Source organism: Puma concolor, chromosome B1 (genome assembly GCF_028749965.1).
Source record: "Puma concolor isolate L17-30 chromosome B1, mPumCon1.1.hap2, whole genome shotgun sequence".
Classification (NCBI taxonomy): Eukaryota; Metazoa; Chordata; class Mammalia; order Carnivora; family Felidae; genus Puma; species Puma concolor.
In genome coordinates, this window is record NC_141670.1 from 148,801,337 (window position 1) to 148,945,515 (window position 144,179).

The following is a 144,179-nucleotide window of genomic DNA, read 5'->3' on the forward strand; positions in this document are numbered from 1 at the left end:
TTTTTTATTACAGATTCAATTTCTTTACTGTTAATTGGTCTGTTCAAATTTTTTATTTTTTCTGGATTCAGTTTTGGAAGGTTATTTCCATATTTAACCATTTCTTCTTGGTTGTCCACTTTGTTGGCATACAATTGTTCCTAATATTCTCTTACAATCCTTTGTATTTCTGTGGTGTCAGTAGTTATTTCTCCTCTTTCAGTTTTTTGTTTATTGAGTTCATTCTCTCTCTCTCTCATGAGTCTGGCTATAGTTTATCAATTTTGTTCTTTTCAAAGAACCAGCTCCTGGTTTCATTGATCTGTTCTATTGTGGGTTTTTTTGTTTTGTTTTGTTAGTTTCTATTTTATTTCTACTGTAATCTTGATTATTTTCTTCTTTCTACTGGTTTTGGGGTTTCTTTGTTCTTTCTAGCTCTTTTAGATCTAAAATTGGGTTGACATTTTTCTTGCTTCTTGAGGTAAGCCTTTTTTGCTGCAAACTTCCCTCTTAGAACACCTTTTGCTACCTCCCCCCAAATTTGGAATCATTTTCATTTATCTCCATGTATTTTGTTTTATTTTCTCTTTGATTTCTTGGTTGACCCATTCATTGTTTGGTAGCATGTTATTTACCTCCATGTATTTGTGTTCTTTCCAGACTTTTTCTTTTGGTTGATTTCTAGTTTCATAGCATTGTGGTCAGAAAAAACCTCAATCTTCTTTAATTTGTTGAGATTTGTTTTGTGACCACATGTAATGTGTTCTGGACAATGATCCTGTGTACTTGAAGAGAATGTGTATTCTGCTGTTTTATGATGGAATGTTTTGGATATACCTCTTAGATCCATCTGGTCCAATCTGTCATTCAAAGCCACTGTTTAATTATTGTTTTTCTATTTGGATAATCTAGGTGTGCCCATGTTGAATGCATACATATTTACAATTGTTATATCTTCTTGGATTGTTCTGTTTATGATTATGTCGTGTCCTTGTCTCTTGTTACAGTCTTTATTTTAAAGTCTATTTTTGTTTTTCTATGTATTGCTACCCCAGCTTTCTTTTCACTTCCATTTGCATGATAAATGCTTTCCTATTCTTTCAATCTACATGTGTTTTGGGGTCTGAAATGAGTCTCTGGTAGGCAGCATATGGATAGGTCTTGCTGTTTTTATCCATTCTGTCAACCTATGTCTTTTGATCGGGGTATTTTGTATATTTACCTTCAAAATAATTACTGATAGGTATGCAGTTATTGCCATTTTGTTACTTGTTCTATGATTGTTGTAGTACTTTTCTGTTTCTTTGATTGCTCCTCACAGTTTTCCTGGCTTTGTTTACTGATACATTTGGCGTTTATTTATTTTCAAGAGACAGAGAGAGAGCGTGAGCAGGGGAGGGGCAGAGAGAGAGGGAGACACAGAATCCAAAGCAGACTTCAGGCTCTGAGCTGTCAGCACAGAGCCTGATGCAGAGCTCAAACTCATGAACTGTGAGATCATGACCTGAGCCAGTCAGTGGCTCAAATGACTGAGCCACTCAGGTGCCCCCTTTTACTGATATATTTGGATTCCTTTCTCTTTGTTAATTTTTTGCATATATCTTACTGGTTTTTGATTTGTGCTTACCATTAGGTTTCTATCTAACATCTTATGCATATAGCAATCTATATTAAGTTGATTGTCACTTAAGTTTGAACCAATTCTAAAAGCAATAGATTTTACTCCTCTACCCCATCCCCACATTTTAGATTTATGTCATACTTTACATCACTTTATTTTGTGAATCCCTTGATTTTTACAGGTATACTTAATTTTACCCGTTTGTGCTTCCTTCTTTTCTTACTCCCGTTTATGGTCTTTCCTTTCCATTCAAAGAATTCCATTTAACATGTTTTTATAAGGCTGGTTTAGTGGTGATGAATTCCTTTCACTTATGTTTGTTGTGTGGGAACTCCTCATCTCTTCTGCTGTGCTAAATGATAGCCTTGTTGGATAAAGTATTCTTGGTTGCAGGTTTTTTTCTTTCAGCACTTTGAATATATTATGCCACTCCATCTGGCTTGCAAAGTTTCTCTGAAAAATCAGCTGATAGCCTTATGGGGTTTCCCTTCAATGGAACTATTTCTTTTGCTGCTTTTAAAATTCCGTTTATCACTACTTTTGGCTATTTTAATTACTGTGTGTCTTGGTGTAGACCTTTTGGGTTGATTTTACTGGGGACTCTCTCTGCCTCCTCAACCTGGATTTCTGTTTCCTTTTGCAGACTTGGGACATTTCAGCTATTATTTCTTTAAATAAATTTTCTGTCCCCCTTTCTCTTCTTTTCCTTACAATCCCTGTAATGTAATCCTGTAATGAAAATGTTACTATGCTTGATGGTATCACTGAGTTACCTTAGTTTATTTTCATTTTTCTTTTTTCTTTCTCCTGTTCAGCTTGATTGCTTTCCATTACTTTGTTCTCCAGGTTGATCTGTTCTTCTGCTTCCTGCAGTCTACTATTTTTTTCTTCTCTTGTGTATTTTTAATGTCACTTATTGGGTTCTTCATCTCTGGTTGGTTCTTCTTTATGTTTTCTCTTCGCTGAGGGTCTCACCTAGATCCTCCAATCTTTTTTTCAAGTCCAGTATCTTTATGACCATTGCTTTATTTCCTTATGAGGCATACTATGTCCATTTCATTTAGTTCTCTTGCTGTGATTTTTTTATTTCATTTGAGACATATTTCTCTCATTTTGTCTAACTCTCTATGTGTGTTTCTCTGTGTTAGTAAAGTCAGCTACATCTCCTGCTCTTGAATGTAGTGGCCTTATGAAGAAGAGGTTCTATAGTGCCCTGCAGTGGCATCCCGTGTTCACCAGAACCTGGTGCTTCATGGGTGTTTCCTATGTGTGTTAAGACTGAGCCACCTTTGTCTTCAGTCCAATTGTGTACAAAAGCTCTCTTTCTCTGTTGTGGGCAGGGTTTGGTCCCTGTGATGTTAGTGGGCCACCTGAACTGCCTTGGGCTTGAGTTGGGTCAGATCAGGGTTTCTCACAGCACTGATCTGCACGGTGCTCTCCCTGTGCTGTGCCCTAAGCTTTTGTTGGTTGGCAGGGTCTGCAGTCAGAACAGATGTCTGGGTCCCAAAGGGGTATATGTGGTTTTTACTCCCCCACCCCGGGTAGGAGTCACTTTGGAGTGCTGCTGGTCCCTGCAGTGCTGCTTGCACAATGTCTTGCTTGTGGCATCACTTTGGATTGACTCTTGCTGAGGGTGGGTTGGAGGAGTTGAGTCTACAGGAGAATGCTGTGTGCTGTTAGCAAGGTGTTGTGCTGGCCTGCTGTGGGAGGGAACTGTTGTTCTGGAGAACTCTCGCTGAGGCCCATTTGGGGTTGGGGGTTCTGTGAAAGAGCACAGGAGCTAGGTGTGCTCTTTGCAAGCTATTGTATAGAGTTCTCAGGTCCTACTGGTCCCTGCAGGTGTCTGTGTATCTAGGCTGGGGAGGGTGAGAGAGGGAAATGGCAGCTACCAGCTTTTTTGTTCTTAGAGAAGTCTCCTAAAGATCCCTGCCCCTCTGACACATACTCTGAGATCAGTAAACAAATCTCCTTCCCATATACCCCAAGTGTTTTTCAAACTGCTGCTCCAATGCTCTCTCTCAGTGGGGCTCTTATGCTGTCTCTTTAAGGACAGGGATTCGGCTTCCTATCACCCTCCAGCTTTCCGAGAGAGGAGTCTGCTGATTTTTAAAGTTCTAGTTGTTCAGTCCCATTGACTGTAACAACTCTCAAAGTTAAGCCCCTTTGGTTTCAAAGCCAAGTATCATGGGGATTCATCTTCCCAGTGGAGGTCTTCTGTGCCTGGGGTGGCTAATGCGAGGTCTGCTCCTCACCATTTCTCATGCCTGTGGACAGTGTTGCAAGTCAGTTTAGTTTCCGACCATGTATCCGCCCTTCCTACCTTTTTCAATGTGGCCTCTTCTCAACGTTTAGCCGTAGAGAGTCTGTTCTGCCAGTCTTCGGGTTGTTTGCTGGGTTATTCACACTGATGTGGGTGTTATCTAGGTGTACTCATGTGGTGAACTTTGGATGCTCCTACTTCACCATTTCACCCAGAAGTCAGATTCATAATTTCTGAAAATATATTTTTTAAAATGTAATTAAATAACTAATTGAAAAGCTAGTGATATAATTCCTGGCAAAATTATTTATCTAAAATTTTAGCCATCATAATACTTTGGATTTCACAGTAAAATCAAAAGTACCCTTGTGAATCCTTCAGTAATATGTTTGTTTATGAGAAATATTTCATTGAAAAACAATAGTTCTTATTGGGGAAAATTTTTTATTTATTACAATTCACACTCACAGATCATCATGTTTTATCCTAGACGTAATGAAGAATGCAGAGTAACAAATTCATAAGTAAGAATACTTGTTCTGATATTCAATTTACTCAATATCAGTTATTATTCACCTACACAGTTAGGACAACATGCTGAGCTCTAGAGATATGAAGATTGAAAAGCTGCATCTTTGCCCTCAAAAGCCCAAAGTTAAAAGAGGAAGGCAAATACATAAGAAAGCACATATGCAACGTACAGAGAAGTGATGCATAGTTCTTGTCCATTTTTAGCCCACTGTCATTCCTCCAGACTTGAGATTTTCACTTACATTTATTTTTTTCCAGTTTCCCTTTAGTTAGAATTCATATGCTACATCTATGTCAGCCTCTGTAAGTCAATCACTGTGTGACACTTAGGTAAAAGCTGACACACAAGTAAGTGCTCAGGGATTATGTTTTTTATCCAGGATTAAGAAATGTGGCTTTTTCCACCTATTTAGTACATGTAACAAATTGCACACATGAGTATTTGAAGGCTAAGCACTGTTTCAAATGTTTTATTCAATATAACTCATTTAAGGACAAAATTATGAACAGGTACCATTATTACCCCATTTTACAGATGAGGACACCAATGTACAGAGGGATTAAGTAACTTCGACATAATCATGCACTGGGTAACAAGCAGAGAATCCTTGATTTGAACCTGTCTGCCTTGCTCCAGTATCTGTCATCCTAACTACCACACATACTGCCTTTGTGTCATGCTGGTCTTACTCACTGACTGTGGTGATCCTTGTTCCACGTTGGAATAAAAAACTAAAACACAAAACTTAGATCTATACTGAAATTCATACAGCTTTTTATACTCTTTGGAGTACAACTTTCTGTATAAATTCACCGAAGCTGAATTTTTCTTATTCGTTTTGCTGTATTGAACATGTGCTTCATCTGTGCATGGTGTAATTCATAGGCCATTATCTCCCATTAAGGTAATGCACCATAGCACGGTCCCTAAGCCAGGGAGCCGCACGGGCAACACACCCAGAAGGGAGGGCGTTCTCAAACTGGAATCCCTTAAGAAGCTAGTGCTCAAGCCAGGCAGAGGTATGATTGAATGGAAAAACTGCTTAAATACTATAAATAACTTGTATTTTTCTCTTACAAAAAATACACTTCAAACATATCAAAGAATTAACTACGAAAAAGAAAAGGAAGTGTATTTTGTACTTTTGCCATAACACGTTATCACAAATTTAGCAACACCATTTCTGTCCATCTGTGGACCACTGAAACTAAAGAGGCAGGTTATCTGCTTCCAAAACACAATGGTGGTACAAGCATGGAATAACAGTTGTAGATATTTCTGTTCAATAAGGGAGAAAAATGGAAGGAAAAAAGAAGTCACTAATCCCAAGAAAGTCTGAAATCTAGTCAGGCAAATTCCATTAAGTTTAATGCTCTGTGGCTTGTGGCCTAGATTGTCTTGAACAGACTGTTAGTAAAAATATGGATATTAACAACTCTGCTTGGGAGGACTCAAGAAAACGAGCACAGTAGAGAAAATATATCACTTTAGATAATACCTACATTGTCACAAACAGACTATTGGTGGAAATACACATATGAAAGGGGGTTGAAGTTGATAGAAGGTAGTTAGATGACAAGTAAGGTTGTGGGGTTTAGTGATGATGAATTTCAGGTGCTGACAGAATGTGAGGATGCCCATTAGAAAGTAGGAGTCCAACAAAATAACCTTCAACATTTACTGTAAATAGTACTTCGGTAACTGGGGGCAAAGGAATAGATGATCAAATTCTATACCTAGACTTCAAAAGTTGTCCTTCCTGATTGTAGGAAATAACACTTTTCATCACTCTTGGCCTGAACCAAGCAATTTTTATTTGCCAAATTATTTATTATTTTCAAATTTTCTAGGGACTAATCTCACCCTAGAATAAAAGCTAACATTTACAGCTATTGCCATTACATAATTGAAACATAGCAGAACCCAAGGGTTTGCAATTCTCTTTTTAGCAGTGGTATTAGTTTACTAATTCAGTAAGAGTGCAGGATTTAATTGTTGTACCCAGCAGGAAATCTGGAATAATTGGTCGTTTTCTGAACAGATTTTACTAATGATTGTCACACATCTTTGACTCAGCCCTTCAAAGGAGAGTGGTCATTCTCCAATGTTGGCCAAATGTTGCATTACTAAAGGATTTGCTTCTTGGGGTACCTGGGTGGCTCACTCAGTTGAGCATCTGACTTCAGCTCAGGTCATGATCTCACGGTCTGTGTCTTCGAGCCCTGCATCAGGCTCTGTACTGACAGGTCAGAGCCTGCTTCAGATTCTGTGTTTCCCTCTTTCTCTGCCCCTCCACTGCTCATATTCTCTCTCTCTCAAAAAATAAACATTAAAAAAAAAAGGATTTTCTTCTTTGTCAGAGATTCTATTAGGGGGTCAAACTGGCATCCCAAGTCACCTCTAAGAAATATGGGTTCAGCTACAGCATGAATTTTATGAAAATATTAAAAAGCCAACAGTGTTATGATTTCACCAACTTTAACTGTACTCTTTCAAAGAAAAATCAACCTTAAACACAAAGAAATAGTGTCTATTTGCTATTGCAGTTCTTCTAAGAAAGCTAAGTATATTTTAAAAGCACAAATAATTTTGTAGTCTAAAATTTCAACTCCAAAAGCAAACAGAGAATTGACAAAATGTACTCTCATGCAAATAACTGCCCATTTATCGCCGTTTGGAGAAAATAAGTGTGTGTTGTATATATTTGTATACACATAATACGTATGTTTGACTCCTACCCAACTGGCTAAATTGGAAAAGGTCAGGCTTTGAAAATTGTTCCTAGAAAATGGATTTATCCAGGCAAATTTGTATGTGAGTCTCTACATATTTTATATACCATAAGATTGGATATGAACATAAGACTATTCCACTTCTGTTCAAAGAGGGCTTTCAGTACATATTTTCTTTAGAACATTCGTAGAATTCAAGTACAAAGCTATAGAAAGCAATAGTATTTCTATATATAACACACTGTATAGTTAAAATAATCATACCAGCTCTTTTAAAATCTCATTGCTCTGGGTGACTCCCCCTAATTCTTCCATCATTAATTCTTGGTTGGGTTTTTCAGCACTTTTCCTACAAAGCAAATTTTCCTCATGTGAATTTTGAATTGCAGGTCCTGGGGCTAACTGATGAGATGTACTTATGATCACATTGTTTTTAGCTCTTACGGTATAGGTTTCCTTGGGCTTTGCTCTTTTTTGGCAGAGCTGGAAGTGAAAAGCATCTTGGAATGCACGGTGAAAATTCTCATTGAAGAAACCATAAATGATGGGGTTGACGCTGCTATTGCAAAAGGCCAGCCAATGTGCAAACGGGTAGATGTAGATGTTGATAACCTGCAGTTCATTTGGAGACAGGTCAGCATAGTCTGAGAGCATCATCAGTGTCCACAGAGGCAGCCAGGAGAGAATAAAAAGCAGAGCCACAATCAGGAGCATCTTAATGACCTTCTGTTTCTTCTTGGACACCACATGCCACTGCTCCTGGTTCTGTTTGCCTGTGTGGGGCACTGTCATCTTGAAGAGTGAAATTCCAATCCTTCCATACATGATGACAATGAGGGACAGGGGAGCCAGGTAGATGTTGGCGAACAGCACAGTGGTGTAGATCTTCCTCATTTCCTGATTTGGCCAGTCTTCCCGGCACCAGTAGACTGGACTGGTTTTATTCTGGGAGTTGAGTCTCACTTGGTAATATTTTTCTTCTTGTACATGTAACATTATTGCAGATGGGGACATAATGGCAATGGCCAGGACCCAGATGATCACAATAATGACAGATGCTGTCTTAATAGTGAGCTTTGGCTTAAAAGGATAGACAACACAGCGGAACCTGCAATTAAAGGCAAATAGCAGTGGGACACTGCCTTGTAACTTTTGACCAAGTTGTGAATTGAATTTAATTCTCCCACTCACATTCCCCTCAAAAAGCATAAAGTTACCATTAGCAGTAGAGAGGCATGCATTGATGTCTTTTGTAACTGATATAAATTTCAACTCAGACTATGAAAGTGATAGCGGTAACTAGTGTTATGAAAACTATTACTTTCCAGATCAGCAGATAAGAAAACTTAAATTAACATGGAGTTGCTACTGAGCCACTTAAAAGCTTTATCTAACATATCTTCATATACTAATTAATTTGAACTTTAATTGCTCTATTGTCCTTCATTGCATGGGTAATGTCTGCTATCTTAAACAAGTTTTCTTCTAGTGTTTTTTTTTAATTGTTTATTTATATTTATTTGAGAGAGAGAAAGAGCACAAGTGGGGGAGGGGCACAGAGAGAGGGAGACAGAATTGGAAGCAGGCTCCAGGCTGTCAGTACACAGCCTGATGTGGGGCTCGTGAGATCATGTGAGATCATGATCAGAACTGAAGTCAGACACTTAACCAACTGAACCACCCAGGCACCCCCTTTCCTCCCATCTACCTACCTTTAAATTATAGGTAACTTTATAGGCACAATTCTAGGTATTTTGTTCTTTTTTTGCAAACCAACTATTGGGTCTTCAAATATTTTTTCATTCATTCAACAAATATACATACAATATATTCATATATATATATGTGTGTGTGTGTGTGTGTATATACACACACACACACACACATATATATGTATATGAACAAAAAAGAAATGCTGTCAGAAAATGGCCAAAGAAAATATTGCGCAATTATGCTAAAATCATGCTGGAGTTTAGATTTGGCAAGTTACTCAGGCTTCTCTAGAGAAACAGAGTCAACAGTATGCATAAATATACAGAAAGACCTTTACAGGATTGGCTCGTGCAATTTGGGAAGAAGTCCCAAGATCTGCAGCTGGCAAAATGGGGACCAGGAGAGCCCATGGTATAGTCCAGTTCACATCTAAGGGCTTGAGAACAGGATAGCCACCGATATAAGTTCCAAAAGCTATCAGGCTCACACCACCAGAAGAGCTAATGTTGCAGTTCAAGTCTGAAGACAGAAAAAGACTGATGCCTCAGCAATAAAAGTCAGGCATTTAATTGCAGGAAGGTCAGCCTTTTTGTTTCTTTGTTCTATACAGGCCTTCAACTGATTGAATAAGGGGCCAACAATAGTAGGGAGGGCAATCTTTTACTCAACCTATTGATTCAAATGTTAATCTCATCAAAAGTACCCTCATAGACACACCCAGAATAATGTCTGACCAAATATCTGGGTACCACATGGAACAGTCAAGGTCACACATAAAATTTATCACTACAACCACTTAGGAAAAAAAATCTCAGTATTCTATCTCAAGCAATGGAAGATAGTAGACTTGTTCAAGACCGTTAGCACCCAGAACTGATGGGATTTTTTTTAATATGAAATTTATTGTCAAATTGGTTTCTATACAACACCCAGTGATCATCCCAACAGGTGCCCTCAATACCCATCACCAACCCTCAGTTTGTTCTCAGCTTTTAAAAGTCTCTTATGTTTTGGCTCCCTCTCTAACCTTTTTTTATTCCTTCCCCTCCTCATGTTCTTCTGTTAAGTTTCTCAGGATCCACATAAGAGTGAAAACATATGGTATCTATCTTTCTCTCTATGACTTATTTCACTTAGCATAATACCCTCCAGTTCCATCCACATTGCCACAAATGGCCAGATTTCATTCTTTCTCATTGCCAAATAGTATTCCTTTGTGTATATAAACCACAATTTCTTTATCCATTCATCAGTTGATGGACATTTAGGCTCTTTCCATAATTTGGCTATTGTTGAAAGTGCTGCTATAAACATTGGGGTACAAGTGCCCCTATGCATCAGCACTCCTGTATCCCTTGGGTAAATTCCTAGCAAGGCTATTGCTGTGTCATAGGGTAGATCTATTTTTAATATTTTGAGGAAACTCCACACTGTTTTCCAGAGTGGCTGCACCAGTTTGTATTTCCACTAACAAGAGGGTGCAAGAGGGTTCCCGTTTCTCCACATCCTCGCCAACATCTATAGTCTCCTGATTTGTTCATTTTAGCCACTCTGACTGGCGTGAGGTGGTATCTGAGTGTGGTTTTGATTTGTATTTCCCTGATGAGGAGCAACGTTGAGCATCTTTTCATGTGCCTGTTGGCCAATTGGATGTCTTCTTTAGAGAAGTGTCTATTCATGTTTTCTGCCCATTTCTTCACTGGATTATTTGTTTCTTGGGTGTGGAGTTTGGTGAAGAACTTATGGGATTTAAAGAGTGACTAGATAGAAGTTGGAGAGAGAAGGAAAGTTCAAGAACAGATTGGATGTGTGATACTATCATTCACTGATTTGGGAAAATGAGAAAAGGAGCTAACTTTTTGTTTACTTATTTTGTGGGGGACTGGTAGAGAAGACAAGTTCAATTCTGGATCTATTTTGAAGTGCTTGTTGTTGGATATGCAGGTGAAGTTATCCAGGAGGGATTTTGAATAGAAGTATGAAATTTAGGAGAAAGACTTAGTCTGGAGAAATAGGTTTGGGAGATTTTTTAGTTTGGCTTCCTCTAAGAGCTGACCCTGAGAAAGGCATTCAGATGCAAGTAGTTCAGATGGACATGAAGGTGTGTGATGGTTTGAAAACATGTCTTCCAAATTCAATTCCCTTCTCCATGAATATGAGCTGGTTTTAGTGACTCACTTCTTTTTACACTTATTTATTTTTGAGAAAGAGTGAGACAAAGCGTGAGCAGGGGAGGGGCAGAGAGAGAAGGAGACACAGAATCTGAAGCAGGCTCTAGGCTCTGAGCAAGCCGTCAGCACAGAGCCTGATGTGGGGCTCGAACCCACGAACTGTGAGATCATGACCTGAGCCGAAGTCAGACGCTCAACCGACTGAGCCACCCAGGCACCCCTAGTGACTTACTTCTCTAATGAATAGGATGCAGCAGTGACACTACGTGACTTTCACTGGCACTTAGGACACACATGCCTTAGACTACATGTAAGAAGGTCAGCTACCTTGAAGCTGTCATGCTATAGAGCCCATGTGGAGAAAAACCAGTAGGAATAAAGTGCCTGAGAAGACTCAGTTCTGTCTCCTAGCTGTTTAAGTCCTCCCAATCTGGGCACCACCATCAGAGTGGGGTTTTATGGAGCTCCCCTCCCTGATGCCAAGTGGAGCAGAGACAAGGTATATTTCCCTAATCAGGGAATCTGCCCACATCACAGATTCATGAGCATGATGAGCCACTAAATAAGTGGCTTGTTTTGGGAGGTGACTTGTTGTATTACAAAAAATAACTGAAACCACAAAGAAATGATATATGGATTGGAAGGCAGATAGCAAAGGGTATGTCACAGGTGACCATATTTTCATCACTTTTTAAAAGACATAAAACATGACAGACACTGCTGAAATTCTCTTGGTAGGTCTACTCAATCCTTTTCCATTTTACTCAGGAATCTTGACGTTGCCATGTATCCCTCCTGTCGGGGCACCTGGATGGCTCAGTTGGTTAAGCATCCAACTTGAGCTCAGGTCATGTTCTCAAGGTTTGTGCGTTCAAGCCCTGCATTCTGCTCTCTGCTATCAGTGCAGAACCTGCTTCAAATCCTCTCTCTCTCCCCTCTCCCACTTGTGTGCGTGCACATACACGCAGTCTTCTCTCTCAAAAATAAACATTTTTAAAAAATGAACAGCAATGTTTATTTCTAAATCTCTAATTAGGAGGCATACTAGAAACCGTGAAAAACAAATTAAGGGATACTTAATACTAAATGTAATGAAATAAACCTGATAAACTCAAGATTCAAGTAGAAAATACAAAGGATATTACAGTTTTTTAATTCACTGTAAAGATGACATAAATAATTGTAAAATTAAGATATAGTACTACAAATATTCACAACTAAATAATTTAGTAGTAGCACTAGTTAGTAGTAGAAAATAATAGTAGTAACAGGATATGGTAAATTTGGAAATGATTAGCTTCCAAATTTTAATGTAAAAAGATATCTTTGGCATTTGGTGGCTAGCATATATATATATAAATTTTATTCTTCTTACATGTAAACCAAAAAAACTGGATGTATAAGATGGGTTCTTAAAAACAGATTAATGTTGAAAATAGGATCTACTGGTTGTTTTGCTTTTTTTAATGTCAGCAATTCTATTGTATTTTTTAAACACTCTCTCATCTACATGTATGTGTTGCTGACTGGTTGGTTCCTTTTTGGTCCTTTTCCTTGGCTGGGGAGACATCTTTCAGGACATTGTTCAGTTTCCTTCTCAAGTATCCCTTAATTGCCACTGCCTTAACACATGCACACATCCTCTCCCATCTAAGTTGTTACAAAAATTTAACTCTTTTTCTTTTCTTTAGTCTTAACACAACTCTAAACCCTTTCTACTTGTTTTTTCTAAAATGAAAATCTAGTCATTATTCCCCTACATAAAAGATGTTAGTAGCAGCTCCCTGCTGTCTTCAGGACAAATGGAAGACAGATCCACAGACATGTGTTTTGTTTTGTTTTACAAAGAAAGAAGCTCAAGCAGGCTCCACACTCAGGGCAGAGCCTGATGCAGGGCTCTATCCCAAGACCCTGGGATCGTAAGCTGACCTGAAATGAGTCAGAGGCTCAACTGACTGAGCACCCAGGTGCCCCAGGTCTATCATAGACTTTCTGTGACCTAATGTGCTATTCCACCCTCCCATGTTCTAGCTGGACTGTCTCTCTGTACTTCTCTTGACAAGTATCCTCCTATTTCAATTGCCGTATATATATCTCTGTTTTAAGAGATGCTCTTTCCTCTGGAAAGATCTGGAAAGAGATGTTTCTTTCCAAGGTAAATTTCTGACCCCTCAAGATTTAGACAGATATGACCTTTTCTGTGAATGCAACACTCCCTGTCCTGAGAAGTAACTTGATCACTCTCTCCTTTATACCATTGTTATGTAAGAGAGTAGTATTCATTAATGTGTCTTGTCTACCTCTACCAGAGTGTGGACTTCTTTAGGAGGTACTTTGTCTAATTTGTTTGAGATGGTATACAACCCAGCCTATTACAGGCACACTCAACAATATGTGTAAATGGATTATTAAATTTTACCTTAACATTTGGATAAAATATCAGATTTATTTCACATTTTCACCATTAGAAAATACAATATTCTAGTGTGAAAAATATATAAACTATGCTGTTATGAACTTCAGGTTTGTGTCCCCCAGAAATTCATACTTTGAATAGGGTTGAAACCCTAAACCTTGGTTGTATGATATTAGGAGCCATGACCTTTAGGAAGTAACTAGGTAGATGAGATCAAGAGGGTAGGTTCCTCATGGTAGGATTAATGACCTTTTATAAGAACAGGAAGAGACTAGAGTTTGTGCTCTCCAAGGAGAAGATAGCCTTCTGCAAACCAAGAAAAGGTCTCTCACTAAACACAGAAGATACTGGCATCCTTACCTTGGACCGTCCCACCTCCAGAACTGAGAAATAAGTTTTTGTTGCTCCAGCCACAAAGTCTATGGAATCTTGTTAGAGCAGCCCAAACTAAGACACGTATCATCCCTAATTATTTAATTCTAAAATATGAAAATTTCAGTAGTTTTATTACTGAACCTTTAGTAGATAGATACACCTTGCTCTTAAAGGATAGATATTATGGATATAGTTTGGGGCAAATATAACCAAATTTGGTAGATAATAAATTTTTCTCTGGACTCATATTTTGGTGCTGACTTACCTATCCACAGCTATCGCAACTAAAGTAAAGACTGATGCTGCAACTGATATTCCCTGAATGAATCCGCTGATCTTGCACATTGTGCTTCCAAAGGGCCATCCTGAAAGGGAAATTGAAACAGTCTTTGAAAAGATCATACTTTTTAATTTCACAAAAAATATGAACAGAAAAGCATGAAATCAAGACTGATGCAACTATTTCCTAAATGATATCCAGAAAACAATCAATGTTTCCCATTATTTTCATTAATATCTCCAGAGCTGTTTTTAGTATAGTGCTATTAATGTCAGAACTCCTATGGTAGTTACAACATTCTAGGCACTGTGGTAAGTGTTTTGTACCTATTAATTTATCTAATCCCCCAAATAGACTTTCAAAGGCTTTATTCTCTTCCTCATGATATAGACTAGCTAATAAACACACATATATCACATACCTTGCCACAGCTAGTTAGCAACATACTTAGGATTTCAATCCCACTTGTATGGTTCCAGAGCCTAAACCATTAACTTTATGCAATAATGCCCTTTAAATGAGTAAGACAGGAAGAATATTGGTTTTATAATTTTGAAAATGTACCTCATAAATCATGGGGAATAGGAGTCACATGTAGAATAAATAAAATTAATATTTATTCATATATAATGTAATGAGACAATTTACCTCAGAGGTACTTTGTTATAGAGTGAATGTTTGTGCTCTACCTGCCCTCCCATCAAATTCATATATTCTAGCCTTAAGTTTCAATGTGGTTGGAAGTGGGGCCTCTGGAAAGTAATTATATTTAGATGATGCCACAAGGTGGTGCCCACATGATGGGATTAGTGCCGTTAGAAGAGGGAGAAAAAAAAAGCTTTCTTCTCTAGGAGCATGCACAGAAGAAAGGCCATGTGAGCACAAAGCAAGAAGGTAGCTGTCTACAAACCAAAAAAAGGACCCTCACCAACAAGCTGACCATGCCAGCACCCTGATCTCAGACGTCTAGCCTCTGGAATAGAAAGAAAATAAATGTCTTTTGCTTAAGCCACCTAGTCTATAGTATTTTGTTATGGTAGCCTGAGCTGACTAAAACGTATTTCAAGAATAAAGAGCACTTTGCATAAACAAAAATAGTCCATTTGAATTACTTTCTAAGTAAACTTCATTTACTGGAATGTTTATAAAAGAAATTAGTAAAATTATAACAGGTTGATCTAAACACCCCTGCTATTATAAGAAAGTAATCATATTCTTCCACTAGCAAATATTCTCGTTTCCCAAAAGATAAATTTTAAAAATCTGAGAAAAAAAATAACATTCATTTTCTTTTAAACAGATCTGTAATTTATTTTTTAAAAATATTTGTACCTAATTTAAAATATTCCCAATAATCTAAATGATCCAAGTCTACCAGAAAAACCATTTTGGCATCTATCCAGCTCATGTTAAAATAGATGCTTGAATGACTCCCCTGAATAGAAACCAAAAGTGAACACATTTTCCTAGTCCTAAAATATGTTTGGCTGTTGACAGTATTAAAAAGGCAAAAAGGAGTGTCAATAGCCTTTGGTCAAAAATAGAACATATGATTTATCTCATCTCCCTCACTAAATTCCACTGAAATGAAAGCACCAGAGAACAAAGAACTCAAATACGCAGAAAGAAAATAAAGCTGGGAAAATGACACAACTGGCTGAATTATGAATAAATACAACCAGATGCCACTTGTTCTTCCCCTGCTAGCAGAAGAATGGAGGTTACTCTCTGAGGAAGTAAAAGCAGAGGGGCTCTAGACTCCGAGTCAGCAGGTGCAAGTGTGGTGGGTACCACAGGTACCACAATGACGCACAATGATGAAGTGAAAATATATGCTCTGCATGCGGTCCTGCTGCCCAGAGACCCACTAGGCTCTGGAACAGAGCAGCCAGTCTTACGACTCCCATGGCAATAGGTCAGAGAATTGCCTTCTGGGGAATGTGATCCTTCCAAGAACACTGATGTGCAATTTTTAATTTTTTTTTTTTTAACATTTATTTTTGAGACAGAGAGAGACAGAGCATGAACGGGGGAGGGGCAGAGAGAGAGGGAGACACAGAACTGGAATCAGCCCAGAGCCTGACGCGGGGCTTGAACTCACGGACCGCGAGATCGTGACCCGAGCTGAAGTCAGACACTCAACCGACTGAGCCACCCAGGCACCCCCTGATGTGCAATTTTTGACAGTTGTGGATTTCCCAGCGAATGGGCCAGATTAATGAGGCTAAGAGTGGGCCTAACCTCAAACCTAAGGCATGCAGAGGTCCAAGGAAGCCGCACCATGTCTCAGTCTGAAACACAAGCAGCTAAGCAGCAATTGACAGACGGGAAGCCTCGAATATAAAAGTGGCTAAAATAGGAAAAAAGAAACTTAAGAAAAAAAAATCAAGTAGATGAAAAATATAAAAAAAATTACTTCAAACCTTTAGCCAGACTTATAAGAAAAAAGGAAAAAGGCCACAAAATTACAAATGAGAAAGGAGAAACCAACACCACAGAAATACAATTATAATTATTATGAAAAACTATTTGCCAACAATTTTGACAACCTAGAAGAAATGGATAAATTCTCAGAAGCATATAACCTACGAAAACTGAAACAGGAAGAAATAGAAAACTTGAGCAGGTCAATTACCAGCAAGGAAACCGAATCAGTAATCACAAAATTCTCAACAAAAGCCCAGGAACAGATGGCTTCAAGGTGAATTCTACCAAACATCTAAAGAAGTGTTAATACCTATTCTTTTCAAACTATTCCAAAAAATAGGAAAAGGAAAACTTCCAAATTCATTCTATGAGGCCAGCATTACTCTGATACTAAAACCAGATAAAGATACCAAAAAAAGAGCACCACAGGCCAATATCTCTAATGAACATAGATGCAAAAGTCCTCAATGAAATACACCAAACTGAATCCAACAATCATTAAAAAAAATCATTCACAGTGATCAAGTGGGATTTATTCCTGGGTTGCAAGGGTGGTTCGGTATTTGCTAATCAATCAACATAATACATTACATCAGTAAAATAAAGAATAAGTATCATATGATCATTTCAGTAGACACAGAAAGAGCATTTGACAGCATTCAATATCCATTCATGATAAAAACTCTCAACAAGTAGGTTTAGAGGGAACATACCTCAACATAAAAAGGACATATATGAAAAACCCACAGCTAACTTCATCCTTAATGATGAAAAACTGAGAGCTTTTCCCCCAAAAACCAGGAACAAGAAAAGGATGTTCCCTCTCACTTTTATTCAACATAGTACTATAAGTCCTACCCATGGCAGGCAGACAAGAAAAATCGCATCCAAATCAGTAAGGAAGAAGTCAAACTTTCACTATGCAGATGACATGATACTCTACACTGAAAATCTGAAAGACTGCCAAAAGGCTGCTAGGACTGATAAAAGATTTGCAGAATACAAAATCGATGTATAGATATCTGTTGCATTTCTATACACTGATAATGAAGCAGCAGAAAGAGAAATTAAGAAAGCAATCCCATTCACAACTGCACCAAAAATAATAAGATACCTAGGAAGAAAACTAACCAAAGAGGTAACATACCTATACTCTGAAAAGTATAAAACACTGATGAAAGAAATAGAAGATAACACAAAGAAAGGGAAAGACATTCCATGCTCATGGACTGGAAGAACAAATATTGTGAAAATGTCTGTACTACCAAAGCAACCTACACATTTAATGTGATTCCTATCAAAATGCCAATAGCATTTTTCACAGAACTAGAACAAACAATCCTAATATATGTATAGAACCACAAAAAGACCACAAATAACCAAAGCAAACTTGAAAAAGAAAAGCAAAGCTGGAGATATCACGAGTGCAGACTTCAAGTTATATTACAAACCTGTAGTAATCAAAACAGTATTAAACTGGCACAAAAACAGAAACATAGATCACTGAAACAAAATAGAAAACTCAGAAATAAACCCACAATTATATGGTCAACTAATCTTCAACAAAGTAGGAAATAATATCCAATGGAAAAAAAGACAGTCTCTTCAAGAAACCTGGAAAAACTAGACCAGTTTCTTATACCATAGACAAAAATAAACTCAAAATGGATTAAAGATCTAAATTTGAGACCTGAAACCACAAAAATCCTAGATGAGAACATAAGCAGTAACTTCTCTGAGATCAGCCATAGCAACTTCTTTCTAGATAGGTCTCCTGAGACAAGGGAAACAGAAACAAAAATAAACTATAGGGACTTCATCAAAATAAAAAGCTACTGCACAGCAAAGGAAACAATCAACAAAACTAAAAGACAACTTACTGAATAGGAAAAGATATTTGCAAATGACATATCCAATTAAGTGTTAGTATTTTAAATATATAAATAACTTCTACAACTCAATACCCAGAACACAGCCCCATTAAAAAATGGGCAGATGACATGAACAGACATTTGTCCAAGGAAGACATACAGATGGCCAACAGACACATGAAAAGATGCTGATTAACATCATTCATCATTAGGGAAATGCAAATCAAAAGTACAGTGAAATATCACCTCACATCTGTCAGAATGGCTAAAATCAACAACACAAGAAACAAGTATTGGCAAGGATGTGGAGAAAGAAGAATCTTCTTGCACTGTTGGTGGGAATGCAAACTGTTTTCCAGAGTGCTGGAAAACTGTAAAGAGGTTCCTCAAAAAGCTAAAAATAGAACTACTTTAAGATCCAGCAATCTCACTACTATTTACCCAAAGAATAAAAAAATACTAATTCAAAGGGATACTTGCACCCCTATGTTCATAGCAGCACTATCTACAATACCCAAGATATGTAGCAGCCCAAGTATCCATTGATTGATGAATGGAAAAGAAGATGTGTCACACACACACGTACATGCATGTGCAATGGAATATTATTCAGCTACAAAAAAAGACTGAAATCTTGCCATTTGCAATTACATGGGTGGACCTAGGGATTAAAATGCTAAGTGAATTAAGCCCGTTAGAGAAAGAAATACAATACGATTTCACTCATATGTAGAATTTAAGAAACAAAATAAACTAGCATAGGAAAAAAGATAAACCAAGAAACAGACTCTTAACTATACAGAACAAACTGATGGTTACCAGAGAGGAGGTGGGTGGGAGGATGGGTGAAATAGGTGATAGGGATTACGGAGTGCACGTACTATCATGAGCACTGGGTGATGTATGGAATTTTTGAATCACCATTTGAATCACCAGTACAGCTGAAACTAATATAACCCTGTTAACTGGAATTAAAAGCATAAAAATAAACCTCAGAGATATAACACATTTTATTGATGAAATGTACACTATAGTATAGGAAACATGCAGAAAATAAAATAGGTCAAAGAATTTAAAACATGAGAGCAGAAATGTGGAATTCAATATAGTGTCTGGAAGAGAAAACTAAGAAAATCTTTGAAAAAAGAACAATAAGGAACAGAAACAAGAAAGATGAAGAAACAAAAGGCAACCCAGAACCTCTAATATCTGACTAATATGAATTGAAAAAAGTAAAATGGAAGAGAATTATGCAAGAAATTCCCCAGGATTAAGGAGCATTCTGTTTCTGATTGAAAGAACCTGGTTTGTGTCCAACACATGAAAAATAAAAAGACCTACGGAAGGCATAATTGCCTGAAATTCAGAACACTGAGGATGAAGACAAGCCCCAAGTTTTCAAAATGCAAATGATGATAAAAGAAGAACATCATTAGATTTTTCAACAGTAATATCAGGTTTCCCAGCAGTAACAATAGACAACTCTGTTAAAATTCTGAGGGGGAAAAAATGTCCAGTCTTAAATACTTCATACAGCTAACCATAATCAGGTATGAGAGCAGAATAAAGATAACTGCAGACAAACAAGATCTCAAATGTTTTTTCTTTAAAAAAAATTAACGTTTATTTATTTTTGAGACAGAGCATGAACGGGGGAGGGTCAGAGGGAGTGGGAGACACATATTCCGAAGCAGGCTCCAGGCTCTGAGCTGTCAGCACAGCAGACCTTGAGATCGTGACCTGAGCCGAAGTCAGACGCTTAACCGACTGAGCCACCCAGGTGCCCCTGGTTTTTCTTTTTTTAATCTTAATGCACACTTTCTCAGGAAACTAACAGAGAAATAAACCAAGAAAGAAGACATGGTTCTGGAAAACAGGGGATTGAACACAAAGAGTAGTAAAGAGAGTCCTTAGGATCTCAGTGAAGGGACTTCCCAGAGCAGTAGCAGCCGAGCTCCATGCCTAAAAAGCAGTATGTCTGAATAGAAACAAAAGGGTAGAGAGCACCAGCAGGGTATCTCCAGAAAAAAAAGATGCAATTCACAAGTTACCTGACATGTCTGAAGGTATTAACAAGAAATTAACACTTGTAGAAGAGAGGTTGAGGTTATATTACTTACAGGTACATACCCCCAACTAAGCAAATCAAAATACAATGCCCCTGGGGTGCCTGGGTGGCTCAGTTGTTTAGGCAACTGACTTCAGCTCAGGTCACTGATCTCACAGATCCTGAGTTCAAGCCCCACATCCGGCTCTGTGCTGACAGCTCAGAGCCTGGAGCCTGCTTCAGATTCTGTGTCTCCCCCTCTCTCTACCCCTCCCCTGCTCATGCTCTATGTTTGTCTCTCAATAATAAACGTTACAAAGATAATTTTTTTTTTTTAACGTTTATTTTTTTGGGACAGAGAGAGACAGAGCATGAACGGGGGAGGGGCAGAGAGAGAGGGAGACACAGAATCAGAAGCAGGCTCCAGGCTCTGAGCCATCAGCCCAGAGCCCGACGCGGGGCTCGAACTCACGGACCGCGAGATCGTGACCTGGCTGAAGTCGGACGCTTAACCGACTGCGCCACCCAGGCGCCCCTAAGATAATTTTTTTAAATAAAAAAATACGATGCCCTTATTAAATCTAAGAAAAAAGAAATTGATATCACAGCACTCTTTCATATTGATATCATAGTCCTTTCAATCAAAAATAGCATGTGCTTAATCCTGGGGAATTTTCTTGTATTAACATTCATGCCTCAGCAGAACTAAGATACAAATAATAGGAACATATATTCTGCATACTGACAACTAAAAATTATAATAATGTGGGGAAAATGAGAGGAGGTAAAGAGTGTGAATGTGATTTTGTGTGTCAATATAAATGCATCAGATTGCATGTGTACACAATTCCAGCCAATCCTGTTTTCCCACCTTCACATTCAGCAGTATGTGGCAGTTTCTGTGAATTTATGTTCTTTTGCTCTATGTGATTTCAGTGGAGGCTGCTGGGGGAAATACCTCTTGTGGTAGAAGATTAGAAGAACTACATCACATCTCCCACAGTGTGAAGATAATACCTTTTATAATGGAAATATGTTATTTAGAAACATGAGAATAAATACCAAAAATAAAGGTAAGGTGTTGAATGTGGCTGCCTCCTGCGAATGAGAATCAGGGATAAGGAAGGGTAACATTAAGGAAGAGTTTAGATAATAATTTTTTTATAAATATTTATAGGGGGAGATAGTGAGAACATTTCTTACTGGCAAAGTAAGTTTCTTGAGAGCGATAACAATAATTTAAATCAATTGTTTTGCTCTCTTTTTGCCTAGCCCAGTGTCTTAAAAATGTATATTCCTTGGGGCACCTGGGTGGCTCAGTCAGTTAAGCATCTGACTTCAGCTCAGGTCATGATCTCACAGTTTGTGAGTTTGAGCCCCACATCGGGCTCTGTGCTGACAACTCGGAGCCTGGAGCCTGCTTCAGATTCTTTGTCTCCCTCTCTCTCTCCTCCCCTGCTTGCACTCTGTCTGTCTCTCCGTCAAAAATAAATAAACATTAAAAACAAATTTAAATGCACATTCCTTTTTGTTAAAAATATAAACTATTTTTAAAAATAAGTACATAAAAAACACAGAATCTATGCAGTACAGATGCTAGAAGAGGCATTCTTTTTTTTTTTTTTTAATTTTTTTTTCAACGTTTATTTATTTTTGGGACAGAGAGAGACACAGCATGAACGGGGGAGGGGCAGAGAGAGAGGGAGACACAGAATCGGAAACAGGCTCCAGGCTCTGAGCCATCAGCCTAGAGCCGGACGCGGGGCTCGAACTCATGGACCGCGAGATCGTGACCTGGCTGAAGTCGGAGGCTCAACCGACTGCGCCACCCAGGCGCCCCTAGAAGAGGCATTCTTAAACTCTCCCTGTTCCCACTGCAGAGAAAGGAAGGCAACAGATGTCATCTCTAAAGATAAACCTCTTATTCTTCAGTGCACTGATCTTGAATGAAGGGGTAGGACCTATGACAGGGCTCACACTACTCTAAATATTTTTGATATGTTCCTATTGTATCATTTTTTCTTATACATATTTGGAATACGAGTATCCCTCATGAATACCACTCACTCATTAATACAACAAATACTTATTAAGTGTGGGGGATAAGCTTAGGAATCCCCCAGGGTTACACCAATGGGTAAACAAGGCATAAAGAAATACAAAGCCATAAAATGCTTACACCTGAGTTTGGGTACACCAGATTGGCACTCCAAGAATAGGGGGGTGCAAAGACACTCCAAAAATAGGCATAAAGGTGCCAGGAATAGGGAGGTCCAAAGGCATCCCAAAATAGGGAGGGGGTGCTGAGCCCCCCAAAATAGAGACAAAGGCCTGAAATAGAAATGGTGCAAAGTTGCCCAATACATAGGAATAACAAGATTAGATATTCATGATGAAAGCACCCCAAATTTAGTACTATAGCAGAAAGCTGCTTTCATAGGAGAAGAGGGCCAGGGTAGGTAAATTGGTGAATTGGACTGTGGACTGCTGCACTGCAGGCAAAGCAGCCCAGAGCGGAGATGATTAACAAAAGAAAAGGGGCCTTGTTAACCCTGAGGTTATGCCCCATCTGTCTCATCCCCTAGGCTGGCAAAGATAAACAGGCACGACGCCTCCTGTCTGCCATTAACAACTATCTACCCATCTGCCTGGCACCTGGATTTTGTTTTATATTGACCCAAAGCCCAAACACTGTATATCTTCAAAATCCCCCTTTCCCCATCAGGTCCCCAAGTTAATGTTCCTAGTTTCTTTGTCTCTTTGTACACGACCATCACGTTTGCAAGCCTTCTGATTTGAATAAATGTGGGACAAGGACCCTTATTAGGGCTCTTGTCTCTTCCCGGACATTAGCCATCTCTCGTTTTAATCTTGAGTCTGCTCTTTTGCTGGCCAAAGAGAACTTTCGAGTTGGAGTCTACAACAATTAAGCAGGTATCATGTGCCAAAATTGTTCTGGGAGCAGGAGATCCACTGCCCCTGCACTTCCAGAGTGTATGATGTAGCCCTAGAGAAGTAGCAAGACAGGCCACGAGGACTCCAGGGCAGCACCCTAACTGATGCAGTGTTAAGTTACTCATATTGCGTATGTACATTGCCACTGATTAAACTACCACTTTTTGTGGTACACGGGACTGCTGCTTCCCTCAAAAACTATTGGAAATCTCCCTAGCTAACCACAAGAGGGACCCAACATCTGTTAGACTGAAGACGTTATATCATTTGAAACCAGACTTTACCAGTTCCTTGAACTCTACAGTGTAGAATATTCCCAATATTTTTACTACATTCTATGTGCCCTGAACTGTATTAAGCAAATTTAAAGTCATCAGTAAAAAAACATTAGATCTCATTCTCTGATGACCTTCAGTGAACTCTATAAAAATGACAGTTTCCACTCTTCATCTCTGTCACTTGCTTTATTTTTATCCATAATTCCTACCGTTCTTTGACTACTTATCCTCCATCTGTTTATTGTCTTTCTCCTCCTTTAGAATGTAGGCCCTATGAGGGCAGGTACCTGGAGAAGTTCTTGGAACTCCATAAATATTTGCAGATGAATGGATGACCCTGCCATGGGTACAGGAATGTGGGACAAACATATCATCCTTGTACAGCACACATGTCAACATACCTGCTATGATGTTGTCCAGGAGCGTGATAGGCATACAAAATATGCCAACCAGTAAATCACTTATTGCCAGGTTCAAGATAAAGAGATTAGTGACTGTGTGCATATGCTTGTTCCTCATTACAGTAAAGCAAACCACGGTATTTCCCACCATGCACAGGAAGAAGATGAGGAAGTAGGAAGTGATGAAGACTGCTGCTACTTGAGGCTGGTGAAGATAGTAGTTCACATAGGTAATATTGATATCTGAGTATAGGTGATATTTTGTGCCATTGACACTCCAAATATAATGCCAGTTTTCTGAAGAGTTTGAGTCCCATTTCTCACTCATGATGGACCTGAACAAAGGAGAGCTAGAAAAGAAAAAGCATAATTAGAAACCAATAGAACATAAATCAGTTCTGTGCCTGAGTTTAAGAGGAATACTTTTAAAACACTATGGAATTTTGATGGTCCTTCTATAATAATCCGTGAATGTTGCATGGAAATGAGTTATACAGATCATTCAAATTATTAGGATTTGTACCAAGAGATTTGAAATGTACACTTTGTGTCCTAAGTAACGATTATTATTTTTTATTTCCTCAATAGGTTCTATATTTCACTTTTTCATAACGCCTCATACTCATTTGCAAAGTTTCAAGAGAAACTCTGTAAGGGAAACCTTCCAAAATTCCCCTCTTCTCCTGTCTCTAGATATCATAACCTGTCAAAACCTACTTGTTCCTTTAAGGCTAACTTAACAGGTTTTCAGCTTTCCTGGCAATTGAAACAAGATGAGGTGTCTATATCTTCAAAACTCCCATAGAAATAAGTTTTTTGTATATTCCTTATTCTGCTTTGACTCTGTTAATTGAATATTCTTTTTATATACTTCTATATGCAGAGATAGCCACTATACTGTGAATCTCTTAAAAGAAGTCTATGCTACTTGCCTTGGTTTTACTTAACATAATTCCATTCACATATATTCAATACATATTTTTATTTAGAATCAATATATCTTCATGTAGATATTTCAGTCAACCTTGTGTATCAGAGGTCCTCAAGAACATGCCCATGTTTGGTGATTTACTAGAAGAATTCAGAGGACTTAGCATATAGTGTATTCACAGCCAATATTTATTACAGCAAACGGATACAACATAAAATCAGCAAATAATACGGCACATAAGGTAATATCTGCAGGAAACCAGGAACTAGCTTCTAAGAGTCTCCCTCGGTGGAGTCACACAGTGAGATTAATTCCTCTAGCAATGAGTTTGATGAGATGTGTGAAGTGTTGTCTACCAGGGAGGCTCATTAGAAACTCAGCATCCTAGGTTTTTAATTGGAGAATGGTCACATGGTACCTTCCTCCAAGCAGTATCAAAATTTCAGACTCCCAGATGGAAAGTACATGTGCAGCATGAACAATGTCTGTACAAACAGATTAGGTATAATGAGCCACTTCAGTCACTTATGGACACTTTATGTCACTATAGGGAACTGTTTCTGATTTACGTTCCCAGACTCTAACCAAGGGCAGACCTTGCAAGCAGTCCTTTCTAAAGATGTCAGGCTCTGACCTGCTCATTAACTCTTTTCTGCATATGTTGTTTTCTGCAACTGGTTGGACAGAACGTTATATGTGCCCTTAAAGGGAAATAAATTTGATAGTACACAATTGAGCTCCCATATTCTTTTTTTATGGGGGGGGGAGTAATTTCATGGACTTTGAATTGGTAAGATAGATAATCAGACCCCAGTTTACATTAACGACCTCATTATCACTCTGCATTTTTCAGTCTTTCACCAACTACATATCTGTATCATTTTAGGGGAGCATGTTTATTCTTGTAAATACTGCATGGAGATCAAGATATGTAGTATTCATTTCAAATACTCAACTTTGGATAGTTTTCTCTATTTTAGGTACAGGGAACAAACAGTAAGTAAACAAGGTAAATTACTACAAAACAAGTATATAAACATAAGTCAATAAAAGGGGATCATTTTCCTCCAATATTTTGCCATTTTATTTCTTCCCTTTCTTCTAATTTTTAAAGCTCATCTCTGCTTTTCTATGTTTAATGTCCCTAAGCCCAAACAAAAATGCAAAATGAAAAGAAAGTGAGTGTGGGATGGGGTGAGGGTTAGGAGAAAAGAAAAAAGAATGGAATCTGAGTAAGACTAGATATACTCTACCATACAGAGTCAAGCTGAAAATGTCTGGGTCCAGAGCCTGACACTGAGAATACCTACTAGCTTGATAAAAATTGCTTCAAAGTATCCAAAAGAAAAGCATTCACACAAATATTTAAAGATATTTGTATCCAAGGCAAGGAAATGCTGTAAATATAAATGAAAACTGCATGACAACACTGTAGGTCACTAAATATCACTGATAAGAAACTTCTGTCTACAGATTCAATTAGAGCTGAAAAATATATTGGGGGAAATATCTCATAAGACATAATGCTTTATATTTTCACTTTCTGTTTTATGCTCCAGCTTAGAGCAACCATATCTGCTGGGATAACAGTGTTTGGAAGGTTGAGATGGAACAAGGTTTTCAAAACCTTCCCGTGTATTAACTTAAACTCCATGTCAGTTGTTGGAGAGGTAAGTGTTTCTTTTCCTCTTCTTCTAATGTATTATCGAAAAACCAAAATAAGATTTTGTTTTAGGAGCCAACATGGATTTCACTATTCCTATTATTGGCTTGATGACTATATTTGGCAAGGTAACATGCCAACACGCCATATAGAGGGTAAAGGAGGAACCTGTCATATTTAAGTGTTAACTTCCTCCTGACACATAATTGTAAAATTTTGTATGTGAGGCCACAGCTTTGGCTATTAGGTTAACCTATAATAGTATAACTTTGGGGATAACATCATCACCCCTAGTATTACTGTAGTGAGTGAGACAGAGAAAAGCCAGGTCCTGATTGATTCTAGGGGGATCCACTTATCTCAGTTTAATACACCAAGGAAAATTGCCCTTTGGTATTCCTGCTTCTGGCATCTTTTTCACTGGACACTTAAAAGTTCTATACAGTTGATTAAAATGCTTTAAATAAAATCAATCTCTGATTGAATATCTTTAAGTCTAGAATTAAAGTATACTCTGTGCATATTAATTCTGTAGATGAAATCATATAAGGACTAAGAAATTTGTGTATACCAGTTTCTAGAAGGCAGATTTATAGTCTACCCATATCGATGGTTCAATAGTTTTAGAATATTTCACTGAAAATGTGTGATGTCTTTTTAATAACAAAGTCTAAAGTTTGTAAGTTAGTATTTTACAAGTTGAGTAAATTAATTATAAGCCATCTTAACACTAATTAGTCTTGTATTGTTTATTTCTACATGGAAATCCATGTGATGAATACAATAACTTGTTTGTGAGCTTTATCATTCCTTCATCTTTGACCCTGGGGAGAACACAAATGTAGGTTAAACTGCATCAGCTCCATTTAGAGCCCAAGTTGCCAGAGCTTATCCAGACCCTTATGCTTATCTGTAGAAACAGGGTCTGGGTCTTCAGAAAGAGAAATCAAGAGAGCAAGTCATTTAAAATTCTTTCCTTCCTGTAATTGTATTTGCTAGAAACCACTAACAGTGCATTACTCAGTGGGAGATGGACTGGTTTGATATTAGTATATGTTGGTGTTTTTCTATATTTTTCAACTTATTTCACATTTCCAGATTTTTGGTTTTTTTATGATCCGGAAAAAATGTGTTATTATCTGAATGCGACTGTACAGAACAGAAGCAGATAATGTAATTCAAACTCTTATCAATTCACAATCAGAGTAAGTCATCCAATGGCTAGCAATGGTGTTATCTTACCTAAAATAGATATGTCCCCCCGATTTCAATTAAAAAAGAATCCATAAAGACCCTAACCTATTAAGTTTTGATATGAAATGTGCTGTTTCATACAGATCATCTAAAGAATGAGTCATCTGAAGGAAGAGTCTAGACCTTTATTCGTGTATCAAATACTCATTAAAGTGACCAACTTTGTAGTAAATCGTCACCAATCACAGGCTACAGAGACTGCCAGACACAAAAAAGTGAACTGTGGTCGCTGCTCCCTATTTTGCTCATCCATCTCTTGGGATTTGCAGTATTGCCTTTATCACCATGGTATTTATTATTATACTCTAGTCTTCATTTTTTTCCTCTTCTTTTCCCCGTGTACTTATACAAGGATTTAAGGAGAGTATTTGCTTCCATTTATGTTGGATGACCTAAACTAAACTCTGATGATTATCACTAAAGGGTAATCGTAGTTACTAAAGTCACTAATTTACGACAACTTAGATTGCCAAAACAATTGAAAAGGAGAGAGAGGGAAAATGGCAAGGCCAGAAATGTTGTAAACACACATGGTCGAGCCGGGTGTGAATCACTGGCAATAATTATGAGACAGTAATAATGCCTAATATTTGCATTTTCAAAGCACTTTCAAATATATGACCTTAGGATATCAGCATCATGAAAGCATAAGATGCCCTTCTAACAACTAAAATTCAGCATCCGTCTGCCAACAGAAGTGCTTCTGTGGGAGCTGTGGCAACCAGCACCAAAAGCCAAAACATTTGGAGGAGAAGTCTCACCCACCTGTGCACCAGAGAAGAGTCAGACCGACCTCATATGGCTGTGGAACCAGCAGGGGCCCATGAGTTGGCCTCAGCCCCTTCCAGCCACAGTGGGATAAAACTCGGAGAGGGCTGAATTGGGAAGACACCCACAGATGAGTGAGCCTTTGTTAGATCCTGGTTTCCTGAGGACAGAGAAACCAGTCTGGAAGCACTGGAGTGGAGAAGACGAACTTGGTCAGTTCCACTCTCTCAGATCTGGTCCTGATTAATACATAGTCAACATTGAGAGAAAAATCCTTGGAACTCTTTCCTCTGGAAAAAGACTGGGTCATTAATCTGTAATCTGGAAAAAAAAAAAAAAAAAAAGAAGGAACACATGGCCCTGAAGATTACTACTCCTAGTTTTATTAATGCAGAATGTGTCAAATGTTGTATAAGCCTCTGCCGCAACATGGTATGCTAGAGGGTTTGTAACTTCATTGGTAGAATTAAGTGAAAACCAGACTTATGCAAATGATGATCCCCAGAAGAAAGTAATGCATTGGAAAGCTGAGCTGAACCTCTGATTGATATAAAACACGTTACAATTCATTATCCAGAAGAGGAAGTGAACTGGACTTTAGAAACATTGCACATTCAATTAAATGTCTCCATCAGATCATACAACAAGGTTCAAACAACTGTGCACAATTGAAGATAAACAGTCATAGAGAAGGCAAAAGGATTTCAAAAGACCTTCAAAGAGATACAGTCACTATGAACATGCTTTATTCCTACTCCTCATTGGACCTTCAAATCAAATCTTGGTGGTCATCAAGGCATTATAAACACTATTCTTTCTTTGAAATACTAAGGAAAATGGAGTAAGACAAAGAATAACAATGAGAAATGTGTGGCAAAGTAATATTAACTGAGGTCGGAGAGAATTGGTGGAAGATGTTAAAGCAGCCAGCCAGTAATCCATTTCTCCCCCAGACACAAGGAGAATGCCCCCAGAGAAAGAAAGGAAGACTGAGGATTCAGACTAATGTTCCTGTGGACATTATAACTCTACCTCCAGGTAGGGGAATGATATTTGCTAGGATGTTAAGTCTTCACCTATATAAAGTTTTTAATAGGATATTCCTGGATAAATATTAGAGTAAATAAACACAGAATCTATGGATTTATGAGGTATGACTCCCTAAGAAATGGCATATAAACTGGGATATAAAATGGAGATATTTCATGAATGGAACACTCACTCTGCCATGTTAGATGAGGTCTTCAGGTAAGGTTCAGCTGCATTACCTATTACTCTGAGCCAAAGAGTGAACATCTCATGCAGGATGAGGGGTCCTAAAAAGCCACACTCAGCAGGAGGAGGGGTCCTAAAAAGCCACCCTCAAAGTCCCATACCTTCTTTGATTAAGCTTCCTGATTGCCTATATCCTTGAAATTATTACCAAGGCATGAACATGAATAAGATTTCCGACTTTAAAAAAGTAATTCAGATTTTAGCTATAAAATCCAATATGCATGGAGAATTAAACAGCCTTTCATATAATTATGCCTGGAAATACATAATCTAATATTTTAGTATATCTTCTACCAATATTTTTGTACAAATACGCTGGAAAGAAAAATAATATTATTTTCAAGGAGATAATATAATCTATTAGGATAAGAACTTTCATTTAGAAAAATACTTTGAGGAATTGTCTTCATGTGAGAAAGGGACTTTACTCATACAACCTCACTCTCTAGGGCATAATAACAATGAGTAGAATATCCAAAGTACTTTATTTAAATTATTATTTTAATTACTTTACTACCTTTGAGCATTTTGGTATATATTTTGTGCTGAGCACTCTGTGAATTTCTTTTATGTGTCAACCCATTTAGTCTAGTAAAAGTAGCTACTAAAAGTACCCCTGTTTAGTATATAAGGAAAGTAAGACAGGAGATGTTAAGTAATCTGAATCGAGCTCCACAATTAATGTCAAGAAGAGTCAGGAAACATTAAAAAGGGTATCCTAAGAGTATAAAAATTAGCAACAAAGCTAAGCGTGGGCAACTTGAGAATTAGAAACTGACCAGAATGAAGTTCCATGACTTGGATGTGGCCAAGGAACTTCTAGACTCTGTCATGTCTAATATTTAATTTCAAACTAACTTTTGTTCTACACAGAAAACTCCTCCCTGCCTATAACCCCAAATTGTCAGCAAGAGTCTATTAAACATTAACTGACTTTGTGGGGGGTATTTTTCAAATATCAAGGGAAGTGTTATAATATTTGGGTTAGTGTAGGGCAGAGAGAAAAAAGCAATTACAAAGAATTAGACAGGAACAAGAATGCATCACAGATATCTAAAGAATTCCTAGAGATACTGGGGAGGGGGGTGTTGGTGGAGAGATAGGTGAATGCTAGATTTTCCAAAGCACATGGGATGAAGACCATTTGTAAATAACAGCTACACTGAATAAGCATGAGTTGTCTGATGCAATGTAAAAGCAACTACATTTGTTTTGTTTTGTTTTTTCAACGTTTATTTATTTTTGGGACAGAGAGAGACAGAGCATGAACGGGGGAGGGGCAGAGAGAGAGGGAGACACAGAATCGGAAACAGGCTCCAGGCTCTGAGCCATCAGCCCAGAGCCTGACGCGGGGCTCGAACTCCTGGACCGCGAGATCGTGACCTGGCTGAAGTCGGATGCTTAACCGACTGCGCCACCCAGGCGCCCCAAAAGCAACTACATTTGTATCTTGCTGACACTTTAATTTTATTATTTGAGGCTAATTTCTTCCTTGGCCCGAGGTGAAATTTCGAAGAGGTTTTATTACTTTTCCAATTATTTTCTGATCATAAAAGCAATATAGTAATTAATATGTCTTGTCTAGTATAACAAAAATTTAAATTTCCATGAAGGATGCCTCCTGGTCTTCTTTGCTGACTTGCTCTGTAATATCTCCACCCTCATCTTGTCAGTCTCAGTTCCCATCCTTGCCAGAGTTGTGGGTGGACAAAGGGTGGTGGAAAGGGGCAGGGAAAAGTCCTACTTTTCTTTCCAGTCTTGTTATGAGGTGTTCTTGGACTAGAAAGAATTTTAAAGCTGACGCTCACTTTTGTGGGCACTTTTGGTGGGCTCTTTAGAGACGCTAAACTATTGCTGTGGCTCTCTCAAATACAGTTCCCTTCATGTGAGGAAATTCATCTCTGGCTCCTCTATTCAGCCTTGAGAAACCCAACTGTTCACCCTGCCATAGAGCAGCCGTGTTAACCATCATGCAGCCGAGCCAATCACCTTGTCCCACTGTGAACACTCGTCCATCTTTTGTCCAGAAAGACTCTAGGAGTGCAAGCTGACGGATGCCATCAACTGTAGTTCGATCTGCTATCAGAGAAACAAGCCAGTCAGCCAGGTCCTGGAACTTTGGAGGTCTTAATAAGGGAAACAAAAGCAAGAGAAAAGTAGCTTAAATTAAATCTCCTCACAGCTTGGAGCCCACTGATAGACACCTGAAACAGGCAGAGTGTGACCTTCCTCAAGCAACTCATGACAGCATTACTTCCTTTATGGTTTTGTTTTATTAAAGACTAAAAGTAACTCTTATTTTCACAGTAGTCCCTCAGAGTCCTGAAAGCCTTGCTTCCAAATTCTTTAGAGACTTATGCTATCCCTAACCCCCACTAATTTAAAAGTATATAATCAGTCAGTCCATAGGATCCCAGTGCAGCTCTTTCTGCCCATGGGTCCTGTCCCCTGTGCTTTAACAAAGTCACCTATTTGCATCAAAGAGGTGTTAAGAATTCTTTCTTAGCCGTTTGCTCAAGAACCCCATCAGTCTTACATGCGAGGCAGATAAAAGTTCACGATGTCCTCTGAAATAGTAAGTTCATATGTTAAACTCTGCATGTCTCCATCAGTCCCTCTTCTAAGCATGATTTGGGGGCAAGCACCCCCACTTGTCCATATTGTACGTGGGTGATTCACCACACCTCAGCAAACCTCTCTCAATCATCTTCTAATCTGTAATCCTGGGCCTTTTAATCTCTTCAACCCGAGGATCAGTATCCCTTGGTACCCACCTTTACAAATCTGCATGGTGATCCTACATAGTTGTCCGGGGGTTTTACCTGGAACTAAAACCAGAATCGTTCCTTTATGTCTTTTTTTTTTTTTTTTAAGATTTTGTTTTTAAGCAATCTCTACACCTAATGTGGGGCTCAAACTCACAACCCTGAGATCAAGAGTTGCATGCTCTGGTGACTGAGCAAGCCGGGAACCCCCGAAATACTTTCATTTTCACATTCCATTCCATAATTAACAGAAGGATAAACCCCAAAGGCGTGAGGATCTGTGAATATCTTAGCAAGCTACACTCATATTTGAAATCGGAATTATACTAAAAACATGTTTATATTATTTTTGTCTCTTAAGGATATACCATACGTTTTTGTTCATAGTCAAAAATAATTTTTTGACTCTGTCCAAGAATAATTTTTCATTGGTGACTATTGATCTGTTACAAGATGTATTCCAATTTATTCAACCTATCATCTGGTATTGGACAATTTAAAAAATTCCAGCTTTTCTGGTATTAAAGTAATATATTGATATTTTATAACTTATTAGAATTTTCTAGAATATTCTTAGAATGGGAATAATAGATAAAAAATCATGGTCATTTTTTGCTCCTGACAAATATTATTTATTGTCTATTCAGACACTGACCTTAATTCACATTTCAGTGGTGCCGAAAGATGTTCCTTCTGTCTTGCCAATACTAGGCACTAAAATTCTACCCCCCACTACTTTTTAAATTTTGCCAATTTACTATATTTAAAAATGGTTAACTCCTTATTTAAATTAAAAAATATATTAATAAAGTTGAACTTTAGTTCCATATTTTTGGAATTTGTTTTTAGGTGAACTGCTGATTTCTTTTGTCTTTTTTCATATTGAATATTCATTTTTTTGGTTGTTAATGGTTCGTAAAAGCTTTTTTATTAGACATTTTGCCATTTGTTATATATATTTCATTTGCCATTTTCAGCCAGCACTTAATTTTTACAGTGTTTTTAGGTTGAAAAATTCAGATGTTTATGTAGTAAAATCTATTATTTCTTTGTATTTCCTGTAAAATATTTTTTTTCTGGAAGCATGTAAGTATCCACATACATTTTATAGAATTTAAAATATATTTTGTATTTTATTATTTTAATTGTATGTCTTTTCTTTCTCTATTATTCATCAAAGAAGCCTTTTAAAATGGAAATGGTATTATCTGAAATCTGAGTTTTAACTAAGTTTCCTTCATATTATGATTAGTAATACTCAAATACATGTGCTCTTGTGAATCCTGAAGAAATTTGGTTGCTTTTTGTTTACTTTCTGAACACCTAAATTTACTTGTCAAAGTATACATATTATGTTGAAAATTAAGTGACAAATTTTCAGATACATCAATTATATAGCCTTTGAAAATATTAAATATGAATCATAACAATTGTCAGTACTTCATACACTTTTAAAATCTGACAAAAAGCTGGCATTGTACTACAGTAGTTTACAACTCTTTCCTACATGTTTCTATAATCTATCCTTAAATATTTGGACTACAGAAAGATAACAGATTTCCCAATTTCCTGTGTCACCTAACAATGTCCTATGAATATATACATCGCATATAAAACCCTCTTTAACTTGAATATCCCTTTGATATTATTAGCACACTTCTGGTTTTATGCTTGTAACCATTTTGAAGGAAGAACTGATTTCCAGGAGTTAATGATACTTCTATCTTCTGGAAAGACCATCTGAAGGGAAGCACAAGGGAAGAACCAAGAGCAGAAACTAGTCTCAGGCATCCCTGGCCCACTTTATTCCACTCTCAGCCGCATAGGCTTTGGGGGTTATGAGATTTGAGTCTTGGATGATTTGAGTGGAAAATTAATACAGGAATATGGAAACTAGATAGTTTACCACTCTTCAGAAATGTATATAAACATTCCACATTTTCAACCAGGGATTTCACCATACATCATGATGTAAGCCTTTGTAAAAAAGAAATAGCCAGAATATATGTTGTCCTAGCTGTCCTGACGGCTTCAAGAAATTGATATCTTATGAAATAATGTTCCATGCCCCAAAGAAGATGAATAAAAGCCCCAAATAACAGACTTATCATCAAGGGAAACAGGCCTGATGTGGTACCCTAAGGCCTTTTAGTTTCATGGTAGCTTCTTTACTTCCTGTGAAAGAATGTTTTACTATCTACAGAAATGGAGAGAATTAAATATGGCAGAAGACTTATGTGGTTATAACAGAGATCCTCCTGAGCAGAAATGTGACTTTACCACTTACTTCCTCATAGTTTTCACCATTCCAAGACCTCTTCATTCTGCTAAGGAACCACAGCTAAACTGCTCATTAAATATTCTGCCAGGAATGCTTAAAAACATTACCGCCTTTTGAGGAATAGTTAACTTTTTGAGAATGATTTCAAAACATTGATATTTTTCTTAAAATAGATGACCATATGAACATTTGTGACTTAGGGTAGCTTATGATTGGCTCTACTTTAATGTCTCATATAAAATGAGATGTATTTCTTGAATGACTTCTGATAAAATTTGGAAGGCACTTTTTTCTGATATTCAACACAGATTATTAGTGGGTAATATTTTCCATTTGTTTAGAAATAACAGTTTAAAAATAACATGGAACTATCACTTAGTGTCACTGTGTTTCCTTAAAGGCAAGGCTACTGCCTTTGTAATATTTCCCTTTGACTACCAACAGTTGTTAGATTTTAAATTAGTAATTGTAGGGCCCAATGAAATGAGTTCTCTAATCTTTAACAGTCAAGAAGAAAGGACCCTAGTTTTTATGAATCAGATCACAGAACTGGCTCTCACAACAGTACGACTCTCAATCAATCATTGGTGTTTGCATCTTCTAAGCTGGTCTCAGCCTATAATCTCTCCTAGTTCATCCATCCTGTATATTAAGTTGCCATTGTAATTTCCTAAAGTACTTTTATTTTTCACGTTTCCCTAGTTGTTTAGCTTTTTTCAAAGGCTTCTCAAAACTACTGAGTGAAGTCCACCTACTTACCTGGCACTCAAGTTCCTCCCCAAGGTGAATCCAATGGGTCTCCTCAGCCTCATCTCCTTGAATTCTCAATACTCCAGTTTCTCTACTCAAGAACTCAAATGGTTAAGAGAATGAGCCCATATGCATGGAATTTGTGCATTTTTGAAACACTTAAAATGACTTAGAAAATAATATTTAGTGTATCTGCATATCCGAGTTTTTAAAAAATGAAAATAATTTTCAATTAGCTTACTCCTGTGAAAATGCAATATTTCAGGAAACTGCTATACATCCTGTGGTTTTTGTGGAAGTGCTGGCTAACAATCTTACTCATCACTATCCTAGTCGGAGAATATATTATAGTTTTCCTTAAGAGGAACCGGGTTTTTTCCTCATACTGTTCCTTGAGGATGTCCTCTTGTTTTCCACTCCTTTGCTTCTGTTCATGATTTTATGCCTTCTTTCATCTTCACTCAGGAAGATGGGTAAGATACCCTCATCCTTTCCCTCCTTTAAACTCCCAACATAGGGGCGCCTGGGTGGCGCAGTCGGTTGAGCGTCCGACTTCAGCCAGGTCACGATCTCGCGGTCCGTGAGTTCGAGCCCCGCGTCAGGCTCTGGGCTGATGGCTCAGAGCCTGGAGCCTGTTTCCGATTCTGTGTCTCCCTCTCTCTCTGCCCCTCCCCCATTCATGCTCTGTCTCTCTCTGTCCCAAAAATAAATAAATGTTGGAAAAAAAAAATTAAAAAAAAAAAATAAACTCCCAACATAAATCTTATCTAGGAAATTCTCATTGACTAACCTAGTGTGAAATATGTATTTTTCCCTCAAATTCCTAACTCAGTTTTTGTGCCAGGTATTTGATTATTAGTCACTGAAAATAATCTCTCTCCATATATATATATATATATATATATATATATATATATATATATGTGTGTGTGTGTGTGTGTGTATGCACATATATATATACATATATATAATTATGTTTCGATATTTTAAATATTTGTGTACATATGTCTATTTCCCTTAAACATTAATGCCTTGAAGGGATAAAAATGTTGTAAATATTTGTCTCCTCCTGAGCACCTACTATATTCTACTCCAGACTTTTTTTTTTTAATGGATTTAGTATTCAATATATATTTATTTAGCTTTTATCTCTGGAATCTTAGGTAGATCTTGTTCAGGAAGTAAAAAGCAGAAATCCGTGAATTGCATGGTATGTGAATTATCTAAGTAAATTTGTTAACATAAAATGAAGTAATGTGCAGAACAAAGACTGACTCCTGTGACCAAGCATTTTTTTTTTTTATTTTTCCTAATGGAAATTTATTATTTTATGTGTAAGTAAATGGACATAGCACAGATGTTTCTTCTTCCTATAAGGTAAAAGATAATTCTTGAAGACTGTTTGCAAGTAATTATATTTTAGCAACTGGATACTATCATTGACAAGAAAATAGAACTATTTCTCTCAATATAAAGGTATGAGAGTGGAAAATGCATGGAAAGATGCTTCTCAGACCTCTGAGTTCTGCCTGGATAATTTGAAATGATAACAGACCTAAAATAGAGCATCTTCCTGCCGGTTAGTGTTCTAACAACACAAAACATTTCTGAAGTTTGTATTACTTTCAATTCTCTGCCATTCATCATGTTCAATTGTAACATAATTACCTCTGTGTTTGGATGACATATTTTATACATGTTAAACAAATTAAGAAATTATATTAATAGGAAACTTCGTTACCAAAACTCAATCTGCTATTAATGGTATGCAAAGGAAAACAAAGTCAAGCAAACCTTCATATGCTATCTTAGTTTGAAGATGATTTGTTAAGTATGCAATTTGGAAAAATATATTATTATTATATTATTATTATTATTATTACTGTCAGAGATAGGAAGTTAATAGTAATGACAAATTCTATTGAGCCACGTATTAGCTGCTATACAGTTATATTTCATTTAATCATAGCAATTCTGAAATTCATGCATTATCCCTATTTTATAAATGAAAAGACAGAGTTAAGAAGAGTAAGTAACTCAAAACACCATCACACAGGAATTAAGCAAAAGAGCCAAAATTTGAATTCAACTGTGTCTGAATCCAGAGATTATACAGTTTTCTTCAGAATTCTTAAGTTACTGATTCAATTCTTGTGTGACTGACTCAGCCAGTAGTAAGCAGTTTCTTAATTTGTATATTATGGAGACCAAATCCTACGTTCTTTATTTCTTAATGTTTTCCATATACTTCTTTTTTTTTTTTTTTTTAATTTTTTTTTTCAACGTTTATTTATTTTTGGGACAGAGAGAGACAGAGCATGAACGGGGGAGGGGCAGAGAGAGAGGGAGACACAGAATTGGAAACAGGCTCCAGGCTCTGAGCCATCAGCCCAGAGCCTGACGCGGGGCTCGAACTCACGGACCGCGAGATCGTGACCTGGCTGAAGTCGGACGCTTAACCGGCTGCGCCACCCAGGCGCCCCCCATATACTTCTTATAGTTACATTTGGAATGAAAATTTACTAATTTTTTGGAGCAGAGAATGTGGAATGCTGAAAATACATTAGTTGAGCAGAATTATTAAGTTAAATATCAAATCTACATATAAAGTATGAAATCGGACTTCAAGCATAAATGACCTAAACTTATTTTTAGGGATCAAAATATTTCAATATTTCTGAAGGTACAAATTCAGAAATTAGGTATGAGCTCAGATTGTTAGTCTTTAAAAAAAAAAGTATTTACATATTATGTATTTTGCAGTAAAGTCTTAATTTTGTTATTTTTTTCATATTTCATGTCCTTTTATTCATTTTTAATATTTGAATTTTTATTAATTAAAATATTATATGGGTATAGTTGACATGTTATATAGTTTCAGGTTACAACATAGTGATTTTTTTCTTATATGTGGAATCTTTTTTTTTTAATATGAAATTTTGTCATATTGGTTTCCATACAGCACCAGGTGCTCATCCCAACAGGTGCCCTCCTCAATGCCCATCACCCACTTTCCCCTCCCTCCCACCCCCCATCAACCCTCAGTTTATTCTCAGTTTTTAAGAGTCTCTTATGGTTTGGCTCTCTCCCTCCCTTTTTTTTTCCTCCCCCCCCCCCCCCCCCCCCCCCCCCCCGCGATTCATTTTATTTAAAAATATTATCTCTCTCAGCCATGTCCACCATGAAAAGGTTTTTCCCTCAGGGGTAATTCCTTTTCTGTAACCACAACTGGTAGGAACTGCTCTTACTCTCACCATTCAGTCCCTTCAGTTTTCTCTTCCCACAATCCTAGCCACCTGCTCCAAGAAAACAAACACATCCCTTTTATCCTCAGCCTAGGGGAAGTTCTCAAATCCTTGTTAGCTTTTTATTCAGAAAGTTAGCTTATTTCTCTGAATCTTCTTCTAGATTCTTTAGAGGGGTCCCCACCAGTCACAACTGAAAAAAGGTTACATAAACAAGAGAATCATTCACTAAAGCTTGATCATTTACTAACACTTAGCAACTCAAATAACCAGCAAAATTTAAAGTTTTAATAAAACTTTTTCTAGATTACATTTTTAGCCTGGTTTGTCTGCCCTTGCAACAATCTCTGGAAGTAGAAGGCAATAAAAAATCATATTATCTGTCTTTCCAGGGGAAACACCAAGGGTCATGGATTTTTTTTTTTTTTTTGTATGTTGTTTTGATTTTCTTCCCAGTGCATTAGCAACAGCAGCAAGCAAAGCTTTTAGTAAAACAATTCACAGAATCTCTAGGGGGTCTTAGACATATTTCTAGCAAGCTACTTACTGTGTGTCACATAACTCAGATTTTTCAGTGATCAGAGATGAGTGTTAAAACTCAAACTCCTACAAGCTGCCACGTACCTTCGGGGCACAATCCACATAGCAAAATATTCATGCACATCAACAAAATAGTGTTAGCATGAAATAACCTCTCAAACTCCAGTTGTCATTTCTGATGGAGCCTAACACTCTTCTGACGCTAAATAATTGTTTTTTAAGTTTTATTTTTTCTCCCAATTTTTCTAACAATGTTTATGAGCAAATTACAGATCTGTAAAATATTGTTTGTAATTAAATACCATACCAAAATTTATCAACAACTTAGTCATCTAAAAGATATATTTTTCGGGGCGCCTGGGTGGCGCAGTCGGTTGGCGTCCGACTTCAGCCAGGTCACGATCTCGCGGTCCGTGAGTTCGAGCCCCGCGTCAGGCTCTGGGCTGATGGCTCAGAGCCTGGAACCTGTTTCCGATTCTGTGTCTCCCTCTCTCTCTGCCCCTCCCCCGTTCATGCTCTGTCTCTCTCTGTCCCAAAAATAAAATAAAAAAAAAAAAAAAAAAAAAAGATATATTTTTCTGTTCCCAATGGCTTTATAACTCTTTCTTAAGCATGTCATCTTACACTGTTTATATTCAACTCAGTCTCTACCGACAATTTGCTATTTACCCTGCTTTAGCAGTAAGCTGTTAACACTCTTCCAAAATATCTGTAAGAGAATCCATTTTTTGATGAATAGCATACAATTGGAATAAAGTGATTTTAAAGTATCCTGAATACTAAACAGAGCTAATGCAATGAATCAATTTCGAACTTTTTCTCTGCTAACCAGTTTAAAATGTTCAAGTAAATAGACATAAGATCATTCCCTTGTAATTAGTTAGAAAATCAGAAAACACGTAGATTACTTCACACTATCTCAGTATCCAGAATGCCCTTGCTTAAAATTAAGAACTAATGTTTAATTGTCAATTTATCAACTTACATGCTGAAAGGCCTAAATAGAACATACAGATGCCAAGAATAGCTTCAAATTACGTAGCCTGCCTATAGTCAGGCCTACAGAAACAGTTGTTAATGACGCCCATGATCTGGACCATTAAAGTACTACTGACTTAGAAGATTTGAGGGCTTCAAAAGCTAAGACCTTTTCCCTATTGCACAGCAAAAGAGGCCTAAATCTTTGTATCCTATCTAAGCCAGTTCATGGACTGTTTTCTTAAAATTACTTTTAAACTTCAATTGAGAGCAATAATTGACACTTTGATGACCAAACAAGAAATTGGGGATGCCAAGGAAAAGACATTGATTTTGCTACTTACTATGTACTTGCTACTCAATAATCCTATATGCATAATTTCATGTAAAGAATGCTCACAATGACCTTATAAGGGCACACTGAGAACCAGCAGTCATTATCAAGCATCTTACTATGTATCATGGAAGCCAGACACAGCCCCTGCTCTCTTGAAGCTTGTAAGATGAGGAAAGCCACCTTTCTACTCCATCCTTTTCTCTCAGATTTTGGCCTGCTGTGGCAATATGCATGTACATCTAAACTGGTAGTTTTAGGAATTACCAAAGGTCATTTGATTTTTACCCATTAATTTCATCTCAAAGTTTTAATTTTCTCTAAGAAATCATATGCTACAGAATGGTGTGAAAGGTAGTGTAGGAGGGTTCAGAAGCTTTTGTTTTTAATTAGATAATGATTAACGCTTCTTTATATCTAAATTGTCTTATGGATTTAGTTCATCAAATCTGACATAATTCAGTTGCTCTCCGTAATCAGTAATTACCTCAATAAAAAGTGAAAAGAAAAGTAATAGAACACCATTTTCCAAGGCAATTATGCAAAAACAACTCTAAAATTAAAGGATATGTTTTATGCTCTGATAATCTCAACATAGCATATATCTACTTTTAACAGAAAAAAAAAGATTAAATCATATAGGAGAGAGGAAGGAGAGCAAAACATAAAAATGCTGGGAAAAATACCACCACCAATCTTGAATCTTGAAATGCAAAATCCAATCATAAACCCTTAGTCCTAATACACATTCTTTTCTCCTCTTGCATAGCTGAAGATTATTTAGCTTCAAAGAAGTCTGGGATAGCAATGACATAAGAGATAAATCTTGGAACAAACCATAACTCTATGTTTAGCTGAAAACCACCTCATGTCACTTATAATAACTAGGGAAAAAATGGATATGGCTACAGAATGTAGAAGCGTGTTAATATTGTTTCTTTTTTGTCCCATAGATTCAAATTATATTCTTAGAAGACTTGCCCCTATTAGATGACATGTCTTTTTAATGATTTTGTTTTCTTAACATACTACACGATGTTCTCAATTAATAGTTCTTGAATAAAGAAATGAATGATTATCATTCTTGGGTTCCATGTAAAGCAGAGACTAAGACAGGGACTTAAGTGCAGGTAGTTTATTTAAGAGGAAATTTCAGGAATTAAGAATGAAAGAGCAGGGTGAACAAGAAAGTAAAAGAAGAAAAACCAATAAAGATGAGTCCTCAAGCTGGCTTCCACTGTGGACAAAGGAGGACTCTCTGAGTAAATGTGTTGAAAGCATAATAGGTGGCCAAATCATTTATCTACTGACTGCAGACTCTTGTTGAGCATTGCCTATCAGGGCATTAACGTCCTGCTTCCCAGGCTGAAAGTACTGCTGCTTCCTGGGAAGCACTGAAGCAGAGAATCCAGAGTGGGCAGACTATTGAGCTAGAATGCTGATATTGTGATAGGAACTGTCCACTGCAGCGGCTGCTGAAATCACAAGAGGGCTGACAGAATGAGTGGGTCACTTAGAACATCTACTACAAAGGTGAATCTGAACCATTGTTTATATCATGGCTATATAAGAGAAGTTGGTTTAGTTCCAATCAGTTGGTCTCAGAAATGTTCATTTAAGTTTTGATCTAGTCATTGTATTGCTCAAATTCTTCAGAGTATCTGAACTTCTAAGTTCCTATGTCTTTCTCACATTGACCCCTCATATATTTCCAGTGTCATCAATTTCCAAATTTCCACCTACTTTATCCTCAACCATATAAACTATTTTCAGTTACCTAGCTGCAACATGCTGTTTTCTGTCCCTTTGTGGAATTGAGACAAGAGGGCAAAGACAAAATCGTGTAAATTCTTATAAGTCATAGTAAAAATAATAAATTTTATTCTAATAGGGTTTTAAGCTAGGGAGGAAATAATCTGATTTACAATTTAGTAATATTTTCTCAGCTGTTATATGTTGAATGGATTGCACAGAGGAGGGGACAGGAAGAGAAGCAGAAAAGTCAGTTAAGTGATTCCAATTCACATAGAAGATGCTGATCCCTTAGATTAGGTAACAGCAGCGCAAATAGAGAGAGAAGGATGGATTGGTGATCTTTGTTGGTGGTAGTACTAATTCTGTTTGCCAATGAATTGGATATGACTTGGGTAGAAAAGACTAGAACAAGCAGACAGACTCTGGGTTGGCCTGAGAAATGAATGGGATGCAGCAATATTTATTTAAATTAGTAAGCATGTACTGTTTTGGACATATCATAGAGAAGATGCCTTTTAGATGCCCAAGTGAAGATGGAAAGCATTGGCTATATGAATTGGGGCTCAGGGAAGAGACAAGGGTTGAGGAGACCAATCTGGAAACTATTAGCACATTGATGGTATTTTAAGTTATGGAATCTGATGATGTCACATAGGGAAAGAAGGTAGACAGGAAGAAGAGAGGTCCAGAGGCAAGCTCAAGGTCCTCCAATATTTAGAGTTTAGGCAGAGGAGGTCAAATCAGTGAAGGAGATTGGAAAGGGGGCACTTAGTGGGGTAACAAAAAGCCAGCAGTATGATGTTTCTAAAACTAAGAGAGGAAAGTATTTCAAGAAGGAGAGAACATTCAATTATCTCAAATACTCAAAAGCTGCTAAGATATTGAGTAAAATGAGAACAAAAGAGTAGTCACTGGATTTGGCAAAATAGATATTCTGCATAAACTATACGAGATTATCTTTGGCAGAGTATGTAGGACGAAAGCCTGACTGCAATGACAAAAAGTAATTTTGAGAGAAGATACTCTCCTCTAGCTACTTCATTAGATGGAACCCTTCCAATATTTTTATTGAGCTCGCTCTATTCCTTGAAGGAAGTTGTCTTGAAAGAAGTTATTTCTAAACTAGTCCCATGCTGGGGTCTCCACAGTTTTTCTCTCTGTTCCCTGGGAAACATGTATCCTTACTGAAGTTGTATTGGGAGTACAGTTACTTTCCAAACACAGTCATCTATTTGCTACCATAGTCAGCATCAACCAGCCTCCTGCCCATTAAGTCTGAGTCAGTTACGAGTCTTTAGTCTCAAACCCATGGTAGTCTCCTTAAATTCACTCTTGCCTCCATCTCACTCCCCGAGTAGGGTTGATATTAATAGGAATATACCCATCTCTTGCTTATGAAGTGTATGTGTATTTAGTAGTGGGATGGGAAAACAGTAAACAAAGGAAAACGCCACATCTCTATGCCATTTTTCTCCAGCAAAATTCCATCTCCAATTGCTCCTTGAATTCTGAGACTCTAAAATTTTCAGAGGTGGGTAGTGGGAGGTCAACAAAGAATTACTAAGCCAATTATTAGCCACCCCCTTTATTTGTCCTGGTTAGGGGGTATATCAATAAGGGTTCAGTACAGAAGGAGGAACCACGTGATATGGGCTTTATTAAATGTCACTAAACTGTCATCCTTAAGCACTGGTGCAGAGGACACGTGGGAAGCCAAGTAAGTTCAACAACTTTACAAAGATTGTATAAAGGGAATTATATGGGAAGCTGGTGTCTCAGTGTGTCTACTGCCTCTGTTGATCCTCAGGGTCAGCAGTCGGGAAAAGGGTTTGATTTGGAACCAAGGAGAGTGAGCAAAAGCTAAGCATGTCTCCAACTATTTGCCACTGCCTCTCACTCGTAGGTCCTTCCAAGAGTAATGGTTACTATTTCCCTTTAACTTCCCTAATTTCATGAGATTTTCCTCTCTTATCCAAATCTAAAGTAGAAATATACAGGTGAGGGAGATTCTAGGAAACACAATTCCCAATTTAATAAAGCTGGCATTGGAACAAATTGGTATGTTCTATCTTTGAACTATAGATGAAATTGAGATAGATTCTCATTTTAGCATTATGTAACTGTGGGAAAATAAATCTTCCTTGGGTTTTTCAATGTTTCTGTTAAAATGCCTTAGGTTTCTGAAACAGAAATGTATATAGTATAAATACCGAGAATGTTTGCTTTTACTTCATCTAGAATCATTAGATTAGGTCTGTAGTCATTTGTTTTTCTGATGAAGTTAATTGCTCTCATACAAAAGACTAATAAATCTTCTAGTATCTCTCCAAGAGCCAAATGGTTATACCATGGGATAGGCATTTATGTTAACTCCAAAAGTGACTGACTATCCCAGAGATTTCCAGGAAGACTTTAGTGTAACCCTCCCAGGTGTTTACACTTCAAAATAGATGAATCCCAGGCCCTTGGTGACATCTCTAGGTTGTGAATGCTGAACACATTGGACTTATTTCACCCCTAAAAAGATTTATTTATATATAAAAGAGCTAGAGCACAGATTCTTTCCATTACATCTTCAGAAGACTCTCTCACAAGGAGATGGGGGGGGCGGGGGGGTTGCAGGGATTTTTTTTCTTTATAAATGAAAAATATTCATTTTTTCTGTTTCCTTCACCTACTAAGTTAAATCTGCCAGTTGTGTAGGTCATATCTCCATCTGGCTCACACTGTGCCAATCCACAGACTTGCTGGGCACAGGGGACCTATGTTGCAGTGTTAATCTGCCTGTTGTCTTTCCATGGGTATAAATAAAACTCTTTTCCCTGACTTAGCCACCTCATGTGTTTTAAGTATGCATATATCTGTCCATTTATCTATCTATATAGAAATATGTATTTATGCAAATGGGGCAACACCTCAGACTGCTTATAATTTTATAATACATTATGTTTCATCTGGGGTGCCTGGGTGGCTCAGTCGATTGAGCGTCGGCCTTCGGCTCAGGTCATGATCTCACGGTCTGTGAGTTTGAGCCCCGTGTCCGGCTCTGTGCTGACAGCTCGGAGCCTGGAGCCTGCTTCGGATTCTGTGTCTCCCTCTCTCTCTGACCTTCCCCCATTCATGCTCTGTCTCTCTCTGTCTCAAAAATAAATAAACATTAAATTTTTTTTTAAATACATTATGTTTCATCAAATGCAAGACACTGTAAATTATAAGATGCAACTTTATTTTATATACTGCCAAGAAAGAAAAAATGTTGAAAATTAAACATTCAATACTTTTTACCCCTTATAATATTGAGTTTATTAATGGCATACTTTTAGACAGAAAAACAACAATAGTATGAATAGCTAATACTGTCCAATGTCACCAATGACAACTATATTATGGCTGTCATCTTGCTGATTGTTAGGCATCACTAATTCTAAGACATGTTCTCATTTATGGATATTCTTAGATATTTATACATATTATTAGAATGGATAAAGTACAGTGTGAGTGAATAAAGTTACCAGTTGAGAGCAAAGTACAGGGAGAAAAGTTTACTAGAGATTCAAAGAGGGAAGAGAAGTTATGAAATTGATATCGAAAAAAGAGAAAAATAGAGCTTACAGAGAAATGTAGAATGAAGGCAAAGGCCAAGTCTACATTAATGAAATTAAATGATTAGTTATGTAATTGTATGATTTTTTTTTTTCCTCCAGCAAAATCAGGCTATTCTGTATAGGCACAAAGTAGAAAGACATTTGGTTCTAACTGTATTCAGAATTCTTCCCAAGAGAATAAACTAGGAAAGCGCTTCTGCATCTGGGAAGACAGAGTATGCATCTTTCCCCTATTTTTCCCACTAAAAGCAACTAAAAATCCTGGACATTACATAAAGCAAATACAAGAAGATTCTGAATAGTGGAGAGAAGAAGGCAGGGCAGGCGGACATATTCGGATGATAATGATGGAGGTGGAGAGTTCCACCATAACGATATGGTGGAGAGTTCTCTGGGTTTTCTTTGGGTTTCATAGATTTCAGACTTGAAGCTGAAGAACCACGCAAACTGGAAATGCCAATGGGTACTCAAAGGTCTGCTCTTTTTAGCCAAAGGACCAAAAATGGGACAGAATAGTGTGACAACAAACTCTTAAACACTCATTACCCTATTCTAGACAAAAACACACACAAAAAGTGAGGCTCCATCAATACTCATACCAGCAAAGGACAAGAGGGTGGACCAAACTTCTGTCAAGGCATCTCCACCCTCTACCATGGTAGCATCAGAGGAAACTAAGAGAGCTAGGACTTTCATCACTGCCAAGTGGTAACAAGTCCTCCCCATCCAGTGTCAGTGATGGCTACTGGGAAGCAGTTATGAGACAAACACAGCTCTCATGGTCTGGAAGGTACCAACAGAGGTCTATTGGACAGTTAGGACTTCCACCCCTACTGAGCAATAACCACCACCCATCTACCCCTGGACTCACCCTGAGTGGGAAACCTGGACTTCTATATCTACCTAGAAGTAAACAGAGCTACTTGTTAAACTACGATACATCTAAATCACGGAATATTACTTAGCAATAAAAAGAAATGAATCATTGGTAGATAACAACAACCTGGATAAATCCCCAGAGTATTATGCTGAGTGAAAAGGAAATCCCCAAATTACAAACTGTGTGGTATCATATTTATGACATTCTTGAAATAACATGATTATAGAATGAGAGAACAGATTGGTTGTTGCCAGGGGTTGAAGCAGTACAGGTAAGAGGGACGTAGATGTAGTCAAAGTGCAACATGGATGGAAATGTCTGTGTATTTACGGATAGAAGCATCTGTGTCTTGACTCTATGAATGTCGAAGTCCTGGTTGTAATACTGTACTTTGTAGTTTTGTAAGATGTGACTACTGGTAGAACTTGTGTGAGGATGCACGAAACCCCTCTGTGGAGAGATCTTAAAACTGCATGTGAATCCACAATGATTCTGAAATTAAAAGTTAAATTAAAAAAATAGTAGAGAGAATAAATTAGTTAAGTATTTATAAGGAACTTACGAATGACATGGAATCAAGTGTAGACAATAGAACCTAATGGGTGTATGAATAATAACAGGATGGTAAGGTCATTGGATTAGATGTGGGTTTTATTTTTCATTTGCTGGAAATAATTTATATACAGTAAAATTTACCTTTTTAGTATATAGTTCTGTGACTTTTGACAAATGTACACAGTCGTGAACCACCATTATAATCAAGATACGGAACAACTCCAATAGCTCATAAAATGCCTCCATGCACCACTTGTAGTCAATCTCTCCTCCTCAGCTCCCGTCACTTGCAACCACTGTTTTCTGTCCCTACAGTTTTCCAGTTACCAGAATGTCATAAAAATGGTATTATACGATGTAGCCTTTTGAGTCGTTTCATTCAATTTAGCATAATACATTTGAAATTTTTCCATATTGTTGCAACTACTGAACTATTTTTTTGTTGAGTAGTATTCCACTGTGTGAATGTATCACATTTTTTAAATCTTTTTTTAAGTTATTAATTTATCTTGAGAGAGTGTGAGAGAAATAACAAGAGGGGCAGAGAGAGGAACAGGGAGAAGCCCAAGCAGGCTCTGCACCGTCAGAGCCCGATGCGGGGCTCAAACCTACAAACTGCGAGATCATGACCTGAGCCGAAATTGAGAGTCAGAAGCCTAACCAACTGAGCCACTCGGGCACCCCAAATGCACCACATTAAAAAAATTTTTCTTGAGTTGACACACAATGTTACATTCGTCTCAGGTGTACAACATAGTGGTTCAACTTCTCTATATGTTGTGTTGTGCTCACAAGTATAGCTACCATCTGTCACCATGCAAAGCTATTATAATGTCATTGACTATTCCCTATGCCGTACCTTTTATTCCTTGTGGCTTATTCATTCCAAACTGAAAATCTGTATCTCCCACCCCTTTCCCTATTTTGCCCATCCCACATTTATCTATTTTCTAGTTTTGAAGTTTCTTTTCTAGTTTGAGGCAACCACTACTAAGGACACTATAAACATTTCTCTATGGTTTTTGTCCGAATAAAGGTTTTCATTTCACTTGGATAAATGCCTACATGTAGAACTATTAGGTCATACGGTAAACATATCTATAAGAAACAGCCAAACAGTTTTCCAGAATAGTTGTACTGTTATGTATTCTCAACCACAATATAGGATTTTGCTTGCTTTGGATCTTTATTAACGCTTGGTATTATCATTTTTAAAAATATTAGCCATCTTAATAGGTATGTAGAGATACATCAGTGTGGTTTTGTCTTTCCCTAATGATAATGGTGAGCATCTTTCCATGTGCTTATTTGTTATGTATATATCTTCTTCAGTAAAGTGTTCACTTAAATCTTTTGCCAAGCTTTCACTGGGTTGTTTTGTTAATATTTAGTTTTGGAAGATTTTCATATATTCTGGATACATAACATTTATCAGATGTGTGGTTTGCAAATATTTTCTTTTTGTAATTTGCCTTTTCATTCTCTCAACACTGGCTTTTTAGAGTATAAGTTCTTAATTCGTATGATGTTCAGTTTTTGAATTTTATCTTTTCCTAACCAAAACCACAAATATTTCTTCATATTTTCCTCTAGATAAATTATTGTTTGAAGTTTTACATTTCGGTCTCTAATCCACTTGGAATTAAATTTTGTTATCAGTATGAGGTAAAGGTTAAGAATCATTTTACTCTTTTTTTTTTTTTTTTTTTTGCATATGGATATCTTATAGTGTTCCAGTACTATTGAAAAGAAGCTTTTAATACAGTTGAAGAATCACTGGAGTGATGTGCTCCAGTAAATGAACTGGATGTTAAAGAGTGTTTCCTGATACATAGATGAAGATGAGGAAGTAAAACATAAAGGTGATAGGACAGCATGTAGAAAAATGTCATTTCAGGGAAGGCAGTTAAGAAACCCAAAAGCTACAATAAGCCCTCTGACAACGCCTAGAAAAAGAATGGAGAGAAAGAGTGAACTAGTGAACCAGAGCTAGAGATATCACTGAATAAGTGAGATCACATTAATAGCAACAAGGAAGGTTAGTAGGGAGCTTTGTGTTATGACATGAGCTTCAAAAAATCTGGGGCTTTTAAAACAGGACAGAAGAGGGCGCCTGGGTGGCTCAGTCAGTTAAGTGTCTGACTTCAGCTCAGGTCATCATCTCAAGGTCTGTGAGCTGGCCCCTGTGTCGGGCTCTGTGCTGACAGCTCAGAGCCTGGAGCCTGCTTCCGATTCTGTGTCTCCTTCTCTCTCTCTGCCCCTCCCTGCTCACACTCTGTGTCTCAAAAATGAATAAAAGTTAAAAAAAAAAAAAAAAGTTAAAAGAGGACAGAAGATTCCCCAAAATTGATCAATAAACTCATTACAGTTTCTATCAAAATCCATACAAGGTTTTTTGGGTTTTTTTGTTTTGTTTTTTTTTTTTTTTTTTGGTAGGGGTTGGAGGGGACCTAGACAAATTTATTCTAAAGTTTATATGGAAAAGCATAGGATCTAAAATAGCTAAGACAATTTTAAAAAGAAGGATAAAGGGGGAAGGAATCACTCTACCTGCTGCTAAAGCTATCTACATAACTACATTAATAAAGGAAATATGGTATTGGTGAATGGATAGACACCTAGGTCAGTGGAACAGAATAGAGAACCCTAAAGTAGACCTACAAGCCTGTGAATTCAGTACAATTATGCTGAGTGAAAAAGATAAATCTCAAAATTTTCCATAGTGTATGACTTCACTTATTTAACATTCTTGAGATGGCAACATTCTAGACGTAGACAACACATTAGCAGTTTAGGGGAGTGGGAGGTGGCTACTGCTATGGAATGGCAGCATGACAGATCCTTGTGATGGAACTGGTCTGTATCTTGACTGTTGTGATGGTCAAATAAAGCTACGCGTTTTAAAACTGCATAAAACTGAAGACATACACAAGAATATAAAACTGGTAAAATCTAGATCAAATCAATTGATTGTATCCATGTCAAATTCCTGCTTGTGATATTGTATTTTACTTATGCAAGATGTTACCATTTGGGGAAACTTGATGAAAGGTACCTGGAATCTCTCTGTATAGTTTCTTACAACTGCATGTGAATCTACACTTACCTCAAAATAAAATACTAAAAAAAGAGGATGGAGGAGAAATGATTTGGTCTTACTCATCTTTGTTTTTGTAGCCCGTAGTGGAAAAAAAAAAAAAAAAAATATATATATATATATATATATATATATATATATATATATATATATATATATATATGTCGTTTGCTTTTAAATACTAATGTTTGGATAGCCTTTTGAAAATTTCAGCATATTGTGCATGCAAATCCTTACTCTAAAAACAAAATATAGCTAATCAATATTTACTACAAATCAGCAGCTGCAATTAAGAAATAAGAATATGATTTTTTAAATTATATTTTAGTGATGGGTAAGACAGCCTTATACTGAAGAACTCCAAAAAGTTAAGGCACAATAATTTATGCCTGATAACCCATGACATGTCTTATGGAACAAACATTGTAACACAAGTATACATTATAAAGGGTCAGATACCATTATTTCCTAATTTATATTAACTTGTTAAATATAAGAATGGTTCTAGAAAAGAAAAGAAATAATGACTCTCAACATACCACCCTAACACACTTACACAAACATAAATGACCTTTAAAATCTCTATATGGAGGGGCACCTGGGTGGCTCAGTCGGTTAAGCTTCTGACTCTTGATTTCGGCTCATGTCATGATCTCATGGTTCATGAGATTGAGCCCTACACTGGGGTCCATGCTGACAGTGAGGAGTCTGCTTGGGATTCTCTCTCTCCCTCCCTCTCTCTCTGCCCTTCCCCTGCTCATGATATCTCTCATAAAATAAACATTAAAAAAGATAAAACCTCTATATGGAGATTGAAAACTAAACCAAATTTACATCCTGAGTAACATATCTTCTGAAGCAAGTCTATTTTTTTTTTACAAGAATATGTCAGTTAATACTGGTTTCCTAAGAGCTACAATGTGTGAAAGAATTACCACAGCAAAATAGGCAAATGGAATCAAGTGAAAAGTAAAGCCCTGTGGAAAGTTTGCCCTAAATTTTCAGGACACTCATGTGCTAAGGGAGTTGATGGTTCTCTTACCTGAGCAGAGAGCCCCTTTAAGTGAGGATTCTAAGTATGTGCTTGTTATGATCTGTAACATTGTCAGTACCACTGGTAAAGACTGGCAAAATGAACAACCTTTCAGGGATGCTAATTAATAATCAACCTCCTTTTAAGAGGACTTCGTTTATACCAGGACTAAAATCATGAATGGACTGTAAGTTTTGTATTGCCCTCGTTGAAGGTCAACTGGAAAGAGAAGCAAGAGACGTCAGTTATGTGTGTGTGGTGACTGAGGAGCAGTTGAATATTTCTTTTTATTTAATTCTATCTTTCATTAGACTTAGCAGTAAATTTTCCACTTTCCCTGGCCCACTACAGCCCCTGGAAGAGGTGGTTTTATCCCCATAGCATGTGGCACAGGGACCAATTTTCTACTAATTGGTTTATGCCAGCCAACAGAAAGACAGAACACATTCAGTATCATGTACACAAGGTTACATTAGTGAAACAGAATGGAACTCAGGAAAGTAGTATTTCTGAACAGGCTGAATATGAGGTAGGGGAAGACCGTGGAAACCTCAAGACATAAACAAAAGCTATTTTTAAGAAGAGTTTTATCCCACGTACCCAGGCAAGTCATTTACTATGTAAGTTGGGAGGAGGGCATATTTTCTCATTTTGAAGAAAAAGTAGGATTACATCCAGATAATTTATTACTTTGTAGTTCAAATGGCAATATTTTACTTTTTCTGAGAAATGCCGTTTGCTATTGGCAGCAACATTGAATAAGCATTTTAAACAATGTTTTGCTGACAATGCATAGTACTTCTTCAATGATCTCATACGATTACATTAGATCTATTGTCTAAGAGTGCAGCAAAAAGTGGGTGATGAGCAATCATTCTCTCTCGGTGACTTTTTCATGAACTCTTTCTCTCACAGTTTGGATATATCAGCTTGGTTTTTTGCTAAAATGATTTGGTCACTCTCAAGCCTGCCTCCTCACGTAGCACTCGCTTATCATTTCTCCTGCAGAAGAATAATGCTGTCTATTTTTAGAACATTCATTCTTCGGTGCACAGCAATTTGGGCCCCGCCTCTACTTTCCATCGAACCTGTACTTGCTAAGGCCACTTCCTAAAGCTTGAAGGCAATGGCTGCTTTTGCAGTCTGAATCTTGACCTCTTATATACTCTAATACATTTGACAATTTCATTTTTGGGGTACATGCTCATTAGAGGAGTAGTTTGCATAAAGTTTTCTTAGAAGGATATATATGATTTTATTCTTAAAATGATATATATGTTTATATATGTATATATATACACGTATGTATATACATAATTTTATTAGAATATAACAATTTAGTTAAAAACAGAAAAAACAATGTTCTTCCCAAACATCAAAAATACAAAATATATGCTATTACCCAACTCTCTTTCTTCTTGTAATCCATCTTTTCAGAGAAATCTTTTTTTTTTCCTAATGCATACATCAAATTAGGTCACTTCGTTCTTTACTACAGGAATGGATTAGTAATAAACTATAAGAAAAAGGCTTCACAGAAGAGCATTTGACGATTTTTACATTTGGCACTTACCTATCTTTCTAGAATTATTACTGACCACTTATACCCTGTAGCCTCAGAGGCCCTTTTGCTATTTCCAAAAATACAAAGGCTTCATTCGTTCCTGTCTTGGTTGTGCTATCGTTCTTTTAGGCCACACTCTTCCTTACAACTACAAAATCCTACTCGATCTTCAAAAATCAACTAAATGTCAATTTCTGCATGTTCCCCTGATCTTGACAATTAATTACACTCTTCTCCATGAATCCATAGCTTCTGCAGGGTGAAATTTACCAAACAGTTTTGACATTCATTGTACTCATGTTTGTTTCTTATACATGTTTGTATATGAGAAACATTAGGGAGTTGCTAAAAACGCAGGTTCATTGAGCAGTAACCCCAGATCTATTGAATCATAACTTCTGTTGATGGTGTTCAAAACTATGTTTTTCTTTCACTGAGTTTCAATGTTATTTGCTTCTGACATTTTACTACAGATAGTACAAAAAAGTGACAGAAATACAGGAAGAAAATCTCAATGACTCATCCTAAGATTTCATCAACATCGTCATTTATTCCTGAAATAATTTTTGTTCACAAATATATCTAATTATGTTTAACAACATTGTTCATATATTTTATATTACATGCCTTGATTAATTTATGCCTTCGATATTTTCCATTTATCTACAATGTTTTTTCCTTTCTCCCCTTTTCTCACTCCCTCAATAATTATTACACAAGGATACTGTGCATTGTTTTTACACCATTCTTCATCTTCAATTCCACAGTAACACATATATAGGGATTTTTTAAATAAACATAGAACTGAGAGTTCTCATACGCTCCAAAACTCAGTTTTCCCTCCTATTAACATTTTATGTTAGTTTGGTACAGTTTTAAAAATTATTGAATATTGACACATTATTAACTAAAGTCTATATTTTATTTGTATTTCTTTAATTTTAATTCATTTTTTTTTCCTGATCTTAGAACAGGAAATATGTACACTAACTCCTGCATAAATGGATATCTATAAATATTTCTACATGTAACAATGTTTATATTAAGTTGAACATGAGTTGATACTGATGTTTCCAACTCTAATCCATCACCATACAGACCACCAGAGCCTGAGTCCCCCTTCCTTGTCTGTAAACTCCCACTTACAGAAAGTTTTTAAAGTCATTAATTTAAATGTGACATCATATACTGTCTCTTGTATCTTGCTTTTTTTTCTTTTAAAAATATTTCCTAGAACTTGGGGTGTCTGGATGTCATAGTTAAGCAAGTGACTCTTGGTTTCAGCTCAAGCCATGATCTCATGGTTCGTGAGATTGAGCCCCACATCGGGCTCGGTGCTGACAGTGTGGAACCTACTTGGTATTCTCTCTCTATTCCCCTCTCTCTTCCCCTCCTCTGCTTGTGCTTGCTAGCTCTCAAAATAAATAAATAAAAACTTAAAAAAAATGTCCTAGAACTCATTTTAGTTGAATTAAAACAATTGTAAATCATATGTTAATTGATATACACTATTCCACGTGACAAATATTGAATCAGGATATACTCAGATGCAAGAGGAGACCCATCTCAGATGTATTGAACAAGAAGAATGATTTATAGCATATGTTACTAGAAAATACAGAAGTAGAATCAACTACAAACTTGATTGGATTCAGTTGGTTAGCTTGTTTCTGTCTACTTTGTCTTCAATCATGTCTACCTATTTTTAAAATGGCTACCTTTCACATTTCCAGAGTGGATCGCAATTACTTCTAAGACTACATGATGCCTCATCCACATCTAGGGAGATTGCCTAAAGCACAGCTCAAAAAAGCACAAAAATGCTATCCCTGAAGATCCAAAGAAAACTCCATGAGTCTCAATGATTTGAATCAGGTAACATGACCATCCTTAAAGTGACCATTGTGCTCAGGAAATGATATTACACTGATTAGCTGAGGCTGCACAGTCTACTATGATAGACACTAGCACATTTCAAGTACTCAATAGCTTACTGGCTTCTAGCTACTGTATTGGATTGAACATTTCCATCATAGCAGAAAGTTCTATTTCATAGCACTGATAAGGCCTCAATTATCTACCCCATGCTTAAAGCTAGGATAGAATTAGCTGTCACTTTCTCTCAAGGAACATGGACTACTAGAGTGAGATCCTGAACAAAGAGATAGGAAACATAAAGAAGAACCAATTAGAGATGAAGAACTCAATAACTGAAATTAAAAATACACTAGAGAGAAAAAATAGTGGACTAGAGAAAGTAGAAGAATGGATTAACAACTTGGAGGACAGAGTAATGGAAAAACAATCAAGCTGAATAGGAGAGAGAAAAGTAGTAATAAAAAATGAGAAAAAAGGACTTCTGGGGAAGATGGCAGAGTAGGAAGATACTAGGCTCACCTCATTCCCCCAGATATACCTAAATACCCACATTGTCTAAATAACCCAGAAAATGACTTGAAGACTGAAAGAACAGTCTCTCCACAGCTAAATGTAGAGAAGAGGCTACATCAAGGAGAATAAAAAGGGTGGAGATGCAGTTGGGAGCCAGCTGACCTGTAAGAATGTCTGTGGGAGGGAGGGAGGCCCCATTTGTGGAGAGTGGAAAGAAGCAGATCCCAAGTCAGACCCCCTAGGTACCCAAGCATGGGGAACCTGCACTGGGAAGGCAAATCCCCATAACATTTAATTGAAAACAGAAGGGGTATTGCTTCACGAGTTCTTACAATCAGTGTAGCTTAACATCTGGAATTTTAAAAATCAGTGCGCTTGGCCCTGGGAAAGCAGGAGGGCAAGAAGAAATTGAGTCTCCACTCTTAAAGAGACAGAATAACAGGTCTGCTGAGTACGACACAGGAGCAGCAGTTTGAAAAACGCCTGGAGTAAATGGGATGGATATTTGTTTACTTATTTCAGAGCATGTGCTAGAAGGGCAGGAGCCTTTGGGAGACTTCTAGAAGAACAAAGAGCTAGAAGGCATCAATTCCCTCCCATACCCTCCAGCCTAGATACATGAACACCTATGGGAACAAGCACAGCCTAACACTCTTCACCTAGTTTGCTAACAGCATACCTCCACTCCTGCATTCTCCTGCAGACCTGCTCCATCCAACCTGACCTTGGCTACCGTCCACCCAAAGTGGTGCCACAAGTTTGGCAGTGTGCAAGCAGCCCCCAGGGGTCAGAACCACCCCAAAGTGACTCCTGCCCCAGGAAGAGGAAAAGAAAACCACACATAGGAGTTCTACTGTGGCTCGAGCAGTGGGCTGAGGGCAGATCTGGTCTGCCTGCAGGCCCCATCCACCAATGAAAACACAAAGACAGTGCTGAACTTCGGTGCTATTGCAGCAGTGGCAAATGCTTCTTCTAACCCAAATCAAGCCCAGGCAGCCCAGGTGGCCCATTAACAACACAGGGACTAAACCCTGCCCAAAAGAGACAGAAAGAGCCACTGCAGATGACTAAACTGAACATAAATGCAGCTCAGCCACAATAGTAGGGACACACAAAACACTTAGGAGATAGCCCTAAAGTGCCAGATCCCAGTGATCAGGGAACATTGCACTATACTGTAGAACACTACAGAACCTCTTCTTCATAAAGCCACTACTTTCAAGAGTAGGAGACAGAGCTGACTTTCCTAACACATAAAAACAGAATGAGAGTTAGACAAAGTGAGGAGACAGAGGAATAAGTCTCAAATGAAAGAATGGGACAAAAGTATCAGCAAGAGAGCTAAATGAAACAGAGATAAATAATAGGCCTGATAGAGAATTTAAACTAATGATCATAAAGATACTCAATGGGCTGGAGAAAAGAGTGGAGGACTGCAGTGAGACACATAACAAAGAGATAAACATAAAAATGAACATATCAGAGATGAAGAACTCAATAACTGAAATTAAAAACACATGAAAGGGAATAGGGATGCCTGGGTGGCTCAGTTGGTTAAGCGTCCAACTCTTGATTTTGACTCAGGTTGTGATCTTACAGTATATGGGTTCGAGCCCCACATTAGGCTCCATGCTGACAGTGCAGAGCCTGCTTGGGATTTTCTTTCCCTCTCTCTTTTCTCTTTGCCCTGCCTCATGTGTGCACTCCCTCCCTTCCTCCCTCCCTCTCTCTCTCTCTCTCAAAATAAATAAATAAACTTAAAAAAATACAGCAGACAGAACAGTGCATTAGAGGAAGCAGAAGTGGAACCAGAGTGTCTTCAGCATTCTGGAAGACAGAGTAATGGAAAGGGACCAGGCTGAACAGGAGAGAGAAAAAAGAATAATAAAAAATAAGAATAGATTAAGAAAACTCAATGACACCATCGGGCAGAATAACATTCACATTATAGACATCCCACAAGGAGAAGAGAGAGAAAGGGGGCAGAAAATTTATTTGAAAAAATAAATAGCTGAAAACTTTCCAAATCTGGGGAAAGAAACAGAAATTCAGACCCAAGAGGCAAAGAGAGTCCCCAACAAAATCAACCAAAAGAGGTGCACACCAAGACACACAAGTAATTATAATATCAAAAAGTAGTGATAAACAGAGAATTCTAATAGCAGCAAGATAAGGCTATCAGCTGATTTTTCAGCAGGAACTTTGCAGGCCAGAATACAGTGGCATGATATATTCCAAGTGCTGAAAGAAAAAAACCTGCCACCAAGAATAGTCTATCCTGCAAGCCTATCGTTCAGCATAGAAGAATAGATGGAGTTTCACTGACATTTAGCATAAGTTAAAGGAATTCATAGCCACTAAACCAGCCTTAAAATAAATATTAAAAGGGGTTCTTTGAGTGGAAAGGAAAGACCATAAGCAGGAATAAGAAAAGTAGAAGGCACAAAAGAGGTAAAATTAAGTATACCTATAACAATCTGTCAAGGGATTCACAAAAGTATATAAAGTATGACACCACATACCTAAAATGTTAGGGAGCAAAGGAGTAAAATTTTAGCTCTTTTGGGATGGGTTCAAACTTAAGCAACCACCAATTAATATAGACTGCTATATGTATAAGATGTTACATATAAACATAATGGTAAACACAAATCAACTACCAGAAATAGATATGCAAAAAAAAGAGAAAGGCATTCAAAAATTTCACTACAGAAAGCCAGCAGACTGAGAGAAGAAAAGAAACAGAACTACAAAAATAAGCATAAAAAGGTAACAAAATGGCAATAAGTACATGCCTATCAGTAATTACTTTGAATGTAAATGAACTAAATGCTCCAATCAAAAAGATACAGGGTGATGGAATGGATAAAAAAGCAAAACCCATCTACGTGCTACCTATTAGAGATTCCTTTCAGGCCTAAAGATACATGTAGATTGAAAGTGAAGGGATGGAAAAGTATTTATCATGCAAATGGAAATGAAAAGAAAGCTGGGATAGCAATACTTATATTGGACAAAATAGACTTTAAAATAAAGGCACTTAACAAGAAACAAAGGACACTACATAATTATCAAGGGAACAATCCAACAAGAAGATATAAAAATGGCAAGTATTTATTCACCCAACATAGCAGTATCTAAATACATAAAGCATCTATTAACAAACATAAAGTAAGAAACTGGTAGTAATACAATAATAGTAGGAGACTTTTGAACCCCAAAAGTATTTGGATGATCTATCGCATCAATGGATAGATCATCCAAAGAGAAAATCAACAACAGTGGCTTTGAATGACACATTGGCCCAGATGGATCTAACAGGTATATTCAGGACATTCCATCATAGAGCAGCAGCATATATATTCTTTAGAATACATTATATTTTAGGGCACAAAACATATCTCAACAATTTCAAAAGGACTGAAGTCTTTTTTGAACACCATGGTATGAAAGCAGAAATCAACCAAAAAGAGTCTGAAATAAAAATACATGGAGGTAAATAACATGCTACTAAACAATAAATGGGTCAACTAAGAAATCAAGATGAAATAAAAAAATACACGGTGACAAATGAACATGAAAACACAATGGTCCAAAATTTAGGGGATGCAGCAAAAGGTATTCTAAGAGGGAGTTTACAGTAATACAGGCCTACCTCAAGAAGCAAGCAAAATATCACATAAAGAACCTAACTTTAGACCTAAAGGAGTTAGAAACAAAAGAACAAAACCCCAAAACAGTTGAAGGAAGGAAATAATCAAGATTAGAACAGAAATAAACAAAATAGAAACTAAAAAGAGTAGGACAGATCAATGAAACCAGGAGCTAGTTCTTTGAAAAGATCAACAAATTGATAAACTTTCAGCCAGACTTATCAAAAAAAAAAAAAAAAAAAAGAGGACTCAAACAAAATCAGAAATGAAAGAAAAGAAATAACAACTGAAATCACAGAAATGCAAATGAGGGGCGCCTGGGTGGCGCAGTCGGTTAAGCGTCCGACTTCAGCCAGGTCACGATCTCGTGGTCCGTGAGTTCGAGCCCCGCGTCAGGCTCTGGGCTGATGGCTCAGAGCCTGGAGCCTGTTTCCGATTCTGTGTCTCCCTCTCTCTCTGCCCCTCCCCCGTTCATGCTCTGTCTCTCTCTGTCCCAAAAATAAATAAAAAAAAAAAAACGTTGAAAAAAAAAAATTTTAAAAAAAAAAAAAGAAATGCAAATGATTATAAGAGAATATTAAGAAAAATTATATGTCAATAAATTGGACAACCTATAAGAAATGGATCAATTCCTAGAAACATATAACCTTCCAAAACTGAACCAGAAAGAAATAGATTTTTTGAACAGACTGAAACCAGCAATGAAATTGAATCAGTAATCAAAAAACTCTCAACAGACAAAAATCCAGGACCAGATGGCTTCAAGGTAAGTTTACCAAAGGTTTAAAGAAGGGTTCATGCCTAGTCTTCTAAAACTATTCCAAAAAAATAAAAGAGGAAGGAAAGCTTCCAAATACATTCTTCAAGGCCAGCATTACCTTGATAATAAAACCAGATAAAAACACTACAAAAAAAGAGTACTGCAGAGGCCAACATTTCTAACAAACATAGATTCAGAAATCCTCAACAAAATATTAACAAACCAAATCCAAAAGAATATTAAAAGCATCATTCCCCACAATCAAGTGGGATTCATTCCTAAAATGCAAGCATCGTTCAATATTTGCAAATCAAAGAGATACACCACATCAACAAGAGAAAGGATAAAAAACATATGATCATTTCAATAGATGCAGAAAAAGCGTTTTACAAGATTCAACATCCATTCATAATAAAAACCCTCAACTAAGTAGGTTTAGAGGGAACATACCTCAACATAACATAGTCATCTATGCAAACCCCACAGCTAACATCACCTTTTATGGGGAAAAACTGAGAGCTTTCCCCCTGAGGTCAGGAACGAGACAACATTCAACCTAGAACTGGAAGTCCTAGCCACAGTAATGAGACAACATAAAGAAATAAAAAGCATTGGTTAGGAAGAAGTAAACCTTTCACTATTTGCAGATGATATGATACTATCTATATACAGAAAATCTGAAAGTCTTGACCAAAAACCACCAGAACTAATACATGAATTTTATAAATTCACAGTATATGTAATCAATATACAGAAATCTGTTGCATTCCTATACACTAATAATTAAGTAGTAGGAAGAGAAATTAAGAAAACAATTCCATCCACAATTACACTAAAAAGAATAAAATCCCAGGAATAAACAAGGAGGTAAGAGACCTACATTCAGAAAACTATAAACCCCTGATGAAGGAAATTGAAGATGACACAAACAAATGGAAAGATATTCCAATGCTCATGGATTGGGAGGACAAATATTATTAAAATGTTGATACTATCCAAAGTGCTCTAAGGATTTAATGCAATCCCTATCAAAATAATACCAACAGCATTTTTCACAGAACTAGAACAAACAATCCTAATTTGTATGGAGTCATAAAACACCCCAAACAGCCAAGCAAATCTTGAAGAAAAGGAACCAAGCTGGAGGTATTGCAATCTCAGATTTCTAGATACACTACACTACAAAGTTGTAGTAATCACAATAGTATGGTACTGGTGCAAAATTAGACACAGAAATCAACAGAACAGAATAAGACCCAGGAATAAACCCACAGTAGTATGGTCAATTAATCTATGACAAAGAAGCCAAGAATATACAATGGGAAAAAAAGACAGTCTTTTCATAAAATGGGAGGAAAACTGGGCAATTACATGGAAAAAATGAAATGGGACCATTCCTTATTACACCATACACAAATATAAACTCAAAATGTATTAAAGACCTAAATGTGAGACCTAAAACCACAAAATCCCTAGAAAATAGCACAGGTACTAATTTCTATGACACTGGCCATCGCAACATCGTTCTAGATATGTCTATCTATTTTGTTTCCCTTGTTTCCTGAGGCAAGGGAAATAAAAGCAAAAACAAACTATTGGGAGTACATTAAAAAAAAAAAAAAAAGCTTTTGCACAAAGCAAACAATTAAAACAAAAATACACCTACTTAATGAGAGAAGATATTTGCAAATGAGATATCCAATAAGTGGTTAGTATCCAAAATATATAAAGAACTAATACAACTCAACACCATAACACAAATAAACCAATTTAAAATGGGCAGAAGGCATGAAGAGATATTTCTCCGAAGAAGACATACACATGGCTAAGAAACACATGAAAAGATGGTCAATATCACTCATCATCAGGGAAATACAAATCAAAACCACAATGAAATATCATCTCACACGTGGCAGAATGGCTAAAATAGAAAACACAATAAATGACAAGTGTTAGCAAGGATGTGGAGAAGGAACACTCATGCACTGTTGATGAGAATGCAAACTGGGGAAACAGCCACAGGGGAAAACGGTATGGAGGTTCCTCAAAAATTACAAATAGAATTACCATATGATCCAGTAATTCCACTACTGGGTATTTACCCAAATAATATGAAAACACTCATTTGAAAAGATATATGCATCCTTACGTTCATTGCAGCATTACTCACAATAGCTGAATTATGGAAGCAACCCAGGTGTCCATCAATAGATGAATGATCCATCAACAGATGAATGGACAAAGAATCTATTCATCTATTTATGGACCATTGGGTTGCTTCCATAAATTAATAAATAGATAAATAAATAAATACATACATACATACACACACATATATGTATATATATGTATATGTATATATACATACACAAACACAATGGAATATTACTCAGCCATAAAATACAGTGAGAAATCCTGCCATGTGCAACAACATGGATAGATGTAGAGGTTATAAATGCCAAGTGAAATAAATCAGAGAAAGACAAATACCATATGATTTCACTCATATGTAAAATCTAAGAAATAAAACAAAGGAACAAAGAGATAAAGAGACAAACTAAAAAACAGACTCTTAATTGTAGAGAATAAACTGGTGGTTCCCTGAGGGGAGGTGGGTGGGGGAATGGGTGAAATAGGTGAAGGGGATCACTTATCATGATGAGCACTGAGTAATGCATAGAATTGTTGAGTCACTATACTGTCCACCTGAAACTAATATAAACTGTTAATTATACTGGAATTAAAAATAAAAATTTTTTAAAATTTAAAAATTAAAAGAAATAGAGCATGTCTTATTGGCATGGGTTGAGGGGGAATGCAGATAGAAAAAAATGCTGAATAAAGATGTTTCTAAGAAAAATGGGAGTAATATTAAGGAGGCAATCTCAAGGCCCATTATTACAATTATAGATTTTTCAATTATTATTTTAATGTTACACATCCCCTTTACCTCTGCTCCTTAGAAGCCACATGCTATAATGCACAGCCTTGTATAAATATCCATATATTCTTGTACTTTTTTCCCCTATGGAACGGATTCCTCAGTGAAATGTGGGGTAAAAGAATACTGATAGTTTTCATTTCAATAGACATTGTGTGAGTACTCACTAAAAAGTCTATAATAATTCCCATCTCAATGAGTAATATCTAAGAGCCCTATATCTCTACTACTGAGAATGATGAAGAAATTTGTCTTAGTGTTTAAAGACACAATCTCTGAAGCCAGGTTGCTTGGGTTCAAATTCTAGCTCTGCAACTTTTCAGAAGTGTGACTTTGCTAAATTACTAAAATTACTAACCCTCCATGTTCTTCAGTTTAACCAGGTGTTGAATTTAGTGACGATAATAATGGTATCTAAGCCATATACTCATTATGAAGAATGAGTTATTCACATGGAATGTGAGAACAGTCCTTGGTATATAATCAGTGCTTGATAAATACAAGCGATTATTAAGGAAAGTGGGTATGGTATGATCACATCTTTTAATTTTTACAAATCTGATATACAGAAAGTGTTATCTAACTTTAATTTATAGTTCCTTATAACTAAGTTGAACATACTTCTATATGGTTAATGACTAGATTTATTTTGCTTTGAACTTCCAATTTTATTTCCAGCAATATTTTCATTTTGTTGGTTGTCACTTCTTTATTAATTTGCAGAAATAATCTGTACATTAAATATCTACCTAAAAAAGTTGGAATTTTTTTCTAATCTTTGAAAAGACTTTTGATTGCATTATATCTTTCACCAACATTGTTTATTTTCTTGTCTTATGGCAAATGCTTTGGAACTCTCGTGTTAAGTAATAATAACCGCAGTACCTGCAGTAATCATGGGCATCTTTGACTCCTAAAAGGGCTTAAGCAACCCACTTATTAGAATTTTTCCAGTTGGAGTTTGGTGAAGACTCTATATATAAACATTTTTCTTTTATTTCTGTGTTTTTTTAGCACTTTACCTAGGAAATACTGGTAAAGAAAGACATTTTATAAAATGTCTTTTCAGGATGCAATGATAAAGTTTTTAAAATTACTTGTGTTGATAGGATTCAGTTTTATAATCTACCATTAACTTTATTTGCATTCATAGGATATTCTCTTATAGGTCATACTTCATTGCTCTTTTGACACACAGCTCATTTTTAGATTACTTTTTAAAAAAATTTTACTCATAAATGAGATTAGTCAGCAGTGAGATTTAGTTTTTACAAGTGAGATTTAGTTTTTACAAGTAGTGTTATGCTGTTATATCTTACTTGCCTCATTAGGATAGCTTAAATAGCATTGGTATTTTATATTCTTCAAAAGATCAAAAAATATTTTATGCCACTCACAGATCTATGTACTTCACTCCTAAGACATTCAATCCTCATGAAGTTCCTTATTATTTAGAAGCTGTAATTATCATCACGATTTCAAAACTGAAGACATTGGAAGTAAAGAAACCAAGTAATATCTGTCCAGTGTCATGTAGCTAAGAAAGGAAGAGTCAGAAGTGAACCTTAGGCAGTCAAATTACAGAACTTTACACTTAACCACTACTATAATGCCTCAGCTAGACCCATCTCCCTATCCTCTTTCCAATTTCTTCTATAGAAATTGTCTATTTGAGTTTTCTACTTTCTTCATTTACTCATTTGTTAATTGATCTATTCATTACACATTTATTGAATACTTACAATGTGCCACTCTCTTTTAGGCACTGGGGATATAGCAGTAAACCAAACAGAGGAGGCCCTACTATCAGAAGTGGGAAGAAATAATAAACAAGTAAATGCATAATATGCAAGGTGAAATATCAAGTAGGTCAAGGGTGACAGGAAGTGCAGGTGTAGTGATGACTGCTATTTCATGTAGGGTGATCTGGAAAGCTAAGAAGTTGATACTTGAGCAGAGACCTGAAGGCAGTGCAATGGTGAGCCTTCTGGAGTTCTGGTAGGGTGACCACAGAACTAGTTTGCCTGGGAGAGTTGCAGTATCCTGCTGCTGTCTTGATATAATTATTATAGACTTTTTATTCTCCAATATAAGCTGCATAGTACATCTACTGCTGGAGAAAAGCTCCTCCAGCAGAAGGAAATGAATAAATGGTGGTGTGTGTTCAATGAATAGTAAATAGTCCACTTTGGCTGGAATAGAGCACATGAGAAAAAAAAAATGTATACTTCCTTTGGTCAATTTTTATTACTTATAGTAGGGTCAGAAATTCTCTTTCATCAGAATTAGATAATTATGCTAACACATGGCCAGGAGTTTCTTTAAAAACATTAACACTGGAGTTTGATTTCTGTTTCAATCTGTTAAGGAAGAAAGCTTTCGTCAGACCAAGGGCCTATTTCTCTCATTTATTTAATAATTACTTGTTATTTATCCAGTACTTTTTCTTTTTCTAGAACTTCTCACATTCACATTTTAGGCATCCATTATTTCCATCTCATTCTATTTTATCTCTCACATCTTTTTTTCAGAAAACCTTTTCTTAATTTGATATTCTAGGTCACTAATTCTGTTCTCAATTCTTAACATTACCTCTTCCCATGCCTACAAAATAATTTGAATCCCAAATGATGATTTTTTTTTACAAAGTCTTTTTATGCTTTCTTGTAAATTTTTAAATGTTCTCAGTACTATGTGCAAACTGTCTCTGTCATGTCTAGTTTTGTTTTTCCTTGAGCCCCCTGCCCCACCCCGGGGCGAGAGGGCATTGCTACTGCCCTCTGTCATTTGCCTCTCATGTCCCTGTTCATATTTGGCAGGCTGGTGAGGATGCAAGCATCTCTCTGGCAGCAGTACACCTGCAGGGTACGAACGAGTGTCCCTGGTGCTGTGGGCCAGTGCTATCTGTGTTCATCAGTAAGCTGTCAGGCCTTTGCTGAGGTACTTGAAGCCCTTTTGTTTCTGGATCTCTCTGGTGACAAACATTAGCATTCTTTAGCCTCAAGCACAGGATTCAGTGTCTCTCTCTTATGCAAGCTCTCCTGTCATTCCACTGGAACACTAAATTGTTCTCCACAATTTGCTACATGCCTACTTCATCGATTCCATTTTCCCCTATAACCTACCTCTTTTCTACAATACTATTATTCCTGATGGAAGGAACTACGTTTACCATCTTGTGAAGTTTGTTTCTAAAATGACCCCCAATGACTTCTGCCTCCTGGTATCTAATACCCTTGTATAATCTTCCCACCCTCTTCCTTGAATGGGCACTGGACCTAGTGGCTTGCCTTTAATGGATAAAATATGACAAAATCATGGATCTATATGCTGCCTACAAAAGACTCTTTTAAGACCTAAAGAAACCTGTAGACTGAAGGTAGAAGGATGGAGAAACATCATGCAAATGGATGTCAAAAGAAAGCTAGAGTAGCAATAATGATCTCAGATAAACTAAACTTTAAAGCAAAGACTTTAAAAAGAGACAAAGAAGGGCATTATATAATCATAAAGGGGACAATTCAACAAATAACAATTGTACATATTCATGCACCCAAGAAGGGAACACTCAAATATACAAAACAATAAAAAATGTAAAGGAACTAACTGATAAGAACACAATAGAAGACTTTAATACTGAACTTTTATTAATAGACAATCTAAATAGAAAATAAACAAGGAAACAATGGCTTTGGATGACACATTGGATGAGACCGACTTAAAAGATATATTCAGAACATTCCATCCTAAGACAGCAGCATACACCTTCTTTTCAAGTGTATGAACATGGAACACTCTCCAGATCACATATTAGGTCACAAAACAGGTATTGACAAATACAAAAAGACTGAAATAATATCATGCACCTTTTCTAACCACGATGCTATGAAACCAGAATTCAACCTCAAGAAAAAATTTGTAAAGACCACAAATACATTGAGGTTAAAAAACATCCACTAAACAATGAATCGGTGGACCAGGAAATCAAAAGAAATTTAGAAAAACATGGAAACAAATGAAAATAAAAGTACAATGGTCTAAAACCTTTCAGATGCAGCAAAAGGGGCCCTAAGACAGAAGTATAGCAATACCGGCCTACCTTAAGAAGCAAGAAAAATCTCACATAAACAACCTAAGCTTACACCTAAAGAAGCTAGAAAAGAACAAATGAAGCCAAAAGCCAGAAGAAGGAAGGAAATAAAGATTACATCAGACATAAACATAATATAGAAATAAAAAAATAGAACTGATCAAGGAAACCGGGAGCTGGTTCTTTGAAAAAAATAACAAAACTGATAAACCTATAGCCAGACTTATCAAAAAGAAAAGAGAAAGGACCCAAATAAATAAAATCACAAATGGGAGGAGAAATAACAACCAATGCCATAGATACAATTAAAAGGGAATAGTATTAAAACCTACATACCAACAATTTAGACAACCTAGATGAAATGGATAAATTCCTACAAACATACAAACTACCAAAAGTGAAGTGGGACGAAATAGAAAACTTGAACAGACTGATAACCAGCAAAGAAATTGGATCAGTAATCATAAAATCTCCCAACAAAAAAACCCCAGGGCCAGATGGCTTCATAGGCAAATTCTACCAAACATTTAAAAAAGAGTTAATATCTATTCTTCTTAACTATCCCCCCAAAATAGAAAAGGTAGGAAAAATTCATTCTAATGAAGCAGCATCTTGATACCAAACCAGATAAAGACTCTACTAAAAAACAGAACTACAGGCCAATATTCCTGATAAATGTGGATGCAAAATTTCTCAATAAAACACTAGCATACCAAATCTAACAATACATTAAAAAAATCATTCACCATGATCAAGTGGGATTTATTTCTGGGTTGCAAGGGTAGTCAATGTTCACAAATTCACCACGTTAACAAAAGAAAGGATAAGAACCATATGATCATTGGGGTGCCTGAGTGGCTCAGTCAGTGAAGCATCTGACTCTTGATCTCAGCTCAGGTACTGATCTCAGCATCATGAGTTCAAGCCCTGCACCGGGCTCCATGCTGGGTATGTAACCTACTTTAAGAAAATAACAGCTATATGATCATTTCAATAGATTCATAAAAAGCATTTGACAAGATTCAACATTAATTCATGATAAAAAAAAACCCTCAATAAAGTTGGTTTAGAGAAAACATACCTCAACATAATAAAGGTCATATATGAAAAACCCACAGCTAATATCATACTCAAGGGAGAAAAACTGAGAGCTTTTCCTCTGTTGTCAGGAACAATACAGGGATGTCCACTCTTCACCACTGTTATTTACCTTGGTACTGGAAGTCCTAGCCACAGCAATCAGACAACAAAAAGAAATAAAAGGCATCCAAATCGGTAAGGAAACATTCAAACTTTCACTATTGGCAGATGACACACATATATGTGTCACACACACACTATATTATATATATATAATACAGTGTCCAAATACATTTATATATTGTGTATATGTATATGTATATGTATATGTATATGTATATATGTATGTATATGTATATGTATATGTATATGTATATGTATATGTATATGTATATGTATATGTATATACATGACATGAAAGACTCCACCAAAAATCTGGTAGAACTGACAAATGAATTCAGTAAAGTCACAGGCTACAAAATCAACATGCAGAAATCTACTGCATTTTTATACACCAATAATGAAGCAGTGGAAAGAGAAATCAAGGAATCAGCTGCAATTACAACTGCACCAAAAATAAGATACCTAGGAATAAACCTAACCAAAAGGTGAAAGAACAGTATTGTGAAAACTATAAAATACTGATGAAAGAAATTGAAGAGGACACAAAGAAATGGAAAGACATTCCATGCTCATGGATTGGAAGAAAAATATTGTTATAATGTCTAAACTACCCAAAGCAATCTACACATTTGATGCAATCACTATCAAAATACCAACATTATTTTTAATTTTTATTTAAAAAGAAATTTTTTTTATGTTTATTCATTTTTGAAAGACAGAGAGAGACAGAGCACAAGCAGGGGTGGGGCAGAGAGAGAGGGGGACACAGAATCCGAAGCAGGCTCCAGGCTCTGAGCTGTCAGCACAGAGCCCGACATGGGGCTGGAACTCACGAACCATGAGATCATGACCTGAGCCGAAATTGGATGCTCAACTGACTGAGCCACCCAGGCGTCCCCCAACAGCGTTTTTTATAGACCTGGAATAAGCAATCCCAAAATTTGTCTGGAACCACAAAAGACCCCAAATAGCCAAAGTGATCTTCAAAAAGAGAAGCAAGCTGGAAGGCATTACAATTCTGGACTTTAAGTTATATTACAAAGCTGTAGTGATCAAATCAGTATGGTACTGGCACAAAAATAAACACACAGATCAATGGAATAGAATAGAATAGAAAACCCAGAAATGAACCCATAACCATATGGTCAATTAAGATTCAAGAAACCGAGAAAGATTATCCAATGGAAAAAAGACAGTCCCTTCAACAAATGGTGTTGGTAAAACTGGACAGCAACGTGCACAAGAATGAAGTGGGCCACTTTCTTACACCAAACAAAGTAGATTCAAAATGGATTAAAAACCTAAATATGAGACTTGAAACCATTAAAATTCTAGAGGAGAACACTGGCAGTAATCTTTGTGACATTGGCTGTAGCAACCTATTTCTAGATAGGTCTCCTGAGGAAGGGAAACTCAAGCAAAAATAAATTATTGGGACTTCATCAAAATAAAAAGCTTCTGGGATGCCTGGGTGGCTCAGTCAGTTAAGTGTCTGACTTCAACTCAGGTCACGATCTCACGAGCTGTCAGCACAGAGCCTGGAGCCTACTTCAGATTCTGTGTCTCCCTCTCTCTCTACCCTTCGCCCGGTCATGTTCTGTCTCTTTCTCAAAAGTGAATAAAGATTAAAAAAATAAAATAAATAAAAATAAAAAGCTCTGCACAGCAAAGGAAACAATCAACAAAACTAAAAGTCAATATACGGAATGGGAGAAGATATTTGCAAACGACACATCTGATAAAGCATTAGTCTCCAAATTACATAAACGACTTATACAACTAAATACCCCCAAAATGAAGACTCCAATTAAAAAATGGGCAGAAGACATGAATAGACATTTTTCCAAAGGAGACATACAGATGGCCAACAGACATGTACATACACATACATATAAATAGAAATAGAAATATATGTATATATAAATATATATATACACACATGCTATATATATATACACACACATGCTATATATATATACACACACATGCATACACACAATGGAATATTACTGAGCCATAAAAAAGAATAGAATCCTGGCATTTGGGACAACATTGATGGAGCTTTAGAGTTTTATGCTAGGTGAAATAAGTCAGTCAGAAAGACAAATACCATATGATTTCACTCCTATGTGGAATTTAAGAAACAAAACAAATGAGCAAAGGGAGAACAAAGAAAAGAGGGAGGGAAACCAAGAAACAGAGTCTTAAATACGGAGAACAAACTGATGGTTACCAGAGTGAGGTAGATGGAGGGATAGGTTAAATAGCTGATGGGGATTAAGGAGTGTACTTGCTGTGATGAGCATCAGGTACTGTATGGACATGTTGAGTCACTATATTGTACACCTGAAACTAATATTACACTGTATGTCAACTACATCAAAATCAAATAAAAATTAAACTTAAAAAATTAAAAAAATTAAAAAGTTTTAAAAATCATGGAAGTCGCTTCTGAGATTAAGCTACAAAAGATTGTCACTTCCATCTTATTCTTTCCCTGGCTCTTCTTGCTGACGTATTGCGATGAAGCAAGCTGACAAGTTGTGAGCTATGTAAGGAGAGTGCAAGGAACTGGGGGTGAGATGGGGAACCTTGGACCTCAAGCCAAGAGCACACCAGAAACTGGATCTGTCTAACCACCATGCTAGTGAGCTTGGAAGTGGATCCTTCCCTATTGTGTCACCAGATGAAACCAAACTCTTGACTGCAGTCTTGTGACAGATCATGAGCCAGAGGGCAGTTCAACTATGCCTAATTCCTGACCCACAGAAACTGTGACACAAATGTTTTAAGCAACTAAGTTTTGGGATAATTTACCTGCAGTAATAAATAATTAATATGCCATCTTTACTGTCATATTTCATCTTCATTCTCTTCTATCCCAGAGCACCTATGCTCCTGGAGGACAGATTTTTCCCATTGTGACTCACTTATTCACAGCTATGCTTTTGTATACATGATTCCTTTTTATTACTGCCACCACTTATTTTATCTGGTAAACTATAAACATAACTTGAGACCCGGTCACATATTTCCTCATCCATGACCCATTCTCTGATTAAGAAAATTTTATTGCTTTCATCTTATATATGCTTTTATTCTGCTTTTCACACAGATTAACCATCACTTCCTTTGGCCAAGTCTGTATCCTCAGCACCTAGTAGAGTCAAAGACCAGATTTTCCTGAATTGACTTGAGACCCCCTCCTCTCATGAAGGTTTTTCCATGTCCTATTTCCCTAAGCAGGAAAGCTTCCCTTGGTCTTGAGTTAAGAGTGGGGTTGCTGAGAAATAATCACTCTTGCCTTTCTCAAGCAAATCTGCAGGGTGCTTTTATTCCTATTTGTGCCAATTGACATTTTGCTTTGAAAGGCTACACATTCAACGCTTGAAATTGCACTGCTTTCCACTTACAACATTTTCCTCTTACTTTGATTGTTAGGGCATCTTCATGACCCCAACGTACTTATGAACGCTTTTTTTTCTCTTTAGTTACTTCAAACCACATTTCTTTAGAGGCTGCCTTCCCTGCTGCACAGCAGTATTAGAGGGAAAACATTCATTTCTTCAAATTGCCTTGTTTATTTCAATGTAAGCAAGCAAATAAGTACAGAATAAAAAATGTAAATGGGCGCCTGGGTGTCTCAGTCACTTAAGCATGTGACTTCAGCTCAGGTCATGATCTCATGGTCCGTGAGTTTCAGCCCCGCATCAGGCTCTGTGCTGACAGCTCAGAGCCTGGAGGCTCCTTCAGATTCTGTGTCTCCCTCTGTCTCTCTACCCCTCCCCCACTCATGCTCTGTCTCTGTCTCAAAAATAAACATTAAAAAAATTTTTTTAATAATTAAATGTCTCTGACTTGTATGTGTTGCCAATAGACTTTTGAAAGAATAAGAAATGCATGTAATAAAAGCAAGTGTTCCAAACTTTTTGAGAGAGAGAGAGAGAGCAAGCAGGGGAGGGGCAGTGAGAGAGGGGTCAGAGGATCCAAAGTGGGCTCTGTGCTGACAGGAGAGTGGACATCCCAGTCTTGTTCCTGACTGTAGAGGAAAAGGTATCAATTTTTCCCATTGAGGATGATATTAGATATCCTCACATATGGCCTTTATGATGTTGAGGTATATTCCCTCTACCCCTACTGTGTTGAGGATTTTTATCAATACCCCAAATAGCCAAAGCAATCTTCAAAAAGAAAAGCAAAACCGGAGGCATCACAATTCTGGACTTCAAGATAGATCACAAAGCTATAGTGACTAAGACAGTTTGGTAACTGGCACAAAAATACACATGGATCAATGAAACAGAACAGAAAACCCAGAAATTAACCTACAAATATAAGGTCAACTAATCTTTGACGAAGCAGGAAAGAATATCCAATAGATAAGTCTCTTCAACAAATGGTGTTGAGAACACTGGACAGGAACATGCAAAAGAATGAAACTGGACCACTTTCTTACACCATATATAAAAATAAATTCTAAATGGATCAAAGACCTAAATGTGAGATAGGAAACTATAAAAAAAATCCTAGAGGAGAACAGAGACAGTAAGTAACCTCTTTAACATCGGCTGAAGCATCTTCTTACTAGATACATCTCCTGAGGCCAGGGAAACAAAGGCAAAAATAAACTACTGGGACTTGTCAAGATGAAAAGCTTCTGCACAGCGAAGAAAACAATCAACAAAATTAAAAGGCAACCTTTAGAATGGAAGAAGATATTTGCAAATGACATATCTGATAGTATCCAAAATATATAAAGAATTTATCCAACTCAACACCCAAAAAACAAACTGGATTTTTAACAATCCAGTTAAAAACAGGCAGAAGACATGAATAGACATTTTCCAAAGAAGACACAGATGGCTAGCAGACACATGAAGAGATGCTCAACATCACTCAACTGGGAAATACAATCAAAACTACAATGAGATACTACTTCACACCTGTCAGAATGGCTAAAGTTAACAACTCAGGAAACAACAGATGTTGGCAAGGATGTGGATTAAAGTGAACCCCCTTACACTGTGGGTGGGAATGAAAACTAGCATAGCCACTCTGGAAAACAGTATGGATGTTCCTCAAAAAAGTTAAAAACAGAACTGCCCTATGATCCAGCAATTGCACTACTAGGTATTTACCCAAAGGATACAAAAATACTTATTTGAAATGTTACATGCACGCCAATGTTTATAGCAGCATGATCAATGGTAGCTGAATTATGGAAAGGGCCCAAATGTCCACTGACTGATGAATGGATAAAGAAAATGTGGCATGTACACACACACACACACACACACACACACACACACACACACACACACACACTGGCATATTACTCAGCCATAAAAAAGAATGAAATCTTGTCATTTCCAATGATGGGCACGGAGCTAGAAAGTATTACGCTAGGTGAAATAAGTCATTCATAGAAAGACAAATACCATATGATTTCACTCATATGTGGAATTTAGGAAACGTAGCAGATGAATATAGGGGCGGAAAAAGGCAGAGGAAACCATAAAGCTGACCCTTAACCATAGAGAACAAACTAATGATTGCTGGAGGGGAGGTGGGCAGAGGGATAGGTTAAATGGGTGATGGGGATTAGGAGGGCACTTGTTGTGAGCACTGGATGTTTTATGTAAGTGATGAATCACAAAATCCCACAAATGAAACAAATATTACACTGTATGTTAACTAAATGGAATTTAAATAAAAACTTGTAAGCAAAAAATAAAAAAAATATGGAGATTCCTCAAAAGATTAAAAACAGAACTTCCTTATGATCCAGCAATCTGGGTATATATCCAAATGAATTGAAATCTAGATCTTAAAGAGATATATGCACTCCCATGTTCATTGCAGTATCATTTATAATAGTCAAGGCATAGAAACAACCGAACTGTTCATCAATAGATAAAAGGATAAAGAAAATATGGTGTATACATATTATGTAATATTATTTAGCCTGAAAAAAGGAGGAATTCTTGCCATTTCTGACAACATAAAGGGACCTGTAGGACATTATGCTAAGTGAAATAAGCCATTCACAGAAGGACAAATGAGGTATCTAAAATAGTCAAACCCATAGAATCAGAGAATAGAATAGTGGTTGCCAGGGGCTAGGGAGTGAGGGAAATGGGAAGATGGTATTCAGTGGGTATAAGGTCCGTTATGCTAGATGAATAAATTCTAGAGATCTGCTATATAGCATAGTGCATATAGTTAACACTTAGGTATTGTGCATTTCGAAATTTGTTAAGAAGATAGATCTCATGTTGTATTCTTAAAGCAAAATAAAACAAAATAAAGCAAAATCAAAGGGACACAAGGAAACTTGGAAGTGTTGGATCTACTACCTTGAATGTGTTGATGATACCATGGGTGTTTGTATATGTCCAAACTAATCAAATTGTGCACACTAAAAATGTGCAGTTCTTTTATATCAATTATCTACAAATCAATATAACTTAAATAGACTTTAAAAAGGGGAGGAAAAAAGATGATGTTGGAGAATGATGGGGTCTTATTGTAATTTAAATATAGTATTGATTCTCATTGACTTTGCTATTCTAGAAGTACTTCTATTATAGGAAAAAAATCACTAGAGTCCCTGGAACCTAGTATGCAGCTCTTTGTCTGAAAAGTCTCTTTCTCCATGCCATGGTCAAGAGCTACAAGAACTAATTTGCTTTTACTGTGCAGAGACAATAGTATATCTTCATTCCTTTACCTCAAGGTTATGTTGAACTATGTAAATTCTTTAGTTCTGTTTTATAACTTAGCTTGCAGGGACCTTGTTCATATTCCTGTCGCTGGTCTATTAAAATGATGAAATCATCTTAATTAGACCTGGTGAACAGAAATTAGCTAATACAGTAGATGCCTTGATAAGACCCATGAGTACCAGATGGTAGGAGATAAACTCCACAAAAATTCAGGAACCTGCCACTTAATGAAATTTCCAGGGGAATAATGATCCGAGGCATGAATAATTATCCCTGCCAAAAGGAAAGCCCTTTGCTTCATCTTGTACCCTTCAACAGCTAAGCAGCACAGCATTTGAGGAGCTCATCTGACATCTATAAACAATTTTTACAAAGGATTACTAATGTATTTGCTAAATAACCCCTAGAGCTGCCAAATTTTAATGGAGCCCAGAGCAAGGGAAGGTTTTGCAACAGACAGCTTAGGAATGGCTCTGAGGGGCATCAGGAGAAGGAAATCTTCCCAGTGGATAGCAAATTGATTAATCATCTGGTTGTGTAGTTTGTCTGCCATGGGAGATTACCAAATACATGGATATATAGTGATTAATTATCAACGGCTAATGGACCAATACTGGAGAACTGGTGATATTGGGTCTGGGAATGAAGTATACAGATCAAGCAATTTAAATAAACACAGATTGTGAGGTCATTTTCATGTGAATGAAGATGGAGACTCTCTTCATTGGAGACTCTCAATATTCACGTATATATATAACGCGACCTATTCCAGGTGGCTAACTAGCCTCTTTCCCAAGCTACCTTGTGCTTAAATATCCACAGATACTATATATGTGTTCAATAACACAAATTTCTCTTTTTGACACTGATCCAGCTAACACCATGGCAGTATGGTTCGTTTCTTACTAAAATAGATTCTAACTATGGATATGGATTTGCCTTTCCTGCTGCGATGCTTTTGTCTGTACTGCTAACACTTACTAAATACATGACTCATTTTCATGGCACATTACGCATTGTGCTTCTGCTCCACAAACATTTTACAGAAAAAATAAGGAAAACAATCATATGGTATCCAATGCACTCATTGGTCTTTCCATGGAATTCATAACCCAGAAAGAATAGACTTTATAGAACAGTAGACTCCCTCCTTGGGAAACAGTATCATTCAGAATGAAGCCAGTCCTACAGATTGCCCTATTTTCTCTGAAATACAGCCATTATATGTTGTTTTTCCCACAACAGAATACACAGGCCCTTATACTAGAGTATCAAAACAGTAGTGGTTCCTTTCCCTAGTACTCATGAGAATCAAACTGCAAAATTTTTCCATTCCAGCCATACATCTTTAAGCTTTTCTGGTTTAAATTTTGGGTTCCTAAGGAAGAGTTCCACTACCAGAGAACACAAAAATATTTCCAGTGAATGAGATTTGAGATCTCATTTAACCATTTTGGGATTATGGTGTCATTGAATCAAGAGGCAAAGAAGGAGGTTACTGTACCAGTTGAAGTGATTCATCAAATTATAACGGGATATAGGGCTGTTGTTACATACAATGAAGGTGTGTCTAGATTCTAGGAGTTTTTCTTAATATTTCCATGTCCAGTGGTAAAACGAAATGGAATCTACAGCAACCCAGTACAGGTAGGACACCAAGAATGAAAGTTTGGGTTATTCAACTTGGTAAAGAACAAAATCAGTATGGACAATGAATAAGTAGTGAATGAAGTTATAAATACCAATTCTGGTCTAAATACTAGGTGCATAAGTGAAGGTTATATTACCTATGAATATTTTCTTCTTGCTTATTTAGATAACGTGTGTGTGTGCATGTGTGTGTGTGTGTGTGTGTGTATGTGTGTGTGTCCTATTTTTTTAAACCTTCTTTCTCTTCCACTAGCATAATATATAATGGGTGATGGTGGTGGTTAAATTTCTAATTAGTCTTCATATTACTGGACATCAAAGGAGGATTGTGAGTTAATTCAAAGAGGAATGAGGGTGCCTGGATGGCTCAGTTGGTTGAGCGTTCCACGTTGGCTCGGGTCGTGATCTCACAATTTGTGAATTTGAGCCCTGCCTCGGGCTTGCTGCTATCAGCACAGAGCCCGCTTCAGATCTCCTGTTCCCCCTCTCTGTCTCTCCCCCACTCACACTCTCATACTCAAAAATAAATTTAAAAAAAAAACATTATTTTTTTTTTAAAAGAGACGAATGAGCATCACATAGAAATGGGTACAGTGACTGATGGGTTTCCTATAACTGGAAAGAGTGTAAGCACATCTTTACTTCCATGAGAGATATATTCCCCAATTTAGACAGAGGATTGATGCTGTTGATTTTGTAATCTGGAAGGTAAACATGCACAGAAAGATATGTAAGAATGCTGAGTAGCCAAAAGAAAAGACTATCCTTATATGGCTATTCCCAGCTCATCAGCATCCCCTTATCCCTCATTGCACTTCTCTGCCAGCAGAGCTCCATGTTAGACACTGACAACAAGAGCTACTCAAATGATGTTTGGAGGCCAGAAGAGAGATTAGAAGTGATACTGTTGTTCCTCTGGCAACAGAGGGAAGCAGCATAGGCTTTTGCAGACTCACAGCATTCTTGCAAGCCATGCACCCCCTGTGACAGGGAGCTGTGATCACTGGTGGTAGGTTCTTGTGCGTCACGTGACATCCTGATTCTTTAAAATTCAGAGTAAACCTGAGATTTCGCAGTAGCTTTCCTTGACTTCCATTCCTCCAGTTCTCCAAACAATTTTGCAAAAACCTAATTATCTATATTAAAACTCTTCTTGCTTCAATCTCTGGTTTTTTTAACTGAAACCTCACTGATGGGCTCACAGTTTTTTAACTGAAATCTCACCCATAGGCTACACTGCTTCTTCAATATAAGCTTTTCTACTATGTAAACTCCCTCAGAATCAATCATATCCTTCTTCTATTGGGATCATTTAGTCACAACAAAACAATAAACTGTGGAGCATGGTGTATTTTATTTTTTATATTTTTTAATGTTTATTTGTCTTTGAGAAAGAGAGAGAGAGAGAGGGAGGGAGAGAGAGAGAGGGAGGGAGAGAGGGAGGGGCAGAGAGAGAGGAGACACAGAATATGAAACAGGCTCCAGCCTCTGAGCTGTCAGCACAGAGCCCGATGTGGGGCTCGAACCCACCAACCATGATATCTGAGATTGTGATTTGAGCCGAAGTTGGACACTTACCAACTAAGCCAACCAGGCGCCCCGGGAAATGTTCATTTATTCTAAAAGGAGCCCATATATGGTATGCTTAATTCCAGATATTTAATACGACTGCAGTGTACTTCATGCAGATATTGAGACTAAAAATAAAAATACCAATATAGCGTGAAAAGAAATTATATGGGCTTCCTTTGAAGTTCAGGTATCATCCTTTAATATGATTTCTTTTCCTCAAGTGAATGTATTTTATTAATAAAAAATGAAAAACTCCTTTGGAATATATCCAGTTTATAAGATCTAGCCCTTGGAAAAAAGAATTGGGGCAAGGCAAGTTGTTTTTTTATATGCTAATTACCTGGAGAAGCATCTTATAGCCTTTAAATATTCTTCCCCATCTTACTTTTATATTTCACATAGTAGCAGAGAACAGAGGATAATTCAGGGTGAAAAATACTTTGTTTTACCAACAAAGCAAACAAATAGCTATCATCTCATACCATGTCAAGCTATTAGAGAAACCTCTTTTTTTATCAATTGTGACAACAAAATTAATATTTTGATTTCTTTATTAAACCTAAAAAAACATTTTGCTCTACTTCCAAGTGGGCATAATTATTGTTTTGTAGCTGTACATTCATCATGTATAAGAATAGAAGATTGTCCTTGCAGAAGAACTTATTCAATTAGAGTAAAAATTTTCTAATGATAGCATTCCCACATCAGGTTTACCTTTTTGCATTATCAGTGACAGAGGGAAAATTTCAGTGGTTAAGAGGAAAATAAATGAACAAATTTTATTGTACAACAAGTTAACTTTGTCATCACCTGCAGAGTGTACTAGGGAAGAAGAAATGGAATTTTTTTTAATTTTGAACAAATGGATTAGTTTTGTTATAGCACATATTTCAATTGATTTGAAACCTTACCTATTGTTCTACAATATGTGAGAGCTACAACCAATAGGAAAAACAGATGTTGAGCTTCTAAAGCAACCTGCCTCTTTCCTAGGACCTTAGTGCCTTGCAGTACAGGTAACCAGCAATAATATCACATATTGCCAAGACCTTATTAGTTCTCTTAGTTTTATCATATACAAGTTCAGCTGTCCTTCCGCAAAAGTTCCACACACTTTCCCTAATTTAACCTGGCAACTACATTCTTTTTTTTTTTTTTTTTCTGGCAACTTCATTCTAACCAAAGCATGCCTATGATGAAACTTAGATTATACCAGGATGCCAGCTGTTTATAAGAACTCTTACTACCATAAAATTATAATACAAGAGGGGCGCCTGGGTGGCGCAGTCGGTTAAGCGTCCGACTTCAGCCAGGTCACGATCTCGCGGTCCGTGAGTTCGAGCCCCGCGTCGGGCTCTGGGCTGATGGCTCGGAGCCTGGAGCCTGTTTCCGATTCTGTGTCTCCCTCTCTCTCTGCCCCTCCCCCGTTCATGCTCTGTCTCTCTCTGTCCCAAAAATAAATAAACGTTGAAAAAAAAAATTTTTTAAAAAAATTATAATACAAGAAACACAGAAACACATATCCCACTGTAACGAAGTTTTTTTTTTTACCACTGAGTATACTAGCTATCATCTCTTTTTCGAACCATTAAATGCACATACCACCAGCCTACAACCAGGGCATGAGCTGTCCTTAATCCACTTAAGATGATACGAGGAAACCCATATGTGTAGACAGAGACACAATCTATTATTGGGACAACAGGATGTGGCAGCAGCACCTTGTGACCGATGCGGCAGTAAAAAAGATTGACATATTTTTCTATTGAACTGGTCCTTGTATTCCAAAATAATTGGGTTTCATTCCATAGCCATGTTTATCTTTATTGAAACAGATATAACTTTAAATAGAACACTCCAATAATTCTAATTAAATCATAAACAGCCCAGACATTTTATTTTTCCTAAGCCTGTTCACAGGCTGACAAGGAGCACAGTTATATAATCCTCTAACCAACCACTGCTACTTTAGAAAACCAGACAAGTTGCTACATATGTCACCACAGGTCAGTTATATGGATCAGGACATATATCACATCAGTGTTCCCACCAGACCACTGCTAGGGGATCATGGCTTTGTAAGGTAAATCTGTTAGTTACCAAACCCTATCACATCCAAGGCAAAAATTGTATTAGCTTTTTAAAACTTCCCCAAAACATTTCCCAGATGTTTAAAATAAACACCAAACAACATATTCTGCAAATCAATGGTAGTCTGTTTTCTGTAGCTTTAGCTAAAAGATCATTTCCTAGGCCATTTACCCATTTTACCAAAATAACCACCCTCAAAAAATTCTATTGTGTTATACCCTGCCAAGCTAAATTAAACTTTTGTTCATATTGAATGCACTGGAACACGTATGCATTCTTTTTTTTTTTTTTTTTTAAACGTTTATTTATTTTTGGGACAGAGAGAGACAGAGCATGAACGGGGGAGGGGCAGAGAGAGAGGGAGACACAGAATCGGAAACAGGCCCCAGGCTCCGAGCCATCAGCCCAGAGCCCGACGCGGGGCTCGAACTCACGGACCGCGAGATCGTGACCTGGCTGAAGTCGGACGCTTAACTGACTGCGCCACCCAGGCGCCCCCACATATGCCTTCTTTATGAGGACTCTGAGTTGAAAATTACTCTCTGGGTCTAACTAAAGGCAACCAATGAAACAACCACACCTTGAAACTGAGTTTTTAAAGATTCTATTTAACAAATGTACATTGGCTCATTTCCAAATAGTATTTTTAAGAGGACATGGTTTAAGGTCAAACAGTTCTATCTTTGAAGTTTTATCCTTGTCATTTACTTGTAGAGAAAATAATCCAATTATGTTGTGCAACAGAGCACTAAAATCATCAAATACAAAGTTTAAAAGTAGGTTTAAAAATATTTGAATGTAAGAGATAAGCTTTCAATTTGAATAATATGTTCCACAGAAAAAAGATTAGTTCACCTAGCAGAACTTTCCATCGTGTTTTATTCAAAAAGTTTTCAGGGAAATGAGAACTTTCTTCCTTTTCTTTATTGGAAGCTGTATTGCTGTGGACCTTCCTGTATTTCTTCCTTTATAAGCTTTTCAGAAGTTGTGAACTGTGGTGGATGGCAGTATTCTATGAACTATATAAATGATCCCTGAAAGTACAGTCTTTGGATGGCAGTATTCTGAAGCAGAAAATACATCCAGTTGGAGGATAAGAAATTTGACTCCTCATTTTGGTTCTCCCTAAGCTATGTGACTTAATATTTATACATTTTAATTTGATAATCTCTAAAATTTTGAACATAAAAATTATGTGTGATGTTTTTCTAGCCTTAAAACTTCCCATTAACTCCAATAAAACTAATGATTATAATGCCTCTGTTTACTTCAGCATGATTTATAATAGCCAAGATATGGAAGCAACCCAAGTGTCCATCAGTAGATGAATGGATACATGCATACATATACATGCATGCAATGGAATACTGGCCATTTAAAGAATGAAATCTTGTCATTCACAACAACATGGAGGGACCTAGAAGTATTATGCTAAGTGAGATAAGACAGAGAAGACAAATATCATATGACTTCACTTATATGTAGAATCTAAAAAACAAAAACAAAACACAGTCTTTGAAATACAGAAAACAAACTGGTGGTCCCCAGAGAAGAGATGGGTGGGTGGGATAGGCAAAGGAAATCAAGGGGATTAAGAGGTACCAAATTCCAGTTATAAAAAAGTCACAGAGATGATAAGTACAGCATATATAGACAGTAAGATTGTAATAGCACTGTATGGTGACTACATTTATTGTGGTGAACAGAGTAATACATAGAATTGTTGAATCACTATGTTGTGCATTTGAAACTAATATAACATTCAATGTCAAGTATATTTAAATTAAAAAAAAAAAAACATCTGGGGCACCTGGTTGGCTCAGTCGGTTAAAGGTCCAACTCTTAACTTTGGCTCAGGTCATGATCTCCTGATTTATGGGTTCAAACCATGTGTTGGGCTCTTCACTGACAGTGAGGAGCCTACTTGGGATTTTCTCTCTTCCTCTCTCTCTGCCCCCTCCCTGCTCACTCTCTCTCTCTCTCTCAAAATGAATAAAACTTAAAAAAACAAAACACACACACACACACCTAATGATTATGAATTGCTGGTGGGAAAATAGTGAGAAAATACTGGAGAAAAAGACAAGGAAAAAAAATTTCGGTCACCTTACCAAAGTATTGTAACATGAGTCTCAGCATTCATATCTTTTGGCAACACTTTGTTTAAAACATAACTTTCTCATATAGGAGGCTACCCCCATGCAATTGTAAAACACTAATATGGATATTTTTCTTCTATATATTCCAAAAATGTGCTCATTTTTCTCCATCAGGCTTTTTTTTATCCTCACATGGGATCTACAATTTTACATGGATACAGATATGTTACAGATTGGCTCAGCTAACACTGGTGCGAAAGTATAGCCAAGAAAAACTACTGTTGCAACTTAGATTTTAGAAATTTTTTTTCTGATTAAAAATAGTTCATGATCATTATAAAATACAGAAATTATAAAGAAAAAAACTAAAAACTCAAATTACTACTACCTACAGGCAACATTCTTTATTCCTGATGTTTCCATACAGAGAAAGCTTGTTTCAGATCAACCTCCCGGCTCTTCATTCACTCTTCTGATAAGAATCAGAAAGTTTGGGAGGAGAAACTGAACGTAGGCATCTCTGGCCTTTTTAATACTCTCTTTTGGAACTTGCTGCCATAAGGAGAAGTTCTCTGTGTTCATAAAAAATGAACTGGGTGGTCTCCCTATGACAGAGGAATGAAGTGGGAAACACTGTCTAATTTAAAACCAACTTTTATAGCAAATCCCCTTGCCTACAACTCTAAGCCAGATTCTCAAATAATCAAATGCTGATATGATATCTTTATGCCTGACTCCTGCATCTATCTCTAAATAGCTCCAAACTCAGGTGGGCAGAAAGGAGGCTGTTATTAATTGTAAAACTTTATAGATCCCAAATGTTAACATGTCAGCATATTTTTCTATTTATATTCATGCATGCATTTATTATCTTTCAGCATTGTAACAAGATTGTAACAAGAGACAAAGGACATTGTATAATAATAAAGGGGACAATCTAACAGGAAGATATAACATTATAAATAGTTATGCACCCAACATAAAAGCACCCAAATACATAAAAACAACAACCAGAAAGAAATTAATTTATAGTAATACAATTTAACAGGAGGGGACCTTAACACAGCAATTACATCAATGGACAGATCATTTGCTGTTTCTTCTTCAGCAAAGAAACAGTGGCTTTGAATGACATACTTGACTAGACGGACTTAACAGACATTTTCAAACATTCTATCCTGACAGAGCAGAAATACATTCTTTTCAAGTGCACATGGAACATTCCCCAGGATAGATTACATTTTAGGCTACAAAATAAGTCTCAACAAATTTGAAAAGACTGAATTATACCATGCATCTTTTCTGACCACAATGCTATGAAACTAGAAATCAATCACAAGAAAAACTATGGACAGAGCACCAATATATGGATGATAAATAACATGCTACTAAAAAATGAATGGGTCAACCAAGAAATCAAAGAGGAAATAAAAAAAGATACATGGAGACAAACGAAAATGAAAACATAATGGTCAGTCCAAAATTTTGGGGATGTAGGAAAAGAGGGAAGTTTACAGCATTACAGGTCTACCTCAGGAAGCAAGAAAAATCTCAAGCAACTTAATCTTGCACCTAAATGAGCTAGAAAAAGAAGAAAAAGACAAAACTCAAAACCAGCAAAAGGAAAGAAATAATAATAATTAAAGCAGAAATAAATGATATAGAATCTAAGAAAAAATAGAACATATCAATGAAACCAGGAGCTGGTTCTTTGAAAAGATCAACAAAACTGATAAACCTCTAACTAGACTCTTAAAAAATGAGAGAGAGGGAGAAAGAACTCAAAATCACAAATGAAAGGGGGATAATAACAACTGACACCACAGATATACAAATATCAATTGTGGGAGAATATTATGAAAAATTATATGCCAATGAATTGGACAACATAGGAGGAATAGATAAATTCCTAAAACATATAACCTACCAAAACTGAAGCTGGAAGAAATAGAAAATTTGGATAAACCAATTATCAGCAAAGAAATTGAATTAGTAATCAAAAAACTCCCCAAAAACAAAATTCCAGGACCAGACGGCTTCAAAGGTAAATTCTACCAAACATTTGAAGAAGGGTTAATAGCTATTCTTTTCGAACTATTCAAAAAAAAAAAAAAAAGCAAAGAAAGCTTCCAAATTCATTTTATGAGGCCAGCATTATTCTGATACCAAAATCAGATAAAGACACTACAAAAAAATAAGAATAAACTACAGGCCAATATCTCTAATGAAAATGATGCAGGGGTGCCTAACTGGCTCTGTTAGTAAAGCATGCAACTCCTTATCTTGGGGTTGTAAGTTCGAGCCCCATGTTGGGTGTAGAAATTACTTAAAAATAAAATCTTAAAAGAAAGAAAAAATATGAAAAAGTCTGAAAAATATTATCAAACCCAATCCAACAATATATTAATCATGAATCATTCACCATTATTAAGTAGGATTTATTCCTGGAATGTGAAGAAGCTTCAGTATTCACAAATCAATCAATATCATACACCATATCCTTAAGAGAAAGGACAAAAACCATAGAATCATTTCAACAGATGCAGAAAAAGCACTTGAAAAAGTACATTATCATGAAAAAAACCCTTAACAAAGCAAGTTTAGAGGAAACAGACCTCAAAATAATAAAGGCCTTCTATGAAAAAAACCACAGCTGACATCATACTCAATGGGGAAAAACTAAGAGCTTTTCCCCTAAGGTCAAGAACAAGACACAGATGTCCACTTTCACCACTTTTATTCAACATAATACTGAAATTCCTAGCCACAGCAGTCAGACAACAAAAAGAAATAAAAGGCATCCAAATTGGTTAGGAAGAAGTCAAACTTTCACTATTTGCAGATGACATGGTACTCTATATGGAAAACCCTAAAGACTCCACCAGGAAACTATTAGAACTGACAAAAGAATTTGTAGGATACAAAATCAATATATAGAAATCTGTTGCATTTCCATGCACCAATAATGAAGCAGCAGAAAAATGCAGAAAGCAATCCCATTTATAGTTACACTAAAAATAATAAAATGCCTAGGAATAAACTTAAAGATGTGAAAACCTACACTCTGAAAATTATAAAATACTGACAAAGGAAATGGAAGATGACACAAAGATATGGAAAGATATTCCACATTCATGGATAAGAAGAAATATTGTTCAAATGTCCATACTATCCAAAACAATCAACAGATTTAATGCAATCCCTATCAAAATACCAACAACATTTTTTCACAAAACTGGAAAAACAATCCTAAAATTTGCATGCAACTACAAAATACCCTAAATAGCCAAAGCAATCTTGAAAAAGAAAAGCAAAGCTGGAGGTATCACAATTCTAATTCAAGTTACATTACAAAGCTGTAGTGATTTAGACAGTATGGAACTGCACAAAAATAGAAACATAGATCAATAGAACAGAATAGAAAGCCCAGAAATAAACCCACAATTATATGGAAAATTAATCTTCAATAAAGAAGGCAAGAATATACAATGGGAAAAAGACAATCTCTTCAGCAAATGGTGTTGGGGAAACCGGACAAATATATGCCAAAATAATGAAACTGGACTACTTTCTTACACCAAAAATAAAGCTGAATTCAAAATGACTAAAGACCTAAATGTGAGACCTGAAACCATAAAAACCCTAGATGAGAACACAGGCAGGAATTTCTATTGGCCATAGCAACATCTTTCTAGTGTGTCCCCAGGCAAGGAAAACAACAACAAAATATTGGGACTTCATTAAAATATAAAGCTTCTGCACAGCAAAGGAAACAACCAACAAAACTAAAAGACAACCTACTGAATGAAAGCAGGGAGAACATATTTGCAAACGACACATTTGATAAAGGGCTATTTTCCCAAATACATAAAGAACATATATAACTCAGAACCAAAAATAACCAAATAATCTAATTTATATTTACTTTTTAAAAAATATAATTTATGTCAAATTGGCTAACATACGGTATACACAGTGTGCTCTTGGTTTTGGGGGTAGATTCCCATGATTCATTGCTTACATACAACACCCAGTGCTCATCCCAACCAGTGCCCTCCTCAATGCCCATCACCCATTTTCTCCTCTTCCCTGCTCCGCTATCAACCCTCAGTTTGTTCTCTGTACTTAAGAGTCTCTTATGGTTTGCCTCCCTCTCTGAAACTATTTTTTCCCCTTCCCTTCCCCCATGGTCTTTTGTTAAGTTTATCAAGTTCCACATATGAGTGAAAACATATGATATCTGTCTTTGTCTGACTTATTTCACTTAGCATAGTACCTTCCAGTCCCATTCATGTTGTTGCAAATGGCATGACTTCATTCTTTCTCATTGCCAAGTAGTATACCATTGTATATATAAACCGCCTCTCCTTTATCCACTCATCAGTTGATGGACATTTAGGTTCTTTCCATAATTTGGCTATTGTTGAAAGCACTGCTATAAACATTTGGGGTACATATGCCCCTATGAATCAGCACTCATATCCTTTGGATATCCTTTGGATGTGTGTCCTTTGGATAAATTCCTTGTAGTGCTATTTCTGGGTTGTAGGGTATTTCTATTCTTAATTTTTTGAGGAACCTCAACAGTTTTCCAGAGCAGCTGCACAGTTTGCATTCACAACAGTACAAGAGGGTTCCTGTTTCTCCACATCCTTGCCAGTATCTGTTGTTTCCTGAGTTATTAATTTTAGCCACTCTGACTGGTGTGAAGTACTATCTCAGTGTGGTTTTGATTTGTATTTCCCTGATGATGAATGATGCTGAGCATCTTTTCATGTGTCAGTTGGCCATCTGGATGTCTTCTTTGGAAAAGTGTCTATTCATGTATTCTGCCCATTTCTTCACTGGGTTATTTGTTTTTCAGGTGTTGACTTTGGTAAGTACTTTATAGATTTTGGAAACTAACCCTTTATCGTCCAATATGTTATTTGCAAATATCTTCTATCATTCCATTGATTGCCTTTTAGTTTTGTTGATTGTTTCTTTCATGGTGCAGAAGCTTTTTATCTTGATGAAGTCCCAATAGTTCATTTTTGCTTTTATTTCCCTTGCCTTCAGAGACATGTCAAGTAAGAAACTGCTGTGGCTGAGGTCAAAGAGGTGTGCCTGTTTTCTCTTCTAGGATTTTGCTGGTTTTCTGTCTCACATTTAGGTCCTTAATCCTAAGGACCTATGATTTTGAGTTTATTTTTGTGTATCGTGTAAGAAAGTGGTCCAGTTTCATTCTTTTGCATGTTGCTGTCCAGTTCTCCCAGCACCATTTGCTAAAAGGACTGTCTTTTTTCCATTGGATACTCTTTCCTGCTTTGTCAAAAATTAGTTGGCCATGCATTTGTGGGTCCAATTATGGGTTCTTTATTCTGGTCCATTGGTCTATGTGTCTGTTTTTGTGCCAATACCATACAGTCTTGATGACTACAACTTTGTAGTAGAGGCTGAAGTCTGGGATTGTGATGCCTCCAGCTTTGGTTTTCTTTTTCAACTTTACTTTGGCTGTTCAGGGTCTTTTGTGGCTCCATACAAATTACAGGATTGTTTGTTCTAGCTTTGAGAAGAACGCCAGTGCAGTTTTGATTAGGATTGCATTTTCTGACTTCCACTGTTTCATTATAACAATACAGTAATTCACATTATTTAACAGTGAAGCTTATATATGTCTCCTTGTGTCCTCTGCATCATAGTTTCTTCTGCTTGGTCCATTCTGTCATTGACCCTCTCTACGGCATTTTTCATTTCATATATTATATTTGTCAGCTCCAGATTTTGTTTGGTCCTTTTTTATGACTTCTATGTTTTTGCTAAACATCTCATTTTATTAATGTATTGTTTTCCTGGTTTCATTGAATTAACCATTTTCTTGTAGCTCACTGAACTTCCTTAAAACAGCTATTTTGACTTCTTTACTGGGTAAATCAAAATCTCCATGTCTTTGAGGTTAGTTACAGGAAAATTACTGTGTTCCTTTGGTGGTGTCATGTTTCCTTAATTTCTCATGTTCCTTAAGGTCTTGTGTTGCTGTCTTCACATTTGTAGAAGGATTCATTTCCTCCAGTGTTTGTTGATGGACATTAGGACAGAAACCTTTCATCAGCCCAGCTAGGGATTCTTGGTCTCTTTCACACTTTTGGATACACTTGCTTCACACTTCTTGCTCCCTTATGTAGCAGGATTCTTAAGCTTATATATCTTCTCTTGATCCTGCCAAGCCAGGCTGAGAGTTGACAGCCTCCCTTTTATTTTCCACAGGCACTGCTAAATGCTCAAGTTTGTGGTTTCTTCCAGACCCACATATTAGGGCTGGCTTATTGCTTGTCCCCACTTACTGCAAAAGCTTGTTCTCTGCTTCCTGGAGCTGCCAATGAGAGCTAGGCACAATGTGTGTGGGTAGATATGTAAGTGAGGCATGTAAAGTTTTGGGGGTTGCCAGTTAGGGAATCGGCAGCTGAGGAGTCTCCAGTGGTTCACAGGCAGGCCTGGAAGGCCTGTAGTCTGACACAGTTACTAGGATTCGCATCTATTTCAAGCTCTGGCTGCTGTGTTCCCAGTTATGAAGCTCATGATTCAGTACTCTGAATGGGGCAAGAGATAAATGGGCCTTTCTGGCAGCATCCCACACAGCTGGGAAAGCTGATACTTAATCTCAGGCTCTCACTTTCCCCTGAAGGAGAAATCATAGGCCAAGAAGGGCTCTCTTGGGACTGAGCTGTACTCCCCCTTGGTGGGAGGGTGTTGTGGGTAAAGCTAACCAGTTCCTCTTATTCTCTCCAATGTGTCTGACCTCTGAATTTTTTTCTCAATGCTGTGCTAGAATTTCTCCACTAGCTTCCTGAACTTCCACTAAAGCTCTCTTGCTTGTGGGTGATTATTTAAATAAGTGTTTGCCAGAGTTTCCTAGATCATGGCCAAGAGGAGCTAGAGCCAGTTCACAGGACCCTTCAAGGTCCAGGAATGGGACTGAGATCTGTTTGCCCATCACCAGGTACATGAGTGAGATGCCAAGGTACCTTGATGTATGGTACTATCGACAGAAACAAAGCCAAAGAGTGATGAAGCCAAATGTTCAGGGGTATGGAGCTATTTCTGGATCCATAGCTGAGGCCCATTTGGCAGTCACCTCTCTGGGTGGGTGCCTGTTTTCTCAAAACATCTCTCCTTCTTCTTGGACGACATGCAGTTTCATAATATTCTTCCTGGATCCTACAGTTGCCACAAAGGTACTTTTGCCCATGGATGGATGTCAAATTGTTGCTGCTGAGAGGAGTATATGAGCAAGGGACATCCTATTCAGCCATCTTGCTGACATCACTATCTTGTTTTGATTTGAATGCTCTGATTACCAGTGAGTTTCAGCATCATTTTTTTAAATGTTTACATGTAATTCTCCCATTCATTTTCCTTGTTTATTTTTAATGATCTCTGTATTAGTTTTAGGAACTATCTATGTATACTTGGCACAACGTGTGGCTATACAATAATAAAGTTAGAAATAAATCATTGAAAAGTGAGCATTTGGAAACTAACATGATTAATTCTAGATAAACCTCAGATCAATAAAACATTATAGAGCGCTAAAAAACTGCAGAAAGGAATTAGAAGCAGTTTTTAAAACAGTATTATAAAAAGAAAACAGTTTTAGAAGAGTTGCAGTTCAAAATGGTGACCTAGGAGGACTCCGAACTCACCTTCTCCAAGGAACACACCAATTTATACATACTAATAGAAAGATTCCTCCTGAAAAAGAACTGAGGGCTTATTGAGAAGCTACTGAACAACCAAAGGTGGAATGGCAAGAGTACAGGAAGAGAGACAGACATGCCACAGTTTAAAAGAGTAACTAGCATAAACAGCCATAGGTCAGCTAGCCAGGAAAATTCACCTTGCATACACAGTCTACATAGGGGACACCATACACAAGACCACTTTTTGAACTTTAGGAGAAGTAGCTGCTTCACCTAATCCATAAATACACAAAAATCAACCAAACATAGAGACAGAAGAATATGCTCCAAAAGAAAGAACAAGAAAAAAACTTCAGGAAAATAACTAAATGAAAGAGATAAGCAATATGCCTGACAAAGAATTTAAAATAATGAGCATAAAGATATGCACCGGGCTGGAGTAAAGAGTGGAAGAAGCCAGTGAGATCTTCCCTAAAGAGATAGAAAATATTAAAAAGAACCAATTAGGGTTGAAGTATACAACAACTGAAATAAAATCATACTAGAGGGAATCAACAGATTAGAGGATGCAGAAGGGCATAACAGCAATCTCAAAAACAGGGTAATGGAGAACACACAAGGTGAAGAGCAAAAAGAGAAAATAATTTTTCAAATGAGGATACTGATCTCTTGAACAACATCAAGTGGCATTCACATTTTGGGGTTCCAGAAGAAGAGAGAAATAATTTCCTACTTAAAGAAATAATAACTTCTCTATCCTAGAGAAGAAAATAGACATCCAAGTCCAAAAAGCACAGAGAGTTCCAAACAAGAATAACCCAAGGAAGTCTACACCACAGCACATCATAATTTATATGTCAAAGGTTAAAGATAAAGAGAATCTTAAAAGCAGCAAGAGAAACACAAAAAAAAGTTACCTCCAAGGGAAAATCTATCAGGCTACTAGCTGATTTTTCAGCAGAAACTTTACAAGCCAGAAGGGAGTGGCACGATAAATTCAAAGTGCTAAGGGGAAAAAAATCCACAGTCAAGAATACTCTACCCAGCAAGGTTATTGTTCATATTTGAAAGAGAAATAGAGCTTCCCAGGAAAAAAACAAAAGATAAAGGAGTTTATCACCATTAAACGAGTCTTTTAAGAAATGTTAAAGAGATTTCTTTAAGTGGAGAAGAAATGTCCATAATTAGACATAAGAAAAATGTGGATGAAAAGATGTAAACTATGACAACATATACATAAAAGGTGGAGAAAGGGGTAAAAAGGGAAGATAAGGGGAAAAAGGGAAAAATATTTTTTTATTTTTCTGTTATTTTAAATGTGTCTGAACTTAAATGATTATCATATTAATATGGCCTAGTTACTTAAGATGTTAAATACAAACCTCATGGTAACCACAAACCCAAAACCAATGATAGATACACAAAAATAGAGAGAAAGTCAAAGAAAACACTATCTTCATCAATCACAAAGAAAGAGAGCAAGAGAAGACCTACAAAAACAACAAGAAAACACATTTTTTAAATGGCAGCAAGTACACACCTATCAATAACTACTTTAAGTATAAATGGCTAAATGCTCCAATCAAAAGACACAAAGAGGCAGAACGGATAAAAAAGCAAGACCCATCTACCTGCTGCATACAAGAGATTCACTTTAGATCTGAAGACATATTCAGACTGAAAGTGAAAGGATGGAAAAACATTCACCATGCAAATGAAAGTTTGTTTTTTTAAAAAAAAAAGCTGTGGGGCGCCTGGGTGGCGCAGTCGGTTAAGCGTCCGACTTCAGCCAGGTCACGATCTCGCGGTCCGTGAGTTCGAGCCCCGCGTCAGGCTCTGGGCTGATGGCTCGGAGCCTGGAGCCTGTTTCCGATTCTGTGTCTCCCTCTCTCTCTGCCCCTCCCCCGTTCATGCTCTGTCTCTCTCTGTCCCCAAAATAAATAAAAACGTTGAAAAAAAATTAAAAAAAAAAAAAAAAAAAAAGCTGAGGTAGCAATACTTATATCAGAAAATATATTTTAGAACAAACACTGTCACGAGAGACAGGGAAGGGCATCACATAATGATAAAGGGATCAATCAAACAAGAGGATATAACAATTGTAAATATCTATGCACTCAACACTGAAGCACTTCAATACATAAAGCAAATATTAATGGACATAAGTAGAGAAATTGATGGTGATTTCTTCTTCAATGAAGAAATTTTAAAAAAAACATGAAGACAAGTGAAAATAAAAATACAACAGTCCAAAACCTCTGTGACATAGCAAAAGCAGTTCTAAGAGTGAAGTATGTAGCAATACAGGTCTATCTCAAGAAACAAGAAAAAATTCAAACAGTCAAATCTTATACCTAAAGGATCTGGAAAAGGAAGAACAAAGTCCATGGTGAGTAGAAGAAAGGAAATAATAAAGATCAGAGCAGAAATAAATGACGTAAAGACTAAAACCCTTAGCCAGACTCATCAAGAAAAAAAGAAAAAGGACCAAAATAAATAAAATCAGATATGAGAGAGGAGAAGTAACAACACCACGGAAATACAAAGAATTATAAGACAGTATTATGACAAATTGTTTGCCAACAAACTGGAAAACCTAAAAGAAATGGATCAATTCTTAGAAACACACAATCTTCCAAAACTAAACTGGGAAGAAAATAGAAAGTCTAAACAGACTGATTACAAGTAATTAAATTCAATTAGTAATAAAAAGCCTACCAAAAAATACAAGACCAGGGCTAGATGGCTTCACAGGTGAATTCTCTCAGACATTTAAAGAAGAGTCAATACCTATTCTCAAACTATTTCAAAACAAAACAAAACAAAACAAAAGAGGGAAGAAAGCTTCCAAATACATTCTTATGAGCCCAGCTTTGCCTTGATACCAAAACCAGAAAAAGATACCACAAAAAAAGAAACTGCAGGCCAATATCCCCAATGAAGGTAAGTGCAAAAATCCTCAAAATATTAGCAAATGGCATACAATACTTTAAAAAGATAATTCACCATAATCAGGCGGGATTTATTCCAGAAGTACAAGGATGGTCCAATATACACAAATCATTTAATATTATACCCATCAACAAAACAAGGAATAAAAATCATACAATCTTTTCAACAGATGTGGAAAAAAACATTTGACAAGATTCAACAGCCATTCATGATAAAAAATCTCAACAGTACAGGCTTAGAGAGACCATACTTCAACATACTAAAGGCCATATATGAAAACTCACATCTAACATCATACTTAATGGTGAAAAACAGAGCTTTTCCTCTAAAATCAGAAACAAGGCAAGATGTCCACTCTCAACACTTTTATTCAACATGGTACTGGAAGTCCTAGCCACTACAATCAGACAACAAAAAGAAATAAGAGGCATCTAATTGGTAAATAAGAAGCTAAGTTTCACTATTTGCAGATGACATGATATTACATAGACAACCCTAAGGACTCCACCAAAAAACTACTGAAGTAATAAATGAATTCAGTCTAGTGGCAGGATACAAAATTAATACCCAGAATCGGTAATACACAGAAATCTGTGACACTAATGAAGTCACAGAAAGAGAAATTTAAAAAAAACAACACCATATATAAATGTACCAAAAAAGAACAGAATACTTAAGAATAAACTTAAAGTGGTGATAGATATGTACTCTGAAAACCATAAAACACTGATGAAAGTAATTGAAGATGACACAAATGGAAAGATATACCATGCTCATGGATTGCAAGAATTAATATTATCAAAATGTTCATACTTACCCAAAGGAATATACAGAGTCAGTGCAATTCCTATCAAAATACCAACAGATTTTTCATAGAACTAGAACAAATGCTACTAAAATTTGTATGGAACCACAGAAGACCCAATAAACCAAAGCAATCCATTGAAGGTCTCACAACTCCAGATTTCAAGATATACTACAAAGCTGCAGTAATCAAACACTAAAATCTTAGAATTTACATAATAAGAATTAAATGTGTGGATTATTAAAAAAATAGTTTGAATGTGCACAGTATAAGTTATGAGCAAAAACATGACAAAATGGGAAATATTTACTGTACAAGAGTTAATATTGACAATATTTAAGGAACACTTAAATATTCATCAGACAATGACAAATAGCCCAGCAGAACCTATGGACAAGAATTGATTAAACAATTTACATAAGAGCAAATCCACATATCTGAAAAGCATCAAAAGATACTAACTTCACAAGTTAAGATATTTAAATAAATGTAACAATTATAAACTGAAGAATTATAACATTGATAGCTGTAGGGACACGGATTGTTTCACAATTTGCTGGTAAAAATGTGAATATAACACTTCAGAAGCAATAGGGCCACATACTTTAAAACTTATAAATATTTCTACCCCTTGAACTTAGAAATAAAAGAAATCATCAACAATTTTTATTATGACCTTGTTTTGTGATAAAACTGAAGACAATAAAAACCTCTGGAAATAAAGTGAATGTTTATAAAGTGGTGAATGGCTGAATTTATTGTTTCTTAATATGTCCATCATGAATATTATACAGACATGTAAAATTTTAGTTTCATGTATAATGGTTGACATGGAGACTTTCCACAAGGTATCAATGAGTAAGAAAAAATAAGGTGCACATTTCTTAAAAATGATGACAAAAAGACTGATGTGCATGTGTGTATACACAAACATGTTTGCACATGTATGTATGTGAATGGTTATAAAAGTGTATGAAAATCGAGGATAATAGAACTCAGTTGCTAACATGGGTTATCTGTGATAATGAAACAGAAGACAATAAGGAGTGGACAAAGGCAGTTAAAGGAAACAGAAAAATTACAAATTCAAAAGCAATAGCATTGTGATATAATTTGGACATTTATATAAAATTACATATGTACATATTTTTAAATAAAATATTTTTAAAGATGAAAAATTATCATGGTGATGAAAACAGAATGGGTAGATTTAACTTAAATCTAAAGTAAATGCGGCATTTATATTTTCCTAGTTCAGACCCAGATTTTCTTAAAATTCAACATAAAATGATACTGCAAAGCTTGAATGTATATTAAAATAATGCAACCGATGGGAAATAGCTTTTTCAAATTTTTTTCTCCAACATGAAAGGGAAAACATGTATAGGGATTGGTCTTTTAATTAAGGTAGAATCGGTGGAAAGGAGAAAACAGCAGAAAGGAAGAATGGGACCAGCCTAAGGTTGAAATTTTAGTAACTTGATTACACCTCCAGAAAGATGCAGGGGAATCTGATAGGGAGATGGCAATGAAATTTTCAATGAGCAAATATTTGCCAGTATCCCCCAGGTGCCAGACTCTGTTCTAGGTACTGAAGCCAGTGGTAAAAATGAAAGCACACAGTTCCTTACATGGGGCTTAGATTCTCTTTCTGAAAAGTAAGATCATAAACAAGTCAACGAGTCAATGGAGGTAGTCTCCAGGAGCAAGTGGGCTCCGGGACAGCAGATGGTACTGTGACGATCTGAGACTGACAGGGCAAAATGCCTCCCAGTGCAGCTCTGACAGGCAACGTTCTCAGGCAGGGAGAATAGTGAATGCCAAAGCTGTAAGTAGGACTAAGCCTGGTCCATACAAGGCTGGAGGGGACTAAATGAAGACAAGAGGGCTGAGGGCTAAAGACGAAGTCAGAGACAACTGGAAGGCTTTGCATGTGGTAGAACCTTCAAGGCCTCACTTGTGTGAGAAAACACAAATTAGAAGTTGCTAAAACCTGGAATATCAAAATATCAAGGAAAGCAAGCTGAGGATGGGGTACTTGGGGAAGCTCAGGGTTTACTTGCCAGGGAACCTGTAGGGCCACTCGCTTTAAGGAGCATAAAGCACACTCCACGTCAGAAATCATCTGAGATAGCTACTCCAGCTGAATTAAGCGGGGACAAAGAGAACCTCCTCGAAGACGCGGGATTCTAGCCGAAGACTTTTAAGCCTGAAGTAGTATATCAAGTGATATCAATTATATAATGGCTACGGAAAAAACAAAAAAAGATTGCAAACCTGTTGAAGTTTAGGGAATTCCAGAGACATAACCGGAAGATTCCGAGTAAGGAGCCAAAGGAGAGGTAAGGCTATAAACTGCTGAAAGGGTGCCTGTTACAAATTTGATACCCTCTGCTTATAAAAAGGATCAGAAGGTAAGTTCCTAGAGAAAGCCGACATTCACTTTAGTACCAGTGTGCCAAGAATTCAGGGACAGGAAATAAAATGGAAAGGAAGATTTAAAAACTTAAACAGTTACCTTTAATTAAATTTAAATTTTATTATTTATTTATTTATTTATTTATTTATTTATTGAGAGAGAGAGAGAGAGAGAGAGAGAGTGAGCAGGGGAAAGGGGCAGTGGGGCAGAGAGAGAGACAGAGAGATATAGAATCTGAAGCAGGCTCAAGGCTCTGAGCTGTCAGTGCAGAGCCCGACAAGGGGCTCGAACCCACCAACTGTGAGATCATACATGACCTGAGTCACTTAGGTGCCCCTAAGCATGTGGGTTTTAAGGCTACCTGAGTTCATTATCCTGATTCCTCAGCCTAGTTAATATGTTTACTTTGGGCAACTGATTCCTGAGCCTCAGTTTCCTTATGAAGAAGACAGGGATTGTAATTGTACTTAATATCTAAAATCATAAAAACTGAATGAGATTATGCATATTATTTCATATTATAGTTACTGCTTCCTCCAGGTTGAGTTATTCCTATCTCATTTGGAAAATTGTTATTTTTTAAATTTTGTGGGAATGCAGCCAGAGCTAGAAAATTCTAACGTGCTTGGTAGACCTCTGGAGGTTTGAAAGCATGGGCCGATGGAGATTTCTGTGAGGGACTGGAGAAACGGGCGTCAGTTCTAGCAGAGGATGTCAGTCTGCTGTTGTCATACTGGAACCCAGACTCCAGTGGACCCAGACTGTCCATTTAGGCAGGCACCTAAATGGGACCCCTTTCAACGGCCCAAGAAGCAAACAAGAAACGTACTTGGGGAATATTTGGAAACGTCAAATTTTCAGTGGCAACAAAGAAAGAGCCAATTTCTTGGCACTCCAGGGGTCGTTTTGTTTTTTTTTTTTTTTCTTTTCCCGAATTACTGGCATGGTGTGATTTGGGTCGTGCTGCTATTCTGATTCCGTGATGTAACATACCAGGTGTGCTCACTGGTGACAGACGACCGAAGCTAGTTTTACAAGACAACTAGAACAGGGAAGTCTTCCCAGTCTTGTGTGGCATTGCAACAAATTGATGACTGTGCTGTCCTGATTCACTCTGACTTTTTTGCATGTGTTCGGGGGCAGGGGTGGGGGTTGGGGAGACATCAAAGAGGCATTCATAACATGCTTGATGTTCTAACCTTCCATCACCTGGTCTCGGCTGCTACCATAGGAGCCATACCAGTAATGACCATCCGAACATGTAGGAGAGACTTCTCTGCCCTTTGCTCTCTCCTCCCTGGCCAGAGCCAGAAAAACCTTTACATTTGTCAGATGGGTGCCTTAAAAAAATATCACTGTGCATCTCCCACATGCCCGAAGCGGCATCCAGCCGTCATATACACCATCCTATTCTCTTAAGAGCCCATTTTACACAGGAGGCGTTGAGGTCACAGGATTTTCAGGGCTTTGCCTGAGATAGCTGCTGTCAAGTGTCAAGGGCATCTAAGCCTTCTCCCTCTGGATCCTTCGACCACTTACTACAGAAACAAGGAAACCAAGAGGAGTGAAAAATTGCGGGGAATCTTATTCGAATTCATAACTCCTTTTACATCTGAGAAAATTTTAGACTCAAAATTAAATGATTTGCTTCAGGCACAGAGCCAGTTAGAAGCCTGTCGGGGAAGAGAACCAGATCTCTTCACTTTTAGAAGGCTCATATCTCAAAATCCCGCAAGGCACAGGGAGGACCTGAGATCCATGCTAGACAGCTGTCTGTTGGGGTGACCATGCCAGCTCATTGCTGGGGCAGTACATTTACATCTGCCTTTGGTTCAGCAGAGGGAGGGACCCTCTGGACCCTTAATGTCCAGCTTCAAGGCAACCAGAAAATTCATTGAAGAGCCATTTTATCCCATAGAGCCAGAGCTTAAAACTAAAGAGAAAGAGAAAGAAAAAAATAAGCTGTCAACGCTGGGCTAACGGTAAGCACAGAAATCATGTGGTTAAGAAAACAATTTAAGATTGTTAGAAGAGCATATAGATATGTTTAAGAAATGTAAGGTTGTATTTATCTTGCATTCTTTAAATATATAGGACAGTTTTGAAGAGTTCCCCTACAATCAATTCTCCCTTTTCATAATGAGGAGAATAGATAGTATTTAACAAAATGACTATTTTTAAGTAGATGAAGCTTTGAGGAACAAAATTCTCATCTTGCATCTTGACTATAGCTAGAAATATATTTTAATACAATACAGTGAAAAAGTTCATGAATATTTATCACAGAGACATTTGCATGGAATTCTCATAAAAGAATCACACAACAGCCAAGAACCATAAATGAACTGATTTTCTAGGAGGAAATTATTCACTGATACTAGTGAATTCATATCTATACAGTCTATAGTCTTTGACATCTGTGAGAGAAAATATTGGTGAGCAGCGTGATTGACAGGAGCTATGAGGTAAAAGAATCAAAAATAAAACAACAAGTTTCTAACATATACTTTTAAATAATACATTCACAAAATCTTCCAGAATAAAAATGCCGGATAAGATGATAGAGTGCTAGGTAAATGAAGAAAAAATAAGTTTCAGATCCAAGCTCTCCCGAAGATACCTATAAACATCAAGAAAAAAATGGCTGGTAGAAAGATCTTATTGGATTATATGGAGTTTAGAAAACCTTATACAGCGATAAAAAGCACAGGATAAAGATATATGAGTAATGTGTCCTTATCAAGCAATAATGAAAGCACAGTTTAGATTATTACAACAATATCTACTCTTTGGTAATACTGATACATATCTTAATACGTGTACCTTTAAAGATAGTGCAGTGTATAGTGAAGCAGCTATTTTCTTAAATGATTAATCTATCACAGCTTTTAACAGACGGAAGACTCTCACTGAGCTGTACACACAAGTCTGCCACGCAACTTTCTGTTCATGAGAGTGATTCTATCTTTGGCCATTTCACAGCAATTTTGCAAATTGAACTGTAACTTAAAATACCATTATTAAGGTAATTTTACACGAGCTGTGTTTTGGTTTAATTAGGATTCTAGCTGAAAACAAGTATATCCAAAGTTAACAAACCACCGTTGGCTTATCCTCCTCCCTCATCAGATTGTATCAATAGAAAATAATCTGGTTGTCTGATGGAAAGAGAAATTCAGACACGTGGTTAACACAACCTCAACTATTTTGGTCGGGAAAAAAACCCAGCATCTTCTTATAGCTTACGTACGTCATATTTAAAAGTCTTTAAAATAAATAAATATTTTAAGTATCTACAATCTGGCCGAGGGGAAACGGGGTGGGGGTGGGGGGGCGGGAGTAAACAAATACGTTTTCGTTCCTTACAGTTCTGTCTTTAGCGAAAACGACAGCGTAGGGCAGATTAATTTTCCTTTTCTCCCACACCAGACCCTAACCTTGACCTAGGGCTGCATGTTGGAAAATGCCTGGTGGTTTGGTAGAAGGGAGGGTAAACCAGCATTTGTGGAAACCCTAGATCAGTCCAAAGAAGAGCTAAAAAATCTCTCCAAGTGCCTTCACCAAGGGCTCTGTGGTGTCCTGTACCAGGGTAAGAAACCACATTTTAGCCTTTCTGGCAAGTCGGAAGGCACAAGATGCAGCCATAGACACAAAGATCATTGCTCAGAATCACCACGGGTGAAGAGAGCAGTTTAGAAAAGTCTCGCTAGCAACAAGCACGCTCTGCGAGGAGATCTAACAGTTGTATCAATATGGCCCTGGAGAGGGTTTTTGAACTTCATGGTTAACAAAGCGCCGCTTTTCCCTCGTCGCGTCCCAGCTCTGCCAGCCTGGGAACAGGCATCCGTGGCCTGGAGAGTCCGGGCGGGAAAGACCCCCCCCCGCCCCCCACCAAAAGTTGGGCTGGTGACCAAAGTGACACCCTCCTGGACAGTGATTCCACAGAGGGTGCCCGAGGAACTAGATGGAGAGGGACTGAGGAAAGGTCGAAAGAGGAAAGGTGCAAAATCCAAGGTAACCGTCCCCAATCGCAAACAGGAATCCTCAAAGCCGGCGGAAGCGCTGCGCACCCCAGCCCAGCCTGGCCGCGCCCTTACCTGCACCCGCACAACGGCCGAGTCCCGGCAGCCAGAGAGCCCTGGCCGGGCTTCAGCAACAGGTTCCACCTCTCCCGGGGCTGCAGCTCGGCCCCGGCTCCCGCCACCTGCCGCTGTCCCCGCCGCTCCAACCCTGCTTGTCGCTGCCCTCCGGCTGGGCGCCCCGGGCTCTGCGCTCAGCTCGCTGCCTCCTCGTCCCCTTCAGCCGAAACGTCACTCTCCAGGGGGCACCTGCCGGCTGCTAGGATTAAGGAGAAGCTATTCTCATCCCGCCTAGGGCAACGTGGATACTTTCTGTGAAATTGAGAATCCGTGTGCAGCAAAGGAAAGAAAGCAGCCCTCTGGTTTTGCGTGGTTAGTTGCCTCTCCACACCTTGGGCGAGTGATTTAGCCTCTCTGTGCCTCAGCTGCCTCTTTGGTAAAATAGAGATAGAGGTTATGGTGATAATAACTGGGGAATCTGAGAATTGAATGGGCATGTATGTGCAAAATGCCTGGACATATTAAACATTCCATAAACGTTAGCTATTGTTTTAAGGTTCTCATCACATCCGTGAGTCCTTGCAAAGGCCTTTCAGGTTGCAAGAAAACCTCTCTGGAATTCTGGAAATGCGAATTCACATCATAATTAGAAGGGGCAAGGAGAGAGCCAGGGGTGAATGCTCAGTGATTGTGACAAGAAAATCTGCTCAGCTGGAAGTTGCTAATGGATCATGCCTAAAACTTAATGTATTAACTTAGAGGTTTATAGAATTACTGAGAAAGGAACATTTAAAGGTACTTTAAGATAGTAACACAGGGGGGCGCCTGGGTGGCGCAGTCGGTTAGGCGGCTGACTTCAGCCAGGTCACGATCTCGCGGTCCGTGAGTTCGAGCCCCGCTTCGGGCTCTGGGCTGATGGCTCAGAGCCTGGAGCCTGTTTCCGATTCTGTGTCTCCCTCTCTCTCTGACCCTCCCCTGTTCATGCTCTGTCTCTCTCTGTCCCAAAAATAAATAAACGTTGAAAAAAAAAATTTAGAAAAAAAAAGATAGTAACACAGGCAGGGTCAAGTGTGGGTAAAGCCTTTGCATATGCTTGCTATCAGGTCTGATCCTCACAAGGGTGGGCTTATTAAGCAATGGGTGGTATGTAATGACTCCCCAGTCCACAAAGAGGCTCCAAGGTTCAGTGGCTTGTCCAAAGCCACTGAGGCAGTTTTCAAATGACAAAGCAGGACTTCAGAAGCTGAATTCAGTTCTCTATTAAATCTTTCTTCCTGAATCCCTGGTAAATGTGGGATACAAAAACTGCTTGAAGAGACCTTTTAAAATAGGATCCCTAGGCCTTGAATTAAGGTTGTTGATTCAGATATGCATGTGTTTAAACCTGCTTTATGGCTATGTTGAAGTTGCAGAAAGACGTATCTCTCCTAAGACTTCACCAAGTTCAAGGTAGAGACACCACTCCCACCTCTGTGAGGTTTATCCGGATACCCTATGCATAGAAAGTCATAGAAAAAAGAAAGACATTAAACAGATAACTAATAGGAGGCAAGACTTAGAAAATAAATTACGTCAGGGAAATAAAGCTAAAAAGAGGAAGGCATTCTGTAATTAATCTGAGATTCTCAAATTGAAGTGGAAAAAAAAATGTAGACCACCATCCCATTCAATCTCTCTTCCTACTGGAAAAAAAGATCATCAAAATGATAGGAATAATGGCAATGTTTTTGATGAGACAGTGAGGTAATGTCTAGCTTGTGAGAATTTTATTACAAATGAAAAGAAATACAAAACTTGTCATGCAATAGTCATTAAATTGTGAGACACTTGCTGTACCATATAAAATGACACAGTGTGACCTGCTGTCCTGATTCTCTACCCCACACCCCCAAACCCTACTGGAAATGTTAGACCATGTCCATAGCAGGAGAAAATTATATAAAACCAGAGAAGGACCTGAGATGCCCTTTCTCTTCTCTACTTCCCCTTGAATACCCACACACGCTGCTTTAACCTCTACCCTTTCATTTATCCTGCTTCACCTCACCTGGTTCAAATAGAAAAGCTTGTCTTTCCCACTAGCTAACGCTCACCTATACAACTGTAAGCTTTGCTCGCCACCCTCTCCCCCATTTCTGCATTCTCACACTATCTCTCTTGTATATCTCCCTGTCAAATGAGTTATTCCCACTTTTTTTAGGTTTATTTATTTATTTATTTAGAGAGAGAGAGAGAGAGAATGAGCAGATACAAGGTAGGGGAGGGGCAGAGAGCAAGGGAGAGAGGCAAGGGAGAGAGACAGAGACAGAGACAGAGAGAGAGAGAGAGAGAGAGAGAGAGAGAGAGAGAGAGAGAATCCCAAGCTGCCAGCGCAGAGCCCAATGCGGGGCTAGAACTCATGAACTGTGAGATCATGACCTGAGCCGAGATCTAGAGTCTGACGCTTAACCAACTCGATCCATCCCATTTAATAAAAAGCTCCTGCAAGGCCTTAAGTACACACACCCACATCAGTCCCTCCAGGCACGGCCATACTGTAAACTGCAGTCCAATTGTACTGTTGGCATTTTCTCACTTCTTGCTCACTTATCGACCTGCTCTGATCAAGCTTCTGGTGATCTCATTCTAAATGTCTCATCTTTGCAACAGCCTAGCAAAGATCACCGATATCCTCCATGTTGATAAATACATTGGATTTTTTTCTGCCAGTATTTTTACTTGGCTTTTAAGGGCTTGACCTCTTTGGAAACAGTGTCTTATCTTGGCATCTTTCATAATTCTTCTCTATTCTTTTGTTGTTTATTTACCCTGCATATGTAGCTAATGACTTTTCCCTCTCTTACAGGCTTCTTGTTTCCAACACAGCCATTTAATAAATGCACCAACTTAAAGCTCAGTGCTAGGTTCGTTTCTCTTCTTACTCTGAATTAAACTTCTAGGCATTCATATCCACACCAGTGCCCTCAATTACCACATATATGCAGGATACCCAAACATTTGTACCTGTAGGCCTCTCCTCAGAGTTCCAGACTCTTACTTGACATCTCCAATTGCTGTTTCAATGTCAACTCTAATTCAACATGTCTAATTAGATTCATCGTCTTCTTCCTAAAACATTGTTTCCCTGCTCAGTTAATAGCATTTCCATCCATCCTTTTCTCTGCTGACTTAAATATGGTGCAACCCAAGACACCACCTTGCATAATGGGACAGAAACCACACGCTGAGGATGGCAGAGAAGCAGAATAAAAGGAGCCTGAGTCCTTGACTGCTCTGGAAAACTCCTTTTCCAGTTTTTACTGGCTTATCTCTGACTTCTTTTACATGTGAGAGAAATGAAAGTTCATCTTTAAAAGAAAGATATACATCTTTATGTGCCATTATTTATTACTTAGTATAATCCTCACTTAGTATAATCTTTAGTATAAGTTTAAAATCAGTATAACTTGGGCGCCTGGGTGGCTCAGTCCGTTAAGCATCTAACTTCATTTCAGATCATGATCTCACAGTTTGTGAGTTCAAGCCCCTCATCGGGCTCTGTGCTGACAGCTCAGAGCCTGGAGCCTGCTTCAGATTCTGTGTCTCCCTCTCTCTGTCCCTCTCCCACTTGCACTCTGTCTCTCTCTCTCTCAAAAATAAATAAAACGTTAAAAAAACATTTAAAAAGTTCAGTATAACTTGATGTAAGTAGAAAGTGCATATTAATATACAGTACAAAATAAGAATTTTAAAATAGTTTGTCTACATGGTATTTAAAATGATGTGTACCCTACTTTGGAAATATTGCTTTACACAGTATGATAATAAACTGATATGTTGTGGTGCAGAAGGAAGGATCAGACATGCTAACCATATGGTAGCTTTGGGAGAGTAGATCAGAGAAGGCACAGCAGGAAGGAGAAAGAGAACCAGAAAGAAAGGAGCAGAAATGAACCAAGTGACTAGTGGGAGGGTAAGAGGAGGGAAAGAGGGTGGGAAAAGAACATAACCATAACTGTAGTCGTTTCTGATCCAGTATTTTCTGATTTAGTTGTTTTGACCTCGTGGTTTTTTGGCAGGCAAAAAACAGATTGATTAAAAATAATGTTTGCACTGAAGATAACCAAGGCTTATGTTGTATTACGAAAAACCTAAAGACAAAGGACATAGGTAAAAATTCGCACCATTATTATTGTAAAGAAGAAACAGATATTGCTAATAATCAGAACAATGCATATTAAGGCAATAGTCAAGCTCCATTTTCCCATTAAATATAATAATATGAGCTTGTCAGGTTGATATGAAGGTATCATAATTAACATAATCCTTTTATAAGGCAGTTTGATAATATATATAAAAGCCAACAAAAAATGTTCCTAGACTCTGACTTCATAAACTAATTCCTGCAAATATATCCATCAGAAGTAATTCAAAGGAAATAAATGCTACAAGCAGAAAATTATTTGTAATAACTTAAAGTTGAAAAACTATAGGCAATCTGGCATACAAACTCAATGATATTTATAGGACTGTGACAACTTCAGAGAGAAAAAATTAGAAAATATTAAGTGAAATAAATTAAGCATGATATTTTAGGTAAATTAGGATCTCATGTGTACAAAAATACGAATTCTTATGTATAATATCTGAGTGAGCGTCTGAATGATAAAACAGTGTACATGTCATGGTGGTATGATTGTAGAGTGAATATATTTTTTCCAGAATTTTTATTAACTATACTATAATAATGTTTGTAAAATTAAAAAGAAAATGTTATTTAGTTGGATAAAAACACCAGAATGGAAAATCAGGAGTCCTAGAAACTGATTCCATTTTTTCATTTTAGTGCTTCATGAATTTCAGCTTTTCTATATAGTATAAAGATACTCAACCAGTGTTTTTCAAGTTATAAAGGGCCTATGATTCTAATTCTCAGTTAAAATCTAGTTACCGAGTTATTCTAGTCATCCCAGCCATGCAAACGGTCTACCTTGCTTTCCAAATTAGTATATTTCCTTGTCTCTCCAGAAAGAAGTCTATTTCATTCACTTAACATTTGTTGACGCTCTACTTGGGTAAAATCATGTGCTAATACTTTGGATGGGCAAGGGGAAAATGAATAGGACTTAAATACATAAAACTCTGCTCCTAAACTCAGGAAACTTCCATTTTTGCTTGTTATGGAGTGGCAAGACACAGGTTAGCATGTGATTAGGAAAGAGGTTTGGAGTCAAAGAAGAAAGGTTATCACATGTGGAAGCATCAAGAGCTCAGCGTCAAAGAATAAATTCCATTCAGACATGGAAAGATGGGGATAGGGTAGATTAGGCAGGTGACGCAAAGGAAACAGCAAGAGCAAAGTTAAGGAGCTAGGGAACTCTGAGGGATGTGTAGAAACAGTTCCTTGCTTGATTATATGAGAGAAGCATAGGCTGTAGGAGACGAGAGAGAATGTTAGACTCTTTAGGACCAGGGCCAGCCTATTCTGTAACACTGTCTGCACATCTGCTCACTGAAGTGATAGGAGGGGCTTTTTCAGTTGCTTGTCATGAACCCTAAAAGGTGCTCCATGGGAGGGACAGAGCTGCCATTATGGAGTGAGGTAATCAAATAGAGGAGTCCAAAGCCTTGTTCCTCTCCTCATTCCCCACAAATTGTGTGTGAAATGAAGAACCAAAACAAAACAAAACAAAAACAAACAAAAAAATCCCACATATTCTCCACTGAAATTATTCAAAGTGCCTAGAGAGTCTGGGTCTGGATCTGCATAAGAAGTCTCTGTGCACAGGAATTATGCAATCAGAAAAACAGATTCAGCAGCGAGGGACAGCTCCTTTCTCTAAAAGGCCAGATGAGGCTGGTTTTAGCTCAAGGAACCAGACCTGACCTATCATTGCCTGGTACCCTTTCTCTACCTATAATGACTTAATACCATCATAGCAGGAAACAGGGAAGAGAAGACTGCATTGCCACAAGATCTTATCCAAACAAGAAGTGATTGTGATATTATGATATTATGTGATATTATGTGATATTATGATATTATGAATTCACAAGCTCCCAGATGATGCAAATGTTGCTGGTCCAGTGACAACACTTTGAGCAGCACAATCTTACAGAAGTTAGTAATTAACCAAAGTCACACAGCTAGTAAATGATAGGGACAGTGTTTGAACCCGAATTTGCCTGAGCCCCACACCTTCGTGATTATCTATTATGCTAACTCTACATAAGGAAATTGAAATTCATTTATAAAATCGAAACACAAGGACCTTTGATAGATAGTATGGAAGTTATTCAAGGCCTGATTATAGATGAGTAGGTAGGCTAAAACTTGGCATATGTCAAAGCCAGGGGTCCGTTAAGCACGTGGAACAAATTTGTACTAAATACTCTAGTTTCTTTTCTTTTACAAAGGAATTGGTAAAGTCAGAATCAATCAAGATGCAATTGCCCCTTGAACAACATGGGCATGAGCTGTGTGGATCTACTTATATGCAAATTTTTTCCATTAATACAGTACAGTACTGCAAATGCATTTTCTCTTATGATTTCCCTAATAACTTTTTCTTTTCTCTAGCTCACCTTACTGTAGGCACACAGTATATAATATATATAACATGGAAAATATATGTTAATCAACTGTGTTATCTGTGAGTCTTGCAGTCCGCAGCAGGCTATTAATAGTTAAGTTTTGGAGAGTCAAAAATTACACATGGGTTTTGACTGCATGGGGGTCAGCACCCCGATACCCCTGCATTGTCCAAGGGTCAACTGGACAATTGATTTCTAAACAATATATATTTGACCTTTTTTATATATCTCCACAATGTGATGAATGCTTTGCCGAGTAGTATGGAATAATATTAATGATATTATTAGACTTCATTCTTCTTCTTCAAAGAATATTATTAGACTTCTTTCCTGCTTAACCTCTCTTTTATGTTAGACTGAACCGTGGAAAGGCATTACAAAGTAATTTCTAGTTATATGCTTTGGTTCTATTCTAGGAGCTCATTCTTACATTTAAGCTGCCTTAAAAAATCATGGGTTATCAAAACTCCAGTAACAATATGTGACAGATAAAGTTATGTGCTGCTTCTGGAAAAATAGATCACGTTATGGTGAATGCTTAGGAATTAAAAATCTCACATTTCCTGGAAAGATGATGTTCAAAACCACCAAGAAGCATTAGAGTGAGAAGCATGTTTTCATTCAATTCATTTTATTAACTCCAAAATATCTGTGTTTCTGGGTTTTCTCAAGTACCCATAACTTTAGAGAATTTAGTTTAATCCATTGTATGTAAGAGTGGATTTATGTTGTCAACTTAGACTGTAAAATGCTCTGACCATCTGAAATGACTAAATCCATTTATCAACCCTTTGCCAGAGGCCTTACAGGTAAAGGTCAAAACTTGTCATTATCTAAAAATTTTGAACTTTAAGTCAGGGTAACTACACATATGAAGTTTAGAACTAAAAGCAGTCCAAAGATGATCAAGATGCTATGGAACTCAGAAATAACAGTGGCCAAAGACCCAGGAAGACAACTGTTAGACTCCAGGAGTTATATTACAATAATACTCACTTTTGAAATTTTGTATAATAAGGTTTCCAAATGGCAGGTTACTGGGGACTTTAAAGATGAGATTTCTGGGGACAAGGCCTTAGGAAACTCTCCCAGGTGATTTGGATGATTAGCCAAATTCCCAGAGGTGTGGGAATCTCTGAAGATCTTTTTACATCTAATTAGAGCTTCCCAATCACTCAGAAGTAATCAGGACAGGCATTATTTCTGTATTATATGAAGGTGAAAGGGTGCACTCATATAGACACTCAGAAAGTTGACCAAGCTCACAGCGTTGACCACAATTTAGAAAGGAAAATAGAAGCCCTCTTTTTGTTCCAGATCTAATTCCTTTCTTTCACCTTAGCATTTTAATCTGCCTAAACTAAGCTATTCTTTGACAAATGTCATAATGTAAAAAACCCAAGGAAATAGGCAAGTGGAAAAAAGAATACAACCAATGGTGCTATCAGTAAGCAATGTATTGTTATTTGTATGTATTTGATTACAATTGATTTGAGATATATTTCTTGAATCCTTAGAATGAGTAGGCAAAAAAAAATTTTATAGAAGGAAATCTTGAATATCTTATCCATTACTTTCAGCATCTCTACTGTGTGTTCCATGCACTGGGTTATCTACAATTTAGGAAGATTTGTGTTGTCTTTCTCCCATGGTTTGAGGACTATGGCTGGGGACCTGGGATGGCGGTGGGCTAGCTGGGCATGTGTGGGTCCCTATGGGCAAGGCTAGCTGAGGAGAAGGAGCTTGACCTAAATATTGAGTACATCAAATCCTAAGCAGACAACAAAGGTGAGAGTAGCAGTAAGTGGGAAGAGGATGTGGGCAGAGATCTTCTGTAGTCTGCATTAAATAGACAGTGAAAGGGAAAAGAAGGGGTAAGTAGGATGCTTGATATAGGTACATGCTGCAGGAACTTGCTATGTGGCCAAGATGACTCCTGTACTAGATTTAGAATTTCAATAACCAGGGGATGCTAACACAATTAACATAAAGTCTAGAGAAAGATGTACATCCTGAACACAATGCTGATTCTGCCTTAAACACTGAATTTAAGTTGAATCCAGGAGAGCCAGATGGTGATACCAAATAAGCAGCTGAAATATGGAATTGGAGTATGCCAGAGAGATCAGATTTCCAATTTAGATTTGGGGAGTCATCCACATGGAGGTGATAGTTAAAGCAGAAGGAATAAGTTGACTCAGCAAGGGAAAATTTGAAAAGAGAGGCAGCTTGAATTAAGAGCTTTAAGGAATATCTATAAGATAGAAAGCAAGACAGTCCTGGGAAATAAATGAGGATAAATTAGAAAGGTGTGAAAAGAATGTGTCCAGTGGCATGGAAATCAAATCAAAGCAGGCAAGTTTCAAAAAGGACATACTAACATCAGGTGCCTCAAGAAGTCAAGAGAAAGAGCAAGGAGACAAGGCCACTGGAGGATTTCAATGACAAGTGGTGAGGGGGGCAGGGACATAAAGTTATGGGTCTGGCACACATAGACTATGGAGAATCATAAAGAGTTCTTTTAAGAACATTTTTTTAATGTTTGTTTCTTTTGGGGAGAGAGAGACAGAGCATGAGCAAGGGAGGGGCAGAGAGGGGAGACACAGAATCTGAAGCAGGTTCCAGTCTCTGAGCTGTCAGCACAGAGCCCGACATGGGGCTCAAACCCACGAACGATGAGATCATGACCTGAGCCAAATTTGGACGCTTAACCAACTAAACCACCCAGGTGCCCTAAATCATAAAGAGTTCTAAGTGATCAAATAGTTTTCTTTTTCCACTTGAGAAGAGTAAGGGAGAAAGAAGCTAAGTGTTTCACTCAAAATCAAATCTAGGATGTAGGCCTAAGAATCTTTATGCTTATATCCATATAGCTATACCTGGGATGTTCCTATTCCTCCCTGTGGATGCATGTGTAGACTTACAAGTATTTCCAATGTCAGAAATTGTCTGCTAAGTTTGGCCCACCTGATATACAAAGCCATGCAAAAGCTTCTTACTGTCTCATAAAGTCAGTGTCTCTTTTAGTAACACTATGTGTATTTCAAGCATATGTACATGTAAATAAAGAAGAGTGATTTTGCAGGGGTTTGCAGACTGATAGATTTTAAAAAGATCAATAAAACAGTTCTTAACTAGATGGTTTGTTAACCAATAGTTATAGCATTATTTCAGGCTCAGGGGTTATTAACACATCAAGTCTTGGCTTCAAATATCAATAGTATGAACTAAATGCTTGTTTTGAGGTTGCTGTTGCTTTTATCCCTGAACCTAGCAAAGTGCCCTAGCATAGAATCCCAATGAATATTTAATAAATGAAGGAGTAAATGGGCAAAGATATCTGATTTTTCTTAGGTTTAAAATTATCTTGAGAAAATAGTACATATTGGTAAGATGGTAACAGTCAAGCCAACAAAACATCTGCTTGAGCTGGTTGATAATATTCAGTCAACAAGTATTGTGAATTTACTGGATTTCCAGAGCGCAGCAAGTTCAAAGAGTGTCTCTCTTCCAGGTCTCAAAAGCAGGCAAATGAATAATTACATTCCTGTGATAACTGTAATAAAGTCACTATGGGGATATTTAACAAGATTTCTCTAGATCCTCCTTCGGGACTCCACGCAAGACCTCCTGGAAGAGGCGACATTTCAGCTGTTTGTTATTAGAGTATTTAGTATTTCAAATAATACTAAAGTGCAAGGAAAAAATTGTCAGACAAACCCTTGGGTAGAAAGAGGGCATTCCAAGTAGACAGAACAACATATTTGCAGGAACCGAGGAGAAAAGAGAAAAAAAAAAAAAGACACAAAATTAATATTTATTAAATGCTAAATAAAGGCCAGGAATTTGCAAAGTGCATTATCTTATTTGCTCCTTACAAAAATTCTGTGTATTTTTTTCTTTTAGAGCTAAGAATGTGTAGTCTCAGAGAAGCTACATAACTTTTTTAAAACCACACAGCTAACTAATTGCCAGTTGACTTGAAATCAAGTCAGATTGACCAGGTAGGCCACAAATTTAACCACGAAACTATTCCACATCTGCATTAGAATAACAGTAAGTGGTTCAGGAAAGCAGGATTCCAGAGCGCATGCCATCAGGAAGTAAAGAAAAGACTGGAAGGACAGATCGCAGCAGAAAGTCAAGAGCTGAGTGCACCAAGAATTAGGAGGTTTTTCCTGAGGGCAATAGGGAGCTGTTGAAGATTTAAGCAGAATAATGGAATGATTGCATTGGTATTATACAATGATTGCTCTCTATATACATACAATGCATTGGAGGGAGAACAAGCATATAGGATTGCCTCAAAAGATGTTAAGAACAAAAGAAGTACTGGACTGCACGTAGCAATTTAGACTGAGAGATGAATGGAGACCGTCTGGATACCTAGGATGTACAATTGACAGAACTTGGAAGCTCGTTGGCTTACAATACGAGAAAATAAGAAGCAATGAAGATGCCTCAAATATTTTTCCCTTGGTTGGTTAGGTAGTTTAGGGCATTATTCACCAAATTGAGAACCACTCCAGAAGGACCACATTTTACCAGAAGAAAATGAGCTCTGTTTTAAACATGTTGTTTTCAAAGTGAAAAATATCAAGTAGACAATTGAACAGACTGTGCTCTCTGGTTTATCCTCTACCACCTTTCCTTTCTTATCTCTTTTCCGTCTGCCTTGGTTCTCTATGTTCCAGCCATTCTGAGTCTATGGTTCTCTAAACAAGCCCTGCTTTTTCAACACAGGGTATTTGCATATGGCCTACCCCTAAAGAGGGTGCCTTCCCTTGTGCCCTTTTAGCACTTCATGCATACATCTATTAAAATTCATCACATTTTAATATATATTTACCTATCTGCTTCCTTCATTAAATATAAGCCCCAAGTAAGTGGGTGCTGATTTAATCACTTGTGAAAACCCAGCTTTTAAAATTGCTATTGGTACATAACAGGTAAGCATGTTGGTTGAACTAATAAATTGCTTTAGGAAATCAGGATTAGAAAGCCAGATATGATGTCATCAAGTATGGCGTTACTTTGATAAAAGTAGTATTTGTTATAAAAGCAATTGAACATCATAGTTGAGGGCATGACTGGGGCTAGACTACCTGGAATTGAATTTTAGTCCCATAGCTATCAGCTTTGTGAATTTTGGACATGTTATTTAACTTCTCTGTTATTTGGTTTCCTTATCTGTAAAATGAGGATAATAGTATTATCTATTCATAAGGCTTTTGTGACGATTAAATAAGTTAGCACATATAATGTATAATAATATCTGATACATCAGAGACCTCAAAAATTAGCTGTTCATTTCCAGGTTTTAGTCAGATGGTAGATATTAGTCACAAATTTTACTTTCTTTCTCTTTGTCTCCCAAGATTATGTTTCCCTTTTCTTAGGATCTAAGAGAACAAACAACAACAAAAAAAGATGTTATATGTTTAACAATGAATAATGCTCTTCACCACCCAGCTCTGAGGGAAGTAGAATTTAGGTTACTTTCATTTAGATAAAATGCTTGTCATTAAAGTGTAAATAGTATACCATTAATCTTCACAGTAGTCTACCAGAAAGCTGGATGATAAATATATCCCCATTTCCCTCTTTTAAAATGTATCGATGCAAGAGATATTTGAATCGTTTGCCTAATTAAAAAAATCACAATACAAGATAGGTAATAGATCTGGGTTTATTTCAAAATAAATGTTTTATTTATGAATTCTTGCTTTCTTAGAGTATTTTCTTACCAATCACCAAAGATCAAATTTCTCAGTAGATTTGAATAAGTATTACATCATTTTTAAAGATATTGGTTATATATTATAATTTTAAAAAAAAATTTTAATCTTTAATTTTGAGAGAGAGAAGAGTGTGGGCAGGGGAGGAGCAGAGAGAGAGGGAAACATAGAATCCAAAGCAGGCTCCAGGCTCTGAGCTGTCAGCACAGAGCCTGTTGTTGGGCCCAAACCCATGAACCATGAGATCATGACCTGAGCTGAAGTCAGATGCTCAACCACTGAGCCACCCAGGTGCCCCTATATTATAATTTTTTATAAGTAAAGAGATACGAGGATTTATATTTAGCATCACTTTCATACCCATGAAGAATTCCCAAAAGTATTCAAATGAAGAAATCTGGGGGACCTGAGTGTCTCAGTTGGTTAAGCATCCAACTCTTGATATCAGTTCAGGTCATGATCTCAAGGTTCATGAGTTCAAGCTCCTCCACACTGTTAGTGTGGAACCTGCTTGGGAATCTCTCTCTCTTCCTCCCACTCTGCCTCTCCCATGCTCTCTCTCTCTCTCTCTCTCTTAAAATAAATAAACTTTAAAAAAGAACTCTGGGCATTTTAAAAGATGTAAAAAACAATTAGCTAATATTTCTCTTTTTACACGTTTGTAACAATGGATGTGGGCTATAAGAATAGAAAGTTGTAAACTTTCAATGAAATTATAATTAGATTAAGATTTTAATACATTCTTCATATTAGTGATTTATTCATGACCAATTTACATATATTTCTGTGGAGGGTGCCCCTTGACAACAAATTCATTTAATAATATCATCCTGACCCAGTAATAAATCAACATGTTCCATTAAAATACTAGCTTCATGCCAATTATCTATTAATGTTTTTTAAATAAAAAACAATGTGAAGAATTTATCACTCATTGGATAGACTGATTATTTTGACATTTTTAGTGAAATATAAGCACTAAAATTATTTAAAAATAACATATTGGTTCCTTGTGACTACACAGAACAGTAGAATTGAGGATTAGTCAGTCTATTTATATTCTATGTGTTTTACTTTGAATAACAAATCAGTTCTCAAAAGTTCTAAAAAATCAGAGAAATATAAATACTCTCAATTTGTAGAAGAAACAGTTAGTGTAAATATTTTTGTCTACAAGGGCACCTGGGTGGCTCAGTAGGTTGAGCGTCCGACTTCAGCTTAAGTCATGATCTCACAGTTCATGGGTTTGAGCCCTGCATTGGGCTCTGTGCTGACAGCTCAGAGCCTGGAGCCTGCTTTGGGTTCTGTGTCTCCCTCTCTCTCTGCCCCTCCTCTGCTCATGCTCTGTCTCTCTCTCTTTGTTTCTCAAAAATAAATAAATGTTAAAAAATTTTTTTAAACAAATATTTTTGTCTACAAAGAAATCCACTGAGCACGTCCCAAAGTACTAGACTTTTCAGTTGGATGTTTCTGATAATTAGATAATTACATCACCATTACAAAAAAACAAACGAAACCTAGGCAGTTGTACAGTATTCCAGGCCTGTTGTTTTTTGTTTTTTATGAAAAAAATATAAGAACACTCTTTTGGGGACAGCAAAAGAGTCTGCTAGACTAGACAGTAAACATCTTAACATCGAATATCAACGGACTGCTACAGCAATGTTAACTTAAACCTATCAAATTCATGTCATTATAAAATTGTCATCATTAGACCATTTGTCTTGATTACTTATTTGCTATAGTTTTTAACATTTGGAGAGCTATTTCAAAAGAGACTTTGCTCACATAAAGGCGCTTTCCTACCTCAAGAGAGAATATCCTTGGAATAATGTAATAAGTCTTCAGTTTTTCAATGAGAAAAAATAAATGGTGACTTTTTAATGCACAATTACTGTCCAACAATCAGGGCATCAAATAGGCACAAAGGGAAGTATCATTTAAGCAGGAAAGAATAGAATTGGCATAAAGAACAAAAAATCCACCCTGAGGGCTGCTTCTAGAAATATAAAGGTAATTTAGATAAAATAACGACAGAGAAAATTAAACACATGAGTGTTAGAGAAAAGGCTAGCAATAACCTGTCCAACCCAGTTTCCTAATGGATGCACTAGGGACTTCAAACTCTGGCTAATGCTTTCAAGTTTTATTATATGCTATAAAAGCATCTGCCCATTATTTAGCAGACATTAGAAAATTTGAGGCACCGGGGCGCCTGGGTGGCGCAGTCGGTTAGGCGTCCGACTTCAGCCAGGTCACGATCTCGCGGTCCGGGAGTTTGAGCCCCGCGTCGGGCTCTGGGCTGATGGCTCAGAGCCTGGAGCCTGTTTCCGATTCTGTGTCTCCCTCTCTCTCTGCCCCTCCCCCGTTCATGCTCTGTCTCTCTCTGTCCCAAAAATAAATAAACGTTGAAAAAAAAAAAATTAAAAAAAAAAAATAAAAAAAAAAAAAAAAAAAAAAAAAAAAAAAAAAAAAAAAAAAAGAAAATTTGAGGCACCAGTGTGGCTCAGTCTGTTAAGCGTCTGACTTCAGCCCAGGTCATGATCTCATGGTTCATGGGTTTGAGCCCTGCACAGGGCTCTGTGCTTATAGCTCAGAGCCTGGAGCCTGCTTTGGATTCTGTGTCTCCCTCTATCTCTTCTCCTCCCCTGCTCTGCATCTCCCAAAAAATAAATCGACATTTTTAAAAATTAAAAAAAAAAGAAAATTAGTGAATCACCACTATAAAATTAGAACAGTATGATTTAAAGCAGTGACATGTCTTCTTCATAATATTTAAGAAATAAAAGGAAAATCAGAAGGTAAAAGCTTCTGTGAATTTCCATTTTGGGGAGTTTGTGACTCCTGCTTGAAAATATTATTAATGATGAGGATAATATAGTAACGATGATTTGAAATACCTATTTGAAAGTACAAGAGAATAGGGAAATCCCTAGGGTCAAACACGAAGATGTTGGAAAAACATAGCTAAAGCCACAGCTCTCGAGACTTTGAAGGCCTTTGCCAATACTAGCCCTTGCATTTTAATGACTGCAAAGAAAACAAAAGACAAGGATACACAATCATGCATGTAAGTTGGAACTGAGACACCACTGAAGCAGGATCTTTGAAAAGTTATTCCTTTAATATTAAGGGTGAGGGAAGAGTCAAGGAAAAAGTGGAAGACAGGGAAAGATACCTATCTAAGCCTGTGTTCTACAGAGAAAAGTGATTCCCGAGATAAATTAAAAACATAATTCTGCCTTTGGACAGGTTTAGAACTTGAAATTTTACTCTCCGGTTGATTCTATACACAAAATATAATGAGTTAATTGATGAGGTCCCTTATTAATAGAACTCTTGAGTTCATGGAAGAAGTGAAAATAAATGTCTCTTTATAGAACCAGGCCTTGCAGTATTCCCATAGATTAAGATTGGCCAAATAAAAGCTCACAGTCTAAAATTATAGAAAACTTAAGGATACAGTCATCAAATGAGTCTTAGAAGAAACAACTTTCTCTAATTTCACTTAGCATAATACCCTCTAGTTCCATCCACGTAGTTACAAATGGCAAGATTTCTTTCTTTTTGATTGCCAAGTAATACTCCATTGTATGTATGTGTATGTGTGTACACATATGCATATATACATATATATGTGTGTATATATATAATATATACACACACACACACACACATACACATCATCATCATCTTTATCCATTCATTCATCCATCGATTGACATTTGGGCTCTTTCTATACTTTGGCTATGGTTGATAGTGTTGTTATAAACATTGAGGTGCCTGTGCCCCTTCGAAACAGCATACCTGTATCCCTTGGATAAATACATAGTAGTGCAATTACTAGGTCATAGGGTAGTTCTATTTTTAATTTTTTGAGGAACCTCCATACTGTTTTCCAGAGTGGCTGCACCAGTTTGCATTCCCACCAGCGGTGCAAAAGGGTTCATCTTCTCCACATCCTAAACGACATCTGTTGTTTCCTGAGTTGTTAATGTTAACCATTCTTACCAGTGTGAGTTGGTTTCTCATTGTGGTTTTGATTTGTATTTTCCTGATGATGAGTGATGTTGAGCATTTTTTCATGTGTTGGTTGGCCATTTGGATGTTTTCTTTGGAGAAATCTCTATTCATGTCTTTTGCCCATTTCTTCACTGGATTATTCATTTTTGGGGGTATTGAGTTTGATAAGTTCTTTATAGATTTTGGATACTAACCCTTTATCTGATATGTAAAATTATATCCTCAAGTACTTCTGATATTTCCAAATTGTTAAAATCTAATATAAAATATATATGTTAGAAATGGTTATAAAGCAGAGTATGCAAAACATGAGCAAAAAAGTATAAGATGCTATGAATGATCGTACAGGATAAATAAGAGTCTTGAATGTGGCAGAAGCAGTGGGAATGGAGAGACCTGATCACATTAAAGGGCATTTTAGGAGATTGAATTTAATACCTATCATATGGGGGAAACAGAGCAATTAATGTGAATTTTATGTCTCCTTATAAAAAACACTCTGCATTCTCAATGAAATCCTTCTGTTATTCTGGACTCTATAAGGGTATGCAGATGTTTGTCCTGACTTCAAAATCTAATCCTTTGCATACTTTCTGAATGATCTGTCCTTTCTTCATCTCTGAGACCTACTCTTCTTGATTTTACATTAAAAGGTATGCCTAGAATACAAAAGAGCTCTAACCTGATTTTTTAGAATAACTGAAGTCATATAGATCTGTCTTAACCATATTCTAAGAGCAAAACTAAAATCCAGGTAACTACTAAGCCATTATATATCATTTCCTAGACCATTGCTACTCAAAATGCAGTCCAAGGACAGGTGTGAATCTATGAACTGTTTGTTACTTGTCAGATACAAAATGAAGAGCATGTGACAGAATGTAAGTTAAATATATCACTAAGAACATTGTGTAGTTAAGCTCACATTTCTTTACAGCTAGACTTTTTTTTTTTTTTTTTAATTGAAGTATACTTAACACATAGTGTTACTTTCAGGTATACAATATAGTGATTTAACAATTCAGTACACCACCCGGTGTTCATCACAGTAAGTGTCCTCTTAATCCCCTTCACCAATTTCACCCATCCCTCCCAACAAACCACCCTTTGTTCTCTGTATTGGGGAGTCGGGGTTTGTTATGTTTTCTTTTCTTTTGTTTTTGTCTCTTTTTTGTTTTGTTTCTTAAATTCCACATATGAGTGAAGTTATTGTATTTGTCTTTCTCTGACTGGCTCATTTCACTTAGCATTATATTCTCTAGATCCATCCATGTAGCAAATGGCAAGATTTCAATTTTTATGGCCTCATAATATTCCATTTCTGTCTCTCACACCACACACACACACACCCCACATCTTCTTTATCCATTCATCAATAGACATGTCAGCTGCTTTCACATCTTGGCTATTATAAATAATGCTACTGTATGTACACACACACACACACATACCACATCTTCTTTATTCATTGATCTATGGATGGACAGTTGGCTTGCTTCCATATCTTGGCTATTGTGAATAATGCTGCAATAAACATAGGATGTACATCTCTCTCCAAATTAGTGTTTTTGTTTTCTTTGCTTGAGTGCCCAATAGTGGAATTACTGTATTATATGTTAACTCTATTTTTAATTTTTTGAGGAACTTCCATACTCTTTTCCACAGTGGCTGTACCAATTTGCACTTGTAGTCACTCTGCTCAAATTTTCCATTTCTTCCTGACTCAGTTTTGGAAGTTACATATTTCTAGGAATTTATCCATTTCCTCTAGGTTGTCTGATTCATTGGCCACAAAACAAGTCTCAATAAATTAAAAAATATTGAAATTATACTATATCTTTTCTGACTACAATGGTATAAAACTAGAAATCAATCATAATAAAAAATCTGGAAAGAACACAAATACGTGAAGATAAATAACATGCTACTATACAATGAATGAATCAACCAAGAAATCAAGAGGAAATCAAAAAGCACATGGAAACAAATGAAAATGAAAACACAGTGATCCAAAATATTTGGGATAGAGCAAAAACTGTTAAGAGAGAAGACTATAGAAATACAGGCCTACCTCAGAAGCAAGAAAAATCTCAAACAACCTAAACTTAAACCAAAAAAAAGCTGGAAAAGAACAAATAAAATCCAAAGGCAGTAGAGAAAAAAAGATATAATTAAGATTACAGCAAAAGAAAATGAAATAGAAACTAAAAAACAGTAGAACAGATCAATAGAACCAAGATCTGGTTCTTTGAAAAAATAAAATTGATTAACCTCTAGCTAGACTCCTCAAAAAAAAAAAAAAAAAAAAAAAAAAGAGAGAGAGAGAGAGAGAGAGAGAACTCAAATAAAATGGAGGACAAACAACTGACATCACAGAAATACATAGGATTATAATATTATGAAAAATTATAACAAGACTCTTGATGAAGGTAATTGTGTTCATTTATATTCCTGACATAAGCCCATTATCCCACTGAGAAACAGCACTTTGAGTAGCACTCCCCTGGATACCACAGAAATTAGATATGCTTGCATATTATATATGTTCAGTAGGTTTTTGTTGAATGAGAACTTTAACTCAATGCCCAGTGTTGTAACATGAAAAAGTTGACAGGAGGTATTCTCACATGAACATTTCATTACTATATTACTACCTAGTGCACTGTTGATTAAGATTGTTAAAATCCTTTCAGAGGAACAATTTTTAAATACCCTCAAAAGAAACATTACATTCAAAATATTATGACTAGTTTGTCTGATTCAAGCTATTTATTCCCAAAAGTAACGATGACATGCTCACTGCAGCAGACTTGTGCCATGCTTGCTTTTACTAAGTCTTATTACAGGTGAAAAGCTAAAGGCTATCCCACTAAGTGAGAACTTGGTCCTTACTGCTAATTGTTTGATCAGTGGCTGACAGCTGTTTCATCTGAATCTCTTACATTTGTACTGTTTATTATTATTATTATTATTATTATTACTATTATTATTATTATTATCTATGCAAACAAGGATAAGAGGATTCTACCATATGAATACCTAATTGTTCTTCCAGTTCCTTTCCAGGGAAGGGAATCTTTGAGGCTTTAAACACTGCATGGTTCTGGTATCCCACTTTGAGTTGTGGAATACAAAGACTATTTTAAGTAATAGAAAAAGAGAGCTTTGGCTGATTTCAGATTTTTTTTCATTTGAAGTAGAGAAAGTGGCAACTCTTCTATAGTATAAAGGTATTGTGGTCTGTGGTCTGTGTAACTCACAGGCATACTGTAGTTAACATATTAAATGAGAGGAATAGCTCATAGCCAAGATGGACAAAGATCTCTTGAGCAGTCTGGGGCCAGCTCTCCTATTGTACAAGTAACATTACATCAAGAAACATTACCTTCAATCCTGTGGAATTACAAGATAAAGGCTTTAAAATCACTAGAGCACCCATACTCCTTACATGTGAGCCACACATAGTGATTTCCTTCCAAAAAGTACAGTATGAAAAGGGGAGGGGAGAGAGCAACTTTACAATGGAGAAAATTGACAAATATTACCATAGTCAACTAAGGACAACTTCCATAGAGATCAATGATGTTGATAGTATGTACCTTTGATATGAGATGACAAAAAAATGACATTTTACTGTTGCAATCTTCCTCCCCAAAACTCAGTTTAATCATGAGAAAAACATCAGATAAATCCAAATAGAGTACATTCTACAAAATTCTATCTGACCTACTTCTCAAAACTGTCAGAGTTATACAAAACCAGCAAAGTTGAAGAACTTATTACAGCCCAGATGATTCTACATGAATGTAATTAATATCCTGGATAAGGTCTTAGAACAGAAAAAGGATATGTGGCAAAAAAGCAAAGGAGATTGGAATAAATTATAGACTTTTAAAAACAATAATATATTAACAGTGATTCATTAATTGTTACAAGTGTGCTATACTCATGTAAGATGTTCCTAATGGGGAAAACTGAATGCAGGGTGTATGAGAACTCTCTGTATTATTTTCACACATCTTCTGTATACCATAGTTGTTCTAAAAAACAAAATTTACTTTAAAAAATCAGTAAAGGGGCACCTGGGTGACTCAGTCAGTTAATCATCCGACTCTTGATTTTGGCTCAGATCATGATCTCACGGTTCATTAGATGGAGCCACACATCAGGTTCCATGCTGACATGCAGAGCCCTCTTGGGATTCTCTTCTCCCTCTCTCTCTGTCCCTCCTCATTCTCTTTCTCAAATAAACAAACATTCTAAAAAACCGGTAAAGAGAAATCATTATGTACATCATGAAAACTGAAGTGACTTGAGATATTGCAATCAAAAGGAATTTAATGTCAACAGTTGGTTATAAAAGAGATGGGGCGCCTGGGTGGCGCAGTCGGTTAAGCGTCCGACTTCAGCCAGGTCACGATCTCGCGGTCCGTGAGTTCGAGCCCCGCGTCAGGCTCTGGGCTGATGGCTCAGAGCCTGGAGCCTGTTTCCGATTCTGTGTCTCCCTCTCTCTCTGCCCCTCCCCCGTTCATGCTCTGTCTCTCTCTGTCCCAAAAAAAATAAATAAACGTTGAAAAAAAAAAAAGAGAGAGATGGAAGAGCTAAGAAACCAAAGAGAAAAGAGGTGGAAGCTGCTAGCAGTCCGAGTGCTGGAGGGTCAAGTGGGGGAGGTGGTATTAGCAGAGCTCAGGGAGTGGCTGCCCAGAAAAAGCTGGAATAACAGTGGGCCTGTCCAAGGAGAGCTGGGACTACAGAAGGAAGGACAATCTAATGGGAAACTGGGGCCATGAACAAGGGACAGATGGTACAGAAAGAGGAGAAATGTTTTGGCTGCTTCTCCCCTTCCACTTTCTAGTCTTTGGCCAGGGCCTCCGATTAACCTACCGAGAAGCCATGTGGGGCATGAAAGCCTGGGAAATGTGGTTATATGAGAGAGAGACCTTTTTACTCACTTCTTATTCTCATTTTTTAAAATGTGTATTTCCTCTTAACATTATTCAGGATTAGCATTTCTCTTCATTAGCATTTTATTGCATACACTTTATGTTTTTTAATCAATTGTGAAACGTTCCTGAATTATGTTTCCTCAAAAGAGCTGAGTCACCTCACTGAAAAAACAAAAGTCAAAAAAGTTGCTTAAACATCCTGAAACAAAAGTTTTGAAAAAAAAAAAAAAAAGCTTTTCTGCTCTTTCTTTGAAATAGAGAAAAACAGAGGAACTCAGTGATCAGAGACGAGTTGAATATTATTAATTTCCCAGTATGGCCAAACATATCAAGTGCCTGGGATTAAGCAGCATTTTGAAAGGGAGAGAGTATGTCAGTGGTTTTGATGAGTGGAGCACTTCAGAAAGAACAAGATGCAAAAACTTTCCTTGATGGTTAACTTAATTACAAGATGTTCCAGTTTTGCCAAATTTTTAATTTCTATTAAGGTTGAGGAAGTATTACACACCATCCATGGATTTTTTTTTTTTTTTTTTTTTTTTACTGTTTATTCATTTTTGAGAGACAGAGCATGAGCAGGGGAGGGTCAGAGAGAGGGAGACACAGAATCCAAAGCAGGCTCCAGGCTCTGAGCTGTCAGCACAGAGGCTGACACAGGGCTCAAACTCATGAATGTAAGATCATGGCCTGAGCTGAAGTGGGACACTTAACAGACTGAGCCACTGAGGACACGTAACTGACTGAGCCACTGAGGCGCCCCAGATCACCCATGGATTTCTGACTCAAGCTTTCAGTTAAGAGACTGAGTGGGTTATGTTGTGATCTACCATATCTAAATCAAGACAAGGCACTTAGAGGAACAACTTCCTTTCTGCAGTGTTTGATGACATTGTCTTCCCAGAACTCTTGTTGAAAACTCTTAGAGTTCTTTCCACAGAAGGAATTCCTTATGCCCCAGAAAATGGAAGATAAATTCTAGGGAACCATAATTAAAAATAAATCACCAAGGCCATACTAAAGATTTAAGTATACAAAACTAGGCACACAGCCTTTTAACCAACAAAGAGTTGAATGGCACTATTATATATTTAATTCAAAGACTGTTGTATTAGGTATCCATGAGCTGAAGCATAAATTTTAGGGTATGTTTTCTTTCCCAGGAGGCTATAATCATGGCAATGAGGGCAAGATGCCAACTTAACTCTCGGAATTAATTCAGCTTCACCAGGGAAGTCATCATGACTTTACAACATGCCATTGGAAGTTTAACAATGTGATTTCATCAGAATGGTTGTGCTCCCCAAATTAAGAGAAAATAAATGCACTTTACTACCATGTCCAGGACAGTAATGACCACCTTCACATGGGTAAGTCTAGGAGGGAGGGTATGCACAGTAGCAGAGGTATATGACCTTAATCAGAGCTATGAGAGGGAAAGCAGAACAGATGCCTTAAAAATGCTTACTTGTTTCGAGATGTCAATCTCTCTTCATTAGCCATCAACAAGATTGATATGTAGCCTAAAATCCCTCCTACTAGAAAACTTAATCTTAGTACACAAAGCAATGACTTTTTCTGCCTTTGTTCCCCCCATTCCAAAGAGCATGTCATCACACAGACTAAAGATATGTTGAATATTCTAGCTAGAAAATATTTTTCTTTCTAAATTTCCAAAGAGAACTTTTGGCTCTTCTTTTTCCCATCCATCCTGGATACTGCCTCCAGCTTAATCTACCTAAAAAAGTAAGCAAACAAAAACTATTTACGTACTGTGTAAAACACCTAGACTTAGAGAAGAGAAAAAAATAATTTTGATCTGTATTATATTGTAGCATACATTACATTTTTGCGTTTTCATTCTGGGCACTAGAATTATGATTGCATTTGTTAATTGGGGTCAGAGTCCCAACTGGTCATTTTTTCACAACCACCTATCCTGGAGGTGAGGAAGGAAACTCTGGAGAGACACTGAGGAAGAGAATGAACAAGACTGAGGTTTTGAAAGTCTGGGAACTGAAATCCTTCTCAAGATCCTTCCCAAGATCAGAAGCCTATTATGGCAAAGAAAAGGAGACAGAAAGCCTTGCCAGGGGAGCTAAACCAGAAACAGTGTGGGAGAGAGGTAATCCAAATGCAGGGCAATGGTCAAGAGGCTAGTCCGGAAAGGGTAGGAGGAAAAGATTAAAGTCAGTGAATTCACTAAAGCCGTGAATTTATAACCATCTCAAGCAAAACTAAGAATCAAAACTCTGTGTATAGGCAGGGGCGAGGTAGAAAGAGCAGCTGCTATAGTGGGCAACAGATTGCCAGGCAAGAGATGGTGAAAGGTCAAGGGGGCACCTGAGCAATCACCTCAGACAACGTTTGCATTGAGGCTTGCCTTTATGATAAGCAAGTGCAATGGTTCTCAGAGTGTGGTCCCCAGCCCAGCAACAATGGGATCACCTGGGACTTGTTAGACATGTTAATTCTTGGGCCTGTCTTAGAACTACTCAATCAGAAACTGAGCCTCTGGTCATGGGCCTACAATCTGTGTTGTACTAAGCGCTCCAGGTGATTCTGGTGCTTACTACAGTTTGAAAACCATTGGATTAGTAGGTGAGACTAGTTTAAAAGCAGAAAGTAGAGTGCACTATAGACAAGCTTGAAGAGATTCCTTTACTTGGAAATTTAAGTAATTTCACGTTACAAGATAACAAGTTCCATTTATTAAATGGTGCGCAAGAGCTTTCCTTTGCCCCTTCTGATCAACTCCACTCTTTTCCATCCTGTTTTGTGCCCTGGGAAGGAAAATCTGTTTTGATTAGCATCAAAAGGCTCTGGCTTCTTGGATTCAGCTCATGGGGAGCTCTGGCACACAGTGAAAAGAATACTATAATTATACTAGTGCCTATGGTTCCAATACAATCCACCCACACCTTTGCAGAATAAGCTTTTTAAATAAACCACTTTGGCAATAAACTCTCCGTAAATAAACCAAACTAAAGTGTTGTGCTTTTTATTGGGACTTTGTATAAGACTTGGGCACCTCCTCAGATTCCCTAAACCAGCAGCTTCTTGCTCTCCTCCTCAGTTGCCTCCATACTCAACCATCGGACTGCTGGAACTTCCGTTGCCTGTGACCAACCACCTACCCTAGGAGAGCTGGGGACTGTGGAGCCCTTTCCCTCTAGAACAGTTAGGCTGACTAGCTACATGCCTAGAGTTTCTGATCCCTACTACCCCTTCGAGGCTTCAGTGAACCACCATACCACAGGGATTGAAATATGGCATACCAGATAAAAACAGAAGGGACCAAATAATGAAATGAAACCCAGAAGTTGAAGGTAGTTGACCAATGGGAAGTGGGAGAATGGAGGGAATTAGGCAGATTAATTCTCTCTCTTCCTTGGACTGCTCTGATGCATGATTTTTCTAGCCACAGAGAAGTCTCCCAGGCTAAACATAAGTATCTCCAAAAATTATGCTGTGTCTCTTAATGGCTTATGGTGGAGTGACAGCCAGCATAGTCAAATGTAACTTCTTAGCGCTTCTCATTTTTTGTTGTGTCACATTCACCTCTCCCACTTTGTGGCCTTAGGCTTGCGAAGTCCAAAAGAAAACAGAGTGCTTTCATCCTAGGCTGAGGCCCTGTGATGTAGAGATCCCTGGTTAAAACATTCCTAACTATTGCAATAGCTAACATAACCATGAACACAGAGACAATAAAGTAAAATAGCATATAAACCAAAATTGCTTGGTTGTTACTTCCTGACTAGTTAGTATAGACTCTACCAGATGAGGCTAAGAAATGTCATCTTGGCTCTGTTCAGTTTCCTGATCTTACTCTCTTGTGTTGCATGATTACTAGTCTGCTGTGCTCTATATTATCTTTACTGGGCATGGATACTTCTGTGGATTCAGGTATTTGTCCTCATTGCAGTGTGTTGTCAATTTCTTTGTATTTATTTAAAACCCATGCATCAATAAATAGCCTTTATTAATTGATGAGTAAGGTGAAGTTAAAGGTGCCACCACATCAGATTTAAAGAATCATATCATTGCCCAAAGTCTTCATATTAATCCTCAGTCCAGCCTAGTCAATATGATGTTTGCCTTAGATCTTGAAGCTTGTAGGGGTGCCTGGGTGGCGCAGTTGGTTAAGCGTCCGACTTCAGCCAGGTAACGATCTCGCGGTCTGTGAGTTCGAGCCCCGCGTCAGGCTCTGGGCTGATGGCTCAGAGCCTGGAGCCTGTTTCCGATTCTGTGTCTCCCTCTCTCTCTGCCCCTCCCCCGTTCATGCTCTGTCTCTCTCTGTCCCAAAAATAAATAAACGTTGAAAAAAAATTAAAAAAAAAAAAAGATCTTGAAGCTTGTAATCTCTATTGACTATATACGCTATGATTTTGTAACAAAAGTGTGAAAGAAAGAAATAAGGGAGAAATGATATAATAAAGTTGTACATTTTAAACAGTAAAATATTAGCTTAATAGGGATATAAGAAAATTTAACATAATTGCAGTGACTGCATAAATAACGACAGCCAGGATATATGATTATTTTGTTACCACTGCTACCAATGTTGTTTTTTTCAAACTACTACCTAATGCTTAAAAGAAAAATCTATACTCCTCTGGATTTTAAAGTATAGTAGCAGGATTATAATTGGGCTTTCTTGGATTACTCAGGAATGCCAAAGGGTTTCAGGGCCATGATTGTGAAGATCATTTCACAGCAGAATAAATGTATTCATGCTTAAATATGAGGTAGCATTGTGTATTGTAAACAATGGTGTACTATGCAAATACAAGATATAACTGTCACTTATACAGATATTGGACAGTAAGAAATGTTCAGTGTATGGCAACAATTGCTTAATAATTATTGAAAAATAAAACAAAAAAAAAAGAAATGCAGAAGGAGCATATTAATTTATAAGGTTCTGTTTTGTTGAATTCTTATTAGTTGATGAACAGGTGTAATAACTAGTGCTTCATAACTTATAACTATTATTTAGAACCCTGCTTTGCAAACTATGCCTCACTGAATTAGAGGGGTTTTCAGAGATTCTGAGTCACTATGGTATTATCTCTCAAATGGCATTTAAACTGCCTGAAGAAACAGATTAGCACTAAAGTTCTTAGAAAATGTCAGTTAAAAATACTGCACTGCAATAATTATGTGGCAATGTAGGTTCACTGACTGTAGCAAATGTACTCCATTCTGGTGGGAGATTTGACAAAGGGGGAGACTGTGTGTATGTGTGCACGGGGAGTATATGAGAACTCCATACTTTCTGTTCAGTATTGCTATGAACCTAAAATTTCTTTTAAAAACTTAATAAAAAACAAACAGAAAAATTATACTGCCTACTAAAATATTTTGAAACTACTGACTATAAATATTTAGTTTGCTTTTTACTTTGGTATATGAATCAATGGCTATTTTTAGAAATGAACCTAAAAGTGGGAAGATTTTCCTTAACGTAGTGTTAAACAGAAAGTAAGTAAAAATTGGAAATCTGTGTATATAGAAACAGACAAGTCAAATTATAAGAATAGAAGTAATGTAAAAACTAAGTTTTGAGTAGTTGGTACCATAAATAATACTCGGGAAAAAGTCTTCAATTTGCTTACCCTGTCAGATTTTTTACCTCGCTGATAAATAGTCCTGTTTGTACCAAGGCATAGATAATAAAATCAAAAGAATGAAAAATTACCCAGTGACCTAGAATTTTTACTGTTAATATTTATGATAAACATCTAAGCAATGCGCTACAGCTTTCATTGCAATAGAAATAGATGACATTTAATAAAATTAAACTAATTTTAATTTCAAATTGATTCATTAAGCAACTTAAATGACTATGCGAATCAATTTATCTTCATCAAATCCTAATGAATCTTTCAATGTACATTGAAGTCTTTGGTGATATTACTTCATTCCAAATATTCTTCTTTTAAGTTTATTTGAGAGAGAGTGAGGGGGAGGGAAGGAGGGAGGGAGGGAGAGGGGCAGGGGCAGAGAGAGGGAGAGAGAGAATCCCAAGTAGGCTCCACACTGTCAGTGCAGAGCCAGACACAGGGCTTGAACTCACAAACCATGAGATCATGACCTGAGCCAAAATCAAGAGTCAGATACTTAGTCAACTGAGCCACCCAGATGCTCCCAAATATTCTTCTTTTAATACAAGTTTTTATAACTAGCCATTTTTAATAGACAATATGAGTGCAATGTTATTTAAAAATGACAACATAAAATACCATTGGCCATAAATATAAATATATATTCATATTCATATATGTTTTATACACTAAATTTATATATATATATACACACACACACTAAATTTATATATCTACTGTGTGTATATAAATATATATATTTCATTCTAATTTCTCTGCTTTGACAAGATTTTCTCTGAAGGTGATTCCTTATTTGGTCTTCTCTGAGAATGAATCTGGATTGGGACCCTCACAGTCCACAGAGAGCAGAATAGTATGTATTGCTGATATTCAATAATGATCTCCCATAATTTGTGTTCCTAATGACAGGTGAGGCAGGGCTTGCCTGAAAGAAAAAGTGCCATTCAGACACACACACTTACTTTACCTCCAGCATCAGAATGTGTTCTATCTGGTGTATTCCCAACGGCTCCTACACCTCGCTGCTTGCCCAAATTATGTGATTTCCCATGGTAAAACAAACCAGAACAAACAACAACAACAAAAACCCAGGCCTAAATTTAAACAAAGGAGCCTATGAAAAAGAAAGCTAATCAATCCTTTTAACAATAATTATGTGTGTGGAAGAATAACATCTATATAGAAAGGCCCACAAATCATGCACATGTACAGCTCAATGAGTTACACAATGTGAACCTGCCCACGTAACTGTCACCTGTGAAGAAATAACCAGTCAAGTTAACTGAATAATCTGGGTTCCAGTTTAAGATGGTGAAGGAAGACTGAACTCCCCTCCTCTGCAGAACACACAGAATGACACCTAATAATAGAACAATTCCTCCTGAAGAACCCAGGGAGGACTAAATAGCTTCTGGACAACCAAAGAGAGAGAACTGCAAGAGAGATCAAGGCACACCACAGTTTAAGAGAGTAACTAGCATATAAAGCCACAGGTCCAAACAGTTAGCAAGAGGCACCAAATACACAGTCTACATAGAGGCCATCATACATAAGACCACTTCTCCAATGTTAGACTTAGCCGCTTCACTAGATACATAAAAACAAATCCACAGCATCCACAGAAACTAACACAGGAAGTCAAGCAAAATTAGGAGAGAGGAATATGCATTAAGATAAGAAACAAGAAAAAAAACTTCAGAAAATTAAATGAAACTGAAGTAAGTAAAATGCCTGATAGAAAATTTGAAGTAATGATCATAAAGGTACTCACTGGGCTGGAGAAACGAGTGGAAGAACTCAGTGAGACCTTCAATAAATAGATAGAAAATATTCAAAAGAACCAATAAGAGTTGGAGCATATGATAAGTAAAAATAGAAAGCACACTAGAGGAAATTGGTAAAAATCTCACTAGAGGATACAGAAGAACATATCAGCAATCTGGAAGAAAGAGTAATGGAAAGCATACAAGCTCAACAGCAAAAAAAGAATTTTTTTAAAAAGAGGATAAATTTGGGGACTTGGGTGGCTCAGTGGGTTAAGCGTCCAACTTCGGTTCAGGTCATGATCTTGCATTTGTGAATTTGAGCCCCGCATCAGGCTCTGTGTTCACAGATCAGACCCTGGAGCCTGCCTCAGACTCTGTGACTCCCTCTCTCTCTGCCCTTCTCCTGCACTCACTCTGTCTCTCTCTCAAAAATAAATACACATTAATTAAAAAAAAAAAAAAAAGATAAATTAAGGGATCTCTTGAAAAAGATCAAGTGAACAAACATTCATATGATAGGGGTCTCAAGAGAAGAAGAAAGAGGAAGAGATAAAACTTAGTTGAAGAAATAATAACTGAACACTGCCCTTAAACCCAAGAAGGACCATACCATAACACATAATAACTAAAATATCGAAGGTCAAAGATAAAGAATCTTAAAAGCAGCAAGACAAAAACAAAAAGTTACCTATAACTTTTTATAGGTAAAAGTAAGGGAAAACCTATAAGGTTATCAGCTGCTTTTTCAGCAGAAATTTTTCAGGTCACAAAGGAGTAGCATGACATATTCAAAGTTCTGAAAGAAGAAAACCTACAGGGGTGTCTGGGTGGCTCAGTCAGTTAAGGGTCTGACTTCAGCTAAGGTTATGATCTCATGGTTTGTGGGTTTGAGCCCTGTGTTGGGCTCTGTGCTGACGGCTCAGAGCCTGGAGCCTGCTTTGAATTCTTTGTCTCTCTCTGTCCCTCCCCCACTCTCTGTCTCTCTCTCAAAAATAAACAAACAAACATTAAAAGAAAAAAAAAAAGAAGAAAACCTATAGCCAAAATTACTCTCTGCTGCAAGGTTATCACTCAGATATGAAGGACAGATAAAGAGCTTTACAGATAAACAAAAGACAAAGGAGTTTATCACCACTAAACTAGCCTTACAAGAAAAAGAAAACCATGCAAGTTTAATATTATACCACAATATCCATAGTTGATGACACCACTCAAGTTCTGGTAATAGTTTGGAATAAGAATTTTAACATAATGTTTATACGGTTTAGTTTCAAAGTATGTACAGATAAAAGGGCTTTAAATCTTACATACAGAGCGGTAAAATTCTCCATTTTTAAATGTTAAAAAGGGATAATAAAAATATAAATATTTGTTATGAGAGCGTTATGATGGGAAAACAAAAAAAATAGTTCTTGTGATTTAAATTGAATTCAATTATAACTTTGGTTTGTAAAAATGCTATTAAGAATATGGCATATTTTTCAAAAGAATGCTTTTTTTAAAAAGTTTTTTGAATGTTTTGCTAATTTTATTTTTTTCTTTCGCAGAATTTTTGCATAGATGCCATGGTCTTTATTACCCTTATCTAGTTTTTCCTCTCTTTCTTTTTCCTTTGTATTCATTAAAAAAAAATTAATGTTTATTTTTGAGAGAGAGAGACAGAGACAGAGACAGAGAGACAGAGTGCAGCCAGTTAGAGGCATAGAGAGAGAGACAGAATTCAAAGAAGGTTCCAGGCTGTCAGCACAGAGCCCAACATGGGGCTAGAACCCATGAACCATGAGATCATGACCTGAGCCAAAGTTGGACACTTAACAGACTGAGCTACCCAAGTGCCCCTCCTTTGTATTCATTTTTGAATGGGAGTAGGTTCATCTAGCACTGCTATTTGTCTTAAAGTCATTGGGGTGGATCCTGCAAGGGTAGATCCGAGTTACTGAGTAATATTGAAATGTCATCCTTAGACTTTAAGCCGAAGATCCTGCTTAATAATGTTTACATTATCCTCTCAAGTCATCTAGACAGCCTGAACAAAGAGGGACATTTTAGGCATTTGGAACTGTTTTCCCAGGTATATTAAAACCAGTGGCCCAGTAATTAGTTCTATCTCTGCTCAGCTTTTTTTTTTTTCTTCAAGTATACAATATGGCTAAAATCTCTGTGTTTTTGTTTTCCACCTGTCCCTGTGGATGGATTAATCTCTTTCATTATCATGTACTTCAGGTGCCTTGCTTTGGAATAGAATGGGGGAACTGAATTAGAGAAGTGTCCTAAGAACTGTGACTTTCTAGTGAAGTATTCTGTACTGCACATCAGCCACCCTTGTGTTGACTATTGGTTAACATGTGCAAATTGCTTTCAAATACATCAATCTTCATCTCTTTCTTAGGTTTGGATGGCCTCCAGACTTCTCCCTCAATATAATTATGATTCCCTCTCACTGAAGGGAGTCTCTTCCACTGCTAACAGAACTTGTTGGTGAAAAATGGAAAATTAACATTTTTCTTTCATGACCCCAGATTGTTCAGGGAAAGGATCTCAAAGTACGTGTTAATTCTGTTCACTTGCAGGATCTGCTTTGCCAAAGAACCTTGGGCAATTCTACCTAAGCAAACTAATGAGGCTCGTAGGCCAGTTTCTAGATGATAGTGTGTCCTTTTTTGTGAACATGTATATCTGGGGAACTGCTACTTAGCATAATCAGAAAGGTTAAATTGTTCTGTTCCCTGTAGGTTATTTTATGTAAGTTTTGACAAGGCTACAGAGTTATGCCTAGCATGTCCCTTAGTTTTATGCATTACGTTGTGAGAATTCTTTTACATTCTTGTCATTTGGTAAGAGCTCTGTTAGAGAATATATGAGGCTAGCCTCTCAAAATGAGAAAGGACAAGTTGAATTTTGAATCCACATGATCATTCACATTGAATAAAGAGGGAAGCACAGTACCTATAGAGGGAGAAACAGTGACTGGACCAAGATCAGCATATTTTCAATGAAGAAATATCTTTTTCTCTACCTTTTCTAAAATTAGGATGGGGGTGAGCAGTTTGGAGGTCTTACGTCCCTGCTAGAAATTTGAAATAGTGTCACCATTAAGGAGAGAAATCTTAACATAAAGGAAATAGTGCAGGTAAAATCTATTACTTATCAGATCAAAAAAATAAAGAGAATTGACTAAAAAACCCTACTGATTCTGAATTTGTTACTGTTTCATTTTTAAAATTACTTTTGTTATTCTGGATGTGGTGAAGAGAGGGGAATCATCCTCTATCTTTGGTGAAAAAGTCCCTGAGGTCATTCTCCCTTGCCTCCATCTTTGTCCCTCTGCAGGAAGGGGTATTGGTGAGTTTTGTCAGAACTGCCTTTACTAAGTAAAACAGCAAACTGACCTCTTGGCACAGGAAGTAGGAATTGGTTCCCTGTGTTTACTAACATATTCTATAAATTGTGTTCTGACAGAACTGCCTTGGAATTTGCATTGTTGGGAATCCATCGCTTTAGCATCAATAACCTCGGCCACCTCCATGCCTACCGTTTCTCTCTTTAATAGTTTCCATTATACTTTGAGATTTGAGAAGTTAGGAAGGTGGAATAGCCAATCAAACAAGCAAGTGATATAATATCAGATCATGATAGATACTATGAAAAAAATAAGGCACTTGAAAGGGATTGGGGGAGAGACACTTTAGATGGGTAAAAAACTTTTCTGAAGAAGAGACTCATTAATGAAGATCAAAAGAGGAGCTAATAGTGACAAAGTTAAAAGATGAGGAAATGAGTGAGAGGAGACAGGGCTAGATCATGTAGGCCATTATAAGGAGTTTGAGTTTTGAGTTTCCTGAAAGACCGTTGGAAAGTTGTAAGCAGGGACATGACCTGATATGATTTGTTTGTTTAAAAGTTCATCCCAGCTATCAGATAGAAATGTACAAAAGAGAAGCAAAAATAATGGAAACACAAAAGTCAATTAGAAAGCATTTGTGATAGTCTGTGTTGGTGACAGACATGATTTGAACTGGGGTGGTTCACACAGAGGGGAACATAAATTATCAGGTCATCATATATTTTAAAGGATTTATTGTTAAATAGGAAGAGGCAGGAGCTGTAGCTCAGCCAAGGAGAGGAGAGTAGAAGGAGAAATGATCAATAGGAGAGAAAGAAAGGAACTTGGGCTAACTCAGATTTACAGCCTAAGCAATTGAAGGAATGAATGAAGAAGTCACAGTGGTCTACAGGTAAACAGTCACCCATGTACAATCAGGGCCAGACACCCCTAAATTTAGATGTTTCACTCTTTTCTGGAATATTTTATTCATTGTTATATGTTCTATTCTAAAATATAAAAAGGAAATATAAAAACTGAGCTTTCTGTACATATTGGTATAAATGTTATTAAAGAAATTGAGATAATTTAAAGTAGTATGGCCAACAGGTGAAGATAGTAGACTTAAATCAAGTTATAACACAATGATGTGGATGTTAATTTTTTGAAAATATTGACTTATGCAGTAGAAATTTATAAACTTAGACATTGGATAGACTTTAAATTCATATACTCAGATAAATCATAGAAAAACATGTTTTACACAGAGAATTGAATATAATTACAGTAATAAAAAACAATAATGACCACGCTAACAGTCAATTCAAGTACCACTTATTGAGCAATTACTACAGACCAACAACAGTGCTAAATACTCTTACACAACATCTGACTTAATTCTTGCCAAATTCTCCCAGATAGGTATTATTCTCCAGACTTTACAGTTGAAAGAATTAAAACTTAAGAGGCTAAATAATTTACTCATGATTAAACAGCTATTTCATGTCGGGGCATGGAGATCTTAAGCACCAGAAAACATCACAATCAACTATTTAAGAATGGTTTAACTTGACAGCTTCAATATGACTAGATGAACAGAAAAACCTCAGAGCTGAAAGGGCCCATAGAGACAAATGTGTCCATTTCAAGAACCGGTGGTATCGTCGATCCAACTCAATAGCACCAGGGACACAAATCTTCCTTTTCATGCTGTTGCAGTGAGGGAGAACCTGTGTCATGGTGATTCTGCGGCAGCTTATTGAAGAAGGGTGGGAAAGACATATTTTAACATCTAGGTTTTGTGTTAAGTGATTTCAAAGTGGGTTTTAAAAAGCAGGGCTTTCTCTGGCTTGGATGGTATCAGAAAGTGGGGAAATTTTCTCTGATTGGATAGCCTAATAAATCTTATCTGGAAGGTAGGAAGAATGAAATTAAGCTAATGCCTTAATTAAAGAAGAAACACTACTTATATTGGCTGACATATTGGGATATTTGATCATTTTTGTGGTTTGGACAATTTTTATGTCTTTGTGTTCAGACATGTAATCATGTCTGTCATGATTGTCATTATGCAGCAATCTCGTTTTTGCCTCGTCAGATGTCAGTGCTCCCGGAAATGTATATCCAGAAGAAGAACACCAAGATCTAGCTATGAGTACTAGCTATTGCATGTTGGGGGCAGTTTTTCTTTCTAGCACTGACAAGATCTGTAATTTCTCCATGTGCATGTATTTTCTACATAATATTTGCATAGATTCCTTTTATTTCTTCACTTTAGGTAATAGCAAGACACTGAACGTATATATAACTATATGACTATAGTGTTATATTGCCAATAAATACACCTTTTTGATACAAAAAAGTCAAATTTCCCTTTAAATATAGCACCACTCAAAGACAACGTATTTCTTCTTGGCATTCGTTTTATTTTTCACCTATAAGATACTGTATGGAAATTCAAGAGGCAGTTGTGTGTGAAAATTAATTTAAAGCAAATCTATCATGATGTAGCAATTGGAGGACTGAAAATTATTCTCTTTCCAGTTCTTTTTTTGTGATATATTGAAACAACATTTAAAAGGCAAAATATAGAACACATTAAGATGGAGAGTTTCCTGTGTTTATAATTTAGTGTGTCTAGGGGCAGCTGGGTGGCTCAATCGGTTGAGCATCCAACTTCAGCTCAGGTCATGATCTCACCATCTCCGAGTTCGGGCCCGCGTCCGGCTCTGTGCTGACAGCTCAGAGCCTGGAGCCTGTTTCGGATTCTGTTGTCTCCCTCTCTCCCTGCCCCTCCCCCACTCGCGCTCTGTCTTTCTGTCTGCCTCTCAAAAATAAAGAAAACTAATAAAAAATTTTTTTAAAAAATAAATAAAATTTAGTGTGTCTTTTACAAAAGTATGATTATCTTAAGAAATTCAAACTAGTTATTAAAAAAATCACAATTTGGAAAACACCCCTCACTCCTATTCCTCAGAGAAAATAATTACTAATAAACATTTTGCTGAATATGTAATGCACACATGAATATATTTTTATCTACTAATATAAAAAGGAACTTCACTATCCATGCTACTACATATTATTTTACACAGAAATATATCATATCCAATGGAATCCTTTTGTTGATATATTATAAATTATGGACCCAATTCCTTATTGATTAGATTAAGTCTTTTAGCTAATTTTCACTAACAAAGATAGTGCTTTACTGCATATATCTATATCTATATCTATATATATTTCCAGATTTCACCCCAGAAAGGTCAGACATGTACAAGAGTGCTTATATCTTGATATACTAACTAGTATTTGTAAGTATATTTCCAATTAGTAATATTTGTGTATTTGGATACAAATAAATCCAAATGGCCGATGGGCACATATACATGTGCTGGTTTTGCTTTTGTAGGGAAAAACTTGCTGAGAAAGGATCAAGAGCAGGTGTAGGGCTGTCCCTCTTCTCTCCTAACTTGGCCTCTTGCCTCCTCATAGTTCAAAGCAATGGTCAGCAATATGGCAGAAAAGAACATTAGCTCAGTGAGAGACACCCTGTCCCATGGACTATGTGGCTGTAAGTCCATAATTAGGGGAAGTGTTAACCCCTCCTCTGGTGGGATCAGGGACAGTAGCAATAAGATATGTCAGAACCTTAACTCCAGTCCCATCCTGCCTCTTCCTGATGTACTCACTTGCCTGGGGTCAAAGCTTTGCATTGCAGGCAGCTTACCAGATCAAGATTCTGGAAGGATTTGCCACACCAGCCTCTACGGCTGTGCAAATACCAGTCCTTGCCTGGGTATGTCGGACCGGGGTCCGTTTCCTGGAGTCGATCAGGGCTGACTGCTTTAAGCACTGGATGATATCCATTTTTCCATGGAGCTTTGCAGGAGTGGGTGGAGACTTTTTCTGGATAAGCAGGTTGCCCAGAAAAGCGTGGGACAAATTAACCCATACCTTTCATTTTGTCAATGATAAATAACATGTCATTCTTAAGATTCCCATTCCTTTGATTTATAGTTGGTTGATCATATATTTAAATCACTATCTGATTGCATTGCTCCGTTGTTTCTTATTCCTCTTATTTCCAGTAGTCCAAACCACCACCCTGCAATAACTTCCTACCCAGCCGCACTGCTTTTATTCTTGCAGCTCTACCTGCACCTGCTCACAGGTGCACCTCTCTCCACAGAGTAGCCCGAGAGACCTCTTTGCCCTCTGGTCCTCAGGGTTTTCTCTACCTCGGCACGATTGCCATTCTGGATGGGAAGATTCTATATTGTTGATGGCTGTCCTGTGCCTTGTAGAAAGTTTGACAGTTATCTCTTTCTTCTACCCACTAATGTCAATATCAAACCCTCAGTTGTGACAATTCACAAGTTTTCCAGCCTTTGCCAAATGTCCCCTGGGGACAAAATTACCCCTGCTTGAGAACTACTTCTAAGGGTTTTGTCCTTTACACTCTGCACTCTGATAACATCCCAGTTCTTAATTAACCTGCCTTGATCACATATCACTTCCTTCTGCCTTTATTCATTCTGCTCTAACACCCTTGACCTCCTTGGTTTTCTATGAATGCATCAATCTCTCTTTTTTCAAGACCTTTATGCTTGCTCTTTCTTCCATGTGCCGTAAATTCTATTCCCCCAAATCAATTCATGGTTCTCTCTTACTTCACTGGTTTCTGCTAAAATGTCAATAAAGATATTTTCCTTAATCACTCTGTGTAAAAGGCCCTTTTATTTTCAATTATTCTTTATCCCTGCTTTATTTTTTAATGTAATTGTCCCAACCTGCCATTTTATGATACAAGTCTGTTTATTATTTGTCTCTCTCATGAAAAAGTAAGCTCCATAGGAAATGTTATCTTCTTCCTGCCTATTCAACCATATCCCAGCACCTGGTAGCTATTGGGTAAGTAGTTGTAGAATAAATGAATGGAAAGAAGTAGAAGGGGAATGGATTTTTTTATATTACCAATTCCAGATGGAAGAACTGACAAAAAATATTATTTTCAAACCATGACTCAAAGAGTAGTTCATAATAGTAAAATCAGCTCTCCTTACCCCTCAGCTAATCCTAATGCCAACATACTCCTGCCTACCTTTTCTGATCATAGACTTGCATTTCAATAGAGAGCTTCAGTTAGTTATAAATGCTTGTGTTTCTGGCACATGCAGGAAGAACAGGAAAGAGGTAGCTTCGCAAACAGAAGTAGACGATAGCATTTCATTTTCTTGGCCCGTTACTGATAGAAAGCTTCTATGACAATTTATCAAAATCTGCAGAATTTTCTGGTGCTTTCAAATCAAGTTATGATTATTCATTAAAAGATGCTTAGCATAATCATTTCCTCCTGGTTATCAAATAAATAGGATGGTTGGTGATTCAGGCTCATTTAAAATTGTGATACATGAAATTCTATTCAAATTAGTTTTATGGACCTAACTACAATAACACACTATCCTATTCATGCTTATGAGCAGATTAATTGGTCATTTTATCATTAAAAATAAAATTTTGCAACCAAATTTATTTTATGTATACACATTTTTCATTGAAATTCACCTTTCTATGGTCTTCAAGATAATAGCTTGAACCAAGATAATATGCACCAAAGAGAAATAAATAAGTGCTTTAATGTAGCAAAGCTATAACAGCTAATATTCAGATTCAAAATCTGAATGTGTTTTAAATGTATACACTTATCAATGAAGTAGAGAAACCCAACAATAAATGATATACTTAGCATTATTTTTAAAATGCCTTCACTTGCTATGATCAATATAAATGTATTCTTTATATAAATTTTATACTATATATAATTTTATACTGTTCTTTATATAAATCTTTATACTATACTTGTACAAATTTGTACAAAATTATGCTTTCTTCTACTTAAGCACAATCAATCTTAGCATGACTAGTGTGTGACAATGTGACATTTTACACTTTCTGATGCGATATATAAAAAATACATGTCACTAACATAGTATATTCTTGCTTAAACTATCTGGACTTAATCCAATCATGAGGGATTATCAAATGAATCCAGGACTTGGCACATTTTACAAAGGAACTGGCTTGGATCCTTTAAAAGACTCAATACTATGAAAAACAGAACAAAATAAAAACAAAAGTAGACTGGGACTTTTCTACTGTTAGGTATTAAAAGAAACAAAAGTCCTATAATACTCAAAGGCTGTGCAGGAACTTCAGTTAAAGCTTATGGATCTTACTACCTAAAACAAACAAAGGAATGAATGAATGATGAATAATTAAGTAACTGTTAAAATCTACACCTCGTGCAATCAGGGAAATTTACATATGAACTATATTGGTTATGATGTTTTTGTATTCGTGATAATTAGGTTAACTTGGAAAACTGCTATACTTTTTTGTAGTTGAATACTGAAACTCAAGTGTCATGATGTCAGCAACTCCAGTTCAAATGATTCAACCAAAAATAAGGGGTGTGTATGTGTGTGTCTTTGCAGAGGAAGAGAGCAAAACAGTAGCAATGTTGGTAAACTATGAGTGAATTTATGCAAAGGATAGGCAGATATTTCTTGTATTCGTCTTTCAATTCCTCTGTAGATTTGAAAATTTAACAATAAAAATGTTGAGCAGCGGGGCGCCTGGGTGGCTTGGTCGGTTAAGCGTTCGACTTCAGCTCAGGTCATGATCTCACGTTCCGTGAGTTCGAGCCCCGCGTCGGGCTCTGTGCTGACCACTCAGAGCCTGGAGCCTGTTGCGGATTCTGTGTCTCCCTCTCTCTCTGCCCCTCCCCTGTTCATGCTCTGTCTCTCTCTGTCTCAAAAATAAATAAACGTTAAAAAAATTAAAAAAAAAAAAAAGTTGAGCAGCAATAAGCTAGCTTTTAAAAAATAACACTATTCTTTATTTTTATAGGTCTCCAAATGTTATATAGTACATTTTCCCCTTAAAGTTAGCTTGATATATTCATTCTCTTCTAAAGACAGAATAGTAGCCTTAATTTTATTTCAGGGTGACTCTGTTCATATGACAACTGAAACAGAACAATGTGTAGTTCTCTTCTACGCATGCCTACAATTAATAAAAGTTTCAAAAGGAGCTCTACTGAAAATGTGCCTCCAGGTTTTAAGATCATGGATTTGTACTGTTTTTTGGCACATAAAAATAAACTAATGGGAATTCTACTGTTCCATTTAGCTCGAATCTTAAAGGTATGACTCAATTCTTTCCAAAATAGCCCCTTTTAACTCCAAAATATTCCTTAACACAATACTGACACTTCAAAAGTATACTTAACTTCTCCTTATACACAATATATAAGAATGTGATATGTATTACAAAATTAATACAAAGACAAAACAGTTAAGTCTATTCACTTATTTAAAAATACTTTTTGATAGTTACTCTAAGAAAAGTATTGTGTAGGCTATCATGGCAATTTTAGAGATGGTATGATTCAGTTCTTTCCCTTATGGAATTTTCAGGCAAGCTAGAAAAGTAAGAGACATGCCTGCTTTCAAGATAGTATATTGTAAGTCCCCTAACAAAGGTATAAATACATGCTCTAAGAAGTCCAAAGGCAAAAAGAATTTCCCTTGTTTCCTTGGAGAAAAAGAAGTTCTTTTGGAAGATACAATTATGTGATCTTGACCTTAAAGGGTATGCATGATTTTTAAGCAGGAAAACTTTTCTGGGATCCAGCTACAAAGTAGAAAATTGAGAAGCAGAAGAAATATTCCTTTCTCCTACTTGAATAGAGATGCATAGCTTGTTAAAAATTTAACAAGAAGCAACTATGTTATTCATAATTCAACATACTCACATTTCACAAATCAATTGGTTGGGCCAATTTTTCTTTTCTTTTTTTTTTTTTTTTTTTTTCGGACATAGTTTAAAAATACAGCAGACTTCTGCATTGGGTCATAAGGGAAAAAACAGACTCAGGAATTATGTTACCACTAAAAACAACTAGAAAACTACACAAAATATATGGGAAAATGTTTTCTGAAAATTTTTTTAACTTTTTTAACGTTTTATTTTTATTTTTGAGACAGAGAGAGACAGAGCATGAACGGGGCAGGGGCAGAGAGAGAGGGAGACACAGAATCAGAAGCAGGCTCCAGTCTCTGAGCCATCAGCCCAGAGCCTGATGCGGGGCTTGAACTCAGGGACCGCGAGATCGTGACCTGAGCTGAAGTCGGACGCTTAACCGACTGAGCCACCCAGGCGCCCCTGTTTTCTGAAATTTAACAGTAAGTAGTACAGAACTGTGGTCCCTGAGAGATGAGAAGGTACAAATGAGGAGTCCCATCATTTTTCCTAGCTTTCTTTCTAAATGTATTTTCCGGACCCAGATCAAAGAGGGACACTTTAAGCAGAGCATGGCATTTCTGTTGAGATGAGGAAAGAGATGGCCTTCAAAGAGGTCAAAGCAACTGGAATTTGTATTAACATAATGAGGAAGAAAAGATATATATATATATAAGTCAAAATGGACTTGAGAGAGCTGAAAAATACAACTACCAAAATGAAAATTTTACCAGATGGTGTCAACACATTAGATACCGCAGAAGAAAAGATTAGTGAACATGAGCAAACAACAGGACAAATTAGCACTACTGAAGCACAAAGAAGCTGACTGAAAAACAATGAGGAGTACCTCATTGACACATGAAAAATATTAGGAGGTCAAATACATGTCATTGGACTCATTAAAGGGTAAGGGTCAGAACAATATTTGAAAAAATAATAATTAGAAGCTTTATGAACTTAATAAAAACTATAAACCCACAGATCCAAGAAACTCAGCCAACTCTAATCAGCATAGATATAAATAAAACCACAAGGCAGATTACTATCAGATTACTAAAAACCAGTGACAAAAAATCTTAAAAGCATAAACATAGGGAAAATAATCATGATTGTGCACATTTTGTTAGACATAATGCAATTCAGAAGACAGTGTGATGACATCCTTAGCATGTTGAAGATGGAGAGGGAACCTGTCAATCTAGATTTATCTGGAAATGAAAGAAAATAAAGATGTTCCAGACAAAAATACAAGAAAATTCATTAACAGAAGAACTTAATTATAAGAAATGATAAAGGAAGTTAGCAATATGTTAGCCTATAAAACAAACCTCAACGCATTTAGAACAATTGAAATCACACAAATCTGGCTAGCATGGAATTGTATTACAACTAACTGGACAGTTTCCAAAATATCCCCCAAATATACAGAAATGAAACTACATAATGGTGAAAGAAGAAATCACAAGGGTAATTAAAAAATATTTCTAAATAAATCATGAGAAAAACACAACATAACTAGTTGTAGGGTACAGCTATAAATTTAGAGAATTAAAAATTTAGCTTTAAATGTTTATGTTAGAAAGGGAAATTTAAAATCAATTATCTAAATTTCCAGCATAAGAAGCATAGACATTTAAAACGTCTAAATTATCTAAATTTCCAGCATAAGAAGGTGAGGGGAGGGGGGAAGCAAAATATACCATAAGAAGTGAAGGAAAGATACAGTATAAATAGGAAATCAATAAACGACCAAAGAATAAGAGAAATTAAACAATGTGTTAATTTTCTGCTGCCATATTCCTTAGCCCCCTTCCTTTATCTTCAAAGCCAGGATTATAGTGTCAACTCACATTGCCTCTTTTTATTTTTTATTATTTTTTTTAATGTTTATTTTCGACAGAGAGGCACACACAGAGTGTGAACAAGGGAGGGGTAGAGAGAGAGAGGGAGAGAGACACAGAATCATAAGCAAGCTCCAGACTCTGAGCTGTCAGCACAGAGCCTGACGCGGGCCTCGAACCCACAAGCCGTGCGATCATGACCTGAGCTGAAGTCGGACGCTCAGCTGACTGAGCCACCCAGGAGCCCCTCACATTGCCTCTTTTTGACCTTATGTAGTCACATCTCTCTCTGACTCAGCTGCAAATTTCTCTACTCTTAACGATTTATATTATTCTGGGCCCATTCAGATAATCCAGGATAATCTTCTATCTCACCATCCTTAACCCCAATCACATTGGCAAAGTTCCTTTGCTGTCTAAATAACATATTCATAGTTCCTGGGACTTGGATATGGACATCTTTGGAGTGTCATTACTCTGCTACCACAAAGCAAAAGCTGTTCCCTTGAAAGCTCAATAAAATTAACAAACCTTTAGTGAGACCAATTATGAAAAGAGAGAAGATATAATCACCAATATTAGGAATGAAAAGAGGATACCACCAAAGATCTTCTAGGCATTACTAGAAACATGGGGGTAATATAAACATTTCTATGCCAATAAATTTCGCGAGGACAAAATGGACATGTCTGTTAAAAGAAACATGAACAAATCTAAGAATAACTAGAAATCTTTCTAGTCTTATAACTCATAAAGACGTTGACTTTGTAATTTAAAATGTACAGAAAAGCCTAGAAAAACTACAATCCAAAACTCATTTATTCTATAACTAGTAGATAATTCCAGTTAATATATTAATGTTATCCTGATATTTTGATATAAATATGTAGAGATAGACAATTGAAGTTAAACTGTATGTAGTTTTTTGAAATCTCTACTCTTATTTAACAACATATGATAAACATTTCCAAGTCATTAAAACTATGAAAATTTAATGCAGAAATTCCCAGATAGAGATGCACTACAATCCCTTTAAGCATTATTCTCTTTTTAGACATTTAGAATGCTTGCCAATTTCCAACACCATAAATAATAATGTGGCATACTTCATTATTCATCAGTGTTTGATTGTTATCTTCGAATTTTTTCCAACAATAGATTTCTAGAAGTGAAATTGTGGTTTAAGTGGTGTGTACATATTGTGAGACATGAAACAAACTTTTTTGTGTACAATGGATGCTGTTGGTTGTCCAGACCTCCTTTACAAGTAGATACACATATCACCAGCTGGTAACTGCTTACAGCTGCTTTCTTCTCTAAAGAATTGCCCTCTCCTGGGACTGAGGGCTATGCCACACTTCCAGGGACATCCAGCAGCCAGTAACGGATGGATATGGGGTACAAGTGCCAGCCTCCTTGCCTCAAGATGGGGTCAATTCTGTGGGGCTGTTTGAACTCCAGAGTTCTCTATAGAATCAGGTCAAAACTCGTCTCAGATGGATTACAGTCTTGCTTAGTTCTTTCTCGCTTTGTATCATGCCCCCACTTCCTTCTCTTTCCCTGAAAGTCTTCCCTCAATAAATCATATTCGCAGGAATCCCTTTTCTCAGGCTCTGATTCTATTTAACTTTTTATGGACAGAATGGTGTCCCTCCAAAATTCATGTTAAACTCCTAATCCTCAATGTGACTGTATTTGGAGATATAGCCTTTAAAGAGAAAATTAGATATTAATTAAATGATGTCAAATAGCGGGGCCTGACCCAATAAGAAGATGAAGAAACACCAGGAGTACACATGTGAGGACCCAGTGAGAAGGCAGTTGCTTGTAAGCTAAGGAGAGAGAAAACCAGAAAACCACCATGTTGGCAGCTTCTTCTTGGACTTCCAGCTCCCAAAACTGTGAGAAAATAAATTTCTGTTTTTTAAACCACCCATTCGGTAGTATTCTGTGATGCTAGCCTTAGCAGACTAATACATGGACCTTAGACAGTTTGCACCAAGAGTGATGTCAGAAAACTCTTAATAAAAATGGATTCTAGAGGTAACTCACCCCCCAAAACCCTATCACTGGTGAGAAGAGGATTATTCACAGTCC

General features: G+C 37.0%; 1 protein-coding gene across 2 annotated transcripts; it reads right to left on the reverse strand.

Annotated features, from left to right (window-relative positions):
• Nucleotides 1-5,512: 5,512 nt before the first annotated feature.
• On the reverse strand, nt 5,513-100,932 carry NPFFR2 (neuropeptide FF receptor 2). Of its 2 annotated transcripts, none has more exons than XM_025922007.2 (4): nt 100,459-100,932; nt 24,059-24,408; nt 14,065-14,164; nt 5,513-8,232 (listed from the first exon to the last, which is right to left on the reverse strand). In XM_025922007.2, the coding sequence occupies exons 2-4, from the start codon at nt 24,384-24,386 to the stop codon at nt 7,383-7,385; spliced, it is 1,278 nt and encodes a 425-aa protein (XP_025777792.1). In that variant the 5' UTR covers nt 24,387-24,408; nt 100,459-100,932; the 3' UTR covers nt 5,513-7,382. The 2 variants fall into 2 exon arrangements, with proteins under 2 accessions (XP_025777792.1, XP_086561004.1); XM_086704878.1 differs by lacking the exon at nt 100,459-100,932 and adding an exon at nt 31,939-32,200.
• Between the last annotated feature and the right edge of the window lie 43,247 nt (nt 100,933-144,179).

Bases quoted from the DNA above. Each gene is read 5' to 3' on its own strand.
- NPFFR2 (XM_025922007.2), bottom strand. From the start codon at position 24,386: ATGAGTGAGAAATGGGACTCAAACTCTTCAGAAAACTGGCATTATATT. The intron at 14,165-24,058 runs GTATGTTGACAT...TTTCCCTTTCAG, and splicing joins CCTGGACAACATCATAGCAG to GATGGCCCTTTGGAAGCACA. The intron at 8,233-14,064 runs GTAAGTCAGCAC...CTTTAATTGCAG, and splicing joins GTTGCGATAGCTGTGGATAG to GTTCCGCTGTGTTGTCTATC.